The 144,179-nt window shown below is 42.1% G+C and overlaps 1 protein-coding gene and 1 long non-coding RNA gene across 6 annotated transcripts; one reads left to right on the top strand and one right to left on the bottom strand.

Moving 5' to 3' along the window:
• Positions 1 to 65,406: 65,406 nt before the first annotated feature.
• Positions 65,407 to 65,689, bottom strand: LOC117555418. Its single transcript, XR_004570400.1, has 3 exons — positions 65,582 to 65,689; positions 65,487 to 65,532; positions 65,407 to 65,437 (listed from the first exon to the last, which is right to left on the bottom strand). It is a non-coding gene; the product is annotated as an uncharacterized LOC117555418 (long non-coding RNA).
• A 14,294-nt stretch (positions 65,690 to 79,983) lies between these two features.
• LOC117553822 (nuclear factor of activated T-cells, cytoplasmic 1-like) lies at positions 79,984 to 142,514 on the top strand. 5 transcript variants are annotated; one of them, XM_034227901.1, is made up of 10 exons: positions 79,984 to 80,344; positions 83,489 to 84,587; positions 86,275 to 86,434; positions 95,038 to 95,240; positions 99,475 to 99,647; positions 100,871 to 101,011; positions 109,905 to 109,960; positions 111,876 to 111,990; positions 119,845 to 120,498; positions 140,709 to 142,514. In XM_034227901.1, the coding sequence occupies exons 1-10, from the start codon at positions 80,227 to 80,229 to the stop codon at positions 140,762 to 140,764; spliced, it is 2,775 nt and encodes a 924-aa protein (XP_034083792.1). In that variant the 5' UTR covers positions 79,984 to 80,226; the 3' UTR covers positions 140,765 to 142,514. The 5 variants fall into 5 exon arrangements, with proteins under 5 accessions (XP_034083792.1, XP_034083785.1, XP_034083814.1 ...); XM_034227894.1 differs by having other exon boundaries at positions 111,858 to 111,990; XM_034227910.1 differs by lacking the exon at positions 79,984 to 80,344 and adding an exon at positions 82,209 to 82,326 and having other exon boundaries at positions 111,858 to 111,990.
• Positions 142,515 to 144,179: the final 1,665 nt, after the last annotated feature.

Here is a 144,179-nt window from a genome sequence, read left to right as displayed (position 1 = left end):
TTGCACCTAAACAAAACACAAGTTGCTACGTTCACACCGGACGTGATGCGACGTTTGGGGGCGGCGCGATTACATGTAAAGTCAATGCAGAGACACGATCAGACGCGAATTCGCTCCAACGGCGCGCATGAAGCGGTGGACGCGGCGCGAATCACGCGATTGAGGCGATTGAAGGGGGCCACGTCAAACGCGAGAGTTCAATTTGTTCAACTCGAGCGTCAAATTCACGTGACGCGTTCTCGCGGTAGCCAATCAGCGGTGAGGATCTCAGCCTGCCGTTACTGACGTTAAACCAGAAAACATCAGCCATTAGCTGTTAGCAGTTAGCACACAGAGATCACAGCTCCTCATATCTGTTCAGAAACTGGACACAAGTTAAACAAGAACAAACCACAGACTGTCTGTGTCATGGCGAATACAGTCGCTGGCTTATTTATGTCTGTAGGCCGTTGTTATGAGTGTGGAGTGAGCATATACAACGTTAGCTTAGCCTGGTCGACCCAATCTCCATTCAGAAAACAAGCATTTTAAAAGGTTTTTCGCCTGCCGTCTTGTCTGCAGACTTGTCAAGCATTAATTCATGGTTTTTACTAACCGGCATCAGTATGTTGTTACGTCGGCATCATTTAGAAACGTGTATTACAATTTAATCACGGTAAAATATGTTCATTTTGTTGTAGTTGTAGCTCCCGAGCCAGCGCGTCTTGTTTGAATGATGCGAGTAAACACAGCTGGCAGCCGCGGTGAAACTCGAGCGACTAGAGCGATGCGAATATTCGCATCGCGTCCGTTGTGGACGTAGCATAATGCTGCGTTCACACCGGACGCGATGCGATGTTTGGGGGCGGCGCGATTACATGTAAAGTCAATGCAGAGACGCGGACAGACGCGGACAGACGCGAATTCGCTCCGACGGCAAGCATGAAGCGGTGGACGCGAATTCCACGGCACGATTGAGGCGATTGAAGGAGGCCGTTACTTTGGCATCATTTAGAAACGTGTATTACAATGTAATCACGGTAAAATATGTTCATTTTGTTGTAGTCGTAGCTCCTGAACCAGCGCGTCTTGTTTGAATGACGCAAGTAAACACAGCTGGCAGCCGCGGTGAAACTCGAGCGTTTAGACCGAGCGATGCGATAGGAGCGATTAGAGCGAAGCGAATATTCGCATCGCGTCCGGTATGAACGCAGCATAACACCAAGCATTTAAATCAGCACTGGTAGCGATATTTTGTACTTCATGCTATCTGCACAAACAATATCATATGAGAAGCTGAGAGTACACAGATTATATTGGTATAAGTTTCATCCCTGTGTGATCAAAACTCACTGTTCTACATGATAGATAAAATAAAATTGTGCCTTGAAAATCAATAGCGGGTCAATTTGACCCATTGGCGGTTTTAGGTATACAGCGACCTCTGGCGGTTCTAGAGTTAAAGAGACACATTTTAAGGGAAAACAAAAAACATCCCAATTACAATTGAGCAAAATATGTCCAGTTAGATCATGATATATAGGTTGCAATCGTACAAAAAGGCGTCCTGAGCGCCGGAGCATACTGGCACAAATTCAGAGTGCTACATTTGGAGCGCTGTTAGAATGTACAGTCCCTTGGATATTCAGAGCAGCTCAGTCTCCTAACGACAGAGTATAATCTTGTTACTCCATCTGAGAATGCGGAGCACCAGAGCGCCATTTCAACGAAATGTTATTATTTTGTTGCCATGCTAATAAATAAAATGTTTAGCTAGCTAACTAGCTCCGCTAACGTTAGCTTTAGCCTACCCTTTCTTATTTATCTTTATAGACATATTGTTACAGTCTACAGCAGTGGTCACCAACCTTTTTAAGCCCAAGATCACCGACCTCGGCCTAGGTGAAAGGCGAGATCTACCTATTGCAGAATTGAGTGAAAAAGACGGCCCAGACAGTGCTTCCAATGTGAGGCCTTTTATATAGGCTAATTGCATCTGAATTACTGTTACAATGAAGGCTCCATAATCAGCTCACAGCATATAGGCAGGGGTAAAGTGCTATTTTTTATGAGTGGGGGGCGGACCTCACCTCCTCTAGGGGGGTCTGCTCCCCCGGGAAGATTTTTTTTTTAATATTGAAGTTGAAAGCATCAATCTGGTGCACTTTGAGAGCAACATGAAGATATCTATGGATACCTCTCTCAGCACCCATATGAAACAGAACTGTAAGCAGATTTACTTTTTCTTTATGGATATTTTACAAATCACTCCTCTTTTAAACTGTATTCTTGTTTTACTGCCATAGTATTTCATACCTGTTTTTCATTTATTCTCTTATTGTTTGTATAACTATAATGATCATATGAAGGTGTGCCTCGGAAATAATCTTTTGAATAATTTGTGACAAAACCGTTCTAAACACTCAAGAGTCCTTTAGCTCACATGAGCCCCTCAGTCTGACAGGGGAGGACTCTCCTCCTGTTGTGGAAATAGCTCCTTATGTCCTTTAGTGCAGCTAGCTAACCAGATGATAACATCACGGTCCCCGCTAGCACCGGTCCCTCTCTCTCCCTCTCTCTCTCCCTCTATCACACTAAATGCGCAGAGCCGAGCTTGAATGACACAGGCACACGTGTATTTCCATGCAACTCTCTGATTGGTCTGGTGACTTGCCTCTGTTGCATTCACTGAACACGGGAAATTGCAGTCCTGCCGTCCTCTCTTGTGTCATGATCATGATGAGGTTCACGTAAAGCACGGTTAATGTATTATATTATTGAGGTGTCTCAATATATACGTCAATCAAGTGGCACCTGCTAACGGGATGGTGGATGATAGGTTTACATCTAAAAACGTATTTTTCAAACATTATTATTTTTCTTTTATTTTTCTTTCTTTCGTTACTTTTTTTTTTTTAACGGTCCGCGATCTACCCGCACAACACTCGCGATCGACCTGTCGATCGCGATCGACAGGTTGGCGACCACTGGTCTACAGGCTATCATGTCTGATCATAATCATCTCTGAGATTATCATCCTCACTGATAAGCAAGTGGCAGGTGGAACGTTTTTCTTTCAATCATTCATACGTTAATTTATGGAGAAATAGAATGCTCTGTTTCTTGGAACAACAACGGTCTCATTTAAGTGTAGAGTATTAGATTGGATAAACGAACGCACCCTTAGTTGTAATTGCCTGAAAAATCTAGTAGATTGACCTTTACCTTAATCATGAAAAAAGCACACATTAGAGCATATAAAGCTGAATACTGATAGATCCGGGTGTATTCACTTTTGGAAGATGACTTTTGCGGTGTTCCACGTTTTCAAAACAATATTAAAGGGGTACTTAAGCAATTTCCCGTTCATAAAGCAGGGCAGCACTTGCAAAAGAAAGATTGAAAGAGAGATGTGAGAACATAAGTGGAATAAAGCCTGAGATATCCAGAAGTCCTCCAACTCATACGACCAAATGGGCCGATTTTTCAGGCCCTTATTACGACCAAATATGTAAGTTTGTTCAAGCGCTTAATACATCCTATAATTACGTTTTAAAGTTTTCGCCCTCTAGTGCTCCCGTTGAATGCTAACGTTACAGATTGTCGTTTATTCACAAATAGCCCTCTCTGTAAAATCCTAAATTGTAGGATAATTTGGCCATTAAAACGCTTTTTGATTAGATTTCTAGCGAGAAGTGTATATTGTACTTTTAGAATCCACGACCAGTCGTTATGTAGGATCTATAGTTTGATAGATATTACAAAGATGATTTGAGGTATGCCTCCATGTAAAGTTACGGGTTGAAAACAGTCATTTCTGGTCTCGACGTTTTCATAATAAAACCAATGATCAAATGATTTAACAGTGATATCTGCAGTACTCATCAACTAAAAGACATCAGTTTATCCTTGTTAATCATAAGATATTTATTGGTTTAAATTGTGTACAATGCTTTTGTGTTTTTCCCATAGGTTTTTCTCTTTCGATTCAGAGAGACACATTTCTTTTTTCAGAGGTTTTGACAGGGTAAAACATCGATTGTTTTAGCCGCAATGAATTTCGGGATATGGTGTTTATATGATATGAAATCGGAAAAACATTTATTTTAAATAAAATAATACTTTATTCCGAGTGTTCTTTCTCTTTGGAAGTCATCACATAACGGCATTGTAATACACGGTTCGGCTGCATTAAATATTACATATCTGCCGTAGATATTTATTTATAGAGCCCTGATGAGAAGACCTTTTGACAAACTGTAAGAAATGCCGCCAAAACTGAATACGTGACATGGATCATAAATATATTAGCAATTAAACAACATCTTCCATTTATTTTCACACAATACGTCTCCTTGCAGTATCAACACTAATTCGGCTGACTTTTATATTTGATCCAATTGGTATATATAGTTATATTTACACCATAACGGTGCACAGCTGATAGAAAGGGATTTTTTTTATTTACTACCTTTCCAACTCCTCATGCAGTTGACTGTTACAGGTCTATACAGGTTCATGGTACAATGCATAAGCTTCAAATCGAGAGACTGAAACTGTATTTTCCTTTACCGTTCTGTTTTAATTTCACAATAAAGTTAATAGTCATATTATGTTTGATATTATTATGTTTTATTAACTACACCACTGTTTTTTTTACCCGCACCGCCTAGTGGTTAAAGCACGTTATTGAATGTTGTTGTTGAATACGTTTTATTTGATGAAAATATTTAAATATTAAGAGTAGCCTACATACAACATTGGGGGAACGTAGAAGGCATGATAGAAATATAGAATATAAAATATCAAGAAGATGCTGTAGTGATCTCAATAAAACAGTTTAGTGCAGGACGTCCAAAGATATTAACAGGAGGATGTGCAAAACAGACAAACTAATAAGGCTTTATTTAAACATTAAAGAATACTTGAAGTTAAGGTCTTCTTTTGAATAAGAAAAAAACGTTGGGGTTATCCACAGATAAATATGAAGTCTGACAAAGTACTTAACGTCCAATATATTGCATAGTTTATTTTGGCACTTGACAATCACCTTCCCTGAATTTGACTCAGGTGTAACTAAAGTCTGATTTAAGGGTTGTTTATATTTCACATCATTAATCAAAATCTGCAAAGTAACTCAAATACATGTAGTGGAGTAAAAATACCAGGTTGACCTCTGAATTGTAGTGGAGTAGAACAAAGTAGTATGCTGCTGTAACAAAAACATTTCCCAACTTGGGATCAATAAAGTATATCTTATCTTATCTTAAGATGATCGATGGCTACTGCCATATTTGCAAAATGTGCCTCTGAACCTTGACAAGTGCATGTTTCAGGCTTATCAATGAACAACAGGAGGGGTCACAGACATAAGACCAGCTGTTAACCAAAGCTCTTCTGACCTTAGGTGTCATGTGGGTATATTAATTCACCCATGTATTAATGATATGTTTTAAATTTGATAACACCACTGTATTTCGTATCTCCTAAACCTCCAGGATGTACACAGTTTAATACTGGCAACCTCTAATTGTGGGAAATACGAAAACGTCTTATAAAGAGACGTGCCATAGAACATGTTGTGAAACACACAATAGCCAGCATGTGTAGTTCTGGGGGGGGGCTGGTCCCATCCAATTCCAGTTTTGGAAAGTCTGCCGTGGTTCCTTTCCATTTCATAGAGCTGTTTGACGCTCAGCGTAACCTTGTCGCACTGCCACTCCAATCACAGGGCTTGATGACTAATCACAGGGTTTGTAAAGCAAGGCGGATGTTGTAGTCCCAAACGATAGCTGGGGATTCTGGATAGTGTAGTGTCTTCGGAAACTGTAGTATCTAAACTCCGAAAAAACCATTTGTTTTTCTGAATCGAAGGTTAAAAACACAAAAGCATTGTACACCATTTAAACCAATCAATATTGTGTAATTAACAAGGATAAACTGATGTTTTTTAGTGGATGAGTAATGCAGATATCACTGTGTAATCATTTGACAGTGAGGGGAATACTTCCGATTTTATTATGAAAACTTCGAGACCGGAAAAACTGTTTTGAAAAAAGCTAAATGAAGTGCAAAAAACGACTGGCAAATTACCCGCAAGGTCACCATTGCTGATACACTTGCTTGCATAGTACATTTTTTTAAATAATCTAGTGTAACCACTAAAACAAAGTATTCAGGTAATTTAAAAAAGCTATAGCCTACATTGGTTTAAATCTTGTTAAATCTTTAAATTAACCCTTCCAAATTAACCCTTCCGTACACAGCAAAAGTTGCTATTTCTAAAACGTGACTACAAGGCTTCGGTTACCACTATGGATTACAGTTGGACACTTCATGTCATCAGGGTCATTTTCTCCAACTACAGAAGATAATATACTGTACAGCTGTTTTCCCCAAGCTGAATATTATCTTTTGTGACAAGAAAACCGAGATAGAATGTTAGGTATTGTCCGTGCATTGCCAGAATAACTGCAAAGTCTTAGGTTTACAAAACAATCTGAACAGCCTCACCAGACAGAAAGCTCTCAAGTTCTCTGATTCAGCATAGAAGTGGATTTGTAATCTAATGATCTACTGGTGTTCATTAGGTCTGATAAGTGCTCTTCTGCATCATAATGGCTGTATAATGGCAGAGGAGTATAAATCCATTCTGCAGGACCAAGAGCACCCTTGGGTGCAACCAACGTTTCACCATGATGTGCCCATTTTGCTAGATGATAATACCCTTATTATATACTCTGGCTTAGACAGCAAAAAGTATTCAGAAGTGCTATTTTTACAGATTTTAGCAAATGTGCTGCATTAGTTTTGGGGTATAACTTTGCTTCTGGAGAGTTTTATATTACCTAGAAGGTTTTCAATGTATGTTTTTTAGAATCAGGATCCGTGTGATTCTGATGTTGATTTAGTTTAATCAGCAATTCAATGTTTTTTATATGCATAATATTAACGTATAAATACAGTATATAATATGAAAGTTATTCAAAATGAAGTACATACAAAATAATCTAATTTGTAATCTCGTTAAAACTCATAGTATTCATAATTAATATTACATGTATTTAAATAAATCTTAAATTGTAAAACTGAGGGTCAAAAGGTAATAGCACTGCGTATCCAGCTTTACTAAGACTTTACTAAATGATAGTAAAAATTAAGATAAAAAATCACAATGTATAAGAAGTGTTTAAAATATTTTGTCCACATCGTTTAACACACATTCTTCCAAGACTATGCTTTTAACAGGTTATTGTCCATCCTTCCTGTTTATTTTTTTTCATATTCTGACTGGAGTCCGAGCAGTTAGCCAGAGTCTCTCTCCTTCAGAGCAGTGGTCGGTGATCAATCTGCCGTGAAGTGAGTTTCGTAACCTTGACTTTCAAGATAAAGTTGCCCCTATCTGTTGTAAAGGTCAGGGGCAGATGTTAATTAACCAAGAGGGAAATGAACTAATGGGGCTTTTTTCGAGTGGCATTTAATGAGACACCTAATCCCGTGGAAAGAATAGTCACAGTATCACATTTTTTATTAGGTGTAAAGTTCCGTTTGTGGCAATGGAGACATGCAGTTTTGGTGTTTACTTGGGTTCTGTTTTACTGAAGAAATAAATGGTTGACAATTGTTTATATCTTGATCTTAAGTGCCTCCTACTGTGAGGGCAAAAAGGCAAAACTAGAAAATATCACTTTGTAATGTTCTACAACTCACCCTCAGTATTGAACTCATTTAATATATCAAATCAACGCACATTTTTTGTGCAAAAAAGTGAAACTTTCTAAAAATAATTCCTTTATTTTTATAAGTGGGGTTTGAAAGCAACAATTAAACTCTCAAAAGTTTAAACATTTTGATTGCATTTTCAGAAATTCCGATGTGATAGGAAGAGGAAGCTTCCGGGGAGCTCAAGGCACCCACACACACTCCACAGAGAAAGCAAATCCACGTCCTGTTATCTTCGACTTCAGTATAATATCAGCAACAGTTAATGTCCCTTACACTGACTTCCACCCCATTGACTTCAAACAGCCATTGCCACTTTGTGTGCTTTTGATCACGTATCTGCCCGAGTGGCCGTGACTGTCTCTGCTGTGCTTTGCATATGCGATTGTGTATGCAAGCGTTTATCCTCATCATAGAGTTTACACACTGTGTGCACAGGTTTTGAGAGCTAACGTGGCATTCGGGGTCCTCAACAGAGCGTGTTAGATGCAAAGGGTAGTGACAATTTTACAACAACCGGTGCGATCTGCATCACGCTGCTGCAAACAAATCACCTGTAGCTTCTTTTGAAAATGAGGCTTTCTTTTTCTTGTGATTTTTACCCGGCGACAAGAGGAGCAGCTGTACACGCATGACGTCTCTTGTTGCCATCTGGTCCACATTGGGGACTGCCACTGTCATCTGCTGATAATTACTGTCACCTGCACATTGCACAGTGCGATAAACACTTGGCGTTACCAGTGGCGAGCCGCGGCACCACAGCGCTTGTTTAGGCCGCTTTAGAGCTGGTGGGAGAAAGCTGCCGGCAAACAGAGAGGAGAAAGAGTCTCACTTCAATACACAAGAAAGGAGTAAAATGTGGCTTTTCAAAAATCTCCACCAGCACCAGGTGAAAAGATTGTACTTAGATTTGACCAGACCAACCATATCAAACAGTTTTCATTGCCACATCCCCTGTTTGTCATTACGGACATGATTTTCAGGTCAAGGCAGAGAAGGTTTCCCAATTGCATGTTTATACATCTAAATCACTGACCTTTGCATGCACAGGAAATCCATCTGTGCTGATACATGTATACAGTATCTCAATGATAAATACTTCCCTTCAAATATTTGTAATAGGATCAGGAAACCACAAGAACATAATAGTTTAAATTAGGCCCATCAAAACCAAGTGGCTTGTTAGACAACGTCCAATTTTTTGAAGTTCAGGGTACTCTTTTCACATGCTGTGGTGGGTAGGAAAAGAAAAAATAAGGAAAGAAAAAACCTCAGGAGTCAAGGGTTGCAATCATAATGATTTAATGATGGGCTTATCTTAGTTGCAGTACAGTGTAAATCGTACCAGCCAGAGAATATAGCTTTGTCCCCTCGGGTGGTTTATCCTCCGGTGCTTCAGTCTCTAAATCTGCCGGTGACACTGACAATTATTTGACCCTTGTGAGGAAGTTGAACACTCAACCGCTAAAAATACAAAGGTTCAGAAGTTTGGAGGCAAAGCAATTATGTTTTATGTTTTAAATACATGTGCAGACTTCCTTTAGGTCACAAAAAAAGACACAGTGTTTAAAGGCGTCCTTTTTTTGTCAAACGCGGACCTAGGTTGTCTGTTGTGCTTTACGAAACATGTATTATTATATTTTTGTTCCAACATTGTGGTTTGGCAAAGTAATTTGGCTGTGATGTACATGGTCCTATTTGGTTTGATCAACAAGTTTGCATGTTAGGCAATGGTTAATGTATTTGTATTTTGAATGAATGCATTATCCATAGATTTACGTCTATTTGTCAATTTTTGGAAGAATACCAAACAAAAATGTTTATTAAAGTCAAAAGGGTTTTAGAATCTTCTCACTTTTTTGTAGCAGATGTAGCTGTTCATATTTTTGAATTTCACAAAAAAGGATAAAACACCTTTTTGACCTATGTGTTTCCACTTTATCAACAAAACTACTTGATCTTGGTTGTATGGTACCGCAAATGAGCCGTCACACATTTTTTTAGGTTGTTCAGAAAATAATTTTTTATTCAGTTAACCAGCTTGCCAATTTTGGCATAGAATTAAATGTAACTTTTTGTTTATTTTATTTCACATCTGCTGCATTTCCGGGTACATTTTTATTTTGTTCATACAAAGGATGGGAGCAAGCTAACGCTATCCATTTCTATTTCATTGTACCAGTTGTGAAGACAGCACATAACAAGACTTAGTTAAAAATGTGTTTCAATCAAGACTGTTTAAATCATAGTGTGATTAACTCTTATATTAATATCTTAATATTGATCAATCACATTTGAGCGTGCTTCGGTTGCATAAAGGTCCCTGTGAAAAGCAGTAGAGGCTTAACACATTGGCCCAATTAAACCTATAACCATATATTTATTTATCTGTGTTCATATGCAGGTATCGGTTTAGAAATGAAACGTTGTCCCTCAACTCCAACTCCATTCTCTCGCCACAAGTTACTCATTCAACTCTAAACAATGTCATAAAACGGGAGAGGAAATCTAGGCCCAGGTTGCCATTATCCGGATATTTGCTGGCTTCACAGGAACCACAAAAAATATTGGCCGTTGACCCTAGAATCTAAATCCTCAAACCAAACATCTAGGTGGTTAGGGTTAGGGTAAGGAATATGGACATGGTCACTCAGAAACCAAACGTTCACACCCATGTAGAAATTCACACTCCATTGTAAAACTATTATGACGGTTAAAATATTTTTACAAAAAATCCTCTTTGAAGTTATCGAAATGTAAACCCAATGAGTGCACACATCATTATCCACAGAAGGGATAATGATTTTGCAGCAAGAATATATATTTGTTTTGCTTGTTCCTAATGTTGCAACATTTTATCATATTAAATACATCCCTGCTTCAAAGGGTGATAAACTCTTGGACATAACAAGTTAAAAAAATCCCAAATCAGCAATCGTTGCATGTCAATCTGCCCTCTCTTACAAAATGATAATGCCTTTTTCCTTGACAATTGAAGAGTTGGGAGAAAATGTCCCTGATCGGAGTTGCTAAACTGTCCCCAGTGGCTTGAGAGCAGCTGATAATTGTGAGCGGGATAGATCTGTATATCAAATAGTTTACAAAATGAAGCCAGCTGTGTTTCCCTTGAATACTGTGGCTTCCTGACACGCACCATTAAACCTTATTAGCTACTTCCTTTAACTGAGATCCTCCTCACCCCATCTTCCACCCCTCATATTAACGTTTTTCTGTTCCTCCAAGTGGAAATTATTTGCTTTATTGTAGAGTGTCAACCCCTCACTGTAGTTTTCTGACGCAATGTAATTGGCACTTTGGAATATAATCATGGATGAGGGCTGTGTGATTGTGGTCTTTTATGCACACATTTCAGCAGATTGTTGATCACATTGTTCTGTCTTCGCCCCCTTTGGTCTATCTGTGTACACGACTCATCTCTGATCCCTCTGTCTGTCTGGGTACCTTCTCCCAAAGGTCCTCTCTACGCCGCGCCGCTCACAAGCCATTAGCTTTGAAATGACTCATAAAGAATCAATTGAAAATGATCACAATAGGACGTGAATATCAGAGGGGACGCTGCGTGGCTCATGAACAGATGTCGGCAAACACGCTGCATGTCAGACACATTATTGCTTGAAAAGACATTACCAGCGCAGCCAAATGGGAGAGATAACTGCAGCGATGTTTAGATATGACAATAATTTCTTGGAATGTGAATGAAGAAAAAAAGCAAGCTGGAGTCAATCCATGTAAATGGTGTGTTTGGTAAAGCATGTAGAGGGACACGATAACAGACAAGTCAGAAAATCATAAATGAGTACCATAGAAGTAAACACGGCAAATCACCCGATGTTTTCTGGACTACAGTTTTGAAGTAATGCATTTGCCGTTTGGGTTGTAATTTTCTTGGTTTTGGCCGCACCATCTTGTTTTTTTTGGAAGAAGCTACAAAAGAGGGTGGAGCTAAGAAAAACGGAACCCTGAACAAGGCAAGGAAAAGTTTAATAATAATTGTCATGAACTGAAAACACAATAGGCGCGTACTTTTCCCACTTTAGTTCTGATATAGTTCCGAAATGTCGCGTTCACACCAAAAAAATCCGGAACTAAAATTGGTTCATGAGAACCTTTTTACCCCCTTTTAGAGAGGCTTCTAGAGAGCAGGGACTTTCGTGGGAGAAAAAGGTTACTATTTCTGATTGCAAACCACGCCCCGTAAAACTCCCAAAAAGTTTTGTGAAGCCGCCATTTTATTATCCTCGCATTAGCATTATTAGCATTAGCATTAGCCCAGCGCAGAAACGCAGAGAGACTAACTTATGGCAACATAAAAGAAAACATGGGAGCGGTGGAGATGAGGAGGTGTCGTCATTCTGGCGATTTACTCGGAAAGCTTCAGCTTCTACTGAAGCCAGTCCCCAATTCCGGGGACTTCCGGCCGGGAACTTCGGGTCATGAGTTTGTTTGCGGCCTGCTAGTGAAGAAGAAGAAGAAGAAGAAGAAGAAGAAGAAGAAGAAGAAGAAGAGTGAACGCGATCTGTACTTAGTTCATGAGAACTAAAGAGTTCTCATGAACTAAGTTCTGATTAACCTTTGTGGGAAAAGTACTGCGGTGTGAAAGCGCCTTATGTGAGAGGATAATAGTTATACGATGAAAAACACTAACAACACCCAGACTTGAAAATACGTGTTATATCGCCCTAAAGCCTTTGCTATTCTCCTGCCGATTCTACTTTAAAAAGTTGGACATTTTGGAAAATAATCATCATACTTTATTTAATCAGGTTAGTGTTTTTGGCAGAAACTTGTCTAGAAAATGTTTACTGGATAACTAATGAAGTGCGAGGTGTCATTTTTTCATAGACTTCCATACAATCTGACTTCATTTTGCCCCCTGTTGGCCTGTTGGATTGCATGTTTAAGTCACTTCTACATTCACTTTGTTCCCTTTTCAGACCCGAGGTTGCCCCATGTTCAGGACATGAAGAAAAGTAGAGGACTTCATTTTTGCAGAAGGTTACCTGATGCTCAGTTTTTCACAAACCATGCTATAAGGATGTATTGCGAGGGGATGAGGGTGTTGCTTTTACCCGGATATGTTGAAGTAATTACCTCCCGTACCTGGGTGGTCTCACTGAAAATAGAGTGCTTGATAAATGCATGTGTGTGCGTGTGAGTGTAGATTTGGTGCTGGTCTTTTTTTACAATTGATAGCTTCCTATGTGGACAGATATAGTAACAGCAAAACAGTTGTCTTATAATATAAAATTAGAGCATTTAACCCCTGCAGCGCTTACTGGATTGATGGAAGTCTCTTACAATGGGGCCCCCTATTCAGGGCAGGAAGTTATGCTGATGATTGTGAGAACCATGGATGAAAAGTGACAACACCACAAGTGATTACTTATTGTGACAGTGTTGGGTTTAACTTCCCTGTAACATGGTTTAAGCATAATGAAGTGATTTGATTTATGTTATTATTGTTGAAATAATGAGCATGATATTAGTTGCCTTGTTGGATTAATCTGTGGGCAACATTATATTCAGCATTAGCCCAGGTCAGAGGGAATACACATATCGTTATTTGTTTGAACAAATTAAGAGTGTGTTGCATGGACATGTTTTATGCATGTAGCAGCTTCAAATATAATTTCGAATGCCACTTTTTGTCGGACATATCGGCTATATTGTCATATCTCAGAGTATGTGTATGTATGTGATTAAATAAGGAATCGATAGCTACAAACTCTGCATGACATAAAAAAAGCTTTGTCTCTACTATAGATGAATCAGAAGCAGGTATCACAACATCAATACTTTTTGGGAAAAAAATGCTTTAAGTCAAATGCAAAACAGTTTCTTTGATGTCTCCAACTTCGCAAAGGTTTTGCAATTTGACATGTTAAAATACGCATTAAAGCAGGTAGATTTGAATACACTTATCTTTTCTAGCTGTTTTCAGGAAGCTACTTCTATGAGTTGCAAAAGCCAGAAACACTCAGTTTAAGTCAAATAGACACTTTAAACACTTTTGAAAAACACTATTAAACATATCACATTTGTTCCCTTCATTATTTTGCATAATCCTACTTTTCACTTTTCTATTTTTATTTTGTTTAATGTGTTTCATTGAATGAGATCCTTGTGAATCACAGGGAAGAAAACTTGAGGAATCTGACCGAAGCACATGACAATGTATTCATTTAAATATCACTGTATGAAAAAATGCACAAGAAGAGGCTTCTGTTTATGTTAATGTAATTACTTCACAAAGAAAGTAAAGGTAAATTGAACTTTGTTCATATATAGGAGACAAATTTAATATAAACATGTAATAAACAAACTCATCATTTGAGTTGTCATCACAATCTTATGAAACAAACAAATATGCATTACATGTATTCTATGCCTTATTAACCTTTATCTACATGCTGTGGGATGCATCTCTCTGCTTAACATTTGGCAGCCAGATTAATGTGTAACTTGACGATATTGAGGGCTAGAAACAGATATTCCTTTTTATTTTTCTCTTACAGTAGAAGACCCCCACGTGTCCTTGAAGCTTTGTGAAGTGTGATTTGTAAATGAGATAGGCGAATATTACAGACCCTTGGTATTTCTCTTGGCGCCCTGCGATCAATTAAAGCGCGACAATAATAAATGTATACATTTAGAGGGATTTTTCGCTGCGGTGACAAATGATTTTACCCTTGAGCTATTGACATTGTCTGGGAATAAGCCGTGTCCATCCCTGTTGTGTATTCTGTCAGAGGGTCCCTTCCTCTGCTCGGGGAGTCTGAGGACATGGCAGACACATATTCATCATTAACATGAGAGCGTGGATGCACATAGGAAGCACAAGTTCCCATGCATGCAAGTATCTTCCGCCTAATGGGTGGAAAGTCTCTGCCTTGTTGTACATCTCTGGGCTCGCAGGTCAAACGAAAAGTTAGATTTAATCATTGCTCTTACTTATAATGGCATTTGCAAATAAATATTTGTGTGGCTGTGTTGCTCGCTGATACCATCTTCAGATGGAGGTAATTGGATCCCCTGTAGTCAACTGAATGATGATTGTGCGCTCTCTTATTAAGTGGGACGACAAAACTGAAGTCTCTTTGTTGTACCGGTGACATTTTCCTTTGCTCGTTAATTTCGCAACTCTCTATTCAAAATATTTGTTCCATTTTTCTCTCTCCATGGCGAGCGGATTTACTCCGTCTCACCCACTTTTCATACTTCTTTTTTTTTTTTTTTCCCGACATGAAAATTGGAAAATATATCTTCTAATCCCCTTTTGATTTTATTCATGGCTTTGATATGTTACCTAGTTCATATGATTGATTGGTTGAGGGGGTGATGGAATCGTAGTAATAGAAGTCATTAAGCTGGTGGGGATCTAATATTACCAATCTGCTAGCTCCTGAAAGATCCATCAATAGGTGAGATATTTTCTCATGGAGAGGGGGGCGACGCATTTAACATATTTCAATAACGTAATTTTCATGTGGGGCAGGTCAGGCTCTGAGTACAAAGGGCAATAGCGCTGGAGTGTGTGAGTTGAATCAGGGCGTATGCTAAGCAAATCAATAAAACATTAAAGGCAGCATGCAGAGAGCAGCCCATTTGGTACCTGTCTGCCAAGGGCAATGGTCTAGCCACTCAGAAAAGAGAGAAGGATTGGAGTTGCTGGGCTTGAGGAATGCTCTGGCACTAACATAATTGGAAGGTAGTTGCCTTATGACTGCAAATTGGGTTTTTGCGCTTCATCAATAGGCGTTTTGACAAGCAGCGTCCATCACGGCGCATCTCACTCTTGCCACGCCGCGCGGAGAAAGAAGTGTCTCAATAATTACATTAAATCTCTCCGTCTCACCCACCCCCAGCAACCCCTTCCTTATTGTTGGACAAGAAAAGCAATATGGTATAATTAGGTTTGATTGGGATGGTGGTGGGAAAGGAAGGGGGGTTGGGAGATACGTTTCCGGTGAGATTTGCAGATGAACGAAGTTTCCATAGCGACGTGCATCTGTGTCCAGTAGTGCGTAAAGCATAAAGCAAGGCACGTGGGTGCGTAGGACAACACACGACATCTGTTGACTGAGAGCATGCCAGGCGTATTGACACCAACCCGCTGGGAGAGATGAACTGATGGTGTCTAAATGCAGATGTGCACCAGTTAGAGATGACCTGCTGCTGGACAGGTTATGTACATGTTCACCGTTCACCTGTGACATGTTGGGTAGAAATATGGAAGTGTTTGTTGGGTATAACCTTTTCCTTGGCAGGCTAATGAGCTGAGGACTGGTTGTAATGATAAAGGTTTATAAAATGCCTATTTGTTGGTTTTATTAAGCAACATTTTTGACAAGCTTGGTTCCAGACACTATAAGTGTTTATGTTTAAATGTAAAGGGTAGTTTAAGCAGACTTTTCAAATGACCCAACAAAAATGCAAATGAGGCACATTCCCTTCAAATAGATTGGAGCGTATACATTTGGCTATATCTTAGTTTGGTCAGAAGTTGGTGCTAATTACAACGCATCAGTAAAAAGAGGAGTTGTAAAGGCTGTGATCCTCAAAAAACAACAAGTCGCCTTCAACATGTAATCTACGAGAGAAAAATGGAGAGAGGCCTTCAGGAATTTGTTTCAACTGGGAAGTTAAATGTATTCTTGAATGTCAGCTGGCCGTGTTTATTGCTGTCCAGAGACAAAGTACTTTTCATTTTTTTTGCTATATGAGAAATAATAGGGCCACTGAAAATATGAAAAACGTCAGACCTGGTGAAAAATGTGACATTTTAGGGGTCTCTTTTAGTCTTTTAGTTAGGATTATAGTCAGTAAATCTAGGTGAAACCTTAGTCATTATTTCTACCTTACATTATCATGAAAGACACGTTAACAAACAAACAACAAATAAGTCATTAGTAATATTTCATTCTGTGTCTTTGTAGCTTGTACGGTATTTTTTTAAGGTGTATTCCCAGTATTTCCATGAAGAGGGTAGAGAATAAGATTTTAAAGCTTAACCACATGTATAACATGCCACAGGCCATAAGACTGATAAACACTTGAACTTTGAAACAACATCCATAACATTAATCTGGCTGCTACTTAGAAATGATCTAATATATCATATTCCAATAACTTGTATACAAACTCTTATTGCACTTTTTCACTTTTTTTCTTTTTGTATTTACTATTTACTTGCACAATCTTTTTCTGTTGTTCTGTTTTATTGTGTTGCACTGTTGGAGGAGTCTGTGACCTAAGATTGTCACCGTCATAACTACACTGTAGCTATGTTCGTATGACTAATACAATCCTTGAACCTTAAAATAACAGTAAGAACATCTAAAACATATCTCAGAAATACTAAAAATACTTTTTTACAGACCAATCAAAGTGTGAATTATATTTTTTTATACAATTTTAAAGATGCCACCAGTTCCTTCAGCCTCAGTAGACCAGAATGCAATGCAGCCATTACTGTACATTATATCCGGACTCGGCTGTTGACAGGAAAAACTGTCGCTCCACTATCATCATCATTATTGCTCTCATGCGACCCACAGCTGAGCGCAACATGTTAACACAGCAGGCTGAGAAAGTGGGTCCATCATAGTAAATGATAATACACTGAGATTTGACCCCTGCACTGGGCAGAGAGACTGACAGCTGTGACAGAAAAGCAGAGGAATCACAGACCAGTCTAATTAATATAATCCTCCAAACAACACCTGATTTCATGGACTGGTCAATTTTAAGAACAGTTTTGCTTAATTAACAGACTGTTGTTATTCTTGTTTTTCAGACTATTGAAAAGAAAACATCAAAATCAAAATCAAGGTTTTAGTATTATACACTGCATAGCATCAGTTGATTTCTCTAAATTGACCAAACAATTATAATATGATTGCTTCATTTGCATAATTAAATAAACCATTTTAGAACATTTCAATTTGGAATGTTTTAAAATTATACATATTAGTATAATGTTTTTGACCTGTTCACCAACTGTCTTACAATTATTTACTTCTATAGATTACTACTTATTTAAATTATGTTTTTTTTATTTCCTCAAACTCTCTGCACTTCAGTAATACCTTAATACACATACATTTCCAATTTCATTCCTATCCATATTCCAAAGGTTTTCATTGAGTGTTTTCATATTTATCATAGCCTTTACATTTTGATAAAGAGATAATTATGTTTCATGGCATTTGACAGTTTTCTCAGATTTATCAAGCAATACAAATACAAAATTCCCTCTGTAAGTCTCTGTACAAACCTGTGACTCAAATGTTTGCACAACATGAAACAAGAATGTCAAAGCTAGCTGTATCCAATGTTGGGAAATGTATCCAAATTAGCAAATCTTTAACAAGATCATTCCTTATTTGCATACAAAAGCATACATTTCAGACATGTTAGGGTTAGGGTTAAGTCAAACGATAAAGATCTTAATGAGAGGTTGATAAATATTTAAATGGTGGCATAATTTAACTGTAGTGTCTGTGAACATAATGTTCACGTAGAAACATAACAGGCGAGAGATCAGTTCTTAAGTCGTGTGGGAATTGGAGGACAGGGAATTGTATTAGCAAGTGGGAGTGTTCCAACTAACAGTCCAGAGGGGGGCTGAAAGTTTCAAGGTAGTTTCTACAGTAGAAAGACATGAGGATCGATTGACCTCCGAAAACACGGATTTCTTCTGGCTGCATTTGTCACTTAAAGTTTCAAAGTTCTGGAATAAACATTACATTTAATTTGGCTGGTGCTTTTATCCAAAGCAACTTACAATAAGTGCAAAAACCATAGAGATTCAAACTCCGGACAACAAACCAGTCAGTCCTTACTTTAATTCCATTTTCCACATATTGTCTGGAGTGCTATGAACCCCTCGTCTTTGTGTCTGCTTCTTATAAACACAGAGCAGGACAAATAAAACAACAGGAAGCGTATGACAGAACAGATCTGTTTGTAGTACGGTTTGATGTGTCATCACATTCGCGTTATGGATGTTTCTGCTCTTGTTTTTGTTTTGAAATTGTGTAAACCCTTTTTGCGAGAGATGTACACAGATGAGTGGATGTTTGGATTGCTGCTTGTTTAGTCATCGTGTGTCTGTTATTGCAGTTACAGTGTATAATGACGGGCAATAATTGCAAATATCATTTTCATGATGGGGAAACACAAATAGATGCTAGTGTGGGACAATTGAGTGTGATATTGTGCTTTTGAATCATTAAACCCATTACAGATTAGACCTGATTTGTTTAAAAGAAACGTGAAAAACGACCTCTTTCTTTTCCTCGTGAAGCATTGCCACTGCTCAGGTTTCATAAAATCTACTTTGGTTGCCATGTGCGATTTTTCTTCGCAGGAGTCCCCTGAAAAAGTAAAAACAATTATCCTGCTATTTTAGAGGCATGTTTCTTTAAAATTGGACAGTCTGGGGATCTGTAATAAACCTAAGTGCAGGAATGAAGAAAAAGCTCCTTTTAAAAGGCATCCACCTTGGGGAGCATGCCACTGGAAATCCTCAGGCTCTTTTTAATACATCAAAGCAGCAAATTAATCCTGAATACAACACATGTACAGGCAGGTAAATGAAGACAAAGCCACGGTGGACCGAGGCTACATGCTTCTTATTACAGGCCGTTGATAAACTCCACCTCGAGCCTTACAAATGGCTTATTGGGAGGTGTGGGAGAAACGTATTCTTAATAAGCCTGTCACTTTACAAGGGAAGTGTAAGCAAGAGAAAAATGAGGTTAAGAACACAGAGACAGTCTTTGCACATAGGCCTACCAATCTTCTAGAAGTCATCCAGTTAGTCATTGTGTATCATACAAAAACATGGACAGGGTAGTTTAAACAAGACGAGATGAAGAAGGCATCACATGTGTAATTGGCTCCAATTATTTGACGCTTAGCTTTCTAAATAATACAGATATAAATCCTCATTATTTGTCTCCCTTCTCACTGTGACTAAGCTCTTGCTCGTTGTCATGACAGAGATAGGCGGACCATGTAGTGGAAGATTATGGTTATGGAGCGATGACTCAGCTGTCGTGAAGCTGTAGAACGTCAGAATTGTCATCCGGCGCTTAATTGCAGTTATTATTCATTTTTAATTGTCGCATGACGGGGATCAATGGTTGGTACTCTAATAAGAGGTGTACAACCCGCATTTATTGCTACACAAACAAAGGAAATATGTTGGAATCAACATGTGTGCGTGAACCTTTTTTGCGATGAATATTCAAAGGCTACAGCGGCTGCACCTGGAAGAATAATTTTAAAGCTATTAGGCATGAAACTTTAAAAAATAGTATGACAAATATGTTTATACTATATTTGGGACCGGTAACATATTTCTCTAATGTTTGTGACAGTTGACAAGCATGAACCAACTCTTTTAACTATCTTCTAAACCATTTTTTGTATTGGTGCCAAAAAATATTTCAACCACACCATACAGCAAATGTTCAACCCTAACCCTATACTGTATGAAGGTTTTATGAAACCTTAAGTAGAAAAAGTCTTACAATAATGGGGCGCACTAATATATACTAGAAAACAAGGTGATTTTACAGTAAAATACCGAATTGTCTCTGAATCTGTCAGACCTGACCCAACCGAACACAACAAAGAAAAAAACATGTTGTTGTCTAGAATAGCATAACAATGTCTTCATTGTTTGTAGCCCGCAAGGTTTGTATGTATTTTCACAACATGTCCTCTATGTTCGCACAATGAACTGGACTTCCCAAAATCATTCCAGAATGTTGCTGTATTTAATCAATTACTGATTGCAAAATAATGAAACACATTCGCTATTTATTCTTTTTTCCCTCCAGTTTGGATATTTACCGAATTGGCTACCCATTATGTTGAAGACTGACCCCAAATAGTCCTGTCTCTTTTGTTTTTGCTCCCATTTTTCATGAGATGAACTCAAAGATCTAAAACATTTTCTATATACACAAAATAACCATTTCTCTCAAATATTGTTCACAAATCTGAAAAAATCTGTGATAGTGAGCACTTCTCTTTTGCCGAGATAATCCATCCCACCTCACAGTGTGGCATATCAAGATGCTGATTAGACAGCATGATTATTGCACAGGTGTGCCTTAGGCTGGCCACAATAAAAGGCCACTCTGAAACGTGCAGTTTTGCTTTATTGGGGGGGTCCGAAAACCAGTCAGTATCTGGTGTGAGGGGTAGGGTTAGGGTTAGGGGTAGGGTTAGGGTTAGGGTAATGTTGTGAATTGAGTGGCCCATGGTGGTGGTGGGGTTATGGTATGGTCAGGCGTATGTTATGGACGACGAACACAGGCCACTCGATTCACAACATTACCCTAACCCTAACCCTACCCCTAACCCTAATCCTACCCCTCACACCAGATACTGACTGGTTTTCGGACCCCCCCAGACCCCCCCAATAAAGCAAAAATTCACGTTTCAGAGTGGCCTTTTATTGTGGCCAGCCTAAGGCACACATGTACAATAATCATGCTGTCTAATCAGCATCTTGATATGCCACACCTGTGAGGTGGGATGGATTATCTCGGCAAAGTGCTCACTATCACAGATTTTTTCAGATTTGTGAACAATATTTGAGAGAAATGGTTATTTTGTGTATATAGAAAATGTTTTAGATCTTTGAGTTCATCTCATGAAAAATGGGAGCAAAAACAAAAGTGTTGCGTTTATATTTTTGTTCAGTGTATGTTTGAAAAGTGTATAGAAGACAAATATTTTCATCCACATTCTGCCAGATTATTATTACAACTCAAATGTAATTACATCAAGACTAAATGATCAATGGGCAAAGTGGAATTTTGTACTGATAAAAGGCTTACAGTTAATATTTGCACTTAGTTTAATAGGAGTTAGGGTTAGGGTTACCTAGGTAGTATTCCAGGCTGTAGTCTTGTATCATTATTGGCACAGCTGTGCAACTGAGGCAACACATGTATTCACCGCTGGGCTCCAGGACAGTATAATCCCCAAGAGATGACTTCCTTCTGATAGGGAGTTCGGAAAGCTTCCTGTCACTTAGTGCGGTTTGACGGCATCATCACAGCTGCCATTGATCCGTTCGTTTGACTCTGTATTATTAAGATGACAACCGTGTGCGTCCCAACTGTAATGCATGTCTCGGATCCATTATAACCCGATTAGATTCCCCCTCTCCTGGAAGTGCTGCCAGAGAGCATAATCTTTAATGGAATTTGCGTGAAATTAAATTATACGAGCATCAATAAACATAACATAATTCAGAAGAGTAAATGGGCTTAATTTATTGGATGGGCAGGCGTAATGGCACCGGTGTGTATGGAATGAAGACGTCAGGGAGACAGGTTTGGAACAGCGGGGTAAGAAGGGGTTGACAAATACATCATCGTTGTGTGTGTGTGCGCATTTTTGTGTGTTTGTGTGTGAGGGAGCGTTCGTGTGGTAGCGTTTGTGACACTTTAAGTGAGAAAGTTAAATGTTAACGATGAGGCATAGCAGGGTCGTCACTGCTCTTATTATTCTGTATTCACTATTGTGTGTGTGTGTGTGTGTGTGTGTGTGTGTGTGTGTGTGTGTGTGTGTGTGTGTGTGTGTGTGTGTGTGTGTGCGTGTGTGTGTGTGTGCGCGCGTGTGTGTGTGTGTCCAATATTCCGAGGCAGGGATTTAGAACAGCAGGAAACTGGCAGACTCTTCATCCACATGAGTGGGTAAAGAAAGTTCAACCTTTTATTAGAGAGGACTGTAATTTAATGGGCAGGGTGCACACATGGGCCGAGGAAGAGATGAAGACAGAAGGGGGAGGGAGGGAGGGATAGAGATGAAGATTAGATTGAGAGACGAAAGAAAGAAATAGCAGGAAAGCAACAGAGAGTGAGACAGAAAATGGGTGGGAAAAAAAGTTGAAAAGGCTGGGGTGAAAACATATTGAGAGATAGGGTGAGAAAAAGTGTGAGTGTGTGTGGGGGGGAGGGGGCTTTCAGAGGATGATTTGATGGAGTGGCTCCGCAGCTGTAACAGTCAAGTGTTTGATTGCCCGGGCGGGAATCCCGTAAGGTTGTCATTTTGCGCCCTTAACCTTTTTTTCGCGGGTGCTTTTCTTTTTTGGGGTGGGAGGTTAATAATCAAAAATGATCTGCTTCACTAGAGCAGATAAATAGTGTCAAACACAGCTGGGACAGAGAGGGGTTGACTGGCCACCACAGAGCTAAATTGATGGTTGTAACAGCGGAGGAGAAGAGGGGAAAAAAAGGCCCCCTCACTCTACTGTATGACATGAATAGACTTCTAGGTGTCGCCTTTTTTTTCTTCTTCTTCTTCGTCTTTTCTGCTCTGGCGCTTTGTGACGGGTTGCAGTCAGAAGCCAGGAGGCGCGGATGTAAAGTCTAAACTTCTGAACCCGACACGGCGCCTTTACAACGGCCTTTCAATTCCCAATCTGAGAGGTTGACATTTTTATTCATTCTTTTTTTTGTTCCCTTTCAGTCAGGTTGTGTGTTAAAGAAATGTTGACTGCGTGAGGGATTATGTCACAGCCACACATAGACACACACCTACACACAATAAGGCGGAAGCTGTTGAAGACATATGTCATTGTCATGCTTTTTTTCTCTCCTCCTCCCACAAGGCCTGACTGTTTTTGAAAGATATACTGTCCACAAAAGCCTCTTCTTCTTTATCCCATAAATCTGTTTGTGTGGCGGATAAAAGGAGATGGACTGAGCGGGAAAGAAAAAAGGAACTCAGTTTACTTTATCATCTTTCACCCTACACCTCCACTCCCCCCCATACCCCTCGCTCCGGCACCAGATTTGTGGCCATAATCGTGGATAATTTACAGTATAATCTTGTTTGTTCCTTTCTTAAATGGAGCGATAACATCTCTCCGGATCATGAGTGAAAGGACAGCAAGAGGAAAAAGGGGGGAGGAGGGAGGAGGGGTTGGGAGTGGAGCAACGGGGGAGGTGGGAAAGGATAGAGGGGCTGTTGCACTTCTTTTCTTTATGTGGAAATCCTATAGTGCTGGCGTTTATGACCAGCTGCCCGACTGCTTCCACTCCACAATTTACAAACCCCCTCCACAATTTACAAACCCCCTCTCTCTCACACACACACACACACACACACACACACACACACACACACACACACACACACACACACACACACACACACACACACACACACACACACACACACACACACACTGAACACGCAACGTAGGCACAGTGTTATCTGGAGAACGGACACTAATAAATATCTGCAATATAAGAGGTCAGCAAAGGTCGATCGGTGAGGATGATCCCCTGTCATCATTTGTTTAAGGACCTGCATCCAATAGCTGTTTTGGGGATAGTCAATGTTGTGTGGGTGTGTTTGGTTTGAGGAGGAAGTGGGGGGGGGGGGGGGAAATGTGAACAGTTCATTATTAGGTGAAGTGAAATGGGCTTTTGTTTAGATCAGTCACAGCCGTAAGAGCTCCCAGTGACACGGGCAGATAAACTGGGTTAAAAAATCCTTACTGGGAGCATCGCATTTGTGATGATTGGTGATGTTTATCTTATTAAATACAGTGGAAATCAATCGTTGAGGGTGAACCCCGTAAACTCACTTTAGTCTGACTTTTGGCTTGTGTGCTTTAGGGGAAAAGGTTGCATGCGTGCAAGAGAGGTGCTCAAAACCGTTATGGTTTTGGTTAATAGATACCTTACGATGATCACTGACTAGAGTTCAGGGATTATCCAAAGGCTGTATATATAAAGGGATTATCCTGAGAGTTATTTCAATGTTGATCCTTATTCTGGTCTTTCAGTTCACTCAAGTAATTAAAGTATGAAAGCTAAAAACAGTAGTGCGCTCACAGAGCTACATGATAAATCATTGTTAAAAAAGATTACAAATTGTGTTAATTTAAGCCATATTTCTATTATTTCAGACAGCTTCTCAAGCCAAAAATACATTTGATCACCTGAAAAATGCTTTGTCATTATGCTGATATCACAAAAAAGTATATCAAAATATATAAAGCTGTTAACATTATTGATAGTCAATAATGTATCAAATGGAGTAAAATAAGAATTTCTTTACCCGTTAACTCAGCCAACATTTTAGAATATACTTTATTAAATTATGTACGTGTTTATAAGAGATGTTTACATTATTTAACATTCTTATTTATTAAAAAAATATTCAGTAACTGCTCATAAATGGATTGTGTGTTATAAACCATAATGAATGTTAATGTTCTTCTTATAAAGGCATGATAATGACATTTAAGTAAAATGTCACCATAGTGGTTCACAATCACTGACCGATAAAGACACATTCAAATCATCTTGAGAATGACAAGATTTTTTTTTTTTTGTCATTTAAATTATGACAACCTTCTCCCTGGCTGTGTTTCACCGATATCAAATGCTTTACACTTTATCGTTAATTATTTTAAATATGGAAAGAAACAGCATTATATAATGCATTTATTTTGACTCCTCTGCAAAAGTAATGTAAGGCCTGACTAAAGTGTAAAGTGCCTGTGTTGTTGGGAGGCGAGGCACAGGGGCATAAACAACAGCTCAGAGCCTAGAGGACAGCTCTGAGATGCAGATCCCTCATCAGGAGGGATATAGAAATGTACGCCATGTTAATTATTTAAAAGGCCGCGTAAGCACAGGAGCTTTACCGATAACGCCGATCAGAGATGAGGGCTTGGTTGAGGAAAACCTTGATAAAAAAGACCCAAGTCTCAGCTTTGTAACCGCTTGACTTTTAGACCTTCCCTGTGTCCAGGGTGTGTCTGATGGATGGGCCTGCATTTCTCCAGCTTTAGAATCACCCTCCATGAACACACCCATGTCTTCAATGCACCCCCCTCTCCAAGCCTAGACAGGTGATACAAGTGTATATTTATTTATTTCCTTTAATACTCTTCTTTATCTCCTCCGTTGTAAGTAGGCCTGTGAGATTGATCAATATTTAATTTTCTGGGAGAAGGCGTGGGGAAGAATCACAGTGACACTCAGGAAATCTTCCCCATCCTCTCCCTTCCTCATCTCTTGTCTCATTCAATTCCTCTATCAATCCCCCCGACATCTTCTCATTCACACCTTCTTCCTGTTACTCTGTTAACCATTGTTTCCCCATGCTGTACAAAGAAGGGTCCGCTAGCTTGGATCGTCACCGTGACAGAAAAACAGGGCTTAGGTTAACCTCTAATGTAATGAAGGATCATAAAGGGAGTTGCTGTGCCCTCTCGCAGGAAGACCTTGCTCTGAACAGGGCCCTTTGGTGACCTTTGATCCCATATGGTCATTGCCCTGTGCTTGGATGTGCCCTTTAATGACTGAGCAGTCTAATCAATGGATCATTTTTCACTTTGAAGACTGGGAGGTCTAGCTTTTTATCATAAGCAGAGGAGAAGAGATCAACGATAAAAGAAAATAGGTTGTTGAATGTAGTCTTTTTTTCTGTTTCCATCTGTAACTGGTGGCAATCTTAGAGGACGCTAACCCGTTGATGATCTTTGCAAAACCTTGAATTTGCATCGGGGAACATAAAGGATGAGCAGTGACAGAGCAAAATCACTGCATTGCTTCGGTTTTAAAATGAGAAATTGGAGTCCATCGGGTCTTACCAATAAAGCCTTGAGACAACTGCTTAGTCAGGTTCAACTAATCATGGGTTTTTGTCGATGTATTTGAAACGAATTGTCGTCGGTGACATGATCCATTATTATCTTGAGCCTTGTTTAATGAACCCATACATTTGATTTAAGTCTGACAAAACTAAACATTGTTCTTCCTTTTTTTTGGAAGGACAGATTTTGGAAAGTATCTTTTGTTTATGTTAAATGGCTTTGAATCGAAGCAGCAAACACGTGTTGCGAAAAATAAGGGTATTTTTTTTCCCTTCTTGATGCCATTTTACAGAAGAATGTTAAATGGATCTCTGTGATTAAACACATTCTCACATTTGGTCCAAATACCAAGCATCCCTGTTTTGCTCCTTATATATTATCTTTACAGTAGATGATCATGAAAGGAAGCTGATAGTTTTGACTGCAGGCCATCGCTGCTCTCGTCAGATAGAGGGCAGTGCCATCTTGGCTCTCATTATACCCTCCCCCATTCCCTTTGCCTCTCTTGTAATCGCCACCATAAGGATGAAGGAATTTCTCAGCACATGCTGGTGGTTTCTGTCTCGTTTCAACCTCTGCTTCCCATTGCGCGGTGAGGAATTTAAATGTTCATACACGGCAAGGAGAAATTACTGCAAAGTTGTTCCTGTCTCAGAATTCCTGGCTCGCTTTGAAATATCCCCTCTAAGGACTTTGAAATCGGGTGATAAAATGTTATCAGGAGGGCAAAAATAGGGTTTGGGATGATGGCATTCTTTTATAGGTCTCTCACTCTCTGTGAAGTGGCAGCAGCCAGTTTTAGCTCTGTCTATCTGTGATCCACATAGCTGACTAATAGTGTTTTGCAGCATGTGATCTCGGGGGGCTTCGGGCCAGGTGTTGGTGTTAATGCTTGAGCCCTCAGAACACCTGTTAGGGCAGCTTCAGTATTCGTGCAGACTCTGGTTAACCAACCGGAATTACTCGGAAGCAATATTGCCAATTGAAAAACAAATATTTTGTAAAAAAACCTAGGGTTAGTACTACTAGGGTTGGGGTTAGGGTTAGTACTTAGTAGAATGAAAACATACTGGAAAGTAATCTGTAGTGTCTGTAGGCAGCCAGACAAGATTGTAGTATGGTTCTGGTCTCTGTCAGAATTAAATGTAGAATTGACCAATAATGTTTGAGAGGGCTTTGGTTGCAGGCAGGTGAACTGTCCCTGTGGAGGACAGGTGGCAGAAGAACCAAAATGCAATCTGAAAACCCATTGGCTCTCCTCTCACAAGGAATTAGCCTTTGTTAGCAAAACATGAAAAACACACTGAAAAATGCGAACCCAATATATTGGCTTTGCCCACAGAGGCTAAATTGTAGTTAGACCGATTTTTCCAAAATGAAGGTTTTCTGCTACAGAGAGGCCACACTTTGATCCTTTATAAACACCTTATACGAAAGCTAACAGCCTTCATTCTTGAATAGAGATAGCTCGAATGACATTGCATGACCTAAATATGTATCATGAAGACAATTAAGCTATCTTAATAGAAAAAGATCCAGTTTAGAAAAGCATGGTCGGATTGTCAACAATGAAAAACAAGGCATTGGTTAATACTTTAATACTAATGGGTTAATTATTTGCACGACGAAGAGAGATTTGTTCTTTTACAAATGTGTTCTTTCAAGCATTTAATATAGCAACCAGTCCTGTTTTAGATGGTCACAGGTTATCATTTATCTTATTGATTGGTTTCGAGAATTGTTAAGAAGGCGGTCTTATCTATTATGAACGTGTCAGAGGGCAAACATCAGGGATGCATGGGAAATTTGGCATTTTAGCATTATAGTTGCAAGATAAAGACCACGATGGACATAAGTCACAAATGTTTGTTTAGTGCAGTACCGTACAGTCCTTTCTAAATAAACGTCCAACGTCTGTTAACTTAGCATTAAGGTAACCTTACACAACAAAACTACTTGGTTGGGTTAAGGTATCAGAAGTACAGCTGCCCGAAAAAGTGACCATTGTTACATAAAATAAGAATGTTTGTTAAGTCTCGTACTAAATATCTAGCTAAAGTAAGTCCGCGTTGCCTTTACAAAGAGTGATCTCCTCTATTAAATGCCATTGTTTGTATGACCCATCCACCCCCTCTACTTAAATTTCTTAAATGTCCTTAGCTCGTTTTGTTTTCTGTATTTGAGTGGTTGCGACCAGGTTGAAACTTTGTCAACTTGTTTTTGAAATTGCCCTTAATTCTGGGGAAACATCTGGAGAAAGAGGAAGGGTCAGGAGTGACGGCAAATGAAATAAATTGGACACAGGATGGAACATAAGGGACTTACAACAAAACACATGAGGAAAGGTGAATTCCCCTGTTGGAAAAAGGTTTATTAAATCATATTCAACGCTCCACTACTTGCCCTTTACCTCTCCTCTCAAACATCATTATGTGACCCTGCAGAGACCACACACTGCTTTTACAAGATGTTATGACCTCTTAAACAGTGGCACTTTAAAGAATTTCTCTCCTGCTCACTGGTCCACAGAGGCCAAGTTCTTGCCAGGGATTATCAAAGTTAACAGGATTTTAATGGGCCCGGGGAGACTGGTAAAGACCCAACCAGGGCCAGGTAGTGCCGTTCTCCTGCTACCCCTCATGCTCCCTAATGCAGTCAGGCTGCACATCCAAGCACCGGCTAAATAATAAACAGATGGCCACTACCAAATATAGCCCGCCCCAGTTCAAACTACAAAGGGACCCCAAAATGAAATGATGGGGTATTAAAGGGGAGATACAATTTGCAGGTCAAAATGTAATGGTAACCCTTCACCGTGCAAATTGAAAATTAACCTTTGGTGGCAGAGAATTATTCACAGCTGATGTTGTACATGCACGGCGGGCCTTTTGCCCGTGGCAGAAAGAAAGCTGTAGGGGGAAAAGTGGGGAAATTGGTGATGATGAAAGCGGATCATATTTATGACTCTGGTTTTTCTCTCATGTGTCTCCCCTATTCACAACCAATTGCAGCAAAGAAAATCAGGAGGAACGATGAGAAGAGCTACGTATGTAGTTCCCAGAGTTCTCGCATAATATTTCCACTGCATATCACTTTTTAAAAGTCTGTTAATTGAACCTGTCGATCATAAATCAGACCTTTCCGTGTGGCTAGAAGCTACATTTCCAAATGTTTGCAAAACAGAATGCCACTCGAATTATGGAATCCAAAACCAAATGAGTCAAGGTCCAATGTATTTTTCCCCTGGATTATTGCAATAATACAAATACGCTGGCCTCTTTTTCTCGAAGCATTAATCCATGCTCTAAACCCCCTCTGCAAGAAGCGGCTTATGATGCTAACCTTGTCATATTCAGCTGCTGTCAGCGAAAAGGCCGCTGTGCCGGGCCAAGCTGGTAAAGTGGCCTATTCATTATCCTAATCTCATTAGTTAAGATCTGTTAAGTAGAGACCGGTTTTAATGCATGCTTTTCCCTTTTAATTATTGACCATAAATACATTGGAGTGCATTAGGGTCCTTGGGCGAAGAGAAGAGCGGCTCCTAATAGATTAGGGGACAAGAACATTATCTAAATGTATATATCTAACTAATCATGCATCAGCCGCAGCCATGTGACCATTGCGACATCAATCGCAGTTTGACATTTGACCCCAGCTGTGGCCCATGAGTCACATAAAGGTCTGGAGGGACACTGACGTCATGATTGCAGTAAGGCTCAAGAACGCAGCCCCTTACTTTCTCTCACTTAATGATTAAGACCGTATTGTTATTTCTAAACGCGCGCAGATTATTTCTAAATTGCTCCACGGTTAATCATGTTACAGATGAAATCACTTGGGGATTAGAATACATGAATAAGCACTGTACTGTGCTGTATGTCTGAACACCGGTGATCTCATGTTGAGTGGATTCAGGAGAGAAAACGAAGGAGGGGTTTGGGGGGTGGAGGTCTATCTTTCTTGTCTCTCCTTTCCCCTGCTTCTCTTCTTTTTGTCACTTTTGCTTTGCATCTGTTTTAGCATCTACCCCCCTCTCTCACACACACAAACACACACACACACACACACACACACACACACACACACACACACATACACACACACGCCACAGGGGCTCTTTTACAGTTGTGAGAGGCTATTGTGTAAAACAAGAGCGAGAGCATGCTCCTTCGAAGTATCATCCCAGCTGAGGATCATCCTCTGTGTGTGAAGAATGTGTGTGTCTGTGTGTTTCAGGTTTCAATGCTTATATCGAATGGCTTTTTGTTCTCCTTTTCTTTGATTATTATGTTTTTATTTTATTTGTGTGTCCAGTGCAATATAAATCCGCCGTACGTTATTATGCTATATCGTTTCTTAAAATACAAAAAAGATAGGCCTGATGCACATTCATAAACAACCTTTTGTTGTTATTGATTCTTCTTGTTATTGATTGAATAATAAGAAAAGTCATTTATAGAGAGAAAAAGGGTCCCTTTAAACTCAAGCCTTCTCCTTTATGCTCTACATTCCCCACCATGTTGGAGGTTAGCTGTAATTCTTTATCACACAATCAAAATATGAGTGCTGTCCTCGGCTAAAGACACCTCACTCGACTTACAGTCACTCATTTATGGGATTAGTTTTGTATCATAAAGATAAAGCAACACTTTCTCAGAATAAAGCAAAACTATGAGTTTAAAAGAAAAACATCTGAGTCAAGCAAAATCAAATGTATTTAAAAAATAAAACTATAAGTTGCAAACAAATCATTTGTGTAATCATGTAAACTATAAGTCTTTTTTCTTTGTTTTAACATAGGTTTTTGTTTGCAGTTATCTTTGCTTCTTTCTCAATGATCAGACTTTTGCTCTCGCTGCAGCTCTCTCGTTTGCGCTCCTTCACTTTTTGTTTGAGATTCTGACACAAACGTCAAAGGTGGGCGGGACTTTCAGGGGTGCGTCCCCATTGGCTACTCAATTTTTGAGTGACAGCCCAGTCCTCCAGCGATTGTACAGTGCAGCTGCGGTGCGGTAGCTGAGTGTGGATAGAAGACCCCCAGAAGAACCAGCATTTCAATTATTATAATACTACAAGTGAAAATATATGTAAGTATTGATCATGTGTGTTGTTTGTACTATACGGTCTGTTTCTTTATTGTGTTAAGTGAGAAGTAAAGAAAAGCTGTGCTATGAAAGTTAGCTTGTGCTACCTTTAGATCCATAACAATGCAAGCTAAGTAGCCTAACAGTTAGCTACATAGCTAGCAGTGAGTGAGCGTTCAGACACCGGCGCACACACTCAAACAGACTAGTGTGCCTGACTCTACCAACAGGCTTTCATGATTCTGTTTAGATATGCAAGTATAAGCCATGATAGCTTATTTTATTAACACGCTAATTTGATATCAAAATCAATGGAGGCTGAGTTAACTTTGTAGGAAAACCTACCGTCCATGAATGCCCCTGACCTGTGTTTTATTTGTTAACTTCATATTTTTCATTTCCTAAAACATTTATTTTCCTCTCATATTAACAGTGTGGATCATTGAGACAGCGTGGCGTCCAGAGTATTATCCCGTTTTCCCACTTCCTCTGAGGGGACAGCACGGAGGGGGGGCATGAAGAAAGACCTGCACCAGCTTCATCCACGCTGGCGTTGCTGTTATCACTGGCTCAGTGTCATTTCATTTGACCAAATGTCTTTACATATACATTTAATAGATGTTATTGTTATCCACCTTTTTGTTGTATGTCCTTTTATTTAAAACATTCTTTGAGACTTCATCTTCTGGTTCAAATTTCAATAAATGTAATTTGTATAATCACTCTTTTGTCTTTATTCTACATGAAAATGTTAGAGATTCCATTCAAATCTGTTGATTATTCAGATCTTCCTCAGGCTAGGAATGGTATGTCGAATTTGTAATGCTAAATGTATATCGTTTTCTCACAGGATATAGAATGAAACAACACAGGTTGTATCCATTGTGTATGAATGCTTCAGCTCTTCAGACCAACATAGTAAGATGTCAGCATGTTCCTAATTGTGTTGACATGCAGCCTAGGTCTGGTCTGTTTAATAAAGCAAATCTGCCACTTTTATATTGCAGAATTTGTTCAATTATAGCAGTCTTTAATTGCTTGTCCTAAACATAGCAATATATGCTTTTGAAATGTAACATGTCTTTGAAAAAATAACAGTATACAGTTTATATTGTGTATCACCTTTAGCTTGAAAATACATAGATGTGTTTTTGTAATCTATAAAATAAATAAATAGACAGACAGACACTTTATCAATCCCAAATTGGGAAATTATTTAACAGCAGCAGTGTGTTCAGGTATTAAAATATTTAAAGTTGGAATAAAGAATAAACTACACAACACAAGTATAATGCACTGCAATCCATAAGAGAAGTCCGATATGTTCATGAAACTCCCCAGGAGACACCGACACTAACGTGGCCGAGTGGACTCCGGAGTTTGCTGCATGAGTTGCACTGTATGATCTGTGGTGTAGTGGGCTGTCACTCAAAAACTGAGTAACCAATGGGGACGCACCCCTGAAAGTCCCGCCCACCTAGGACGTTTGTGTCAAAATCGAAAACAAAAAATGAGTTAGCGCAAACGAGAGAGCTGCAGCGAGAACAAAAGTCTGATCATTGAGAAAGAAGCAAAGATAACTGCAAACAAAAATATATGTTAAAACAAAGAAAAAATACTTATAGTTTACATGATTACACAAATGATTTTGCAATGTATAGTTTTATTTTTGAAATATATTTTATTTTGCTTGACTTTTTTTCTTTTAAACTCATAGTTTTACTTTATTCTGAGAAAGTGATGCTTTATCTTTATGATACAAAACTAATCCCATACTCATTGAGTTGATTTGGAATTGCCCAAAGCTCTACTTTAAATCTATTGTTTACCAAAAATGTGTTTCTTGGAGTAAGTCATTCAGCACGTAAATAACATAAAACAATTACTTATCAACCCGAGATATCTTTAAATCCAAAACAACCAATAAGTTGACGTATTGCCTAAGAAATAATGGCCTAAAGATATATGTAATGACTCATACATGATGTTATACATTGAATAACAAAGGAGAGTATTTCAGATTGTACTTGAATGCAGCATCAGGCATAGAGCAGCTGTTGAGTCCACAGCACCATCCACCCCTCACTCCATATCCAGTAAAACGCATAGAATAAGGACTATTGTCTCGTCCAGCAGATATCCGTAACAGCATACAGTGTGTTTGTGTGTGGAATAAGAGCCTCAGTGTGACTCAGCCTTAATGTCTCTATGGCTATAGCAAAGTCACCAGTTGCAGTATGGTTAAGCACTTGTATAATTAAATGTAAGCAATGTGGCTTCTATTCATCCTTGTTTTACAATAAGTGTCCCCTATCTGTTTTGTATTATGAACACTTTGCCATATATTGTGAATTCATGTACAAATGATTGCCGTGCTTCGAAGCACTTCGGGTACGGTGGCCGACAGGTACAAACACGCTACAACCGCCCAAAACATTTCCATTCGGAGAAACGCATTGCAGCTCCAGCAGCAGTCATTTTAAATGACTAGGTTAGCTATGTTAGCAGGCTAGTTTATTGCAGATCTACAATAATACCAGAAGGAATCATGCAATCACATTGTTAAAATTAGCCGTACATCTTAAGGTAACTTTCCAACAACATTGACAGGTAGTCACATTTTAAATCCCCGAGCGGCAACAAGCGCTCCGGTCCCAGCTGTGTGCTTCACTTTAAAGTGTCCCCTCCGTTACCGTTGTGTTGAGAACATCTTGCTAAAATATTTATTTGCAGCGTTTTGAGTTTACAACGTTCCGTTAATGCCGTGCATTTAGTGAAACGTGCGCATATTTCGTCAAGTTGGTGAATTTTTTTCTTCTAAATGCTAATCATGTGTTGTCAAGTTGGTGAAGATGTTACTTCATTTTCATGTGTTTTGCCACATTTATGTTATGATATTTGAATAGTTTTTGAAACTGCAGTGCATCTCCCCTGATGGAAAGGTTATTGGATGCGGGATGTTACCGACTGGTAAAAATCTGAAATACCACGTGAGGCAAACAGCAATGTAATGCTTCTGCATTCTCCCTAAATAACACACTTGTGTACGTTTAATAAGCTGCTAAAAGGCTTATGAGTTTTCATCATCATTGTGCATTAAGATCCATGGTTGAAATTACACCCCTTCCATGCAAAAATGCCGTAATTACTGTCTTCTTTTTCTGATTATAAATACAGGTGATCCATTCGCAGGGTTTCCCCCTTTAATACATTTAATTACTCGACATGACAACATGCGTGTGTGTACAGTATAGAACTTCCTTCCCCTGTCACATCATTATCAGGCTGCTCCATACATTACTGGTCTAATTCAACTGAGGCAATTATTGCTTTTATGGATGGATGTGTGAGCAGGTCATAACTTTCATATTGTATCGGCCATATTAGCGTGTCAATAACAGCCGTGGGCAGGTTGATTTAATTACACAAGTAGCGTGATTAGACTGCTTTCCCTGGAGTAAGTACAGACTATATGTCATAATCATAACAATGGGGCAAAGTATGAAAATGTCAAAGTAATTTCCCTTTGTGGTTTGTCACTGCTAATCATTCTAGTGAGTTATTGTGCGCTGCTGTGTATTCATGCTGCGCCTAAGGGGTTGGTTTTATTGGGTTTTGTAAAGAGAATGAAAAATGCAGGTTTTATCTGAATGCTGAAATAAAAAAACACTTTTTTTCTATTAAAAATGAACCTGTGTTATGTGACATGCTTAAACGACCCCCTTGGGCTCAGATATTCATATCATCTGAAAGCATGCTTCGAAAAAGAACAAATTAAATGATTTTCTTTGTAATGTTCCAAGACTTAATGAAGTATCTCAATCAAAGCAACCTTGACATTTATTCACCTTCTTAAAAATAAATGAATGAATATGAGGTTAATATTTGTGTTTTAAATGAAGGGGAATACACCCTGAACCTAGCTCTGTTCAAAACAATTAATTTGGGAATGTTATTGTAGACATCATTTACATATAAATGTGTTTTGCGTTAAAATAAAGAAACAATACAAACAGTGATAAATGACACCCTCAAGACTAACATTTACAATTAAAATGTTAAACCTGCTGATTATATTCAAGAACAATTTATTCTTGACCTTTCCGTCATTCAGTTGGGCATTAATAGATATTTGAGAAAATGTTTTCTCTCATGGTTCACTTATCATCATATGTTACACGCCTTTTGGTACTATAGGGACATTAATTGTATGCTAGTTTATTCTTCTACTTTGCTACATTTTATAGAAAAAATAGTGTTCTATTCACTTCATTACATGTATTTAATTGCTGTAGATAGAACTTACTTTTAATTTGTATAATCAGTATATGGTCAGCTAGTGAAGTTATGATGTAATATTATAAATGAAAGGCTCTGCAGGTGTTCTCAGTCACTTACACTTGCTCACTTTGGAGCCATGCAACGCTCTGCTGGGAATCAGGTGAGGTCATCAGGCACTAATACGAATAATAAATCGACCTGCAACTTACAGGAGTGCACCTGAAGTCGCAGGTTTGTATCTTGCCCAAAGCAATCACTTGTATGCATAAGATTTAGGATTCAGGGGCTCCACAAAGTTACAATGCCATTTTGCATGATGAGTAGTTTTACCTAAGATAGTTATGTTGCTTACTGCTATACTTTGATACAAGTAGGACTTTGAATGCAGGGTTTTAACTTGTAAGAATGTGTTTTGCAAGTGTGTGCATGCTTGTGTGAGTGAAGAAGCAACTGTTTTTAGTTTCTATCCTTGTACTTGCACTCATTACACAGAACAGATATGAAATATGGAAGACAATTTGGGAAGAAAAATTAAAGGATAACTGAGACAAAAATATATTTTTAATATGTCTAGAAATGTAATATTTTTTTAATTAAGTGACTAAGGCCGGTTAACAATTATTATTCTTAGCCATTTCTCTTTATTCCACATACATGTGTGTCTTATGTAAGAATTAAAACAAGTAAAGCCGTAATTACAATATTTGTAGTACTAACCTTTCTATAAATAAAGGGTTTATTTAAAAGAAAAAAATATGTATTCCTTTTCTAAATGAATACTTGATGAATGAACACCTGTTAATAATTTATAAAACAAATAATTTTGTTTTGATTCATTATTGAATCAACCTCGTGCTAGCTTGATTGACATTTCCTGGATTGAACACCATTTATTTTTTTATATAAAAAGAGTTGGTGAAAATGTACCATCAAGATCCCATTCTTGCTTTCAGAGGCACATATGTCATGCCTAATCCACATGGTGGCAGCAAAGTAATGGACATCTGAATTAGCATGTGTTCCCTCTGTGTCCCTGTGTGTGTGTGTATGCACATGTGTAAACCATCACATGTTTGACAGCGCTGATCTGACCCATGCTAATGACTGCTGCCGAGGTGGCTGACACAGAGTGACACGGAGACAAGAAAAAGACCCTCTTCTCTCCAACGCCTCCATTTCTGAGCCTTTAAATAGCCCCGGGTAGCGTGATGCATGTTTATTAGTCATGTATCAGACAAGCAGCTGATGGACACGGATGCTCATTACCACTTAGTGTTTGCTTCAGAAGAGACCAATCTGTGCACAAACACGTCTGGCACTCGAATAGAAATTATATATATATATATAACTGAATGCAAAAGGCCGGAAAAATGCTCATGATCATGCAGTGTATAATAGCTAAACTGTTCACAATGTTCTCATGAGAGCTTTGACGTATAATAATGTCCCTGTCCTTTCTTTTACCTGCCTTTCCAGGTATTTTCTCAGTAGGTTAGGTTACCTTACATCTGCATACATGTCTATATTGAGATATCTGATATTTCTGTCTTAGTGCAGTGTGACACACACACAGGCCTCGGAGGCAGACCTGCTCCCTCTCTCGCCTTCCATGCATGACATCACCATGTCTGCTTTTAATTAAAAGACATTCGGGAAATATGAGAAAAACATTTGAATTTCAATCACTATTACATTTCCCTTATTTCACACAGGCTGCATCGGAGGAATGTGCCACACTGCTGCATATCCAATGATGGGATCGGTCAGTGAGCATTAGGCCTGGAAGGAGGGCAAAGAGGAGAGGGCTGTACAATGGGCAGGGATGGAAACAAAAGGATTTGTATTTTACTCAAGTACATGTTTTACTAGACAAGTAAAAATCATGCATCCTTCCAAAGTATAAAAACAAGGGTTGTCAACATACCAACGTTGACGCTCTTAACAAACCTTAACATGTAAAAAAAAAAAAAAAAACATCAATTATTCACATTACTAAGTTTGCCCCCAACTTCCTCCGTAATTCCAGTGCAGATTGTTACCATGATTTGCAGATAAACTGGCAAAGCTACTTGTGTTGCACTGACTGGAGACCAGTTTGTTGGACTTCATTCCAATAATTCATAAATCATCCAAACTGTTATAAATGTTATAATAAAGTGAAAACCTCAAATTTCTCTTACCAGTTTGCCGTGCATTTCTTTATTACAACCACACACAGAGCTCATTTTAATTATGTTTTATACATTACATTACATGTTACATGTTAGACGCTTTTATCCAAAGCGACTTACATACTCAATACTGTGGACAATCACCACAGGAGCAATTTGGGGTGAAGTGTCTTGCCCAGGGACACCACGACATGCTGGCTGCAGTGGGGTTTGAACCTGTGCTCCCCTGATCCGAACACCAATGCACAACCCACACGCCTCCCTGGTATCTTAACCCATTATAGTTCACCATAATCTATTAGTTAACTTAATATTTTTTTGTTTATCATAAGAACAAAGTAACCTATGTAAAAGAGTAAAACTGACAATATTTGCTTGCAAAATGTAGTGAAGTAAACATATAAAGTATTGAGTAAATGTTCTTAGTTACTTTCCAATACTCATGCAGGGAAATGAAGAAGTGCAGTGCTGTTGTCTTGTATCAGATACTTTCTAGATAAGAGGGTTTAGTGTGCAATGATGGTGACCTTTTCAATACATGCCACTTGGATCCACTACGATGATCCAGCAGAGGTCAATGTAAAACAGAAGCAGGAAGAAGTTGTAGAAAATAAAACAACACAATATAAGGTTTCCTTTGGCAACAAATCTAGGTGATGCAAACTACATCCACATTTTAGTATAACTGAGTGACAGTTAACAATAACTGTGTTGTCCACCAGAGGGTGCAAGGATCTCAAGACTGGTAGTACATTTTCTTAACCAAACCACATGAAAGTCATCTTTGATGTCCTTAAACCTTATTAAAAGAAAATCACAAAGAGAAAAAGGTGGTAAAGCCTTCCAGAGCTACTCCATTCAGGGCTACACCAAACATTTATTATTACTATTAAATTGTAATTATGTATTTAGTTATTCCAATGTCCTCCCCCTTGCATATACCAGTATATATAGACACCCTTACACAACACACTGTTGTACCTGTCCTGCACACAAAAACAATACAAATATGTGCCATATATAAATCATGTTCTGTATTATTGTCTGTCATTTCTGTGACACCGTTGTCTTTTTTATTTGTCCCCTGTCTGTATCATCACATTAAGACAAATACAATATACACACTGACGTTATCGTTGTAGTATTTATTCACGTACACATGCTCTTAAAACAATGTCCTATATTTCTATGATGTCTTGTACTTTTTGGTATTTTGCAAACACAAAGATTCTTATATAGTGTAAATGCATTGGAAAGTGTTTTTTACGTTTTTGTTTTGGCTTTTTTCCCCACCTATTTATTTAATGTACAAATCAGTATAAAGCAAGATCAGGTTATACATAAGCAACCCAGGAGGTGGCAGCAACAACACATGGAGGAGCTTTACCTTACTTAGAGAAAATAAAGGCTCTGCAGATACAAACAACCTGTCACTGATGATACACCGTAGATAATGAAAATAAACATTAAGTCAATCAAACTACCTGAGGACTGACAGTTTTAATACATCTCGCTTATCAAGCTCTGGTATTGCCGTTCAGGGCCACACAATCTGTGACAGCACCTCTAAATTATTAATTTTTCATAATACTCGATGATGGTAGGACTGTGAGGGCTGATGTATGAAACTCAACCTTTTAACTTTTAATCTGATTATAGACTCTCAAACGCTCAATATCCTGAAACAGTCTGATCCCCGATAGTGATGAAGTGTATAACCTTTTAAGTGATATACAGCATTCTGGCATTTTGTCAGATTCATATAGCCAGAACAGTTCTCTATTAAAGATTCTGTTTTTTCAAAGATTACGATTTATTTTTATTTCTGTTTTTCAGAAGTCATTTTGTTTTCTGAAATGTGATTGAGCAACGGAATGATTACTTACTCCTGATGTTGTGTATAGGCCTACATGTCTAAATGTTATGTAGCAGTGTATTTCTCAGATCCATACGTTGCTCCATAATTTGTGTGAATCAGAGCCCCAACTGCAATCTGAAAACCTGATGGTATGCTTCTTGAGGACTGACGTTTGCTTGCATACAAATAAATAAATAGTGTAACTATGCAATAACTACTACTACCTGAAAGTTCCATGTATTACAAGATTAATATCGATTTAGAGAGGTTTTAAGAGGCAAACCATTGTATGGACTGATAAAGAACTGCATATGACAGAGATGCTGTCATCAACATCGGAAAAAGAAGCGTGAGTTTGAATAAAGTAGTACAGAGTTTGACATGATCACCGTGCACCGCATCTTCCGACCACCGATACAGGGATTCTAGAAAAAATGCCACTGAGGGTTGTGCTAAGGGTGGAAGCTAAGATAACCCAGCTTGGCCTTAGGCTGTTACACTATGGCGCGTTTCCACTGCAGGCCTCGCTCGGTTTGGTTAGGCCTTATTAGGCCCGGCTCACTTTAATGCTGCGCTTCCATTACAGTTTAGGAACTGGGGCAGTTACTATAGTAACGCAGTGTAGGCGGAGCCGTGACGTCATCTTCAATGAGCGCCCCAAAAAACAACACAGCCGTTAGCTCTTAGCACTCAGAGCTCACAGCTCTTCATATCTGTTCAGAAACTTGACAAAAGTTAAACAAGTACAAACCACAGACTGCCTGTGTCATGGAGAATACAGTCGCTGGTTTATTTATGTATGTATAGGCCAGGGGTACTCAAATACAAATCTTAAAGGTCCAAAATAAATGTTTCAATAAGACAAAGGTCCGTTTATTACGGTCATTCAAACTTTTAAACAATTGCAACAAGATTCTTAACACGAGGTTGCAAAAACAAAAATAATCTGTATGCAGCAGTTTTCATTGTTATTGTGTCTGTGCTTGACCCCTCAGAGTCGCAGTGTAAGAGCTGCACAGTTATGAATAAAGGCAGCTGCACCCTCTTTCATTCAGCATTCCCATTATTGCTTTATAAATGTCTTGCCCCCTTGTGTGTCCACTTGAGGTTCGTCAGGCCCAACACATCTTCAACAAACTCCCCCTTTGCCTCATCATAAAAACTCACAAACACCAGCAACTGAGCATTGTCAGTGGTGTCAGTGGACTCACCCACAGCTAAGGAAATGCAGTGTGCATTTTTTATTCCATCACAAAGCTGATGAATCAAATCACCAGCCAGTATTTATGTTCTTCTGGTTGCTGTGCAATCTGAGAGGGGATTTGCTTGATTTGACCTGTTATTTCCTCTTTTTGTTTGCCTTCAACATGGTCTCCATCACTTCAGTCATGCATTCTTTTATACTGCAGTTATTATCCAGTGGAAAGTCCTTACCTACTGGCCTAGTTCAATCAAAGTGGTTACTTTTTTTTGGCTGGGCAGTGTAGTTTTAAACAACCGGTCTTATTTTGACTTCTCAGGACTTAAAACAGTTTTTTGGGGGCAGACCCCCTCAAAGAAAACAATATATTTACACACGTAAGGTCATCATCTTAATAGTTGTGTATGCTCATCCGTGAGCAGAGCATCAAGTTGACATGTCTATTACAGCTGAATGCGGCGATTACCATTTTGGTTCAGCGAAACGCCTCACAAACGTATTAAGATCAACAGCTTTAGTGCGTTTTGATTCAATGCTGAGTACAGTCAAACTGACAGTCTCTTCTCTGTCATTGTAGGCCGCAAATACCTCATTCCTTCAGTGCTTGGGTCCGAATGCTTCTCGTTTTGCGCCGTCCAGTTTAAAAAATGAAATCGCCGCCAAATCGTATGTCCACGCTCGCGCCAGGACCGGGGGGAGGGGTTACATGACGTGCATCTTGTGCTGCATTCACTTGCACTCGGACATTAGAGACTTTCTCTCATAAATGTCCGATGAGCCACAACTTTCTTTCAAAACAAAGCTGCCAACTGGGGTGGCAGCTGGGGTGGCAAGGCCTATTTTTAGGGTGTCAGTTGCCACCCCGGTAGGTGAAACTAGGCTACTAGCTACAGTACAGATGGAACTAGAAGAGCTGTTAACTCTCGCTCTGAATTTTTTTTGTTTTTGTTTTTAATTCTCGCTCTGACTTAGACAGGTTGAAAGAGACACACACATTTTTCCCACCCGCATTCCGCGAAGACCCGCCCTACTGTGCCTCTGATTCGCAGATTGTTTGGGGGGAAAAAACGCTGACTGGATGCTGAATGTGATTGGACCAAAGCGTTGACACACACAGGTGGAACACAGTGGAACAGTCAGACATGCAGAGCGCTGTTTGCAGTGGACATAGCGGAGAATTTTGACTCGTTGCGAATGCGTTGTGGCGATGTCTCACATATAATACAGAGAGATCATACATATGAAAAGTATAATTTTGCTCAGAGTCCGGAGACAGTGCTGGTTCGGGTCCGGATCCGGACCGGAGTCCTAGTTTGAGGATGCCTGGTATAGGCCGTTGCTGTGAGTGTGGACGGTCGGAGCATATATAACGTTAGCTTAGCCAAGCTCCATTTAGAAAACACGCATTTTAAAAGGGTTTTTTCGCCTGCCGTCTGTCTGCAGACTTGTCAAAGCATTAATTCATGGTTTTTACTAACCGGTATCAGTATGTTGTTACTTCGGCATCATTTTGAAACGTGTATTACAATTAAATCACGGTCAAATATGTTGTAGTTGTTGCCCCCTTGCCAGCGATTCTCTCTCTAGTTTAGCATACTTAGCCCGACTCAGCCTGGTTGTTCCTGGCCCTAGAACCACGATTTAGTCAGGCCAGAAAAAAGGTGAAAAAGTAGCCACGGGCCAAAACTAGGCCAAGTGGAAGCACAACCAAAAACGGGCCCCGCACGGCTCGGCACGCTTAAAGCGAGCTACCCGCTGCAGTGGAAACGCGCCATTAGGTGACCAGATTTTCAGAATTAAAACCGGGGACATTTTGAGTTTTGCGGTCAATATATCATTAACATATCCAATTTTCTTCGCTGTTAAAGAAAAAAGGGGGACAATTCTGGTTCAATGTAATTCGAACATTTGAACTGTTGGATACAAACAGAAGGACGATAGCTCATATATGAGTCTTTGATACTGGATAGTTTTTGTTTTATTCTTATCTAAAAACAGAGGGATGATAGCTCATATATGACACTTCAGAAGTCTTTTATTTTGAAACTCTACATCAGATAGTCCTGATTCTCTCTGAGTGACTAGATGGGGTGTCATGCTATCACCCTGGAGTGAAATAAGTATTTGATTGACTTAGAATGACTCTTTGATTATGGACAGTTTCCATTAAATAATAATCAAAATATAGATGGACAATAGATATCATTTGAGATTTTAAACAGCATTTTAGATAGTCACCCAGTGGAAATGTCAGATATGTCTTCATAACTGTATCCTTACATTTTACATTCACTCAGTTATAATGTGGTAGTTATACGTAGTTTGTTTTAAATTATTATTGATCACATTATATAGTACATATTTCTTAATTTAAGCTCCAGTATATATGAATATGTTTGGTGTGTTTTTTAGGTATATTTGTTATTGACCGAGTAAACGCTTTCATTTTGAAGGCAGTTTTTACAGGCCTCTACCGTAATCCATAGGATATTCGCGCACCGCAATACAACGTGTGGGCTGGCTTGACTGTGTTTTCCGAAGTGGGGTCTGGCTTGACCACAGTCTGTTTACCCAGTATTTCCTGACATGAAACGTTTTATTTCACCTTGCTATCTGTTTTTAACGTATATTAAAAAACGGGGACATTTCCGGGGACAGGCCAATACAAACGGGGATTGTCCCCGGAAAACGGGGACGTCTGGTCACCCTATGTTACACGACCCAGCCTACTGTCCGAGGTCAGGACAAGAAGATGGACAAAATTACTCAGGCTAACCCAGACACCACATTTCCGCTACACTACGACAGATGAACTTCCTTGATGGCAATTGGTAAAGTTGTATGAATCTGTTGGCTAGAGCTTGATTTTATCGGACAATCATTTATTTCTAAAAGTCTGACTAAAAGTTTGACTGAAATGGTGAAATGGTAAAATGGTTTGCCTACACTACAGTGTTGTGCCCAAGAGGAACTCCCTGTTCAGCATGGGAATTCAGCAGACGTATCCCTCTAAAACCACATCATGGAACCATATTGAGATATAATAACCTATTTGCTCTGAAGGTTTCGTAACCGTCTGGCTGCCTTAAAAAAAAGAGCCAGTCTGCAGTCTGTACCTAATGTGAAGCCAGGACACATATCTGGTTCATATGATGATATGTAAATACTTTCAGGGCTTATTTTCCACTTTACGGATTTTGGAACTCCATAGAGCCCGCAAGATGGGACACACACACACACAGCGAGGACTAATGTGTTCCGATAGAAGAGTGGTCTGGAGCCCAACTGATGCAAAAGTGGGAAATCTCAATCATCTGGAGGTCTCCTCACTCATGGCCTGGCGTGGCTTTCTGGGAAATGCGGGAAGCCGAGCCATTGAGTCACTCTAGATGATGGGTCAAGGTGGTTTCAGACTGTTGGAGGAGATTTATGTCGGAGGGGCCAGTATGGAGTGTGTATTCTCAGCTGGGGTAGCAGGGATTCCCTCTGACAAGACCTGAGCTTTATTTTCTATCCGATGGAAGTGGGGGATGGAAGGGTGGGCGTGTGAAGGTGACGATGTGTGAAATTATATTGTCCAGATGTATTTACACATAGGCCTACGGCCACATTTGAAAGAGTAGAGAGAGCCATTACATTTGGCAACAAACCTTACTTGACATGTGTGTGTGTAGCATACATACTTACGTATTCTCTTGTGAATTTCTCTGCATGCTTGTGTATTTTTCTTTGGCAGTGTGGCAGCTCCTGATCTCCTTTTACTGGACGATGATAATGGACCCAGAAGGTTTCCCAGAAGCAATAGCAGCTACGTGGATTGTGGCAAGGTTGTGACACATGGGAGCTTCTGAGTAACACTGCCTCCTGCTGCAAGAGCGGCCAAACTAACAAACCGTTAAGGCATGCAGGATTTCGCAACGTCATATATCTTTCACTAGGGGGAATGCGTCATAATCCCCAAATTCTTCATGCATGTAGGTCCGCTATACAGTACACTATGTGCTTTGGTAAATATGATACCGTATGCAGGACTGATTACTCCACCATGTGCAGGAAACAAAAACAAATGTGATTCCGCAGAACAAAATATCCGGACCTCTGTTGGACATGTTGTTTTATTGTTAATTCATAACGAGGTGAATGCCATCATACATTAACTTGTTGTGTTACATTGTTACCTACTGAGTACTTTTGTGTAACCAAGAATGAAACCGTTTTCTGAATTTTAAAGAACGTTGGTTATATTGTCCATAATGCACCTAGCCTAATGTAAACCAAGTGTTGGGGATTAAGTAGTTTTGCAAATCATTTACAAATAAACGTAAATGTTATTACAGTTCCTGAGGAAAATGTATGTCAACTTACAGTTATTAATAAAATGTTGTTCAGGGGGTTACAGCCAGATATGTTATTTCCAGTTTAAAGTTTGCAAAACATAAAACATCTATTATGTTGCTCTGTTCGAATCTTACATCAAGTCATATAAAAACACTGCCAAGAGAAGTTTGATTGTTATCAGTATTGACAACACACTCTCACTCCCTAAGCATCCAGGAGCGACGCTTGGTCAGGGTCCCGTGGCGTCCAGTTGTGACGCGCCGAGGCTCCTTCAGCTTCATAAACGGACACAAAGAGCTTTCAACTGATTGCAATGTATTCCCATCGGCGGCGGTATTTGACGCTCAGGGAAGCACCGCATCCATTTATGTCGGCAGCTCTTAAAGGCAATGTGAGCGTCCATTCCCATTGGATAACGGAGAATTGTACACCCGGAAGTAAGTACAATTCCCCCCCCCCCCATCCAGGATTTGGGCCCGCCCATCCAGGATTTGGGCCGGCTGTTTAAATCAGGGCTGAATACAACATTTTAATTGTTTTATTATTATGTTCAGTGGCGGCGCCAGGGTATACTGGGGTAGGCTACAGCCATACCAAGAAATGGCTTAGCCCCACCATGAAAAATGATGTTAAAGTAAGCAAAATAAAGCCCGCTAACTCTCGCAGAGTTAATTGCACAGACAGCAGTTAGTAAGATTGATTTCAGCAGTCACTTGTCTGGAAATACCGAAGACTAGAAACGGTTTTGAAAACTTTTGTCACGTAGTGATCGTCTTCTCAATAGAACATCTTTGATAATGTCTTCTGGCCAATCAGAATCAAGATAACGGCGTGGTGTTGTTGCAGGAAGTCCCGACGGAGAATACTTTTGCTGTAGTACATCTCTATATACATCGATACAACATTACGTGTTGATAGAAATCAACACGTAATGAAATAACATTACGTGTTATTTCATTACACGTAATGTAATGCCTTGCTAACAAACTAACTCATCTGTTAACTGATGTGGATATTGAATAATGACCCATTGAGAATACTTTTACCCGTTGACAAATCTCGAGCGTCTAACAGCCCCCCCCTCCCCCCCGTTGACAAATCTCGAGCGTCTAACAGCCCCCCCCCCCCTTGACAATTCAGATTTCCGGGAAATGTAAGTTTCGGGGTGGGCCCGCCCTGGTAAATCAAATGCCCGCCCAGAGACGTATGTCTGCCGCCGGGTCTGCCCCCCCCTCGGGGTGGACGCCCTCTCAGCCCTGGCAGAAACACTGCTACAGCGTCTCCAGCGCTTTCGAGCGCTCTCTCATTCCCCTGATAGGTGGAGAGTTGCCCATATAGGCGGAGCACCCCTTTTCTGACGTCAGAACAATTCAAATAATAATCAGCTCCGTTGCAGCCCCGTTTTTAGAGATTTGGGTATGGAGGAAAAGAGAGAGGGTTTTGTTTTCTGACACTTGGTGGGTTCCCTGACACACCGGGGACACATATTCATGTATGTTACGTTCCCTATTGGGCTAGGGCAGTGGTTCTCAAACTTTTTCTGTCAGGCCCCCCCTTTGGAGAAAAAAAAAAGTCGGGCCCCCCCAACACAAATAGTCAGGCTCAGTGGCGGCGCCAGAGATTTATTTTGGGGGTGCTTGTGGGTAGCTTGACGTTTCATAGAGGGTGCTCAAACATTTAGGGTTTCCCATTGATGTACCGGGCGCTACAGTGGAATGTTCTACTGCAACAATCCCCACGCATATACACAATGTACCCGCAACTGTTACAATGAAGGCTCGATAATCAGCTCACGGCATATTGAAGTTAAATGCATCAATCTGGTGCACTTTGAGAGCAACATGAAGAGATCTATGGATACCTCTCTCAACACCAATTTGAAACAGAATTGTAAACAGATGTACTATTTCTTTATGGATATTTTACAAATCACTCCCCTTTTAAACTTTATTCTTTTTTTAATGTCATATAGTATTTCATACCTGTTTTTAATTGATTCTCTTATTTTTTTATAACTATAATGATCATATAAACGTGTGCCTCGGAAATAATTGTTTACATTAATGGTGACTAAAACGTTTGAGACCCACTGAGATAACACTGAGAGAGTCCTTTAGCTGACTGAGTCTCTCAGTCTGACAGGAGAGGACTCTCCTCCACTTTGTTGTTGAAAAAACTCCTTATATCCGTTAGCGTAGCTCGCTAGCACCAGAAGCTAACAACAACAATCTCCGGTACCGGTGCGCTCTCTCTCTCTCGCTCGCGCACACACAAAATGGATCGTTTCACACACACACACAGAGCCGAGCTTTAATGAAACGCAAAGACCCAGACGTAATAGTACTGTATCATATTATTTTCAATCAATAATTTTTCAAAATATGATTTTTTTATTTATTTTTTTTAATAACCATTTTCCCCCCTGGTCTTCGCCCCCCCTGCCATGCCTCTGTGCCCCCCTGGGGGGGCGCGCCCCCCACTTTGAGAACCACTGGGCTAGGGGGACCAAAGGGACACGACACGACCAGTTTGGAATTGGTAATTGTTACCGGTGGTTTATTTGTAACCAAAACTTTGCACACAATAATGTACACGAACAGCCTGGCCCAACAACGGACCAAACTGTTACGATTTAACAAAATAGGACTCCAAAAGAGATGGCACAGTATGCTACAAAATAAAGAAAGTACCTCACTTCAAAAGTGGAACAAAACAATAAACAAAACGGGGCTGTGGGAAAACACAGCTGGTGCGGGTCCACAGGTGCTAATCACCTGGATCTACGCAATATACACACGGGGCTGCTGGTCTACAGGTGCTAATCAACCTGGATCTAAGCAACACACACACACAAACCCTACACTAAACACAGAATACTATGACACACTGCTAATCAGTGTGCTCGCACAGAACTCTACTGAACACACTGCTAGGCAGTCTAACGAATCACAGAATACACACTGCTAGGCAGTCTAACGAATCACAGAATACACACTGCTAGGCAGTCTAACGAATCACAGAATACACACTGCTAGGCAGTCTAAGGAATCACAGAATATGGCAATGTCACAATGAGAGGGTTGAGGCGTCTGTCACACAATACAGAGCCTCCCGAATGGTGTCCGTGTCCGGCCTTTATGCTCCTCCCCCGGATGACGTGGCAGAAGCGGGCGGGGATTGCGTGACGTCCGTCCAATCACCGCGGATGTTACGAGGTCGGTACGGCCACTGACAGCATAGGAACCGCACAGCTCATTTACATACACACACACAACCAGAGTTAAGGGCACAAGGTAACAGCGGCTGTAACAATGTATAAAAGACGTACAAAAGTGCATTTTGCATGATAGGTCCCCTTTAACTTTGAAATGTATTGGCTCCGCCATAATTGCATTGCCTCGTCTACGCCATTTGTAATTTAGAAAGCTAAAAGCAGGAATGACATATGCAGTATCCCTTTTACAACACATTTAGATTTAGTTAACATATGTTCTGTACCTGCATGTAATGAATTACGGGGATTGTGAGGATCTCACAAAAAAGATGGACACTAGGTTGATTTCCCGGCTTTTTAGCAACTTGCACAATTTCTATTTCACTCCGATATTCATGAAACAGATTGCTTAAAAATGTAACTAAATGGTATCTTAAATGTTTAATTAACACTTTTTGCTTCTTGTTGCTAACAAAAAGGTAATACTATTCCCAGCAGTGATCCAAAAGCTTGAATAAATAAAACAAGCATCGCATTGTATAATAAGGGATCTTTATGTACACACTAATGACTTCATATGCAGCCATGCCCTGAAGGAAAACACCACGGTATAACCTGCAGTAGAATACACATCTTTGGTCTGTCATGTCAATAAATACCGCCCTGCACATTGAAAGTCAATGCAGTGGAGGCTAATCCTGGATACACTCGTTTGCTTACACAGGACAGGAGCAGAGTATCCTGTTTATTGTCTGAATTCAAAGAAGTGTGCACTGCCGTTCAACTCAGCTCTTCCCTGGATGTTTTATCAATTAACATCCACACAACCGCAGTAGGTTCTTGACAGTGTTAACTTGAGAAAATATTCATGATTCGTTCGATTTTGTGTCACTCCGCAAGAAAATATGACAATGTTTTAACCGAATATCCTGATCTGTTCTGCGGGCAGCAAATATGACTGTTACATTGACAGCGATGAAATGAGGAACAACATAAAAATGATCCCAACAGTCATTGAATACAAAATGGTAAATTGACACTCACTGAAATTATGCTTTTATAATAAACCATGCGAGTTATCAGCAGGAGCAGCAGCCAGTTTTCCTACTTGAGTTGCAACACTTGCTCGAGTGTGTTTCCTGGAGAGGGATCCCTCATTACACGATTATAATATTTGGTTTCAGCGCAAAGGCTCCAAACTGCAGCATCAGGGTATTCCTCCTGATTGGGATCACAGTCTGAGGTCAGGAACACCACTGTAGGATTCAAGTGAAAAACACACGTCCGGATCAGGTTTCCAGAGACTGGGGAGACGCTTAAGGATGTGGGGTTGAGGGGAATGACTTCAGATGGATCCACAGCAGGGCAGCATGTTCTCTCCCTGCGGAGCAGCACTTTATTACATCTGGTTTCATCTCAAGAGCGTTTTAATGGCCTAAAATTTACTGACAGAGAAGGAAAACAGTTTTTCTTCTTCTGTCTGTATGACTATGTGTATGAATGTGTTAGTTTGTGGAATTCATACGTTGTGATTCATATTTTTCATCCGGACACACAGGTCCTAATTCAGACTGTGTGTTTTGAGGACACGTGCACTAAAAAGCATTAGTAGTTGCTGTTAAACCTTGAAAAAGGCCTTAAAAAGCAGAACACAACCTGTGTAAACCTGACACCATGAGCACTATACTGTAAGTACGCAGGTGACGTTCCAACACCTTATATGTGGCATATTCCTCATGTGATACATTCTCGCCACAGACTTAGCCATATGGGGGTGAATCAAACGAGCTAGCTGACTAATAGAAGAGTGTGAATCACACCATTTTTAACAAAGGATTGTGTACTGTCGCCGTGCATACTGTATGTGGATTTTCTTTTGACTCAGACTACACATAAAAAGTTAGAAATTGATATTTGGAGAGAGAGAGAGCTTTGGCACATACACTGAAAAAATAAACCTGCCAAATATAAGTCCAATATTCTCTCTCATTTAGCTCTCCATCAACTCCTGCAGGAACAATCTTCTTTTAGCTGCACTGATTTTACTCGATAATTGCTAACTTTGTCTGATATTTGGTTGTAGCATATAGTGGGTTTATCAGAACATTTTCTCTGCAGTTTTTGGAGGATGTACATTAGTGCAGTGAGGGCTAACCTACAGTAAACAGTCAAACTGTAGGTCAAAAGACCAAAACATCAAATAAAAATGCTAAAATGTGCCATAGAGTTGAAATGACTGACACTACGAAAACAATATTAAAACAGACTGTTATATGGACATAGACATGTTGGCAGGACTGTAGAGGTAAAATAAAGCTCATTAAAGTTGATAATAATACAAGTCACCAATATGAACAGAAAATAAATGGTCTTTTAAAAATGACCATTCTAGCATTTATTAATTTGATTGTTATGACCTTGGTTTTATTTTTATGAAGTTTTCTCTATATGTATCATGTCTGTTTATACTTCCTGTGTTTTCCCGCCTGTTTGATGTCCTGGCCTTATTGGTTTCACCTGTTCTCCATCAGCAATGCAATCACCTGATCAGTTTCAGGTTGCATTTAAATCCTGGTTTCCGGTTAGTCCCAGGGGTGTAATGCTGCCGGAGCGCACCGGAACTCGACTTAAAAAATTGCAGTACCCATAAGGAGCTGTACACATGCCACAGTTTTTGCGTGGCTGTGTCTTTAATTGAAAGAGGGGCACAGGTGCCAGGGATTGTTGTTGTTAGCATCTGGTTAGCTAGTTATGCTAACGGATATAAAGAGCTGTTTCTACAACAAGTGTGGAGGAGAGTCCTCTCCTGTCAGACTGAGAGGCTCTGATAACTACAACTCAGTGAGGTAAGGACTCTGTCAGTGTTTAGATAGATAGACAAAGTTATCTCAGTGGGTCTCAAACGGTTTGGTCACGATTTATGTAAACAAGTATTTCCGAGGCACACCTTTATATGATCATCATAGTTATAACAAAATAAGAGAATAAATGAAAAACAGGTATGAAATACTATATGAAAGTAAAACAAGAATACAGTGAGTGATTAGTAAAATATGTGATTAGTAAAATATCCATAAAGAAAAAGTAAATCTGTTTACAGTTCTGTTTCATATGGGTGTTGAGAGAGGTATCCATAGATCTCTTCATTTTGCTCTCTTAGTGCACCAGATTGATGCATTTAACTTCAATATTTAAAAAAAAATCTTCCCGGAGGCAGCATGCCCTTGGGCCCCCCTAGAGGATGTTAGGTCCACCCCAATTTAAAACATGTTCACATGGATAGGACAGTAAATACATTTTCACACTTTGTATACAGTGGCCATTCCCATATGTTTCTGTTTTGGTGGTCATGCCACAACCGTGCGCGTGCATGCATGCGCGAGTCGTAAGTGTGCTCCAGTACTTATACAAATAACACTACACCCCTGGTTAGTCCTGGTCAGAGCCTTGTATATTTTTGTGTGTCGTGATCGGGAAGTTCTGTTCTGATTTGTCATTGCCTTACCTTTCACAGATCAAGCCTTGAATAAATGTTTTTTTTATTTAAGTGCTCCTGTGTCCTGCATTTGGGTCCACCCTGCTCCACCGTGACATTTATAGTGTGTATTACATTTTATTTTGCTATTTACCGCAACATTTTAAAGTTAACAGGTAGGACAAACCAATCTTGTGGAACAGGGCATTATTTTTGCCCATATCTAAAATGCCAATATAAAAACTGTAAAGTATCCCACCCATATGCTGACCTCGTAACCTCCAACCCCCCCCCAGTCACACCAGTAAAAAGAAAAAAGTCAACCAACTGGACAGCTGCCATGGTTTCCAAGCAACCAACACAAACAGCAGGAAACAGAAGAGGGGATCCCATCAGAGGGGCCATGAAAAAGGAAGGCATGGACTAGAGACAGGAAAAGGAGAGAGAAAAAGAGGAAGGAGACGGGTGTTGATCCTTCAGTTGACCCCCCTTCACATAAAAGTCCAGCAACGGTTATTTGTTCTCGACTCCTCAGTCAGAGTGACTGTCAGCCGATCCTAGACTAGAGTGTGACTTGCTGCCACACCGTAAGCCAGGATCAAGCTATTTTTGATCTTTTTAAGAGATGTCAATACCAATACCAAGGACAGGTCATAGAATCGAAGCAACAGCAGTGCAAGAAACTTCAAGCTCTCTCTGGGTCTGCGCATGTAAATCATACCTCTGCAGCAGCCTAGAAGGACACTAACTTCATTTGGCATCTTCCTCCAGTCAATCGGCTGTCACACTGTTAGATTCCATGAATGATATACTCATATTGCTCACATTAAACTTGAACTTGAAAATATGGCTCGATAACCTGATGGATGGGATCTTGTTTCAACTCGTCCCTGAAAATCTGGTGCCGGATGAGTGTCCTACTTGTCTGACAAAGTTTAAGAGTTCAAGAGTTGCCCCTCTGAAATGTGCATGGGCAGTATGTAGGAATCCTAACTGACTGGATGGGATGATCAGTACGAAAGCAAGACTAAATACAATTATCTAAATCAATAATCAGATGGAAATGCAGAATATCCCGTATTAAAAGAAAAACAAGGCAATGCTCAGATGCTTATTAGAGCAGAGGCCTCCAACAAGACCTTATGATAGACCCAGCTATCAGCTTTTACTGTTCTTTCACAGTCAGTATGAAGACAATTGAATAACTACTTTCGAGTAGAAAGAAGTTTGGCCTATTGGCCTTTATAGGAAATATTTCAGCAAAAACAATATAGAGTTTTTAATTATCAAATAGTCAAAAACTGGCTTTTTTCCCGCTATTAGGATATCAAGCATACACAGACATGACAAGACAATCAGGTATATAATCATTGCAAGTACAGTGTTTCTTAATTTCCTTCTAATTTTACAATATTGCCTGCTTGGTACATTGCCAAAAATATATAGTGGATATATCAGAGCGTTACCATGTAGCTTTGTAAATGTTGTTGTCACGGCATAAAACCAATAATCTGATAATCTTAATGAATCAAGACTCCATAAAAAATGTGGATTTGGAAAATCATGTCGCCCCCAATGTGTCTCCTGGCTCCAGCATTATAATTTATATGGGATTAGTTTTGTATCATAAAGATAAAGCAACACTTTCTCAGAATAAAGCAAAACTATGAGTTTAAAAGAAAAAAAAACTGAGTCAAGCAAAATAAAATAAATTTCAAAAATAAAACTAAGTTGCAAACAAATCATTTGTGTAATCATGTAAACTATAAGTCTTTTTTCTTTGTTTTAACATAGGTTTTTGTTTGCAGTTCTTGTTGCTTCTTTCTCAATGATCAGACTTTTGCTCTCGCTGCAGCTCTTCTCGTTTACGCTCCCTCATTTTTTGATTGAGATTCTGACACAAACCTCCCAGGTGGGCGGGACTTTCAGGGGTGTGGCCCGTCCACACAGCGGCGTGCGTTGACGCTTGGCGGTGGGCGTATCTGAAGCTTGGGGATTTTTTGCGAGCAACGCGACCAACAACCAATCACATGAATCTCCCGCCCCCGACATACAAAGCAATATCAATGTTAAAACGAAGTAAACTGGATATAAAATCCCCAAACAGGCGAAAACCTACCAGTTTCATCCACTGTCTCTGCCACCTCCCTCCATGCCTCGCTCCTCCGGTTTGTATCCCGGTAGATGAACAGAGACTGATCATACAGCACCGGGTGATTCACTACCGCTATAATGAATTTTCCCTCCATTTTTTGAATATGAAGAAATGACCTGCGTAGTGCTTGTACTGGCAGATTTGCATAAATGGGATTTCATTGGCTGACGCTTCTGCTGAGGCGCCAAAAGTTGAACATTGCTCAACTTTTGAAGTGAGCAACGCCAGCAACGCTCCACGTCGCTTCCCAAAATGCAGTTCGGCTAAAAGTGACGTCACCCCATTCAAAATGAATGGGCAGAAGCGTTGGAAGCTTCAACGCACGCCGCTGTGTGGACGGGCCTTCAGAATCTCAAACAAAAAGTGAAGGAGCGCAAATGAGAAAGCTGCAGCAAGAGCAAAAGTCTGATCATTGAGAAAGAAGAACAAATAACTGCAAACAAAAACCTATGTTAAAACAAAGAAAAAAGACTTATAGTTTACATGATTACACAAATGATTTGTTTGCAACTTATAGTTTATTTTTGAAATGTATTTTATTTTGCTTGACTCAGTTTTTTTTTCTTTTAAACTCATAGTTTTGCTTTATTCTGAGAAAGTGTTGCTTTATCTTTATGATACAAAACTAATCCCATAAATTGACTGAGTGCAATTGAACTCTCAACAAAAGAAAAATACATTTCTATATGATTAACAACCCAGTGATGTCATTAAGATTTAGGAAGCAGCAAAGATATGTTTGATCCCCAATTATAATTGTAAAGCCATGCAGCCTTAAATTCAGTGGATGCTTGAATGATGCACCAAAAACTGGCAGTTGGCATGCAGTTAAAAACGAAATGTAATGCAGGTTCAACACAGCACAGTTATACAACACAATTCCATTAGCTATTTGAACAAATGTATTCATTTGGAATTCCCTGAGTGCCCTGAGTTTTTCTTTAAATAAAATATACATCACCGCACCGCCTTGCCTGTCATTTTCTAGTTAGATAAAACAGCAATGGAAATAATGACTGCCTGTGACAAATCACCTCTCAGTATTTATTCGACAAAATGATTCAAGACGCTGGGAGATTGAGCTCAGATTTGTGAGTGACCCTTTCGCATAACCAGGACCCTGGCTGTGTTGGACTATATAAATGTGTTTTAATGTAGAGCAGCCAAGCTGGAGAGCCCAGCAGTAAAAATGGCCTTGGCATATATGCCTGCGTTTAAATCACCGTAATGGACGTGGATGTGACAGTCATAGGCTAGAAAAATGAAACCATCCGCCCTCATAATCCCATAACCATTACTGGGATTGCAACAAAACTGAATGGATAGACATTTTGGTGGAGGAAAAAAAAAAAAAAGCTTATATCATACTGTTTTGTTTGAAACTGACAATATGGCCCTCCTCAGATGTCTTGCCTGAGTAATTATCTGTGTTAGAAGTGATGTCGGAAAATTGTCTCATAGGTCGTATGTCTTTGACCTATAGAAGCTGTTATTGGCCACAGGTTTTGAATTAGCTACACATGTGGGTAAGATACAGTACTCATGGAGGGGCTGTTATCACATCTTGCGCTGTCAGCAAAACCAGTCGTAGAGTAAACAGCCCTGACACGGTGCAGTAATAGGTCATTAGGTAAAAAAAACAACGTGCAGATATTTCACCCTGTGGAGCTGTATTTAATCTAGACAATAACAAACAGTAGACAGCATTATCATACTTTTATGATTTAGTTTTTCTCTTTTGGTCTCCTCTGACTTGTTTTCAGGGTATGTATTTTGGATGTTTTTAAAATGATCTTCCATTATTAGAACTGCCAAGGAGGGTATGTTTTTGATTAATTTTGGATCACAACTACTGGCTACGTTTCCATGAAACTTCGAAGAAAGGTGTAGCATGGGCAAAGGAAGAACTCATTGCATTTTGGACCGGATCCAAATCACGTTGCATATACAACCGTTATTTTTCACTTATGGAAGTGACCTTGGTGGAGGTCTGCCTTCTCCAAGTTTTCATAATGTTTTTGTCTTCCTTTTCCATTTTCTATAAAGTGATATCACCTCTTGAATTGACTTTACCTAAGGAACGGGTACAGGATATCAACTCTAAGTGGGTAGCATTAGTTTTGAGTGTTATAATAATCTCACTTCTCATACCAAACCTGCAGCAATAGGACCAAAGTTCGAAGCACCTCATGTAAACAACCATGACACATGCCAGCCTCACAATGTTCCTTCCCCATTTTTCTACCAGCTAAGAATCTTAGTCAATGGCCCTGTGACAATGACAGCCCTCCTTCTTTGATTCACAAGCCAGACATGTACACTACTTCCTGTTCATAAGAGGAATCTCTGAAAAAAAAAAACCTGGTAGCTAAACATACAGCAGTGTCCAGACATGCCTAAGATAGCTCTGAGCAGTTCTCCATTGTGAGCACTCAAGTATGCGCATCCATGCTTTTAAATACTTACAAAGGAGAAGTGGGGAAGTGTGTACAACTGCGTGCTTGTGTGCTACGCTAATGCCAAAGAATGGACCTGACCACAGCCATTAACCGCAGACACCGCTCCTATTAGACTTCAATCAAAGTATGATTAGTAATCAAGTCTGTAGCTGAAGTTGCTGCCACTGATGCTGGAGGATTGGACGTGGCTGAGTAACAAACTTGTATCAACAGAGTGCACGCAAATGAGTGTTTACAGCTATTAAAAGCTGCCTGATTCAAGTTATGGCTCATAGAAAAGCTTTGAGAATGGATAATAATAGTGTAGGGAACTCAAGATGCCAGTGTGCACATTTCCCCGGATATGTCAAACATTAATTATATGTTGTAAAAAGGAGAGGATTAACGTTGCAGCTTTGAGGGAAAGGCTTGGGTTTTTGCAGCCTTGAATTGTACGTATCACAGGGATTCACCCAGTTAGCTACACTTCTCTTTGGTTGACATGTCTTGTTAGTGTCCGTATATCTGACTGGAGATCTTTTTTCCAAATGGCAGCATTTCTGGTTTCCGGACAAACAAATACGACAAGCCTAACCCCATGATTTGGAGAGCTTTAAATGTATTTATTTATACATGTCATCTTTAAGTCTGTCTTTACGTGTTTTTTTATTTATGGAGAGTTCTAAGAAAGGCGTTGTGGCCAAGCCAAGATGTAGCCTTACTACTAGGCCAAACCGCTGGTAGTAAACATAATAGAACCTGGCATTAAATACAGCACTCATTCGAAAAAACCCACTCTTGTCATATTTGATATCATCAGCACTGTTGGCAATGCATCACACTGAAGCAATACACCAATAGCAGGACCGCATCCCTAAGGAAACAGGAGCGAGGTGAACTGTGTTGGACACTCTTGATCTGGATTTTGGCACACTTGGATGTGTGTGTCGATCAGAAATAGCCTGGCTTTATGGAATGGAACATAAGGAAAAAGAGCAAAACAAAACACAACAACATCTCAGTCTGTGCAAATGTAAAAGCAGCATGTGTCTGTTTACAAGACACAAGCAATGATCATTTCTGTGCAACACGCGAGCGAGGAGCGAGCCACTCGTAAATCTGTGCGCAAGACATAGAATGTCTCTAATGCTCTCCCCAGACATGTTGTGGCTGCTCAGTACATGCAGTGTCACAGGGCCAGATGTAGTGGCAAAATAAATCATGATCTTACATTTCCAGAAAAGAAGGCAACCGGGGCTAGATGCAACCCGTATAGAGCTATAGAGCTTAAAGAGATTTTTGAAGTGGGGTTGTATGAGGTACTTATTCATAGGCAGAGGGAAGTCGGCATGCACTAAGTTTGGAGAAACAGACAAGAGTTACAGAACAGAAGCAAAGCTATGGAATGCTGTGGACGGTAGCAACAGTGTATCTAGCCCCACAAAAACAGAATCTCCAATCAATATAACTTTAAATATACCCAATATTTAGAATAACTTCGCTGTTATATCTCTCACAGGCTCCGCCCTCTACTGGACTCTATGGGTACTACCTTATCATGCAAGCATTCACCTACTGAGATTTCTATAGACGTAGCCGGCCCCGGGGTGGGCCTACCTGAATGGGCGCGCATCTCACCGTATCAAAGGAGGCCTCGCCTCCTGGCTGTCATCCCTTTCTCTTCAGCGAGCGGAAGTGAAACACTGAGCAAAATACGTGAAAAGAGAAAGAGAAAAGTGCACCGGACCTGCCCGACATACCCTGGCCTGATCGAGGGGGCTGATCCGCACCGCCTGTGCTTCCAGGGCCTAGGGCCGGACCACGCCGAAGACGGCCTAAACCCGTCGGCAGCCTGCAACCAGTGATGCAAACACAGGTATGGTGAAAAAAGAGAGAACCATTCGAAGCAGAAAAAAAACAGCGTAATATACCAACTGAAAAAGGCCTGTGCTATAATGCTTCAATTAACTGGCTATTCTTTATAATATACTCAGATCAATAGGAGACAGAGATGTTAAGTTATAAATCAAGAGTTTTTATTATTATTTACGGCAGGGGTGGGGGACATCCTCCGAGGGCCGTACAAATTATTGAACTCAACCTCTGCTTAAAAAAACTAAAATCCCAGCCCATTCATTTGGCCTTTCTTTCATGTTGTGCAAATAAAAAGCAACCTCTTAATCAAGATATCGTACCATGACTCGCGCATGCATGCATGTGCACGGTTGTGGCATGACCACCAAAACAGAAAGATATGGACACAAGATGTGTGCAAATGTATTTAGTATCCTATCCATGTGAACATGATTTAAGTGGGGGGGACCTAACCCACTCTAGGTGGGTCCGGGGGCAGTTAAAATGTTGAAGTTAAAAGCATCAATCTGGTGCACTTTGAGAGCAACATGAGGAGATCTATGGATACATCTCTCAACACCCATATGAAACAGAACTGTAAGCAGACGAAAACTCTTCGGTTCTCCACGAATTACACAAGTCACCCAAATCAGCGTTACAAAAGCGGGAGGCGCCGGAAAGCGACTAATTTGCATCACTGTGCAACGCCTGCTGAAGGATCCCTCGGCTAAGCCGGCGACACCGCGGGGATCATTTTCGGGTGAGGTTCGGCCCGCAGGAGGAGCCGGAGGATCAGGACCTCGAGGTGGTGGAGACGGGGGAAGAGGATGAGGAGGTGCCATTCATGTTCACCCTCCCGAGGGGCCAGGGAGCCGCGTTCCCGGAGGAGGAAGACGACGAGGACGCTTCGTTGTCCGGTACTTTGGGTCCGGCGGCCAGGAATGTCCAGCACACAGGTCTGCGCGTCTGGACTTCCCGGCGGTGATGAACCTGGCGGCGGAGCGCGTGGGCCTACCGCTCCCCCCACCGAGACCAGTAAGCCGCCTTCGACAGGGGTTTACGGCCCGGTGCATCCGGCGCTGTTGACCACAGCAGAAACTGTGGTTATGGGCTTCAGAGGTGGTGTTATCTCTCAGAGCCCTCCACATCCCGGGACTGGAGAACAGGGAGGCCGACTTCATGGCCCCGATAGCAGCCATGGCAGGTATCATCAGGGTGCAGGGCTGCTCGGACACGGCATGTCCCGGTGTGCCCCCCTTGACGAGAGCCTAGCGGCCCATCTGCTTCCGCAGGCTGCTGGTTGGGCGGAGGGAAAGAAACCTCTGACCCCGCTGCCGCGGGACTGAGACACCTTAGAATATTTGGATACAATATTCAGGTTCGGGGCACAGGTGGCGACTGCCACCCTCCCGCCTCAGGACGGGAGCGATAATCCGGACCGCTGCATTGGTCAGATGAATAATCTGATCCATGAAGTGGCCGCCGCAGCGGGGCGGGTGATGTCCTTGGCCACAGTGGCGTCGCGTCACGTGTGGCTAGGGCTCACCGTCCTATCCAAGAAGGACCGAGAGGATCTCCTTGGAGCCCCCGTGTCCGCGGAGGGGCTCTTCGGCTCGATATCCTTTGTCAACCAACGCTCGCGCTCCTCCACGGGCTTCCCATGGAGCTCCCGGGCCCGCGCCACCCTCCACCTCTTCGGGGGTAAAAACGCAAATCCCAGCAATTTCTACCGGAGCCTCCGCAGGTTATTTTCATGCTGTTGTTAATCTGGAGAGCATATCAACAGCAACAGCGCATATGATTTATATTATCAGACAACGTGCGGTACAAAACATTATCCATCCATCCATCTTCTCCCGCTTATCCGTGGTCGGGTCGCGGGGGTAGCAGTTCCAGCAGAGAGCCCCAAACTTTAATTTCCCTGGCGACATCAACCAGCTCTGACTGGGGGATCCCAAGGCGCTCCCAGGCCAGCGAAGAGATATAATCCCTCCACCTGGTCCTAGGTCTACCCCTTGGTCTCTTCCCAGCTGGACGTGCCTGGAACACCTCCCTAGGGAGGCGCCCAGGTGGCATCCTAACTAGGTGCCCGAACCACCTCAACTGGCTCCTTTCGACGCGAAGGAGGAGCGGCTCAACTCAGAGTCCCTCCCGGATGACCGAACTTCTCACCTTATCCCTAAGGGAGACACCAGCCACCCTGCGGAGAAAACCCATCTCGGCCGCTTGTATCCGCGATCTCGTTCTTTCGGTCATGACCCATCCTTCATGACCATAGGTGAGGGTAGGAACGAAAATGGCCCGGTAGACAGAGAGCTTTGCCTTCTGGCTCAGCTCCTTTTTCGTCACAACGGTGCGGTAAAGCGACTGTCGTACCGCTCCCGCTGCTCCGATTCTCCGGCCCATCTCACACTCCATTGTTCCCTCACTCGAGAACAAGACCCCGAGATACTTGAACTCCTTCACTTGGGGTAAGGACTCATTCCCTAATTGGAGTGGACAGTCCATCGGTTTCCTGTTGAGAACCATGGCCTCAGATTTGGAGGTGCTGATCCTCATCCCAGCCGCTTCACACTCGGTTGCGAACCGATCCAGTGAGTGCTGAAGGTCGCAGACCGATGAAGCCATTAGAACCACATCATCTGCAAAAAGCAGTGGTGCAATCCTTAGTCCACCGAACTGCAGACCCCCTCCCCCATGACTACGCCTCGAAATCCGATCCATGTATATTACAAACAGGATTGGTGACAAAGCGCAGCCCTGGAGGACAACCCTCACCGGAAATGGGTCCGACTTACTGCCGAGGACCCGGACACAGCTCTCGCTTTGGGAGTACAGAGATTGGATGGCCCTGAGTAGAGACCCCCTCACCCCATACTCCCGCAGCACCTCCCACAGTAACTCCCTGGGAACTCGGTCATACGCCTTCTCCAAGTCTACAAAACACATGTAGACCGGATAAGTGTACTCCCAGGCCCCCTCCAGGATCCTTGCGAGAGTAAAAAGCTGATCCGTCGTTCCACGACCAGGACGGAATCCGCATTGTTCCTCCTCAATCTGAGGTTCGACAATCGGCCTGACAAAAACATTATAACACATATAATGAGAGACGTTCTGCAGTAAGGAGGGGGTTTCACCTACGGCAGGTGGCTCTGACTTTTATGTATAGTTTTTAGTTTGATAGTTGTTATTACTTTACAAGACACTGTTCAACCTGTGTTCAACACATCATTCTGCTTCCCTCTTTCACTAAAGAAATGAAGACACCCGCGTTCTTGTGACACGTAAATACTACGCTTCCTATGTTTTGGTGCGGACTGCGTTCACAACAGTGATGAACAGGCGAGTGGGTGCTTCACCCGGAGGTGGTGAAGCAGGTCTGGGCCCAGTTCGGGAGAGCAGAGGGGGACCTGTTTGCCAGCTGGCGCAACAGCCACTGTGCCCTGTGGTTCTCCATGGCTCTGAGCGACGACCCGCCCTTTGGGGTGGATGCGTTTGCACACGAGCCATGGCCAAGAAAGCTGCTCACCGTTGCGTCTCATTCTCCCTCTCCTGGGGATCCTAGTGGTACTCAGAGATGACACAGATGAAGGTGGGCCAGCCCTGGGCGCTTCCCCAGTTCTGGGGGGCAATGTCTCAAGAGGCTGGTGCAATCGGGGCGTTACCCACTCTGGGCCAACCTCTCCAGGCTTGGCTCCTGAGAGGGACAGGCTGAGACAGGGTGGATTGTCTGACAGTGTTATTCAGTCTATCCAGGCAGCTAGAGCGGGATCCACCACAGCCTGTTACAGGCCAAAGTGGCTGGGATTCCAGCGATGGTGTGAGGAGCGGAGAATAGAGCCCCTATCTTGTGAGTTGGGCTCTATTTTATCCTACTTACAGTTACTGGTGGACAGAGGGCTTGCTCCTTCCACAGTGAAAGTGTATGCAGCAGCCATCTCATCCTGTCATGAGGGATTTGACGGCAGGTCAGCCTTTTCTCAGCCACTGATGTCGCGGTTTTTACAGGGGGTCAGGAGGCTGTGCCCAATAGTGCACGCCACCGCCCCACAGTGGTACCTGCCGTTGGTGCATGGGGCAATGGTCACAGAACGATTTGAGCCTCTGGAGCTCTCCTCCCTGAAAGCACTGTCGTGGAAGACAGCATTGCTACTTGCCTTAATGTCAGCCAAGAGAGTGTCCGAGTAAACCGCTCTATCGGTGCACCCGAGTTGCTTGTTGATCCGGGGTGACCAGAGCGGGGCGACACTCTGGCCGAACCCCTCCTTTGTGCCCAAGAGCCTAAGGAGTGCGTTCAGTTCGAGGGCTATTCAGTTAGGGGGCTTTAGTCTTCAAGGTTCAAGGTTCTTTATTGTCAAATAACATAGCTACAGAGTAATTATGTCGTTGAAAATCTTAGGTCACAGGCTTCTCCAACAATGCAACACAATAATACAGATAAGCAGACAATATTAAAACTATTAAAATATACTATATTAAAAGTAATAAAAAAAGTGGAATAGTGCAATACGAGTCTCTATACAAGTTATTGGAATGATAAATTAGATAATAGATACATAATTAGTAATAAGTAGCAGATGAATGTTATGAAATTGTTTCAGCAGTTCAGTTGTTTAACAGTCTTATTGCCTGCGGGATGAAGCTGTCTCTGAATCTGGTTGTTTTTGTCCGGATGCTGCGGTAACGCCTGCCAGACGGCAGCAGACTGAACAGTTTGTGGCTGGGGTGATGGGGGTCTTTTATAATCCTGAGGGATTTCTTCCTGAGCCGCTGGGAGTAAAGGTCCTCCATGGATGGCAGCTCTGTCCTGGTGATGTTCTCTGCAGTTTTCACCACCCTCTGTAAAGCCTTACGATTAAGGGCGGTGCAGCTGCCGTACCAGGCCGTGATGCTGCCAGTCAGGATACTTTCTATGGTGCACCTGTAGAAGTTGCAGAGTATCCTGGAATCCATTTTGAACCTCCTCAGCCTGCGGAGGAAGAAGAGCCGCTGTCGAGCTTTCTTGGTGATGGTGGTGGTGTGAAAAGTCCATGTCAGGTCCTCAGTGATGTGGACCCCGAGGAACCTGAAGCTGCTGACTCTCTCCACCGTAGTCCCATTGATGGCGATGGGGGCGTGTCCCTCTCTCTGCTGCTTCCTGTAATCCACAATCAGCTCCTTTGTTTTTCTGTTTCGCAAGTTCCCTTTCGAGTCCCCTCTCAAGTCACCCCTCCAGTTCCCTCTCGAGTCCCCTCTCGAGTCCCCTCTCGAGTCATCTCTCAAGTCTCCTCTCCAGTTCCCTCTCGAGTCCCCTCTCGAGTCATCTCTCAAGTCTCCTCTCCAGTTCCCTCTCGAGTCCCCTCTCAAGTCACCCCTCCAGCTCCCTCTCGAGTCCCCTCTCAAGTCCCCTCTCGAGTCCCCTCTCGAGTCCCCTCTCAAGTCACCTCTCAAGTCCCCTCTCGAGTCACCTCTCGAGTTCCATCTCTAGTCCCCTCTCGAGTCCCCTCTCGAGTTCCATCTCTAGTCCCTTCTCAAGTCCCTCTTCTAGTCACTTCTCTAGTCCCCTCTCTGGTCCCTTCCCGAGTCCCTCCTCTAGTCCCTTCCCAAGTCCCTTCTCTAGTCCCTTCTCTAGTCCCTACTCAAGTCCCTCCTCTAGTCAATTCCCTAGTCCCTCCTCTAGTCACTTCTCTAGTCACTTCTCTAGTCCCATCTCCAGTTCCCTCTCGAGTCCCCTCTCCAGTTCCCTCTCCAGTTCCCTCTCCAGTTCCCTCTCGAGTCCCCTCCTCTAGTCCCTCCTTTAGTCCCTCCTCTAGTCCCCTCTCTAGTTCCCCTCTCGAGTCCCCTCTCGAGTCCCCTTCTTTAGTTCCTCCTCTAGTCCCTCCTCGAGTCCCCTCTCTAGTTCCCCTCTCGAGTCTCCTCTCGAGTCCCCTCTCGAGTTCCCTCTCGAGTTCCCCCTTGGTTCCCCTCTCGAGTCTCCTCTCGAGTCCCCTCTCGAGTCACGTCTCAAGTCCCTACCCAATGTCCTGGTCCGTTGGAGGTTCCGCTGGGGGTCCTGCCAACTCCATGTCCTGCCCCGTTGGAGGCCCCGTCGACTACTCCTCTGCCGGGGGTCCTACCAATCGTATGTCCGTGCCGGTGGAGATTACGCTGGAGGTGCTGCCAACCCTATGTCCTGTGCCGTTGGAGGTTCCGCTGGGGGTCCTGCCAACTCTATGTCCTGTCCCGTTGGGGGTCCCGCCGACTACTCTTCTGCCGGGGGTCCTGCCAACACTATGTCCTGTGCTGATGGAGGTCCCGCCGACTACTCTCCTGCCGGGGGTCCTGCCAACCCTGTGTCCTGTCCCGTTGGGGGTCCCGCCGACAACTCTTCTGCCGGGGGTCCGGCCAACCCTATGTCCTGTGCCGTTGGAGGTTCCGCTGGGGTTCCTGCCAGCTCCATGTCCTGTCCCGTTGGGGGTCCCGTCGACTACTCTCCTGCCGGGGGTCCTGCCAACCCTGTGTCCTGTCCCGTTGGGGGTCTCGCCGACGGCTCTTCTGCCGGGGGTCCTGCCAGTCCTGTGTCCTGTGCCGTTGGAGGTCCCGCCACTGCTCTCCTGCCGGGGGTCCTGCCAACCCTGTGTCCAGTACCGTTGGGGGTCCCGCCGTCAACTCTTCTGCAGGGGGTCCTGCCAAACCCTTGTCCTGTTCCGTTGGAGGCCCCGCCATTGTCACAAAGTGAATAAAGTCAGTATGTTAGACAGTGGGACGGATGGTTAAACCTTTTATATAATTGTTGCATGTTACATATAGTGTTGTGATTTTAATGTTGTGCGCTGTTTAGCGATGAACTCTTTTTATTTACATGCTTGTTTAACCTCCTCAACGAACTGTCACAACAAAGACACAGACACTGCTGATTGACACACCGGCACTCAGTGAAAATCAGCGATCTCATTCGCCAGTTGCCAAATCCACTCCCCCATAAATACGCTGACCACCTGCTAGACGGCAGCTATTCTTCTCTTGACAGTTGCTGCCTCACCTCGCCGCAGATCGGACCGGATCGGAACCCTCCTCCTGCTCCTCCTCACCTCGCCGCAGATCGGACCGGATCGGATCCCTCCTGCTCCTCCTCACCTCGCCGCAGATCGGACCGGACCGGATCCCTCCTCCTGCTCCTCCTCACCTCGCAGCAAATCGGACCGGATCGGATCCCTCCTGCTCCTCCTCACCTCGCAGCAAATCGGACCGGATCGGATCCCTCCTGCTCCTCCTTACCTCGCCGCAGATCAGACCGGACCCTCCTCTAACCATCGGATTCAACGCTGAAACAAACTCCAGATAAAGGGAAGTGGCTATTTCTCCTGCTTTTCGGCGTCTAGTTTTACGTCACGAAAGTTACATTGTTGTCTCCTCCCCTGAGTCTCCTTTTGTTGTTTACCGAGGGCTCCGCGACCAGAGGCTGACGGACAGAGTGCGGCGGGCCGGCAACGTGGAAATCCTGGCACTGTATTTCCTGGAAGGGACTTGAACCTTGCACTTCTGCCTGGCAAAAACCCGGAGTTGAGTTCGCTTCCAAGCGGACAGGACTTTCAGAATGTTATCAGCCCCTGCTAGAACTGTAATTCTTAAGTAACTGGTTTATATTTATTGAACATTATTTTAACCTTACGTTATTTTAAGTATTTATCAAAGGAGTGTTTTTAAAGTAACTTTGTACAAATAAACCATTTTACACCTATTGTGCTGTCCTTCTCGCTGTATTGGTGTGGCCGGGAATCCGAATATTTTAATATAAATGTGATGTTAACAGGCCTCACTAGGCTGTTACATTAGTGGCGTTGTCGGCAGGATTCCTTTTCCACACCATAGTGCAGAATGGCAGATGAAGAATATGAAGCTGCAAGGCCCAGTGGGTCATCAGAAAATGGGGGCAGGCTAGAAAATAGTCAGCCTGTGGTAAATGCAATGATGATGCCTTCGTTTATGGGTGTCCCATGGATCCCAAAGTTCAATGGTGACCGAAGCAAGATGTGTCTGAATGGCATGGGCAGGTTCAGGCAATGCTGAGGGCACAAGGGTTAAATGAGGAACAGAAAATTGATTTTATTTTTGGGGCACTTGAGGGTGACGCAAAAAGGGAGATGCGGCTGCTTGACCCCAACAAACTCTCAAGTAGCGTAGCCATACTGCAGGAGTTAAAGAGACTGTATGGACGTGTAACCCCAGTAGCCCAGCTTCGGACGCAGTTTTTCAAATGTTATCAACAGGAAGAGGAAACTGCTGCTTCTTTCCTCCTACGGCTCCGTGAACTATTCCACCAATGGGAAGAAGTGGAACCAGCTGGCTCAGCCCAGGATGAGAGGACTATCCGAGACCAGCTTGTCCTTGGTTTGAAGCCCGGTATGGTACAACAGGAACTTCAACGGCAGGTGCGTAGAAATCCTACAATGTCCTTCCGTGAGGTGTCAGGTGAAGTTAAAGCATTAGAAACTGAACTAAGGATGGAGTCTGCCTGTGCATCACGTGTTTCAGTGCCACAGCCACGACCGGCCATGGCACCACCTAGCCTGGAAGAATGGAGAGAAACAGTAAGAACTGAACTCAGGAAAGAAATGAAAGACCAACTGTCCATTATTACAGAGACTCTTACAGAAGAGATCAGACGCCAACTCTCACCACAAAATGCCCCAGTTGGGCACAGAGACTCTACCCCACCCCCTAACAGACTAGCTCAGAGGCCATAACGCATCCTCCCCCAGGCAACAAAGGTTCGAGTGGGACCAACGTGGCCAACCTATTTGCAGAGGCTGTGGGCAGGCTGGCCATATTCAGAGAAACTGCCAGCATGTAAGAGGGCCGTTAAACTAACAGCCTCAGCCACTGAGAGCCATGTGGTTGGGGAGGAGAATCAGGGAAACCAAGCAGACAGGCCCTCTATTGTTGGGGAGTGCCCAGGGGTTGACATACTAGTAGCAGGAGTAAAATTGCCCTGCTTGCTTGATACAGGCTCACAAGTTACGCTGTTTAGTGAAACTTTCTTTCAGAAATGGTTGAGTGGAGAACAGAAAAGAAACCCACAAGATCTGCACTGGCTAACGCTCAAGGCAGCCAATGGACTAAAGATCCCCTACACCGGGTACGCCATCCTGGATTTCTCAGTGGGAGGAGTCACTGTGCCAGGAAAAGGAGTCATCATTGTCAAAGATGAGTGTCTGAAGGCGGAAAGAGGTATAGTAGGGATGAATGTAATTTCACACTGCTGGAAATAACTGTTTCAGGGTGTCCACCCCGGGCTGACTGCATTCGGAGCCACCATGTCCCAACAAGCCAAAGGAGAGTGGGAACGTGCCTTTGCTGTCTGCCAAAAGGTGTCACAAATCGATTCCTCGGATGGACCGGTGGGAGTGGCCAGGTTGACCCGCCAGGAATCAGTGGTTGTGCCTCCAAACAGCGAGATGGTGCTCTGGACACAGCTGTATGGGGTGGAGATCAAGTCAGATTTGTGTGCCCTGGTGGAAGGACCAGAAAGAGATGACGAGTGCCAGGTAGCCCACACCGTCGCCTGGGTGGTGAAAGGACGGCTCCCCATAAGGGTATGTAACCCAAATCCTTACCCAGTCACAATACCCCAACGGCGCCCGCTTGCTAATGTCTTCCAGGTTGAACCAAACCAGATTCGGGGAGAAAAGGACCTTGTACTGAAAGCCTCAGACCCAGGTGTAGTGGAGGTGGATGTCCAGGTGAACCGGGTCACCGTTGAAGGCCAGCATCCAGTCAACCTGCTAAAAGGGGAGGGATTGTTGACCGAACAACAGCAGAAAATGGACTCCCTGTTGCAGCGATGGCGGGATGTCTTTGCAGCAGTGGATGAGGATTTTGGTCAAACTGATGCAGTCCTCCACTCCATCCCCACAGGCTCTGCACCACCTAGCCGGGAGCGCTACAGGCCAATCCCACCAACCCTCTACCCTGAGTTGAGGAGCCTCATCCAAAACATGTTGGACACAGATGTTATCAAGGAAAGCTCCAGCCCTTGGGCGGCACCCATCGTATTGGTAAGGAAGAAAGATGGATCCTGGCGCTTCTGTGTCGATTACAGAAGGCTCAATTATCTGACTCACAAAGATGCCTACCCCCCTGCCAAGAATTGAAGAATCCCTCACAAGTCTCAAACAAGCTGGTTGGTACTCCACTCTGGACCTCGCCAGTGGATTTTGGCAGGTGGAAATGGACCCAAAAGATCGGGAGAAGACGGCATTCACCACCCCCATGGGCCTCTACGAGTTCCAGAGGATGCCCTTTGGCCTTTGTAATGCCCCAGCGACTTTCCAAAGACTAATGCAGCGCTGCCTGGGAGGACAGGTCCAGGAGTCTCTACTGATCTATTTGGATGACGTGGTAGTATACTCCCCTGATTTTGACACCCACATTGAACACCTGGAGCAGGTTTTCGAAAAGCTGGCCGCCCACGGCCTGAAGTTGCAGCCCCATAAATGCCACTTGTTTCGGAAAAAGGTCACCTACCTCGGACACGTCATCTCGAAGGATGGAGTATCCACAGACCCTGAAAAGACCGCCGCTGTAAGGAACTGGGCAACCCCTTCAACCATCAAGCAGGTACGGTCATTCCTTGGATTTGTAGGATATTAACGTAGATTTGTGAAGGGCTTCTCCAAAATTGGGGATTGGGGGCAGTGCTATCACAAATACAGGGTGGCAAGGAGAGGGTTATTGCTTATGCCAGCAGAAGCTTACACCCCACTGAAAGGAACGACAAAAATTACAGTTCATTCAAACTGGAGTTTTTGGCCCTCAAGTGGGCTGTCACTGAGAAATTCAAAGACCATTTGTGGGGCAACACATTCCTGGCTTTTACAGACAATAACCCACTTGTCCACCTGAACACAGCACACTTAGGTGCCACTGTACAGCGGTGGGCAGTCCAGCTGGCAAACTTTGACTTTGACTTGAAATATCGCCCTGGCTCTGCAAACCAGAATGCTGATCTTTTGTCCAGGTTGCCACAAGACGCAGAACCCACCCAGCAGACCCAAGCAGAGACAGCAGTGGTGGAATTGGAGGACACCCCTGAAACTGAAGACCATTGGAAGCATTGTCAGGAAGGAGACCAAGCACTGGTCCAAGTGAAGGGGTGGACACTTAGTGAAGAGGACACTTCCCACTACCTGAGGAAAGGAAAGCCAGTCAGCCTGCAGTAAGACGTCTCTTGCGAGAATGGAGTCGGTTATACATCCAGGAAGGTGTGTTGAAGCGGAGAACTCAAGAGCGTCATACTGGGCTGAACCTCTCCCAAATTGTGGTGCCCACTGGCAAGACACAGGAGCTGTGGGAAAAGTATCACCAAGCCTCAGGACACATGGGCATAGCCAAGATTGATGCCCTGCTGAGGAATACTTTCTACTGGGTAGGGATGGGAACTGACCTACAGACATGGGCGTCCAATTGTGCGAGCTGCACCCAACAGAAAAAGGGCCCAGAGGTAAGAGCACCTTTGGTTCCTATCCTAACATCATACCCTTTGGAAATGGTCTCAATCGACTACCTGTCTCTTGGCCGGCATGGCGACACTTAACCTTATCTATTGGTTATGACTGACCTTTTCACAAAGTATGGATGGGCTATCCCTACAAAAGACCAGACGGCAGCCACCACAGCTCGTGTTCTCTGGCGACACCTCATCCAGCCATGGGGTTGCCCAGAACGTATCCTGTCTGACCAAGGGGGAGCCTTTGAGTCAAACCTGGTAGCACAGCTGTGCAGCCTTTATGGGTGTGTGTAGGTCCGAACCACACCCTACAGCCCCCAAGGAAACGGGGCCTGTGAAAGATTTAACAAGACTCTGTTGTCTCTTCTAGGATCATTGAGCTTGGCGGACCAAGTACACTGGCCTTCTCTGCTCCAGATGTATAACAATACCACTCATGAGACGACTGGAATGACCCCACATTTTGTAATGTTTGGCCGGCATGCCCGCCTGCCTGTTGAAACTGCGGTGAGAGCACCACCACTGACTCAGAGACATGACCTGGTAGGCTGGGTACATCAGCATAACCTGACCTTGCAGAGAGTCTACAAACAAGTGGCAGCAAGGACCAAAGCAAACAGACTGCGAGACAAGGACAGGTACGATCGGAAAGCAAAGCACCTCCCCTTGTTACCCGGAGAGCGGGTGCTGTTGCGAAATTTCCGCCGCAGAGGGGAGGGAAAGTTGGCACCCCACTGGCAGCCCCAACTCTATGTTGTTCATGATCAACTATGCCCCGGCCTGCCAGTTTTCCAGATCAGGCCAGAAGGAAAAGAAGGCCCTATTAAGACAATCCATCGTAACCATCTTAGGCCTTGCCCTTTCGATCCACCTGAAGTACCACATTATGCCCCAGAGATTGAAACAAACTTAATCTTTCCCAATTCGCTACTTCCCAGGCCCCTGTTGTTGCCTTTGACCCTTGTGCCCATAGTAATTGCTCCTCCCACAGGTCCCGTAGGAGAGGACCCTGTGGCCCCACAAGAGCAGAGAAATGCATCACCCCTACGAAGGTCCCAGAGGCAAAACAGGGGTAGGCCTCCAGACAGGTATGGACAGTAAGATTGTCGCGACGACAACTGTTAAAGGGGGGAGGAGTGTCACAAAGTGAATAAAGTCAGTATGTTAGACAGTGGGACGGATGGTTAAACCTTTTATATAATTGTTGCATGTTACATATAGTGTTGTGATTTTAATGTTGTGCGCTGTTTAGCGATGAACTCTTTTTATTTACATGCTTGTTTAACCTCCTCAACGAACTGTCACAACAAAGACACAGACACTGCTGATTGACACACCGGCACTCAGTGAAAATCAGCGATCTCATTCGCCAGTTGCCAAATCCACTCCCCCATAAATACGCCGACCACCTGCTAGACGGCAGCTATTCTTCTCTTGACAGTTGCTGCCTCACCTCGCCGCAGATCGGATCGGATCCCTCCTCCTGCTCCTCCTCACCTCGCAGCAAATCGGACCGGATCGGATCCCTCCTGCTCCTCCTCACCTCGCCGCAGATCGGACCGGATCGGATCCCTCCTCCTGCTCCTCCTCACCTCGCAGCAAATCGGACCGGATCGGATCCCTCCTGCTCCTCCTCACCTCGCAGCAAATCGGACCGGATCGGATCCCTCCTGCTCCTCCTTACCTTGCCGCAGATCGGACCGGACCCTCCTCTAACCATCGGATTCAACGCTGAAACAAACTCCAGATAAAGGGAAGTGGCTATTTCTCCTGCTTTTCGGCGTCTAGTTTTACGTCACGAAAGTTACATTGTTGTCTCCTCCCCTGAGTCTCCTTTTGTTGTTTACCGAGGGCTCCGCGACCAGAGGCTGACGGACAGAGTGCGGCGTGCCGGCAACGTGGAAATCCTGGCACTGGATTTCCTGGAAGGGACTTGAACCTTGCACTTCTGCCTGGCAAAAACCCGGAGTTGAGTTCGTTTCCAAGCGGACAGGACTTTCAGGATTTTATCAGCCCCTGCTAGAACTGTAATTCTTAAGTAACTGGTTTATATTTATTGAACATTATTTTAACCTTACGTCATTTTAAGTATTTATCAAAGGAGTGTTTTTAAAGTAACTTTGTACAAATAAACCATTTTACACATATTGTGCTGTCCTTCTCGCTGTATTGGTGTGGCCGGGAATCCGAATCTTTTAATATACATTTGATGTTAACAGGCCTCACTAGGCTGTTACACCATCACCTGTCTCGCCGGAGGTCCTGCCAACTCCTGGTCCTCTTCCGTGGGGGATCCTGCCGAAGCCTGTCCCACCGGCTCCGGTTCCTGTTCGGCCGACACCGGGTCCTGCCCGGCCTCCGGAGCTGTTTGGCCTTTGCCCCACCTTGGACTCTGCCTTGCCCCCGGGCCGTCCGCCCGAGTCCCCCACCTTGGACTATGCCTTGCCCCCGGGCCGTCTGCCCGAGTCCCCCTTCTCGGCTTCTGCCTTGCCCCCGGGCCGTCCGCCCGAGACCCCTTCCTGGTCCTGTGCCGTGCCCCTGGGCTGTCAGCCCAAGACCCGTCCTCCAGACCCCCTCCACCCACCCTGGTGGCCCTAATTTTAGGCCTACTGTATTGATCCTAAGTTGGAAACATTTGCGTTACATCAGCATGTGTAACAGTTGTAAATATGCAGTGGTGTTTATTTGTAAATCATTTAGTATAATCACACAAATGCTGTGTTTTATATTTAATAATTCTGTGTTCTTTATTTATTGAATATTCAATACCTGACAAGGTCGGAGATGAAAAACTTGGGTCGCAGGTTCCTCAACAGTGCATTACAAGACATCTATCAATATGTGTGTATACCTCCACCATTAAACTGTCGTATACTGCACATTTCTTATACTATCTACATACATCTTATAAGAGTATAATACGTATAATATCAGTTAAAATAAGTGCTTAAACATACAGTAGTTAACATTGCAGGAAAGCAATATATTAGTACTTTGTCAGGCTTAATATTTATACCCCCAAAGCTTTTTTCTTATTCAAAATAAGACCTTAACCTAAAGTATTCTTTAATGTGTAATCAGCTGTGCACCGTTATGGTGTAAATATACCAATATACCGATTGGATCAAATATAAAAGTCAGCCGAATTAGTATTGATACTACAAGGATACTTATATTGTGAAGAGAAATGAAAGATTTTGTTTAATTGCTGATATATTTATGATCCACGTCACATATTCAGTTTTGGCGGCAGTTCTTCCTGTTTGTCTAGAAGTCTTCTGATCAGGGCTCTATAAATAGCAAACTACGGCAGATATGTAATATTTAATGCAGCCGAACCGTGTATTACAATGCCGTTATGTGATGACCTGCAAAGAGAAAAGCAAGCAAACTCGGAATAAAGTATTATTATTTTATTTTTTTAAATGTTTTCGGATTTCACATCAACAGGAAGTCCGGTTAACTAAAATGCCCGTGCGGAACCATAGATACCCATAGATCCGTGGGTGAATAATGTCAATCACCACATTACACACATCCCTTCACATTTAAATTTTAATTTACATTAAAGTATTTCGTGAGGCCTTCTAAAATATTTTAAAATATAATTAGGTTTGTAGTTGAAGAGTTTGTAACGGACAACGGCACGTCCATTAATTCCACAACCACACACATGGATTAACATCGATTTAATACATTAATGTAGCCTTTGTTTCTGCTAAAAGAGGTGTCGACCAGCTGGGGCAACAAGAAAATCGGCGAAATCAAGTGTGACTATTAAAAAATATATATATATTATATTAATATTGACAATAACAACCGACCGTCTGGGAGCGTTCTCATGGCGTCTATTATCAACTTCAGGGAGATCTATGAAGGTCTATGGGACGCCCTGCCCGTTGAAAACTGACTCTCAAGGGGTACCCTGTTCGTAATAGAGTGACGGGGAGGGGCCCTGACCGTCCGTCAACGTATGACGGGTTGGGAGTGAGAATGTGTTGCTTGTAATGCACTGTTGAGGAACCTGCGACCCACGCTTTTCATTCATTGCATAACTACACCGTAGTTGTGTATAATATGATATGTCAATAAACCTTAGCTTAGAAAATCTTGAAATCTTGAAAGGGATGTGCAAACTAGTCATTATATACAGTCTTTAATGAACCATTAGTAGAGAATAACAAGTAATGAATATACTTTATAGGGATCCTATTAATATCTAATAATAAAATTATAAAATTCAATAACGTGCTTCAACCACCAGGTGTCCCTTTCTATCAGCTCTGCACCGTTATGGTGTAAATACAGCCTATCTACCAATTGGATCATATGTAATATTTAATGCAGCCGAACCGTGTATTACAATGCCGTTATGTGATGACTTTCAAAGAGAAAAGCAAGCACACTCGGAATAAAGTATTATTTTATTTTTAAAAAACGTTTTCAGATTTCACATCACATAAACACCAAATCCCAGCATGCATTGCGGCTAAACCATCGAGCTGAGGATCTTGCCGTATTTAGTTATACACACATTCCTTCCCATTTACATTTTAATTTGCATTAAAGTATTTTGTGAGGCCTTCTAACATGTTTTTAAATATAACTACGGTTGTAGTTGAAGAGTTTGTAAATTAACATGAACCGAAGCTGTTGCCTTGCAACGCAATCGCACAACGTCACGTCCATTAATTCCACATCCACACGCATGGATTAACATCGATTTAATACATTAATGTAGCCTTTGTTTCTGCTAGAAGAGGTGTCGACCAGCTGGGGCAACAAGAAAATCGGCGAAATCGAGTTTGACTATTAAAAAATAAATCATTACGTCGGGGTACATTTGCTTGGCATTTCCGGTTATTTCTCCACTGGTTAACAATACCGTGTAACTGTCACGTTTGAAGGGACGAAATCGTGACATCTTCACGTCTCCCAGCATGGTAAATCGTCACATGTTCACGTCTTGCCGTGATACCGCGTTGGGTGCGCACTGGGCCCTTATGGGGCTGGAGGGCTCTCCTCGCCTGCCTGGGGGCAGGAGGGGAGAGCCCTCCACACTATAGTCCACGCACACTCTGCACGGGGTCAGTGTCTGAGTGTGGGGGACATGGGGCACTTGCGCTCTCCCCGTGCTCCTTAGGGACTCGGGAGAGGTGGTGCACAGTGAGCCCATACGGGGCTGGGGGCTCTCTCCGTCTGCCTATGGGCGGAGGGGGGAGCACTCGGCACTGTTTTCCGAGTACACTTTTCGCGAGGTAAGCGCCTCAGAGTGTGCTCTGTCAGCGCCTCAGAGTGTGCTCTGTCAGCCGCAGCCCAGACTTCTCCACGGTTACAACCGAGGTAGAGATGAATGAGGTACAAGCGGCTGCTAACCAGAAAGCCGGTCAGGGGCAGTGAGGTGGAACGGTGTTGTTGGACGACAGCGACTGTATACATCGGGGCTCCGCCCACTGTACCCATAGAGTCCAGTAGAGGGCAGAGCCTGTGAGAGATATAACAAGGGGTTACGTATGGTAACCCCTTGTTATATAAGCACAGGTGGAGCCCTCTACTCGGGGCACTGTCTGTCCTATACCGCTCGCTGAAGAGAGGTGTAGGATGACAGTCAGGAGGCGAGGCCTTCTTTTATACGGTGAGATGCGCGCGCATTCAGGTAGGCCCGCCCCGGGGCCGGCTACGTGTATATAAATCGCAGTAGGTGAATGCTTGCATGATATGGTAGTACCCATAGAGTCCAGTAAACAGTTTTAGTTTCCATTAAGGTAAGCGTTGTCTGACGGCAAGTTAAAAGAGTTGAAAATGTTATCTAAATGCTGCTCAAACTGATATTGACTATTTTAGGTGGCTACAAAACATTTTTCTACTGCCCCGTCCAGAGCAATACAATGCTTTATTTGTGTGCTGTTACTCGACACCAACCATGGATAGTTAACAAAACCAATTTAAACAATCCAAAATATCCCTTTAAGCTTTGCAGATAATTGTAAGTTATCCATATATTAGACCAAGTCAAAGAGCTCCAAAGACAACAATACTGAAAAGTGACTTAAAGAGATAAGAGACTGTTAGTAGTAGCACAAGGGGTCCAAAAATGTTCACACTGATATTTTTACAGTTTATTTTGAGAAATAAGATAACAAAGCTTCAACAAATAGCTTTAACTCACCGCTGTGTAAGACAAACTTTGGAAGTTATGATTTGGCCCTTCCTGCATGTGCAGAACTGTCCAACACTGTAGGGTGTATTTTGGCAAGTCAAAACTGTCTCAGTTGGATTTTTGCAGAAAATCAGTTCATCTCTAGCAGGGATTTAACCTGAGCCTGAATCACACTTTGTACCAAATACACAGCCAGGCTAATGAACTGATCCTGAAGAAAAAGTTATCTTTACATTATTATAAACAATACACCATAAGGTTTTTAGATTATACACATATTTTTAATGAAGTATAGCCCACTTAATGACCTGATGTCTATAATGTCTGTCGCTGTAGAGATGGTCTGAAAGTACTCTGACTGTCGTTGACAGACACAGCTAATGGCACTTTACTCAGTAGCACAGAATCCATCAAGATAAGCCTTCAGACTGCCATTGAACCTTGCCACACACCACAAGGTTTTAAAGTTGTTCAACAACTTGGGTAAGCCCACCCCACCGACAGTGCCAATCAGTTGAGCAGCTCCTTTTTTTTTCCTACCGCTGGTTTGTATCATAATTCATCTCCCAAAGTATGTGATGCTGCTTTTTCATCTGTGAGCACACACGTGCACGACCACCAAGCCACAGCCGACGCCAGAGAGCTACTGTAGGCAAAGAAAACACAGCGTGCTATTACTTTCCCCCCGCGCAGTCTGCACACGCTTGCCGCACAGCCTGCCTTGCCCCCCGAAAAAAAGGAGTCTGCTTCTGATTATGTGTGATCATCCCCGGGCTCGCCAGCTACGTTTCAGACTCATGGGAGTCATTTTTTCTCTTTAAATCTGGACCCCAGTCAAAAGGAATTACATTGTAGCTTGTCTAAGCCATTGTTAATTGCACTCATGGCAGCTACCACCACTTACTGATGCTCCTCTTGTTATATAAAGTTGTTTTACTCATCATTAGCAATGCCATGCTATTTGTAGCCCACATAATGGAGACTCTATTTTCAGAGCTTTGCACTTGTCAATGCATTCAACGGTACCACTCATCTGTTAATTTTAAAAGCCCCATCAAGTATCGTAATGACACATTATCATTACAAATTAAAACATAATTTATCAATGGAAGCTCACAGTGTCCATTATTCTGCTTCAATGTAGGAAATCTCCGCACTTGGCAGCCAAAGATAAGAAGCATTTGAATATATTCAAACAAATATGCAATGTGGGCAAGCTATTTAAATAATATAACATGTGTAAGCCATATAACAACATCTTCATGTGTTTTCACCCTTCTGTATCTGTTTCTTTTATCAGTTTTTGACCACAAAATATATCAGCAAAGTCCTATTATGTGAACTATTACTTTGATAGATGATGTAGTGAGTGCTAGGAGTGCAATTAGGGAAAATAGCTGCAAAGTGAACCCCAGTATTTTCCCTAAACATAGGCAAAGCTAAGTTTTCGTACCAGCAGATTCACGGGGGAATGCCATGATATAAAGTCGTGGAAAGCAGAGATTAAGTACACGGTGTGTGTTTGTGCTCTCAGTGGTTCAGGTTAGTTATTTTGGGCAAATCTGTGAAACCGTATTTCCCTCAAACACGAGGAAAAAGCATTTGGAGATGAAATTCGATAGCATTCGTGTTTTGATTTAAATCGTGGGGATACGCTGACGGTTTGAAAAATGTGAATGATGATATAATGATATGATTGCCAACATTAACAAGTAAGGACATTATAGTCGTATCAGTGGAAGTGCTGCAATGTGATACTTTGTTGTTCGTGTGGGAGACCCCCTCCTCCCCTTCCTCTGTAGGGAAGCCACTGGTCAGGGTCAGCCACAGAAAAACAGTGGAAAATGATTTCTGATGCATGAGTCCTAATACTATACGGTAGCTGCCAAAAGGCTATTTTAGGTTATTTAGACCAGGGGTTCCCAAAGTGGGGGTCGCGATTACAAAATTAAAATTGAAAATAAAAGATAAAAAATTCTTTTTTTTAATAATTTTTTTTAAAATTATTATTAATAATGACGTGTGCATATACATTTTTCAGGGGCCATCTGTATAATTTCCCCACAGCGAGGCTCCCCCTGTTGACAATCCACTATAACGCAGTGTTTCCCCTGTTACCCCTGATTTAGACCATACATTTACAATAATGCTGGATTTAATATCAAATGTATTGGTAGTTCCATGACACTTTTGGCTTATTGGAACCTCTAAAACAGCAACTAAATGTACCTTTTTTCTGGGATTGTTAGTTACAATTAGAACCAGAATACAGATTGAGTAGGGTTTTTCAATCAATAAATCTGCTTTTGGTGCTGGATTATTTGTGCATATGTACACAAATCAAGAAACAAATAAAGAACGAAAATACAAATAAAAAACTGAAATAATATAAAATATGTACAATTTATCTGATCCAAGTAGAAGAAGTGGTTTGCAGAAATACTTTAAAATGTCCAGGGACTGGGCCCCCATAAAGTTGACTATATGGTAGAGCTGTTGGCCCAAATATTGTGGCTTGGCCCCGTGCGGATGACCTGGGTTCAAATCCGGCCGAAGACCATATGACGTGTGTCATCCCCTCTGTATCCCCCTTTCAACAATGTCACTTTAACAAAGGCACTGGTAGTCTGTAAAACTTTTTTTTTTTTTTAAATAAACATTTCCTGGAGTTTGTACATATCACTATTAAAAATGACTGGATTATGATCATTGGTGTGTTAATTGGTTCATCACAGATGGAACATTTTGAGAAAATGTGATTACCTTTATCCACTGCTGCTGGATATATTAACCTATAATTATATTTCAATGTTTTAAAAAAAATAAAATGTATTGAGTTGAATCTATCTAAATGTATAAACTAACTAAAGCTGTAAAAGAGTAACAAGGGAAAAAAGTACAATATTGGCTTCCATAATGTAGCTGTATAAAGTATAGGATAAAAGAAAAATTATCAGGTACACGTAACTCTAAATTGTATTCAGTTACAATGTACAAGTATTGTTATTGTTGGTTTATAGACTACTGCATGACAATGGCAATTAAAAGACAATTAAAAGTATTTTCTTTGACAACATATACAAAATATCTATTATTTTTCAAAAAAAGGAAGGGGTAAAAAGTAAAATATTTGACACAGTATGATACTAACATATGTTGTCTTGCATATCATATATTAGCGTAGTCCGAAAGTAACAGAATAATACAGTCAACAGTATACCCTGTATATTATGATACTTAGTGAATATTAATTGTTACGGAATACATCTTTAAAGTAACCCTTTCAACTCACTCACACACACATACACACATACACACATACACACACACACACCATGTATACATCACTTCAGGGGACATTACATTGACTTACATGCATTTCCTGGAGACTTATCTTAACCTTAACCATAACCAACACATGCCTAACCCTAACCCTAACCCTAACCCTTACCCTAACCCTAAACCTAACCAAGTCTTCACCCTAAAATTAATGATTCCCCTCATGGGGACCTCCAATGTGTCCCCATAAGGGAAACCAGTCCCCATACGTGACTATGTAAACAGATGTAGGTCCCCACAAGTATAGTAATGCTAGACCACACACACACACACACACACACACACACACACACACGCACACACACACACACACACACACACACACACACACACACCACACACACACACACACACACACACACACACACACACACACACACACACACCTCCCACCTCCACCGATGGGATTCCGGGGCAGAAGACATCACCAGGCAGTGCGGGAGGTTGCAGGAGCCGGGTCGCGTCATCCCTGGATGGGCGGTCCACTGACGGGAGGTGTTTTCCTCATGTAAAAGCATCGGATCCGGCCCCTCTGACAAACCGCTCTGCGTCATCGACCTGGGGAGACTCTTGAAAAACCTCCTTCGGGCTGAAGCGAGTCAAACTCACCTCACTCTAGCAGCCCCTATAACTGCACCGGTCCTACTTTTCTCCCCTCTCATCTGGTGCGCAGTGCACCGCGTTGTGGTTCCAAGTTGTAACCCACACTCCCTTTGCTTCAAACTCGCTGCGAATTATGCTTTTTTCTTTACGGTTTGTGAATTTATCTAGCGCCTAAAACAGTATCATTCCAGTCTCGAGAAAGTTGCGCATCGCTTGTTGAATGCAGGATACCTTTTGCCCGAGCGTCAGTCCCAAGTTCAGCTTCGGAGCAGCCGGTAAGGAGCGGGGACTGCACTTTCTCACCTCTCTAGCCGCCGATATGAAGTCTGCAGAAGAAGGTAAAGTATTTTTGTTTGATTTGATTGAAGTGATGTGATGTTTTTAACCGCTGACATTTTTAACTTGCTGTCGTGAAAGAATCTTTGATTTTAAGATGTGTTTACACCAGGTGCTGCAGGTATGATGTGAGTTCAAAGGGACCTTATGCACTACTGTGTGTAGATGTAGAATTTTGTTAATTAAGCTAATACTACAATGAAAACGAGCTGTGAACTGCTAATTCATTTTTCTTTTAAAGATTTATTCAAATAAACCCACCAGCAAATCTCTTGTTTTAAACTTGAGCAACTCGCTGAAATATTATTTGTCAATTTGTCACTTTATTAATTTGTATTCAAAGTCAAAACTATTAAGGAAACATATTCAATGATGCTCTTGTGAGTTGTTTGTCTAACACTGTCACCAGATACATAGTGCTTGATCTTTGCTTTGCATGCATCAGGAACCAGTTAGCACTCACTAACAGTACATTGAGTGGCATGCACCCATCCACACCATTAGGTGTCTCCAGCTGTCAGTGCAGGTGCTTGTCATCATGTGCAAACAACAATGAAGTGAGTAACACTGCTAGTGTCACCGTCACTCCTCTTGATCTAAGATTAAATGATTAAAATGAAAAATAAGGGTTTATGCAGATTAAAAAGGGTCAAAAGTCAGACAGCCACCTCTTTCTTTAAATTCTGTGTCTTGTTTGGCTTTAGTTTGCATGTTGATTCAGCGGTTTTTTATCATGAAAACAAAAGTCATGTTTTTTTATTTAGCCCTTAATTAGATGAGGCCCATCAGAAGTCATTGATGGTTCGACTTTTCATAATACACAGTCTTCCAATGCTGATGTAACTGACCTTTTGTGGATTTTGGTAATTTAATTTCGTGTGTGTGTGTGTGTGTGTGTGTGTGTGTGTGTGTGTGTGTGTGTGTGTGTGTGTGTGTGTGTGTGTGTGTGTGTGTGTGTAAGTAAGTAAGAGAGAGCTATATATGATCTGTACATTCAGAGATCCCAGGATGTTTTCTTTACAATGAGACATGTTCAAACACACAAACCTTTAGCAATATGCTGATGACTGGTATCACATATACATTAACGAATAGACATATAAATGCAATAGACACACTTTACCATCGTTTCGCCCCAGCCCACAGTCAGCCATGTGTGTGATAAGTGGCCCCAGGGTTCTTGGTTCCAGAGGCTGCAGATGACTTCTGTGGGCGACGACCTATCTCTCTCTGAGGTCCCGTCAGTCTTTTGACCACAATTCCTTTGAATAAGCCTATACATTCTTTAGTCACGCTGGTCTGATTTATGGGGAGAGAGTGTTTTGATCGTGATAGCATAATTGAGAAACGATTTGGAGGACAGAAAGTGCACGCTATAATCTGTGTGATAGTCAGTGTTTTCAAATTAACGCGCACAACACCTTTGGAATGAGCTGCAAACAATTGTATAGTGGCTTTAACTCAAATGCAAGAGTGAGTATTTTTCTTTATTCTCCTTTCATTCGTTTCAACCCACAAATTGTGATCTGCTACAATTTTGTTAGTTCAGCAGCAGATGTGTGATCTGAAAGAAAAAAAAAGGTTTTGAGATCATGCAGTAGCACACAAAAGTGAAAGTCCCCGTGTTTTTGAGTGGGTGGTAAAAGAAGTCAAGTTTGTTGTTGAACGCACTGATCAAGTGCACATTTGAAGAGGAAAAAAAAATAACAGCTGCAACTCTGAGCAGAGTCAGTCAGGCCTGAAGTAAGGACGTGTGTCACACGGGGTGGAGTGGGCAGGAGATTATCATCTGTTCAGCACTAGAAGAGGGTGAACCAGAGGCAAAAAGCATCAGAGGAAACTGAGCTGAAGACATACGCTTGTTTTTATGAAATTTAGCGTATAATCACTGGGGTGGAGATGAGTTTCCAGCATGAAGAGCAAGAGTTTGATTTCAGGTCTGTGTTTGAGTACAGCCTAGATGTCCAGAACGAACATGAGAGAGGTGGGTACATTCACTGGAGGGTGTTTTTTTCATTATTGCATATCCTGTAAAATGTACAGTGCGAGAGTACTCCTGCGTACTGGAGTCAAAACGATTTCAGAAGGCAGTGTCTTTCTGTGTTAAAAGGCTGTGAAAGTGTCTGCATTTAGCATTCTGCCACACAAACAAAACATGACTTTTTGCAACGCCTTATAAGAAAGTATTTTGTTTTTTCTAATAATATGTAAAAATGTATGACACGTGTCCTTAGCTTTACTGAACTTAGTGGGCACATTGAATTTGGTGCACATCGTATTCTCACATCTGAAAATAGACTCTCATAACTAATTTTAGACTGCCACATATTATGGTGTGTGTGACAGATTTGTCATTTCATGTGATGCACAGCATTGTGGTCAACACAATATAGCACTCTGCATCAAGGGGAATGCCCTTCACCGGGTTTCAGACTGAAAGAATTTCATTCTTACACCACTTTTACCCTCATTGACATTATCGCTAAAAAAGCAGAGATGAGTTTTACAACCGTTGACGCATTAGCCAGGCTAACGGAAAAAGCATACCTGCTAGGCTTCATTGACTGAATTTGTATGTCATTGCATTTGCCAGTGATTTCCTTGTGCACTTGCTTGTTGTATGTGCCCTTTGCTTGTTTGTGTACCACGGCGCATCTGTGTGTAACGTTGCAGCAAACTCTCCTTGACTTAATCACAAGCTCAGAGCGATGCGAGAGTGCTGTCAGTTTTCCACAGGGGAGGGCCTAATTCACTCAGTGAGTGATGCAATCAATCAAATAAAGCATCCATCAGCGCTGCTAGAGGAATTTGTGTAGAGTACATATGATGGCAGGGAGTGCCAAATAGAGCCTTGGATGAACTGATCAAACAAACAGAGTGGCTGTGCAACTTGCGACTACACAGCAACCACATACAGTAACTGGTCTGAGATGATTGCTAAGCTTCTCCAGATGTTTATAGAGAAGGGAGGCAGTAATTTGCTGTGGGACGTATTGGTTACATTTGTGTAGGTCGGTGTATTGTTCTAAAATGCAATCAGAGTTAATTTCAACCTTAATATAATGGTTGTGAGCATTTTCGGAAGTATGTTGTACAATATTATACTTCTAAAAACTTACCATATTCCTTTTTTTTTTTTTTTACAGATGCATACAGCTACACACCAAATGTCAGCTTGTCCCTTCCATTGGGCATGGGAAACCCCTGTCTGGCTACCCAGTACCACACCTTACAGACCAGTCCAGTCATCTCAGTTTCCTCTTGCCATCAGACAGGCTACAGCCTTCAAAATGATAACCATGCAGCATCAGGCTACTACCTGCCCCACGGCCTGAGACCCAATGGTGCCCCGGCTTTGGAAAGCCCCCGTATTGAGATCACTGCCTACAGCCAGTATCCTGAGGATGAGGTAGAAGAGAGCAACAGTGAGGACCACATCATCAAACGAGGCGTCAACTCCATCGTGACGCTGACACTGCCGAATGCCGATGGCTACCGCGATCCCAGCTGCCTCAGCCCAGCTAGTAGCGTTTCTTCACGTAGCTGCAACTCAGATGCTTCCTCTTACGAGTCCGGCTTCTACAACTACGACAACTCCCCACAGAACTCGCCTTGGCAGTCTCCCTGCGTGTCTCCCAAAGGCACGCCTACGCTCATGTCTTGCCCACATGCCAACGGTCCTGTAGCTTCCCCTCACCATTCTCCCTCGAACTCCCCTCAGATAGGAGCCGTGGCCGAGGAAGGCTGGCCGGCGCAACCTCGCTGCTCCAGGCCAAACTCCCCTTCCTGCAGTGGAGGCAGTGGAGGCAATGGAGTCAACGGTGGTGGCATGGGGAAGAGAAAGTACAGCTTCAATGGCACCACCTACCGTCAGACGTCCTGCTCACCCATCCAGTCGCCCATCCCCTCCCCACATATCTCCCCAAGGGTCAGCGTCACAGATGAGAACTGGCTCGCCAACACCAACCAGTACACCAACTCCGCCATTGTTGCTGCCATCAATGCTCTAACCACAGATGGAGTGGTAGACCTGGGGGAGGGAATCCCAATCAAGACACGGAAGACCATGCTGGACCACTCCATGGGTTTGAAGTTGGAGCCTGGTGATTTGCTGAGTCTTGATCGGGAGCTCTGTCATGAGGACTACCCCTCTCGGATGGCCCTCAAGAAGGAGAACTACGGTGGGGGGTTCCTGGATGTGCCCCAGCATCCATATTCCTGGTCTAAACCCAAGCCATACCTCAGGTAGGTGGATTTTCTACAGCATTAGTTCTCTAAAAAGTTGAACAATGTAAAACCTCCCAAGTAGTCTTTGCATTTCCTTGACAACACAATAGAGCAAACACAGGTGTTAACAGTACTTATTCAAACACATACATGGTTTCTAATATCCACCTTGGAATGCTTTGATATTTTTCGGACAGTGCAAAGAAAAAACCTTTTTTCCAAAATTACCGTTTGTGCTATTGTGGTCTTTTTCGTTTTTATTTAGTATTGATTCCTTTTTGCAAGCACAAGATTTCAGTTTCAGTTTTTAATCTTCAAAGGCCATATCTAAAGGCAGAAATCCAAAAATGGCATGCTTTTGACTTCCACAAGAGGTTCTCTTTGAAGTGTAAAACTATTTAAGAAATCATATTTCACAGGGTGGAGTTGCCCTGCAAGTGTGTGCTACCATTGCTATAGCAACCCTCACAAAAACAAGAACGCATGGACACATATCCCACAAATAAACCCATACACTCAACTTTATCATCGATTTCGACTTTTGAGAAAAGCAAGCTTCTTCATTTTCAATTGTGGCATTTTTCCCAAGCCAATAGCACACTCTCCTTTCGGAAATCAAGTGTTTGATTAAGATAGTGAGCAACAGGAAGTAATGGTGACAGGCTTTACTGAAGGGGAAGCAGTCTGCGGGTTAATCAGGCGGCTTGCTGCTGTGGTCCGTCTCGCCATCAGCCCATCTCTTTCTGTGTAGCCAACCTGATGTCATGCACTGACTGGGCAGATAAAGCCCACGGGGGGAAATCAGTTCGTTTTGGGTCAACAAACAGCCCGCAAGTTCCACAAAGATGCCAGAGATTGTTTTCAGTTGAGCCACCCATCAGGTCAAGGGTTTGCGTTTACCAGGCATCCGGCATAGCGAAATATTGTCTTGCACATGTTTGTTTTGTTTTAGATATCACCACGGTTTTCACATGGGAAGCTCTGAATCTCAATCTCGAGAACAATGATGGTAAGCGAGGCCAGCTGTAGTTCTGAGAAAGAGATATGCTCCAAGGCAGGGTGTGCTGCTGACCTTATTCCATGGTATAACTGCATTGTCTTTACTACTAGTTATGCTGTTCTTTAGAATTATACAGTTGAATAATAATTGTATCAAAGGACAGGCTGATTGCCAGATTGGGTGGGATTGTTTTTGGCTCCTAGAAGTTCTCATTCGCCCACTGTCACATTCTTAAATCCCTGTGTATGTTTCCACCTGTCACACCATTATACAAAACACACACGCTCTCTTACCCGGGCCAATTATCCCTAATTACATTTTCATTATAAAAAACGACGACCAATTACTACCGAGGCCTATAGAATTATGCATGTCAATGAATGACTTCAAATTATTAGATTAGAGACCATGATGAAAAGGAGAAAGATCAAGTTAGTTGGATTACACTAAAGTGTCTCTATTTGGAGCTGATTTAAAGCAAGTGTAGAACTTGTTGATGCCAATGTTTGACCATTGGAAAAAAAGCAACCTCATTGTTCCTATCTAGGCAATCAAACAAAGATAAAACAAAACAAACATTCTCCATGTTTTACTCTAACCAACCTGGAAATCACATGACTTTTGTTACAGACACAAAGTTTTAAGCACAAAAAAGGCAAATGTTTTATATAGAAGTGAATGTACTAATGTGTAGTGTTATTGCAGCCCATCTCTGCCATCTCTTGACTGGCAGCTTCCGTCCTGCTCCGGCCCGTACAACCTTCAGATCGAGGTGCAGCCAAAGTCCCACCACAGGGCCCACTACGAGACTGAAGGGAGCCGAGGGGCGGTGAAGGCGCTGTGTGGTAGCCACCCTGTAGTACAGGTATGTCAGAGACAGCCAGCAATTATTTTCTCATGATTCACTGTGCATATTTGTGTTTATCAGAAACAAAGTTAGCTTTGTGTTGATGTCATTACAGCACAAGTGGTAACAGTGCATGCTGACTGATAAATGGTAATGGTTTAACAACAATCGGAAGTTAGTTTTTTGCTGACTTGATGATCTTTCTTTCTCTCTCTCTCTTCAATCTCTTGCTGTTTTTTTTTTGTATACACATTAATGTCCATGTGTGTGTGTGTGTGCTTGTATGCTGTGTTATTACTGTTCCTCTGAAACCAGGAGTCAATCTACTGTTGCAAAATGTCTCCCTGACTAGGAGCAGAGCGTGCTGACTCAATTAGTATAGAGCCGGACCATCGCCTCTCACTGTTGAGCACCTAAAGAGCACACATAGTTCCTTTCTCTGCTACACTGTCATCATAATGCGTTGACATCTTGGTTAAGTTTACTCAAGGTGGGGATCTAGTGGTGTGTGTCCTAAAGGTTGGCATCAATTGGCCTTTTTACTGTCGTCAATTCAAAATGATCAGCATTAGGTGAACATTGCACCATAAGATTTTTTTTCTGGACCAGTAGTGACTGATTCAGGTTGGTGGTCCATTCATGTCAAAGAATTCTTAGCATGTAATGTTGTTTATAAATAGATGTTGTCAGCCGATCCTGCTGTTTTCAATGTCAAGCACACTTGACAGCAGTTAGCCAACTTGGTGTTATGAAAAAAGGCCGGTCAAACTTCAGGTTTTCTCTGTAAATACAGGTATTTTTTCCCCCTCATTATAAACCACTTCATTTCCACATTTGAATGAATCAACATTTTGACCTCTCTCCTCCCCATGAGGCTGACCAGACTGGACTGCATACACAGCTGTTGCAGGTGAAGCTGGTTCACTTTCTGACTCACTCTAAAAAGGAATGAGTAATCATCTTGTTCCCTTTGCATACACAGTGTTGAACTGATTTAGATTGATGACTTGGGTTGTTTATTTCAAACTACAGAGGCAATTTTTTTTGCGAAGGATGTTTTCAAGTCTTAATGTGTATGTCGAGCCATTACTATTAAGTAGTAGTCATCGAGAAAATATGACGACAGCTGCTTTATCTTAACACCTCCCCCTGCTTGCATAGCTCATGCTTTACTCTTACTTTTCGGTGAAGAGTGATGTATGCGTCTGCATATGCAGTCAATAGGAGTCTTGAGGGTTTCCTAACAGAGGAAACCCCTGGAAGCATTGCAGTTGTCGAGAGATAAAAGGATACAAGGATTAGGCAATCATCTGTAAATGCTAGAGGGTTACATATAGATGGAGACATGTATCTTTAGGAAGTTTGTTTGCAAAGTTTTGGAAAACAAATAATCTGACTCTGTAGATTTCTCTTTTGCTTTCTTAACTGGCTTTTGCCCAAAAACAAAAAATGAACTCTATAATCCAGAGATGTAGATCTGCAAATGGTCTGGAGTTTACCTTTCACACTTGTAGCACACAACAAAAGATTGTCTGTGTCAGATGTGTTTTCATTTACCGGAAATACTCATTTTGGTTTTGCCAAGGGATGGCTCATGGGTATAATGTGCAGGAAGCAAGATACAATGCCTATTACACTGCTGTCATGGGATGGGTTTGTAATGTGACCAGTCTCTCCTTCCTTTTGTGAATGATATTGGTGAAAGACGTCCCTGAATCTCTTTTTCTCTTTAGTTTACTTTTTGTTGGTGTCTTGGTGTAAATGACCGTTTTTCTTCACCTCTGTATGTTTGTTTTCTTCCAGTTTCACATCAGCCATTATAGAAACATCATCAACAAGTCCACTCAGGCAATCAGCGTCTCTATTCACACATGAGCTCAATCAGACATTACGCAGACCTTTTGTACCAGGAAGCTGGTAGGATAAAGTCAGTTTGATGTCTGGTCCAAATGGTTTAGACATTTGCGTTCTATACAGCTCCTCCGGGTAATGCCTAGATAATTTCATGGTTGCACTGCAGTAAAATGCTGTTGTCTTGGAGGATAGAGCATGCTATAGTCCCCAGTGCCCTGTGGTAATGAGTGGCAGGCGCTGGATGGGTTAGGTGCAGTCAAGGAGAATAAGTCAATAATGACACAGGGACAGGAGTGTAAGGAAGCAGCTAAGGAAGTGTGTGTGTTTGTGCTCAAGACTAGAGAGAAAGAGAGGGAAGGGGCAGAGGGAGTCACCAGGCAGCTGGGGCTTGGCTTTGCTGCCCCTGGAGATGTTCTGTATCCTGCTGATTAGGGCCTGGGTGGCACTGAGGTTGGCTGGGGTGGTGATGGATAGGAGTCAGAATCACAGCACCCATCGGACACCACCTCCCCTTTCCATTAACTGATGCCTTCTTCTCTCCCTGGGGGGCCCGAGGATGTCATTTCTTGTGAACCGTTCATCCTTCAACCATTTCCCAAACCCCACACAAGCAGGCCTCCCTCGGTTGAAGCCCAGTCATCCACGGCTCTGTTGGGGTTTTTTTAAGCTCATGGATGATCAGACATGTGCGCCATGAGTGATGGTGACATGTGTGTTGGAAAGCAACAAGCGATGAAAAACAGAAGGTTGAAAAACTCAAAGGGATACACTGTTTCTACTGTTCCCCAGAGAGACAAATAATCAAACCAAGACGCTGCTCAATTACTGTTGTTGTCTTGTTTTTAAATAACGAGCGGAGGTGTTTTCTTGACAAACGCACAGGAAAGTTTAGCATCAGTGAGGTCTGACATCACCCTAAACTGAAGCAGATCAACCACACCATATGCAATGCTATACCCACACACCCATTGTGGGGTGGGTGGGTGGGTGTTAGAATGGAGAGTCTGCTCTCCAGCCACACACCGATGAAAACCTAGATTATAGGTTACCTCGCGCTGCTTGCACCGACTCCCTGCGCTTTCTGTACCAAATCTCAGTCATTTATCCAGGTCTCGCACTTTGTCCTTCGCCTCCCTTCCTCCGCATCCGCAGCCTTTTAACCCCCTCTTTCCCTACTTTGTAACCCCGCGGCTGCTTTTCCACTTTATTTACTGCAGCAGACCACAGCGCCATTAAGGGGATCTAGGGTACTCCATTGGCTCCCCTCACACTGTTCCAGACTCTCCCCTCTTTAACCACAGCTATGCCGAACGTCAACAGGATGATTTTCGAGGCCATGCTCAGGAAAAACAACAACAACCTGGTGTACCTACTCGGAATATCACCACAACTTTGATTGATGGGTTTTCCAGAGAAGAATGGTGGGGGAAATGGTGGATTTGTGTTGTATTACGTTCACTGAGAATATAGTGACCCAGAACATGACCTCGCTCTGATCTAAAATATGGATTCAGTTTAATATGTTGCAAAGCTGTCCAGATTCAACTTCAGTCAGGAAACATATAGACATCCACCAGACTTTTAGTGGCAGCAGACAGCAACACCTGTGGAGTATTAAACGTATCGCGAGGCAGGCAGCACACTCCTGCATATGGCTAGTTCCTATAGGATAATGACTGGCCTATAGGGCTTTCCCCCTCACGCATACACACACTCAGTCTCTCATTAAGTCTAAAGCAGCAACAGACATGGTGTAATTTCAGCAGGATGTGGCCATCATCCCTATTAACGTGTGCGTGACTTAATACCCATCTCCCTTCCTCTGCAACTGTATGTAATGCACATCAACTTTGCAGTATGTTTCCGCCACGACGACATGAAAGACCTTGGCAGGCATGTGCTCGGTTCTTTCGCATGTGCGGTTTCACCTTGGGATCCGGTGGCTGCGTAATGTCTCAAACTAAAGGCCCTGATCTACAGCGTTCTATACTGTAGCTGCTAATTGCTCATTAAATCCACCGCCGCCTCTTGTTTGATATTCAGAAGGCTTGGTGTACCCTGTAGTGCTGTAAGAGCTTAGCCGGGGCTGTTATTTGTTGCCCAAAGGGGTATTTATGCCACTCTTAAATTGTGGTCACTCCATATGCAGGGCTTCCCTAGCTCTGGTATTGGGCTACCACTAATTACCAGTTAATGGCAAGTGGAAAAATTGGAGCGAAATGTGCATCATTTTCATTTTGTCTGAGGTGATAACCAGACAGCCCACAGATTTATGAGGTAAGACACTGGTGGGTAGTCGTGTCATTGGGGGGCACACAATCCTTAAAGCGTCATTTTACTGAAATACTTGGTAGGTTTGGATGATATTTCCTATGGTAGCAACATAGCCATCCTTTTTATATGGAATTTGGAGCATCACTGGTCTAGACATGGGAGAGTACTTGAAACTATGCCCTCAATGACATAATACTAAAGTGCTCAGTTCAACAAAAACTTGTTGGTGGCTTTTAAAAAGGAGCAACCTTCAGAGCTATTGAAATGTGGGGCATTAAAGGACTGCATATGTTGCCTTATGCATTCAATATGAGGCACTGGAGACATTAGCAGGGCGGGAGGGTGATGGAGTAAAGTCTGGAAAGAGAGACAACTTGGATGAGTGTACATTGAATTTGATACAGCAAAGACTGGCTGTGTGACTGTCAGCACTTGACAGAGAGAGGGAGCGTGATAATGGGAAAAAGCCAGAATCTGCAGTTGTATTTCTCCTCGCCTGCTTCAGCTCACCCCCAACCCACCTCCCCTCTGCTGCTTCCAGTCGTCTTCTGCTTCTCTTCTCCCCAAAGCTCGGCGCCACGTGGACCTCTACGAGTCATGACATTTCTCCAGGCAGTGATGAAATCACTGCGGAGGAATAGGAGGCCTGCAGGCCTGTAGAGTGTATTCACACTCAATTTTTAGCAAGGCCAGACACATCTAATTTACCAGAAAGTCACATGTTTAAATCCTTTGTCTGAACTATTGAGACCATGTGCAGGCAGCATTAAGACTGTCACTTTCACTAAAGAAATGTAGGGATTAAATGTGTTATGAATGTTATGTTTATCCGATGAAAAACAACCTGTGACATTTATCACAACTGACTGAAGCAAAACAAATTAACGGGCTTTATCCCAAGGGCTGAAATCATCAATGAAGATGATGGATCTGTAACGGTCCAAAGGCAGTGGGAGATGAATGGTGGAAAGTGTCTGGGATGCACCCTGCTCTCCCTTTTTAGCCCGACACCCCTCCACATCATCACAACTGACCCAGACAATACAGCTGCAAACAATTACACAATTAATGCATCATCTGCCATACCCACAATGTTTTACTTGAGCCTCGGCTATCAGAAATGGCCCGTGCAGCAGAGGCTTGTGGGAGGTGTAAATGTATCTAGCTGACACAGTGGCAGAAGTTGGCACCCTGAAAACAGCTGTGAATCAAGCCTTGATTCAACTTCGGTTTAGATTATCTCAGAATAAATATACAGTACGTGTGCCAGACAGGCTGCAGTTGCCGCTAGAAAAGCTCATCTGGTCAAAATTAGCTGTGCTCTGGGCCAACCTCACAGGCTGACACAAATACAGAGCTGAAATCACAGGTGTGTGTGTGTGTGTGTGTGTGTGTGTGTGTGTGTGTGTGTGTGTGTGTGTGTGTGTGTGTGTGTGTGTGTGTGTGTGTGTGTGTGTGTGTGTGTGTGTGTGTGTGTGTGTGTGTGTGTGTGTGTGTGTGTGTGTGTGTGTGTGTGTGTGTGTGTGTGTGAGTGAGTGTGAAGCCTCTGTCCTCAACCCATGCTTTAAGTTTATGACACTATCTTTTTTCCCATATTATTCCCCCTTTGAGAATAAAATGAAGAAGTACGTTTTGTGCTCTGCTTGTGGTGTGCACTTGAGTAAGCATCACAGGAGTTGAGCAGAAGCAAAAGGGGGTCTTAGGGGAAGGGTCAGGAGAGCACATATGTTAAAGGAATCGGGGGAGGTCGCCCAGGGGGGACTAGACCGACTTTCTTTGCAGCTGGGAAGACCAGCGTCACCAAGACGACTATCTGACCTCATTAATCACTTCCTCTCCTGTATGAGGTCACTACTGCTTTGAGTGCGGACGCCACCATCATAGTGCGCTACCGCAAGACGGGTGAAGGGATAAACCCTTCCTAAAAAAAACCTAAAACCCCTCCTCCCTCCTGCCTGACTTGTGGGCCTCCTTACAGCCACGTGGCGGCTGAGGTAATGTTTGGAGGTCACCAAGATATCCAAAGGAGTCTACTGAGGCATAAGTGACAGGCGACATGGCTTTGTACCGCTGCTGCCTGCGTTTTATTAAATCATATGGGAACGTCATGCAATTTAACGCTCTGGCATCTTAGATTTGTAACTCGTGGTCCACCATAGTGCTCTCACGAGTCAATACACAAGTAACTGGTAGCATGTGTGGCTATGGATAATTACCTCTGGTGACACCATAAGTAAAATATAACAAGCAGAGCGGGGTCTGCCGGTGAGATCACCGCATAGATGAAGTGGTCCCTTGGGATGCCAAGACTTCAAGAAGCTCCTGACCTCGGCCTAACTCACTGATGACTAGCATGTGTGACGAGCTCACAGGTCAAGACAGCTGCTAGAGACACTATGCGGAGCTGAAGAGGAAAATAGGACAGTTGGAACTGGAAATGAACGGCAGCCATAGTTTTACCTCTCCATTTGCACTTCCTTGATATCTGAATCAAAGCAAAGCCAAATAACTACTGGTGATGAGATTATTGAGACATATGGATATGCTCGACTCCTGTGGCTAGTCATACCCTATTTTTCTTCAACATGATTAAGACTGAAAATGGTTCTACTTGGAAGTAGAAACACATCCACTGCCTTATCCCAAATCCAGATGATCTGTCATCAAGTAAGGCATTTAAAATAACTATAAGGCCAACTGTAATACAGTATGCAGACACATTTGTTCTCTAACCAAAGACATCAGGTGTCCATGACTCTGTAGCACTAATTTCCACAGAAGACTAGTGTCGAGTCCTACACCGACCTACCTCTTCCGCTTGCCCCCATATCTGACCGCATTCACGAAGGTGATTATAAACCCACTAATCAGATTATGTCATAGGGTCCATGTGGTCTGCATTTTGTTATATGACTCAGTCTGTTAGATAAACAACAGGGGTCCTTTATTCCATCCGACGGTACCACTGTTTTCACTCGGATGGAGCTCGAAGAAAATTGGTCTTAGCGATGCGCTTGGGTAATTGAGCCAATTTGTGGGAATTTTCAGATGGCCCTGGCTTTGCGAGCCTGGTCTACAGTAAGTGATCCCTCACAGTAAACTTCACATGTGGTCAAGTAGCCACCTTGGTGGATCTACAGAGGTCCACCACTCGGTTTTAAACAGATGGATTCTGTAGTTTTCTGAAATGTTTTATATTTGGAGAGATTTTCATGTCCAAACCATATGACCACTTTGCACTGCAAAGAGCAAGCCTATCCTGGGAGGTCTGCAATTCCAACAGAAATCCACACATTTTCATTGGCAATTTCTTCTGGTCAGAAATCACTCACCAAGTATCAGTTGTACTTCAACCACAATTTGGATTTTGCAACCCCGTCTGTGCGTTCATACTTTTGAACCATTACACACTTGGTTAAATCATAAAATATTGTTACTTTAGCAGTCGGAGAATGATCTGAGTGATGCTGAATTTAAATTGGCAGTTACCTCAGTATATACTTGAAGTGCTGTTGACCCCAAAAGTCAACAGTACTTTTCTAGCCATGCATGGCTATGGAGTTTTTCTTCTCCTTTTTTAAAGATTTGATCTTTTTATTACTTGAGCAGTAGCGGCTAATGGAGGGCTTCAAGAGGAAGTGGTAGTTGTTTGAAGTGGTGGTTCTGATACAGGAGTCTCTTTCATCACAGTGGGACACCGTCTCCGAGCTTTAATGGAAATCATAATGCATGGTCATAATGGTCCAAAGGTAAATGGGCTGGGTCTCGTCTGCATACAAAACTCCACAAAGTGTTTTGGTGTTATTATATTCAAATGTTAAGTATGTTGAATTTGCAAATACTTTACCTGTATAGAAACATGTTTGTACTTTGTTTAAAGCCATGATTCTGGTTCTATCTTATTTCCACTTATTACTTTAAAGTTGGTTAATGTCTGAATTTGGAATTTCCACCTGTAGCCCATATTATTATCATCCCAATCTTTAGTTTCCTTGAGTTTTTAACTTTATTTCCTGCTAGCTTCTCACGACATAATATATACATATTTTTCAAAAGCCACTTCACACTCTGAGAGCCTCTTTTGAATGCTTTACCCTCTGTAGGCATTACAATAACATCAGCAATGAGATTTTAATTAACAGTACAGTGATGTGATGCCCTCCATCAGTCTCCATGTCTCTGTACCAAAGAGATCCTTACCCCAAACATACTAAGAGACATCCAAATACTTGTTTTTAACTTTCCCCGCCTAAAGGAATGCAGAAAGCATAACAAAGACCACTGAAAAAGGGTCTCTAAACCAACCAAAAACAAACAAAGACAGGGGGCTTGTTCTCAAAGACCCTCTACCTTGTCAGAGCTATTATTAAAGGCCCCTTTAACTAACAGTAGTCGATTCAATCTGAATTTCCTAACTGAGAGGTTGACTGAGATGGTGGTGGTCTTAAAATCTAATGTTGCTTCTCACCTGGTTCTCTTTGTTCTCCCGCCAGCTATATGGCTACATGGAAAGCGAGCCGCTCACCCTGCAGCTGTTCATTGGGACCGCAGACGACCGCCTCCTGCGACCACATGCCTTCTACCAGGTTCACCGCATCACTGGTAAAACCGTCTCCACCGCCAGCCATGAAGTCATGCAATCCAACACCAAAGTTCTGGAGATCCCTCTGCTGCCCGAAAACAACATGAGAGCCATGTGAGTGCTCTTAGACCTCCACAAGTCGCCTATCAATCTTTTTTCTTTTCCACTGGTAAAGCTTTCTTTAAAATAAACCAACAAAAACACACACTCTTCTTTCTCTCTCAGCACCTTCCTCATTGCTTTAGCTCTACAAACAGAATACCTGATGATAGGTACATTGCAGCACACACTTCAGAATAGGCCTTTAAAAATGAGGAAGAGATGAATGATTCTATGGGAGGAAATGGGTAAGTTCATGGGTGTGCAGCTTGGTGAAATGTCCCTCTAGGGCCCCATATGGTCAAAATGTAGACATTTTTCTCGTAAGAAATAGAAAGCAAGTAGCTTTCATTACAAGCAAAATGTGCTGCACAGCACAGTCAACCATAGTAGGCACAAACAAACCATTTCAAAAATATTTGTAATGTTCGACGAAGAAATCATATTTTATCCAATCAAATATTTATTTGATATGTCATGTATACTGTATAGCTTTTTTTTCTTCTTCTCGCCTTTCTTGAATGTATTGATTCCTTAATTTGTTTGTTTTATTTTTTAAATCCAACATGAAATATTTCCAACAGTGGACCAATAAACATGTATAAAAAGGGTATCTTCAAAAGTAGGCCTAACAAGACTAGACAGACTAGAGCTACAGTACGACACAAATCCCATGGTTTTTCAGTAAGATGTAGTCTAATAACATAGGCTTAGCAAATGTTAGCAAGTTGATTGTATTAGAAACACCACAACTAAACTAACATATCAAAATGTTTAACTTATTTTTGAATATTGTAAATTATAATCACACGTACAGGTAATTGGTTCTCATTTTGTCTTGTCATAGTAGGAACAATACAGGTGTTGCTAATATCGCTAACGATGGTGTCTTCACTAGAGGCTTCTCAATTCTTAAATTTCCCCTCCTCGACTCTTATCCTCGAGACTTAGTCCCGCCCACAGGAGATGCGAGCGGAGGACTGAGGAAAGTAACCGAGGAGAGAGGAGGGGAAGCAGCAGGTGGTTAGAGAAATGAGAACTCCTCTCCTCTGAGCGGTCATTTTAAAGAGACGTCCATTAATGATGACAGGAGGCACAGCTGCCCCTCTGTCTGATGGACAGATGTGTCCATGACGACTTATATATTTACTTTTAATTCATTGACAGTGCGGTATAATGAGACAATAACAGGCTACAGATGCGGACACACACACACATATGTATATAAATATATACAATTTAAAGTATGAGAGCACTCTCATAATAACATAACACAATCAGAGACTGGATATATCCCCCCCTCTCTCTGGTCGCTGAAATGTGGAATTGAAATTACGGGCCAAAAGTAGCCTACGGGTTGTATTTACAAGTATTAAAAGTAAGCATAGGACACCAAACCAACTGAGACCCGTCTGTCCGCCGCATCTACACACTGTACCACACACACCTACATAATCAGGCTACAGCCGTTGTGTATTTTATTATTTGAAGCACTAAATAGTCTTAGAAAAAGATTGACTCTTTGTTTGTAGTTATCTACTAAACTACAGCATACAAATACAGAGCGTAATGTAGGCCTGTTATACTGAGTGATATATATTTTACACACTGATCAGCTTTCTGCACAGACCTCACAGCTGTTCTCACTGTTAACATCTTGTCACGATGAAAGCAGTTACTAAAATAATATCCAGGGGATGCATGCAGAGTTGTCATTGGCTGAGATAAGTCTGAAAATTCATTTCCGGGTCACTACCGGGGGATCGAGGAGTCGAGGAGGGGACATTTAATAATTGAGAAGCCTCTACTTTATTAGACCTTTTTCACGGTAGCCATTTTGACGTGACAACACAGGTGTTGCTAATTACAGTAACGATGGTGCCTCAAACTAATTGTGCTAGAAAGTAGTGGCAGTGTGACAGCGAGCAGCTCAACACAAAATGAACAACTGGTAGACAACAATGGCAGTCTGTAACACCATGACAACAAAAGAGGACAGAGTAGGCCTATGTGAGTGTTAAGTTATCAATTTATTTTTATTTTAAGCAGTTGTAGAAAAAATAAGCTCTTGTCTTTCATCTATTGCAACTTCAGCTAACTAACAGCAACATTGTTAGCTAACTCTTAAGCACTGAACTGTTAGGCTAACAAACAATTAGCCTACCATTACCGGCTTATGCTACTAGCTTATCTTTGTTTACCACACAATACTAATATTCAGTGCAGATGTTTGCTAATTTTCTGCTGTGTGCTCAACCAAAACATTAACAAACATTTATTTTACTCTTTTAAAGTGCGTTTAGCAACTCATGTGGCTTACCTTGGCCCCCCTTTTAAAAACATTAGCATAGTTTTGCTAGGCGGAGGTACATTAGCTTTGGCCTCTCATTCTTTCAGACTAGCAGTAATCCAAGGGACCACGCGACCAGTGTTTCAAGGCAGTAGCTCCCATCCTGGGGCTCCATTTAGACTAGGCTGCAGTGAATTAGTTTGGACTGGGGCCCAGAACTCTGGCTCATGGATAAAACGGCTGTATCCAAACATAGGTTACATAAGACTGTTACCTCTCTCTGCACATAAAGTTCATAATTCTTCTAAAATCTTAAAATACATTTGTAAAAACAGTGATTTACAACATCTCCATCTTATTGTCATGTTTGTTTAAATTCAGGAGATTGTGAAGATATTTAAGGGACATAAACGTTACCTGAATAGGCAGTGACCTTCTTGGGTTTAGCATGGATGATTTTAATATTTGTACTGCATTACAATATCATAACCAACAATACCACAATATCCCATATATTGTATCATATTTCGGGGCCCTTCTCACACATATAACTTAATGTATCCCTTAGGATAAATATGATACTGAAAAAATATTCAAGAGGAAGTTTGTCGTCAGCACACGCTAAAGGAAAAGGAGTTCTCTCTTTCTCCCCCGACTATCTGAAAGGTCAAAGAAAAGCCTTTAACTGTCTCTTTCCACTGAGCTGTTTAATAGTTGTCTTGATAACACAGCATCCGTCTCTCTGCTCTTGTGCCAGCAGTCATTTGCTTTCTGTGTGGGATAGAGAACTACATTCAAACTTGGAGACAGTTTCAATCTGTCTTTCTTTCTTATTCTAGGAAATGTACACGTATCAGTTAATTTAGAACACTGTAGTTGATATCTTCAATATGACTACACATACCTATAACCTAATCAGCAAGATGCACATGATGCTTAGAATCTGTTTTGACTGTTCGCCCACCCTACAGTTACAGTATGAAAGGGTTTTGTAGCTCACATAATGTGAATGTCTTATTACTGGCAGAGAAGACTAGTGTATACATTTACTTGCTGGAGATCCATCCTGTGTTTTATTTAAAAACTACATGCACCACCTAACACTTACAACATGCAAGGATGATAAGGAGTGTGGAGCCAGCATTGCATATTATTCTTTCTCACTTCTTTTATTGTCCAAACCAAAGTCAATTGGAGAAATTAAATTGTGTAAAACCTGACATTTACCCTTTTCCAGGAATCGTGACAAAAAGGCTACCATGTTAAATATCTGAAATGCCAAACCATATCCCATTCCCTCACTTTTTTACCATGTCTGAAAATGAGTGCCTTTTTTCCACAAAGAAAATGGAAAGAAAATTCACCCCTTTACCTCCCAAATGTGAAATGAAATAAATAATGACAGATGGCTGAGAAAGAGTCTAATGCTCCACGTGGCAATGATAAAAATAGGGTTTTTACACTAAAGTGTGAGGCTACGATGGTGTGAAGGGAGCAGAGGAGCTGAAATAAAATAGAGCCATAAAGAGACTCTGTGTATACTGACGGCAGCTGATGGGACATTGTTTGATAGTGGTAAGCTGAGGTATGCTCAATTCAAAGGATTCCTACTGAGAACTGCTAATTATTGGACCACAATGATCTTATAAAACTGTAGTCATTGATGTTTGGTCTTTGATGAAATGCTGGATTAATAATGACACAGTTCAATAGACTTCCAGTGCATGAACTGTAACACCTCTAGAGATACTGCTCGTGTTGCTGCTCAATGTCTCAGTTTAAATAGCCATAGTCAAGGAATCGAATCTTCTCCCATTTCAACCTTTGTCCATACAGTACCTTTAAAAAAAGAATCTCAACTGACCCAAAAAACATAACTTTTCAATTATCTTGAATCTACAGTATGGTGTCATGTTTGACATATGGTGTTAAATGTTGCCTTTCCCCATCTCTGTCCAGAATTGACTGTGCAGGGATCCTGAAGCTGCGTAATTCGGACATTGAGCTTCGCAAAGGTGAAACAGACATCGGACGTAAAAACACACGGGTGAAACTGGTGTTTCGAGTGCACATCAACCAGCCCAACGGCAGGACATTGTCCCTACAGGCTTCCTCAAACGCCATTGAATGCTGTAAGTCGTACATAAATAAACTTGCATTTTACTGGCATGCCTTTTCCCTTGGCTTCCCGCTTTTGGAAAAAAATTGGCATCTATTGTGGTAATCCAATAAAATGAGCTTCTATTTTATTACCTGCTGGAGCAAACTAGGAGTTTGCAGTCAATAAGCTTTATATGATCAAAGCAATTTGCCAAGGCAATAGATGCATTGTACTTGATGCCAGACACACGTGCTATCTCACTTCGTATTTTATGACTGAATGCACAAGTTATTGTGGTAAGACTTCTCCATTAGCACAGGTTCCATAGAGGTCATTTGCCAGCCCTAGTTTTGGCACGGTTGAATGAGCGCTTTGAAAGAAATCTTTGTTTCTTTGTCATTCATTTGTGTATGTAGGTGTGATGTTATTTCCACCCAAGGAAGCCAATTAAAGTTAGATGGTGAGAAGGAGCTGGCATTATAGTTTATGGGTTAGGGTAAGGTTCTAAAGGGGATGTTAATCTGTGTTTGTTAATCATAACAGAGTTTTATTCACTGTTACTAGATTTATTTAGTTCTTTAGTGAAATCCTTTTTTTAACAATAATGCAATGGGATGAAAAATTAAATAAGAGTAGTTCCATTGTGTCCTTTCCGTTATCGAATCAAGTAATTGAACTTGCATCTTGGCAGATATCGAGTATTGACCGGAAACCAGTGCGTTAAAAACAGGTGTCCGTTCTATGTTGGGATTTTGCTGTGTTAAATATCGGATCTGTGCAGAGACTCTTTCCTTAGCATTAATACAATCCAGAATTTAAGGCTGTATCAACTGCTTTTTCTTGGTAACCAGACGACTCACTAAAATATACAGTTACAGAATGTGACAATAAATATATGTGATTCTGTCTGTGAATCTGATCACCAAATCCCAAAGGCCGAAGGTGCCTAGGTCGCCCGATTTATAGAAAGCAGAGACAGGTGGTTGGCGGCAGGCTTCTTGATGGAAAATAATGACTAAGAAACAGATCATGAAGATATTTTTTTTATCAGACGTGCGTTTTCAAAACCATTTAAAGAGCAGCTGTTGGCTGAAAACTTCTTAGCTAGGGGTCATGAAATCATCATAATAAAGTTGATAAGACTGTTTCCATAACAAAGAACTGCTGTTTCACTGGCTTTGTGCCGGGCTTGTGCTTCTTGGGGTGAATGGAGATCAGGCAGTGACTTTATGTGTGTGTGTTCCCCTCCAACAGCCCAGCGCTCGGCTCAGGAGCTTCCCTTGGTTGAGAAGCAGAGCGTGGAGAGTTACCCAGCCACCGGCGGCAAAATGATGCTCCTGAGTGGCCTCAACTTCCTCCCTGACTCCAAGGTGGTGTTCGTAGAGAAGGCCCAGGGTAAGCTGCCAACACCAAGTCGTGTTTACTGCCTCTCAATTTCCCCTCTTAATATCTCTTTGAAATGTCTCTTTCCCTCTCTGCCTCTGTCACGTTTCCTCAGTCTCTCCTCCCGTCAAAATAGAGCAGGCCCTGCCAGAGAGCCACATGTGGTGCGCATTAAGCCACTATATTTTTAACCAAAGCGTATTTACATTTGCTGAAGTTTCCATTGCCTGTTCAGTGGTGCTCGCCACAAGTAAAGGAATGAATCACAACCAGGGCATGTGCAACGTCTTTTTCTCTCACTTTCCCTCTCTCCCTCCCTGACTCCCATGCTTTGACATTTAACCCTCTCATTTACTTTCATTTCTGTAGCTCCCTCTTTCAACGCTTCTTCTGGATACTCACCCCGGCTGCATGTCACTGACTCTCGGTTAAGAGGCTATGTCGTTCATTTTTGTCCATCCGTCTCCTTCCCGTGTGGGAGGGAGCAATGCTCAAAACACTACTGATCAAGTTTGCAAGTGAATGATCATTTCCTTGATTGCTCCCACTGAATCTAAGCAAAGGTCAAGCACAGTGATACCCTTGTGTCTGTTGAAAAATAAGATGATGAGCAAAAACTAAAGAAGGATTAGGGCGGTATCTCCGCTAGTGTCCACCAATTGAGTAATTATAGATTCCATAATTTAGGATGACCCTTTCTCATCATCTGCACTTTTCTCCCCTACTAGACCAAGGCCATTGGATAACGAACTACTAAATCCATTGCCTGAATCAGTACAACATTCCTTCAATCACGTGGATCTGATCGTTGCTTCATTTTACCCATATTTTTTTTTTATTCTGTTGCTTCAAAAAAGAAGACAATCTATGAAATGATTTTACAGCCTTGTCTTCTTACCTTGCCCCACCCTGTGAGAGTACTCCTAAGTACCTCAGGGTTAAGAGATGGGTACTGATGGGGTCAGGGGAGGTGGATGAACTTGGTCAAATGGGGTCTCCCTCCTCCTGGCTTTACTTAGTCATGGAGAGGAAAGCCCATACACACACACACACACACACACACACACACACACACACACACACACACACACACACACACACACACACACACACACACAGACCTTGGCCGCTCCGCTCCCAGCTATTTGAGACTCATGACCCCTTCCAGGTTGTGTTACTCTTTTTACTCCCCCTCTTTCTCTTCCTCTTCCTTTAATTCTCTAATTTCACTCCCTCATCCTTTATTCTTCTTACCTCTATCCTCAATACCCGTTAAAGACATTAGCCGGCTTGGAGCTCTGCGCTAGCGGGATCCCCTCACTCGTGCCTGCTATGGACATTTCAGTGGTTTGTTTTTCGACTCGTTGTCGAAAAGGGGAGAGGGAGAAATCGAAAGAGAGGTTGTCTGTCTGCTACTCAGTAGGCTTTTATGTAAACTTTAATGACCCACCACTTCCAGGGTCTCCTAAGTCGAAAAGCCCATTACAGACGAATGAACACACATGCACACACATGAACACATACATCACTCACTAATGGTAACTATCTTTGAGCAAGCATTAGTGTGGAAAAGTACTCGCGTCCTAAATATACTACTAAATGTTGTTTTTGGGAATCTTATTCAAAGAATCCCGCTGTTTCAGGAAGGCTGTCAGACTTACAATCTGTCTGATTGTTGATTTAAAAAGACCAAACTGCAATGGGGGAAAAAAAGAAACCAATAGAATTATAATTATATTACAGATTTATTCTATAACTTAGTTTTTAATTCACTCTGAAAAAGTTCATGACTGCACCCATGAAATACAATGATTACTACTCGCAGACATGTGCTTATACACACAGTGGCACACACGTGCGCACACACAGTGGCACACACATGTGCACACACAGTGGCACACACGTGCGCACACACACAGACAAGCTCTTTGTACAGCACAACACCAATCACTGCTTTTGCCACAGTGGTGACAGCACATTAATGTTACTGCCATCAAGGTCGGGACGGCTGCTCATTTTCCAAAATTGACTCCAATAAACACCTTCCAGAAAGTTCCACAAATCATGAGGAGCAACAGACAGTTTCTGAGTGTCCAAATCCAACTTGTGTTAATGATTATACGTACGTTACCATCATCCAAGTTGAGTCAGAGGGAGATCACACACAGCACCAAAGCAGATTACACCAAATGAGACAGCCATATATCATAGATTCATGTATTTCTTTAACTATTTCCATTTGTTTCAAACACTCAAGGATGATGCTGCTATTAGCAAAAACATTCCCGGATGTCTATTTTGGAAATGTCTGCTTTGAAAACAACAAAAGCAAATGTAAATTCATTACCGGACTCTTAAATGATGGGTGACATTAACATGAGGGTTTCTCCAAATAACAATTTCTTCTGAAGAAATACCAAAAACATCCATTAGTTCTTGGCAAATCATTGACTCTACTCTGTTGCCACTTCAATTTACACATTTTAATCCGGGCATACACTGTCTGATTTGATTTTGGAGCCACACATTTAGAGTCAGACTGGATACCAGCCTTGATGGGCGTTGTGCCCGGTACAGTGGACAGGGGAGACCGAGGACTTGTATAATGATATGTTCGTTGTGAAGCACTTTGTCAAACCCTCTGTTTTTAAAATGTGCTATAGAAATGAAATGGATTGTTCAGGTCATCTGCTCCTGACCAGTTGAATGAACTTCTCAGGCCCTCTCAAAGTTAAAGCGGAGTCACGATCCGATATTGCAAGTTCTCACCCCATTAGTTAACAAGGAACATGTAGCTAGCTTACCTCCAGTTCTCTAAGCAAAATAGAAAAATCATACAGTCTATGTATTGCAAGCCAAGAATGATTGTAAACCTTATTGGTACCATCAAAGACCATTGCCACTAAACATCTCTACCTTCTTTCAAATACATATTTGTATCCATTATATTACTTTATAGTGTTAGAACTAAAACTGTGGCTGGACAATTGAGAAGTTTAAGCACTTACATATTGTGCTTTGGCTTTACATCACAGATGATAAATTGGTGCAATAGGAGTTTGGGCTTATACTGTATGGTTTCAGAAATATTGTTATTTTTCCTCTATAAAAATGTATGTCTTACTCTAATTGAAAATAGGTTCTATAGATTTTTAAGACATAAAATAATAAATAAATAGACAAGTTATAAACTTTGCTACATTAAAAAGTGAAGTGCATTTAAATTGAATATGTGACAAGAGTTCTAAATGTTGTTATCTCTCAATAGGAAATTACTTAAATGCGAGACCCTTAAAAAACCTCCATATATGTTCCATCATTTCCCTTTGTGTTCTGCTGTCACTTTAAACTTCCTTTATTTCACTCTGTGTTGTTTTGATTGTCTGTCTGCCCCCCATGAGATGTCCTTAGTATCAAATGAGCAGAGCTCATAGCTGTTGCCACAGTGGGAGAACTTAATGCGCCTTGAAAAATAATTACTTCTGCTTTTCAAATGCCAGATCTGTCCCCACTGCTCCACTTCATCACCCACAGGATAACTGATGCAAACTGTGTGCATCCACCGCGCGTGTGTTTGTTGTTGTGTACTGTATGTGTGCGCGCAGCGTCCCTGTTAGCCTGCGGCCCGTTTGCGTTGTTCAGTAGGAAGTGTTTTCAGTGAGTCATCCGCGAGGGATTCCCTGTGGAGGGGTGAGACGGAAAAGACGAGACCCTTAGGGGGTAGGGAGAGGAAGAGGGGAGGAAGAGGAGGCAAAAAAGACAGGGCTTCCTTAGAAATCCTGTGACATCGGAGGATAAAAGTGATCATATGCTGACCTGATATTGACTCTTCAGTGAATATATTCCAAGTTTAGGGTCAACTTCTACATTTCCCAACAAATAGTTTTATGTTTACGTGACTTTTATCGACATGGTTAATCGTTCAATGTGTTAGTTATCATTATTAGAACTGCTTCACCTTGTTTGTAGCTCATCACAGACCACACATGCAGAGAACAAACATAATGATAGACTCGAAAAACCCACAACCAGAAGTCCACTTTTTCTCCTGCTGTAATGTAAACATTATTTTCAATGGTAATTATTGTTGACATGTATTAGTTGAGAATTGTACCTTTCACATTGCCGCAAAGTAGGCATTTATGAAACTTTCCATCTTCTTTTGCTTAGTTTCGCTTGATTTGTATTATATTATGTGTTGAGTTTGTGTCAGTGTTTTGCCTAAACCGCTCTTTTGGCACTTGAGTGAGAAGACATACCTGGCGCACCTTGTGCAGCGTGTGTTCTGGCTTGCCCTAACCCTTTCCATGGATGGAATGAGTGCTACAGGCAGGGAAAACAGACAGACAGACAACCAGAGAGAAGGAGAGAGAGCTGGGGAAAGCCTACACTCTGACTCAGAGGGGAGGTAACGGAATTCCCTGGTGGGCTGGATGGTTTTTACATCTGTCGGATTGGAGCGTTGCCTGGAGCTCGGCAGCACCACACATGCCTGGGATGCAGCAGGGAGAAGCCTGGTCTTCTCCACCTCCGCTTCAGGCTGGTCCAGCTCCACAAGTCCACAACAATACCTCTAGGCTGTCTCTCTTGTCATGTGGAAACTCCTCTGCAACAGGCACACATATTTGGATTTGGATTCTTAAATTCGAGAGACGCAGGCCTTATAGAATGTGATCCGTAGTGTTAGAGTTTATTCTGTTTAGTCTTTGTTGAACACTTCTACCCTGGGCAAGTCTAAACACCAGACAAATCGGTCGATGTATTGTACTTCTAGCGGTATGTCTAGACTGCCCTTTGGCTTAAGGCTAGGATAACCTGCATAATCTTGGCTCATATTAAGGCACATAGCAGTTTAAAGTCAGCCTCCACCCCTGCCCAAGGCATGTGGTGAGAGAAGAGAGAGTTATGCTTTCTAATTAGGATGGCATTCTTCACCACAATAATTGATTATGTTTAATAATTGTAGTTCAAGGAGGAGCCCTATGACAGATCTGCAGGGACTTAACCTCCTATGCTCCTTTGCCATTCCACCTGAAACATACTCGTTAAAAGCTGTCCCTTAGGGAAATAGATTGTTATTTGTATGCACAGAAAGAGCAAACTATCACATAGATTCTTGCTATACTGCCCCCTTTAATGAGATGTATTTGGCTGGCTGAACCAGTATTAGTGTGGCGGAAAAGGTATACCTATTGTCCTGGTATAGTTTCAGAAATGGAACATAACGTTTGTCTCTCAAACCCAATGTTTCTGGCTTATTAAAGCCCATTCCTATCATGTTGTAACGTTTTATCAGCAACAGGCCAGTGCATACTTTTTGAAATACCTCTGCTTTTGGCATGTCTTAACATCAAAAGGTATCATAACTGAATGATGTCTAGATTGTCCTGTGGCCTCCACAATTATTTTAACGTGTCTGAAACATGCCACATATGTGGTTCAAATCCCTCTTACATTCTGTCAGTAGTGGGGTTTGTAAGTTAGGATCCTGCAGTGACCTTCGCTGGGCTCACCATAGAGAGCAACCAACATATCTTCCACCTGAACACAAATATTATACAATTGTAAAAGTCTGGATGACCTTCCAGCCATCCCCTCAGTCTTTAGATCATTTTCAGACTAAATACCACACCGCTGGAGTCTTGACAAAAGGATCATATCTGTCTCTTTTGGCCGCTATCCTCCTCAGCCTGCACCCACAGGTCAAGTCAGCTCACGTTGTTCCTGTTTTACACCAAGAATAACTCACTTCCTGACTATAAAACCATCACAAATCTACTGTCAGGTCATAATTTATACAGAAGCCTCTCAATCTGAAGCAGACTTGCATTTCTCCAATTTCACCACTCCTCAGTTTGGCAGAGGTCAGGTGCTTTAGAGGGAGAGTAGCTGCCCCTCAGGGAGAAGTCATGGGGGAACCCCTTTTGGCCTTTTGGCTTGGCTTCTCATTGGACACCAAGTTATTTGCTGTGAAATTACTGAAGCATTTGAAGTGTGGCTAGTAACAGAAGAACTGCACTAAAATGGAAAATATTCTTCACAAATGTTAAGCAAAATTTGCCAGAAAATCCTCTACTGGAAGAGAGGCATTGCTGCAAAATATGTCTGGGTTGTTTCACAAGACAACACCCACAATTAGGCATGTGAATCATATTTTCCGTTCTTAAAATATTTTCTTTTTGGTCAGTGGAAGTTGCTGTGCACAACACAACCTTTTTAAGGAGGAAAAATCACCTGCAAGCCAAAACCTGCGAGGTCATGATAAGGACAGGGATGCCATTACTCAGCTATCCATTGCTTTGTACACGAGGACCCATCTCTTAATCTCTACTATAACCCAAACCTCATGAAAATATGACGAATGATAGGATTTATTATTGCAACAACACTGTTGCTGTGCTTTGTGTGGTGTAACGAATTGAAGAAGACTCCAAGAAGCCTCACCCTCAATGTGTTCTAATTCTCTGATGAATGATTGCGTTGTCCTGGTTGTCTTTTGACGAGGCGTTAGTCTTTGTGGATATCATTTGTACAAAGGAGTCATACAGAGCAATGGGCAGATGCTTGGTTTACCTTTTAAACACAAAGCCTCAAAATAAGTTGCCCATTTGTGTTTGTGCTTCCATTCATTCGTCTCTTTAAATATGACTGGATTATGGCAAGATTGATCTGAAACAGCTCCAATACCAACTATTATTTTGTGCTTCCCTCTCATGTCATTCAATTTGTAGACCAGAACAAAGCAAGAGGATACTGTGCCTGCGCCTGCATCTGCTTGCGTGCATTTTGCGTGGGTGGAGTGTGCGTGAAGGAGGAGGTGTTGTCGGGAACAGAAGCTTTTTGCAGATGTTGCAGGGAAGACGGGGTGAATGGAAAGTTCTGCGGTTATCAGTCGTACAGCGCTCTCTGACTCGCAAAGGTATGCTACATGTGGGCCCTGCCAATTCAGTCTCACTTGCACATTTGCTATGTCTAGTGGAGTAATCTTTGAAAAGTTTGGAGGAGCAAAGTGACAGAGAGATACAGAAGGTGAGAGAAAAGATCAAGGAAGGAAGAAAAGTTTGAAAAACATGTTTACTCGTGGAGGCTGGGATTGACGTTGTAGTCTAAGGTTTCCCTCTTGGAGTGTCTCCCAGAGCGGAGGCGGGTGAGATTCGCTCTTGGGAACCACTAGACGTAACATGAGGAACGCTCATCTCTGTTTGTCTCTGTCTTTCTCTGACCTTCTCCCGGTCTGTGCTCATTGCCCTTCCTTTTTCTGAGCATATTGTGAGCCTCATTCTTCTGGGCATCTCAATCCACCATGCATGGCAGTCCTATAGGACCCCTTCTTCTATTCCCTCGGTCATCATCTCCATTACAGCGAGGCACATTTCTCCATATGCAACTCTTATTTCCCCCCAAGTTCAAATAGAAAAACCCTTATCTGATCTGTTCACCGTCTGTTTTTCTCTTTCCTCGATTTTTAATATGGCCATTTTGGATAGAGATATCTACTGATGTTCACTCCCTGAATAATAAAGCTGACCACCCGCCCCCACTACCACAGCTCACCAATAATAAACCAACCATAGCTGGGATCCTTTATTCTTTTACTTCACTGCCTGATGTAAAAAACATGCTAGACTTCTGCTATTAGTTATTTGGAAACTGAGTCTGATTATCTTATCTGATGGCTTCCTGTCCCAGACGCAAGTGCAGCGTTTCAGCAGTGGATTCTATCCAAGAAGCCACAGCTGGTGCTTACCCCAGCTAACATAAAGTAGCTGTGCCACAGTGCCCATGCTATTGCATCACATGGTGTGTCACTGACACAAAGAGTGTTCTGTGTCACTTCTATTTCTGACAGCTCTAATGAGTCATTGGTTCTTAAGGGAAAAAAAGAAACAAAATGGCACTGTGGTTGGTGCTGATTGCCCTAGCAGAGCCCAGAGAGTCTGTGTGCTAAGGTGTGGCATGAAATCACAGGAAAAAAACAAAGAATGTGAGTTGAGCTTCTGCAGGCTCCCAACAGCTGCAGTAGCTCACAGACCTTTTTACTGCATGGCAGCAAGGGAAACCTCCGACCTTACCACAACAAGATGGAGATGAGAAGAAAGGGAACCCAAGCAAAAGCTGCAGTTTTTCTAAGGGGTGTTATTTCACAGATCAAAGTTAAGAATAGAAGTAAGAGAGAAGAAAAGGAGTTTTAAAAAAAAGTAGCTCATCAAATATTTAATGAAGTGACACAAAATAATGGCACATTCAATGGTGATAGACACCTAAGATGAGAGTTCCCACTTAAGAAGTTAAAGACAGACAAACTTTTTATTTCTGTTACACACCTCCGGTCCTTCATAATATGTGTGTGTAAAAGGTCATAGAACAGTGACCAATAGCTATCACCATTGTCCAAAACCTAAAATGACCTCAATTGGCTAGCGCTACAATACATTATACGTGATATGAAAAGGGGCGCCACATTTCTAACACGTCTTTTAAGCTGTTGACCAATCACAGCAGAGCTGGCCAACTAACCAGTCGTAGCAGACTTGGCTTTTGTTTTGGACAGAGGTGCTGCAGCAAGGGCCGTTTCAGAAAAAAAAGAAGCCTTTTCTGACCATAAAAGCAAGTCACAGTGGAGGCACAAAATACAAATATGAACCTAAATACGATCATATTATGTCCCCTTTCACTGAAAACCCAAACCATAATCTGTTCTTAAACCTAACAATGTTGTAATCTTCATTCTAAGGGGAATGTCTGAAAACTAAGATATTTTTCCAGACGTTGTGTGCGAATTGTTGCAGCATTAACATAAATGCCAGAGCACACATCTCTTCCACATTACATTAGGTACATCTCCATTTAAAGCCCATGTTGTTTGTATAATACTTAATATTCATTTTCATTCTTTTGCCAATAGATGGGCATCATCTGTGGGAGACAGAAGCCAAAGTTGACAAGGACTCCGTCAAAAATGTAAGTGCACCTCACCAAAGTGCCTCGTTGGAAATGCTTCTTCAATACCACCCTCCCTTGACACTTTCTCCTTTCCTTTCTGTCTCCTCCTCATCTGTCCCCTGCAATGATGTAACCTTGGCTGAGGCATTACAAGTTGCAAAATAGACAATGATGATTAGCTCATGCAATCCTGAATGGAATTTTCACAAAATGTCCGTACCCTAACGGAGTAAACACGGACTGTCATATTGTTTTTGCATTTAACACGCTCGAATACATGCACATCGAGGACAAATAAAAGCATGAACCTACACACACTCATGCCACAGTCTCTCCAGCATAGCCAGACTATTAGTTCACAGCAAAGTGTTGAATGGACTTTAACACCTCGTCTGTGCCCGCGATCATGCAGCCAAGGGCGGATTACACCCTGTGCTTTTACCTGCTGCTTTTCATGAGACGCGTAATGAGAAAATAAACCAACCAGCCACAGATTCAGATTGTGTTAATATAAAACTGAGTGAAAGGGAGTCGCCAAGAGAGGGAATGAAGCGAATGTTGTTCTACGTGTCACAGAAAGCCGCTTGTATTCTGGAGTGAATTAAGACTTGACTGAGGTTCGTTAGGCCTGCTCTCGGGTGGAGAGTTGAGCACAAGGTCTCCGAAAATCTGTTTGCTTGTGCGTGATGACAGTATGTTTTGAATTGCCGATGCCTTTCATCAGCGTCTCGTCCTCCCCCCCACTTCCCCCGTTTTTGTGTAAACTAACCAATGCAATTTACACTTGCACGGAGTCTAAAATGAACAACACGCATGTAAACGGTGCAACTTGAGGCTGTTTTTCTCCTTGTTGTTGCTGTTATTTGACTCAGGTAAATGACTTGGTTGCATCAGGAGGGTAAATATGGAGGCTAATGTCTAATTGGCCTGTAGGGCTGGTTGATGTGCTATGGCTGGAGTCCCAGATGCTGGAAAATTAGCGGGCGTGCAAGGCTTAGCTGGGGGTGGCGTTGTTGGGAGGCGAGGTCGATGATATACAAATACGCATGTTTATTTATAAATCTAACATACAAGTAGGCAATGACAGCAAGACAGCCCTGGCCTTCATCATCATCAGTCGCCACTAGACTACACTAAAGTGCTCCAGACCGCCCGCCCAACAGTGTTTTTATTGCCGTCCAGAGCGTGCTAACTTTCATTGGATAGGATGGAGAGGGAAAAGCCATGTGCACATGCACACACTTAACACACTCAATCAGCCACCTGCATGTGTCGTCATCTGGAGGGCAGACGAGGGCGGAAGACGCAGGTCCCCCACCTCCATCGCTCCCTTACTGCTCCGTTTATCCACAACCTTCTTCTGTCAAAGACCCTCACGTGAATGACAGCCATTCTAGGAATTGGACACAAGAAACTCAGGTTCCCTTGTCAGAAAGCAAGCAGTCGAAAGTTCAGATCCGTCCAGACTTGCCAAGGTCTGGCCTAGAGGGGAGGAGGGGGAAAGGCGAGCCTCTCCACAGGGACGCATGGCTGTGCAAACAAATACGCCGGCTACCTCCCTCCTCTTGTGCTGTAAAGGGACAAAGGTAAAGCCCTGGGGTTTTCCTCATAGACAAACATGGGCACTGGACCAACCTCATGGGCTCTACTACTCCGTCTACACAGTCCAGACAAGCTCATTTAGACTAGTCCCAGCCGAGCCTCTTGGAAACAGTCCCCTAAATGAAGGCTAGCTGTAAAATAAACATAGCTGTTGATTAATAGGATACAGGAAGTGCTAGTACAAACTTACATTTGCTGTAGAGAGTTCCATGCAATCATATGAGTGAATACAACTAATTACTTGATGATGGTATCAGCTGCTGTATTATCTCATAAAGAGGAAATGTCATATTGCATCTTATTTATATTTTAGAATTCTCTTGTTGTGGAGATCCCGCCGTACAGGAACCAGAGAATATCCAGCCCGGTGCAGGTCGACTTCTACGTCTGCAACGGCAAGAGGAAGAGGAGCCAGTGCCAGACCTTCACCTTCCTGCCTCCGAACGGTAATCATCATAAATATTTTCCCCTTCTTTTTTGGTGACACTCAAAGACATTTTCACCAGCTGCACATTCTGCATTCATCTCATAGAGTATTTCTACAGGTCTTGACATCCATCCACTATAGTATACCCCAGCTGTCAACATGCCATGTGAAATTTGCGGCCAGTTTTTTGGTCTGTGTTTCTGACTTGATGCCCTGGCACCTCTTGGCCGTAGACTGTGAGTGAGAGCAGAAGATGTGAGGAGTGTTTATTCTGTAGTGAGAGTGCGTTCCCCAGCGATGAGGTGTACCTGCTGAGTGACAGAGCCTCCGAGCGCTGTTGATGAAGAGAAGTCAATCCCCCGGCGACCTGACTTTCACACTCCACCTCACACAATGCCCTCCTGGTGCACCAACACACAAATACACATCCATGTGCGCACACACACACATGCATCTACCAGGCAGTGCTTTGCCCTGTCATTCATGTAGCAACCTGAAAAACCCAGGAATACCTCTCTCTGTGTTTATCATGTGTCCCTGGCTTCAGTGTTTATAGATGGCTTTCACATTGGAATTTGAAGAATGTATTGCAGAGAGTTAAGAGAAGAGCTCAGCCCCACAATAACAGTGTGAGCTATGGACTTTTCACAATGGGTGCAGGCGTAATATCAGCGTTAGTATCACTTTCACTATCCAGATGGATTACTCTTATATTTATCTATGTGTATTCAGATATAATTAACTTCAGCAAACCAACATTTTCCATTAAAGTGCCAGTCCAGTGCTGTTGGCCGTTGAGCAGGTTCACTGATATATTAGATCAAAACAATGGTATCTTGTATTCATCGATCGGTGTCTGATGGGTCTAATGCTGTTGGGAGAGCATATGATGTTTTAAGTCTTCAGCTGTTATTACGATGTGACATTTGGATTATCAGCAGATGTATTTATTGCCACAGGAGATAAGTGATTGGGATTTTGGATGAAGCCCTGAGACAAAGAAAAGCAAGACCCTATTTGGAGATGCCTGATTATATGATGGGTTCATTCTGGGTTACTGAACCAGTGCACAGCAGACACACTGTCCTTATAAAGCCGATCCATTTCATAAACTGTACTTCCACGGGGAAAGAGAGACAGGGTGATGTGGAGGCTTATCGGTCTCCGCTATGCATCTCTAAGTCATTTCCCTGAGCATAAAGATAGCTCTAATTAAAAGATGACTTGTTTTGTTCTCTCTTTGTTGCCAAGTAAACCACAAGTACAGTGTGGACCACACAAGCAGGGCCGATATCTTCTTAAAGGAGCATAATTAACTCACAAGTGTTACCACCAAAGAGACAAGCTATTGAGTTCTATTTTGAGATTTACCAAGCTTTTGAAGACACACATTAAAAAATACGACAACAATTTCCCTAAAAACAAATATTGTGTATTTAAATCAAATATTTGTATATTACAACAGTGCTGGATAACAGCTGAGGCAGTACTGCCATGAACGCATAAATAAACTGTAAATCTCTGTGGGCAGCATAGCCTTTACAGTCACAAGCAAAGTTTAAATGTGCAATACTATTGACATGTGCTATGTACTTTCAATGTGATTTGAACGTTGTTTGAATAATAATGTATCACTCTACAGTTGTTTTTGTTTATGTCATCAGGATTGCAGAAAATGTACTTTTCATGAAACTTGGTGTAAGGTTGGAGCTAATAAAGATCCATTTTGGAGTGGTTCCGAATCAAAGGATGGATATAGTCATTATTGTTCACTTTTGTTTATATTGTAAGATAGGGCATTGGGTCATCGCTCTCCAAATTCCCTAGTTGTAAATATAATTGTGTAAAGGCACATTTCAGTTTCCAAGGTGTTTAAAAAAGCAATATTCAGAGCTCTCTGATTCAAATTACATTCACAAAGAAGACTGTAGGTTATAATTAGTGTACACAGACCCTGAAGATGATTGTATTACATTCATGGTGTCAATACAGCAACAAAGAATGAGGAAATCCTAGTTAGGCTGTGTGTGTGTGTGTGTGTGTGTGTGTGTGTGTGTGTGTGTGTGTGTGTGTGTGTGGTGTGTGTGTGTGTGTGTGTGTGTGTGTGTGTGTGTGTGTGTGTGTGTTGTGTGTGTGTGGTGTGTGTGTGTGGTGTGTGTGTGTGTGTGTGTGTGTGTGTGTGTGTGTGTGGTGTGTGTGTGTGTGTGTGTGTGTGTGTGTGTGTGTGTGTGTGTGTGTGTGTGTGTGTGTGTGTGTGTGTGTGTGTGTGTGTGTGTGTGTGTGTGTGTGTGTGTGTGTGTGTGTGTTGTTGTGTGTGTGTGTGTGTGTGTGTGTGTGTGTGTGTGTGTGTGTGGTGTGGTGTGTGTGTGTTGTGGTGTGTGTGTGTGTGTGTGTGTGTGTGTGTGTGGTGTGTGTGTGTGGGGGAAGAGAAACAACACTGTGGCCAGGTACTCGGGGCGGGCTGGGGACGAGGACACCCACACACACTGTTGTCAACACTTTTTTTTCGCCTGCTTGTATGAAAATACTCTTCCGGCCCGCTGTCCCACTTCAAGCACAGTTGTGGTCACTGACGTTGTTTAGAGAGAACATTTCTTTCACACTCTGATGTCTGCTCGTCTATAAAAAGACAAACCCAACCCTTTAAATAGCCTGGCTTGTTTGAAACAGCGGAAGGATGAAGCAAACACTCTGGGACACAGATGCTAGTGAAAACCACCTTTATTTTCCATTCAGGTCCTGTGGCCTTCTTGTTATTCTTTAATGCAAATGCTCTTGGCACGTAATGCGGCTGAACAACAATGCAGAGTATTACTATACTGCAGTATCCGCTCAGCTCTAAAGAGAGTATTATTTCAATAATGACTATTGTTTTAGACATGTAAACGGATTCTAATCTCTCAAGGCCTCGCCCTGCCTCCAATGTTAAAATATAAAATGTTATCAGATGCTGTCTCTTACTAGCTGACATAGAAAGATAAGCCTTAGTGATCTTATGTAGGTGTAATATAGACCTAAAAGAAACATTGCCATTTTGATGACCCAACAGAATTGTAGCCAGTCAGAAATAAACTCTGAAATGTGTCACTAGGACTTTGCACTAAATCTGATAGCACAAATATATTTATGAGCAAAGCAGTTGGGCTTTAGTGAGAAAAATATACTGACCTTTATCTTTCCAGAAAGGGTAATCAATATGTTTAATTATATTATTGAAAAATGTTTTAATACATACATAAATATAATATTTGAAAAGTATAGGTAAGGGTTCACAATTTGACATTTCAAACAGGCGGATTGTCTCCACGCGGCTCACAACATTGTGGCGCTCACATGTTTGAGCTGGCGGCTAACAATGCTAACAGAGCTAACAGTCTTTACTTGGGGGGGAAACTGGCAGGTGGAAGTTACGCTTCGGTGACATTGCCATAGGTGGGAGAAGCCGTGATCAGCTCTAAGCGCTGTTTGAGAGCAGTGCAGAGTGGCAGCCATTAGCTAGCCAAACGTGCACTAACATGCACATGTGGCCGACTCTGCTAGCTAAACAAAGCTCAAAGAAGCTTGGACAGCAATAGTGGGAGAGGGACCTACTTTCCTGGAGATCAATACTCCACAATATATTTATATAAAGTCAAATTTGAGAACCTTTAAGCCGATTATGTGAGCTATTTGCTGCCAGCTAAACTATACTGACTGGATTAAAGCTGCCTTGAGCCAATAGAGCAAGAAGAAATACATTTGCTTTTGATATACCTCCAGCAGTGTTTGTGCTTGAGATGCACCCTTAGTAAAAGTGTCCTTATCTTGCTCCTGCAATGAGCTACGCGTTTCCAAACTCCTATCCAATCATTGTTGTGTAAAGACGTGACCCGTGATCTTCAAAAAATAAACAGTTTTCACCAACCACATTTAACAAGAAACGTTAAGAAGAAGTCCTGGCAATGACCGAAAGCTTAAGTGAAGAACTTCTCGGAACCCCTTTTATTTTTACAGAAGATTCCTTTGTAATATCAAGTTCTATTATTAACGCTGACTCCCTCTGCTACATTGGTTTGTGGTAGGAGCGGGAATGGGGATAGTCTGAAACATGTTCTGTGACACATAGAGGAAAAGTTAATGAACTTTGTTCTTTTGTAAATACTTGCACAGTCATGATTTTTTCCGAAAAACTAGACTGTTTCTGTCATGTCTACAGCTTTGGGTTTTGCACTGGTTTTATGCTAACAGTATTATGGGTGCCAAGATTGCCTACACAGTGGGACACGGTGCACCAGGTGCATCACCTGCTCCATGTTAAATGTCAACGCAGATTCCCAGCATAACAACACAATGTCATACCTCAGCCACAAACCGTTGCAAATTAGAATCAAACCGTTTGCATTCATGATCAACCTTGCCCAATGGCTACAAGTAGAGATAGTCTCCTTTGCAAGGTAATTTCCAAATGTAAAATCACCCTGTTTGCCAGCCCTTCCTAATCAAATATACCAATACAGGCACAGACGCACTGTGTCCAGATTCCCATTAGGCAAGGCAAGGCAAGTTTATTTATATAGCACCTTTCAGCACGCAACAATTCAAAGTGCTTTACAAAATAAATTAAAAGACATTTTAAGAATAAATACAGTAAAAACACATTATACAATGGCATTTTACAACAGGCATTAAAAAGCAAAGATAATAAAATAAACACAACATATATACAATACATGTATAAAAGGCATACTGCAGTGCGAGTATGAACAGCTCAATTAAAAGCAGCGGCAAAAAGATATGTTTTCAGTCTTGATTTGAAAATAGTAAGAGTTTCTGCAGACGTCAATTCAATTCAAAACCTGTATTTATCCAGGTGAAATCCCATTGAGATCATTGATCTCTTTTTCAAGGGAGACCTGCAGCAGTAGGTTCCACAAGAAGACATAAAAACATAAACAACAGAACAACAAAAGGACATCATACAGCATTAATTACAGCGATTACATTTTACATATCTATCCACATGTACATCCACCAACAGCATCTGATTGTGTAGCATCCAACCGAGTTTTAAAAACATGTAGTGGTGCCAGATTGGTAATAAGACGTGCACGATTCGGGCAGTTTGTTCCAGATTGTCGGGGCATATGGCTAAACGCTGCTTTTCCATGTTTTGTTCTTATTCTCGGAACCGAGAGCAGACCCGTCCCAGAAGACCTGAGACACCTTGATGGTTCATAACTATGCAGGAGATCGTTAATATACTTTGGTCCTAAGCCATTTAGTGATTTAAAAACTAGCAATAGTACTTTCAAATCTATTATTTGGCCGACTGGAAGCCAGTGTAAAGATTTCAGAACCGGACTGATGTGATCCACTCTTTTAGTGTTAGTGAGGACTCGGGCAGCAGCGTTCTGAATCAGCTGCAGCTTTCTGATGGATTTTCTTGTCAGCCCTGTGAATACACTATTGCAGTAGTCGAGTCTACTGAAAATTAAAGTATGTACAAGCTTTCCTAAATCCTGTTTTGACCATTACCTTGAGGAAACAAATCCTCAATAAAATACCAGATCAGACCTGATCAGTTTAATACGAGCAGAAATGGAGAGAAAACCATGTGCAGAACATCAGCTGTCTGTGGGCCATAACCCACAGGTTGGGAGGAAATAAAAGCCAGCTGAAGTTGGGACTCGCCTGGTTGGTGAATCTGTTTTCTTAGCTCATGTGCAAAGTAGAAAGGAGACACACAGATGGACGGAGCTGAAGGAGACCTCTGTTTATATCTCTAGCAGAGGAGTTGTTTGAAACTTAAAAGAAAGTCCATTAGTCCAATGTGATTTGATTTCCTGTTTTGCCAGTCTTGCTCACAGTCAGAAGGCATACAGAAGAAAAATGTTGACAAATGACCTCATTGGGAATACAAACTTTAAGCTGCAATAAGCCAAACTGCTCTTCAAAAATGCACTCTAAGTGGATTACAAAATGGGACTGCAAAGGGCAACAGTACACCATGCCTTCTGAGATACTGCTGATTCACCCCTCAATTAAATGATCATGTTGGTTTTGCTTGCAGGCAGGACATTTTGTGACGTAATACTTCCAGTGAAATCTTGATTTCAAAATTGTTTAAATTTGCTTTGCTTGGTTCAAACCGCTTGATTTATTCGGAATATAATATAGGTGAAACCTCAGAACCATGACGATGTAAACAAATACAAATCCTTTTTACAATGATATTTCCATTCATAAATGTTCAGGTTCTATCGAGACAGTTTAGGTGAAAATTCAACTGACATGACAATGCAGTTTTTGAATTGAAGCTAACATGTCAAAATCATCAAATTAGCTTTTCCGCATGACCGCACTGGCATCAAGCATCTTGGCACCATAGCACTGTGTCATCCATTCACACAGAAGAGTTGGCAGGGAATACAAAAAAAGAACCATTGAGGGAAGTGTCTGTTGATGTAGCTTCGACCATGTGACTTGCTTGTTCCTCCCCAGGCTGTGTAGAGGAGGCCCGTCCGTGCACCATGGGACTCGCCTTACGACGCTCCCCCAGACACCAGGCCTGCTCCCTGGGCTCTGAAAGCAGACAGGGCTGACGTAAATGTGCTCCCTGCTGCGTTATCACTGCACCGCATCTCAGCACCCCAGAGGCTTACAGGCGCGATTCATGTCTTTTCAAATCTAGCTCCCACACAAATAATAACACGCTGAAAAACAGCCCGTCTTTCATAAGACACACTTCGCGCTTGATACATTTAAATTGCAACCTTTGCTTTTCCGATCATTCAAAGGTTCTATTGTGTACAACCGCAAACACACAGACATCTTATTCATATTGACATCTGTACGCCTTTTGAGTAAATGTCACTCCGAGCACATTTTTGCCAAAAGCTCTTAATGGTGGTGGTTGGCATCAAACGCTCACCACACCCATTAACAGACATTAACAATGTGTAGGAATAGAAACAGTGTGCCTATTGTGACTCAGAAGCCTTTGCTATGCAGCTGGGTATCTTAACGCTGCCCTATTAGTTTTGTGCTGGCACAGTCTACGCATAAATACTTATATAATAACTCCAGTGAGCTTGTTAACGTGATCCCTCTACTTCTTATAGGTCCGTTTTGAAATGTCCAATTAATAGAAAGTTGTTTTCAGTAACTACTCTTGACATTGAACAGGAAGTACCTGTCCGTCAGAACTAATCAGGAAATAGTGCAGACGGTCTGCACTGGATTAGAAATTAGACGAGAGGAGGCAGCATGATCAAGTGGGGTCACAGCACTCTCCTGCATTAGCTGAGGCCTGAAGCTCCTGAAACCACAGGCGCAGCTCTGCAGCCTCTTAAGGAGCTCAGGCGGCCTAATCAAAATCAAATCATCTCCTCTTTTTTTTTTCACTCTCTCCTCTATCTTTTTCAGTCCTTAGAGAAACAATTACTTCTAGAGTGTGGAGAAAAACCTTGGGGTCCTGGGCTCCTTGAGCAGCAGCAGCAGCAGCCCAGAGCTTTAAAGTAACTTTTATTGGATATCAGACCTGGAGGAGAGTCCAAAGAAAATAGGTCTTATTCGTTATTAGAGCCAGCTGTGGCTTTCCACACTGATGACTCATCCATTTTTCTTTCCCCCCTTATTCTTTGCTCTTTTTTTCGGTTCATGATGTGGTAAAAGGGGTGGCAGTTGGAAGGCGTGAGGGTTTCTCTGTTAGAGAGCCCAGCCAAGTTGACACCAAGCCCATATCGAATGGTGGTTGTTTGTTTGGATAATGGAGGGTAGCACGGCCCATGCTTACAGCTTTATTAAGCCTGACTCGTACACTCATTGCGCCACGTGGATGCCCTGCACGCTTTTTTAATATCTCCACCTTTCTTTCTACTTTTTTTCCCCTCAGTGCCGATAATAAAGACAGAACCCAATGATGAATATGATTCTCTGGGGACTGCGAGACTGCCCATGCATTCAAAGCCCTTTTACAGCCGGCCCAGGCCCACTCCCATCATGACTCTTACCAATCCTGACGACTGCCTGGTTGGTGGCTACACCCCGTGCCCACCTCGCCATACCGCCATGCCATCGTCATCCCCCAGCTCCAGCCCCACCCTGCAAGACCTGTCCCCAGTGGCGTACAGCAAGTGCTTTCCTAACAGCCCCGATCATGCGGCACCACCAGGCCCTGTTGTGACCCCCATTCAAGAGACCTCTGGCCGCCCCAACCTCGCCCACCCAGCATCGCCAGACCACAACTCCCCTCTCAGGATGCTTCATTCCCAGGGCAGCCCCAACCACCTCAACAGCCCAGGGCCCCATGGTTACCACACCATCTACGACAGCAGCAGTCCGTCATCATCCCCGGTATCCCAGCCTTCCACTCCTGGTGGGACAGAGGACAGCCCATTCGTTCAGGCCTACAGTCCCGGCCCGGGTCAGACCCATACCGGAGAGAGCTCGCCCAGCCTTTTAACTGATGATGATGCCAGCCCCCCATCGATGGCCATCACCGTCAAACAGGAGCCCCAGGAACTGGACCAGATGTACCTAGATGATGGTAAGTTACAAAAAACAAGGTGTACATACGTTTTTCTGCAACTTTCCATTAGATAAGCATTCAAATTAGCTTTCTCTTTATGAGCTCTCTGTCAATGCCAGAAATGGCTGTTTACGTAGCACATTACATTTATTTAACACCTCTTGCTTATCTGCAAGCCCCCACACATAGCCGCACCCTGCTGCACCCCTCAGTATTTCCTGGGCAGATTTACGTCACATTTGTTCAATTTTAGACCACGGCAGATTTATTTGCTTTGCTGAAACATGCGGTCCAGCTTATGTTGTCCAAGTGGCGGCTTTGCTTTACATCAGTAAATTGCCTTGATGGGATTTTGAAACAATCTGTCAAAACATCAGAGCAGTGAGGTCAGGCCGGTGTGCAGCAGAACAAAAACAGTGGCACACGCGTAGCCAACCAAACTGTTGACACAACGACTAATGAAGGAAGCAAAACAATGGCCAGGGGTTTCCTGAACCAAACCATTCCCCCCCCCCCCACATCTTTCTGGGAGGGATGCTGAGAGGCGGAAGGTAGAGGCTTTGTTTTCCTGTGTTTTCCCCGTGGAGTCGACACCATGCGGCTGTCGTCATCAGGGGAGGCTTTGGGGTCACTGATCTCCCTCTGGCAATGAAACCGGTTACACCCAAGGGACCATATGGTTGAGTTTATTGCCCACATTATGTCTCTTAGGTCGCCAAGCTGTTATCTTTGCTAGCAGAGGCTCCACTTGTTGTTATGATATGAATATATACAGTATGTTCATCGAGCACATTTATGGCATCGTGCCAGTTTAAAACTTTTAAATTGTAATGGAGGTTTGGGGGAAGGCAACTCTGCACTATACTCAGGAGTTGTGTGTGTGTGTGTGTGTGTGTGTGTGTGTGTGTGTGTGTGTGTGTGTGTGGTGTGTGTGTGTGTGTGTGTGTGTGTGTGTGTGTGTGTGTGTGTGTGTGTGTGTGTGTGTGTGTGGTGTGTGTGTGTGTGTGTGTGTGTGTGTGTGTGTGTGTGTGTGTGTGTGTGTGTGTGTGTGTGTGTGTGTGTGTGTGTGTGTGTGGTGTGTGTGTGTGTGTGTGTGTGTGTGTGTGTGTGTGTGTGTGTGTGTGTGTGTGTGTGTGTGTGTGTGTGGTGTGTGTGTGTGTGTGTGTGTGTGTGTGTGTGTGTGTGTGTGTGTGTGTAAACCTCAATCAACAGCTCTGGGAGTAGAGGGGTGATGGGCACGAGGGGATCAGGGGAGTTTTGCTGTGGAACTGTAATTGAGTTGAAATGCAGTTGTCAGCATATATGTCAGTCCGGATGAGTCCCATTAGTCCTCACCTCATAAACATACAATACAGACACAGGGGGGGGTGTCTGTCTGTTATCAGCTCTATAAACTGATTCCCAAAAACGTTTTCTTTCCTGTTTCTTTTCTCTTTCTTTTTTTTCTGAGTCAATAGAAATGTTCTGGAACTCTAAATTGAAACAAAATTTGAAGTTCTGTTTTCAATATTTATGGCAGGAGCTTACCTTTCAGCATTAATTGAATGAAGTGAAACTGTAGCTTTATTTTGCATTTTCTAATAAGGTTGGCAAGGGTTCCTTTTACACCAACAGTATGAAGATATACTAAATGTACACAGCACTTGCTAAGGTGAAATCATGTAATCTTATTCTCTTCCCCGCTACTCCATCCACTGTCACTTTAGCAGGCTCGATCTCTCCAACCCGGTGGCCAAATGTATTCAGCCAGTGATTACAGCTGCATTAGTGACGCGCAGGAATGTGTATTGATTGACCAAGGACAGTAAGGCAGCCCCTTGAAAAACCTCAATATGCCGCCGTTTTGCATCACCTAATGTCTGTGCGAGAATCTGTGGTGAGCTCCTGGAGTCCCTGTAAGTGTGCGGTGGTAACAGCATACTCCAAAGGCATCTACTGTGCCCAGGCCCGGCCCTATCCCAAACCCCTCAAATGAGCCTTAAGCTAAAATAAATAAGATCGGAAGGCAGCTTGCAGGGCATCCCGCTCCCCGTCCGCACGCATTAGGACCGTACGTTAGCGAGCTGAGCGCTCCATTAGAGAGAGAAGACAAGCGGATGACCTCACCTCAGCGGCGGTGATTTAACGCCAGCCATGTAGAGTAGCGTTCCTCCCCAGCAATCCAGGGCCGGTGATTTGGAGTCTGCTGGAGCACACTTGATCTTCCCCAAGAGTGGAGCGCCTCCCACGCTCGAACGCTGAGGCCTCCGGCTCTCATCAGCAAGAAGAAATGTGTCTCTCTGGCCGGGCTCAGGTTTTTTACACAGCCCCTGAGAAATCACTCAACTTATCAACGTTGAGCTACTGTACCACAAGGAGCTCGGTTAGTATGGAGGGATTCAGGGATGTCAACCCCCCTGACTGCCATACACAGTCTCCATTGTAATCTGCAAAACACCTCCTTATAGCTTATAGTGCAAGATGTGAGGCAATGGTATCTACAATGTGTTTATGGGAAGAATCCAGAAGGCAGTAAGATCTACAGGCAGCCATTTTCACACAGTGGCATGTAGGCCGTCCAACTTCTCATAGCTGAAATAATGCGATAGATCAGCATGGTTTAGATAAAAGTAGTAAGAAGAGGATAAAACACCCTTGTTGACTCATCATTGTAAACAAGCGCATATTGGGATATAAAACCGAAGTTTTAAGACATTTCGTACTTACTCACAGCCCGCTATGTGCACTTTACAAGGCACATGACTGTGAGCAAAACGCCAGTCAAATGACATCAGTGTATATAACAATAGAATTCATTGGAAAAATGCGTTGGCTACTTCCAAGTTTGTCTTGTACGGCCTGCTAATTGGGCCAAATAAAGAAATGCCAAAATGACAGCATGCCTTGTCACACATCTGAAGGAACAATTGTGATGACATCATACCCCCTCTTGTCTTAAACAACCACGGACACATACACACACATCACACATGTACTATTTTGAACTTAGACATGGCTTTTTGTTTTATTGCCAACTGTTTACTCTGTCATCTGTTCCTGGTGTTTATTATGCTGCAGATGTTTTTGTACACGTGTGTGCTTGGAGCAGAAGCAGTGTGTTGGTTGTGCTCAGTTTGGTTCTATTGGGCTGCTGCCGTGTGTCCGGTCTTATTAGCTGCTAGTGCGACGGGTGATATCATGAAGTGCAGCTGAATGCAGCACACGGCAAATGAAGTTGTGCTAATCAGAGGGCCAGATTTCTACCAGCTGCCTCTCTTGGAAACAGAGGGCCCTTATTCCCCAAAATAAGAAAAACACAGGGTGCAACGCAGCCTCTGCCGATTTCTGACATTTGACATATGTGCTCTGATTGCCTCGCGTTACAGCGTAGTTTCCCTTGTGATTGTTTCCTCCTCCAATTCAAGGTTGGTGCATTTGAAACTCTACGCAGCTTGTTTTCTCAAAATGAAAACAGGATTGTTGTCGGGCCCTCCTTTCCCTCCCTCCGGCGACAAAAAAAAAGAAGGCATTTTAACCTTCCCGAGGATCTCCGTCCACCACCAATGCTTCTGAAGGCAACTCGAGGCTTTCCTCATGGAAACTTTTACACATCCTGGCAAGTTGCCCAGACCCCAGGACTCCGCAAAACCTCTAATGATGATTGAGAGCGCGTCCGCACCGCGCTGAAAACATGCTGAGTCGCAAACATTGGAGTGTGCCGCAAGGCTGGCTCTGGGATTGGAGGGGGGGCAAAGAGAGAGAGGATTTAGACGTGTGTTCATTAAAGTGGAGGTTGAAGTGTCTAATGGGACTCACTAAAGCAGAGCTGCTCCTGTATGTTGGGGCTGTATGTATTTGTGTGTCTCTTTTAGTTAGTGGAATCAGTGAGATGCGGAAGCTCCAGTGACAGCCCGTGCTTTCACAACCCGCCACCTCTGACCCTCCGGCGTATTGGGAGGCAGGTCAAGCTCCAGCTAATTAGTGCACAGAAAGAAAGGCTGTCTTGTGGTTAAGTGCAATGCCAAGAACATAGTCTCCTTTTAGACATAGTGATATTGACGGGTGCAAGGCAAAGGGTGATGGCTTCTTTATTATTTATGACTACAAAGAGGATGTGGGTTGTCTTTACTCTTGTTGTCATTGCTTGCATTTTCATATTAGGGATCATGTTTTCCTGGCAGCTCTTGACACACTGAAGTACAAGTTTTTGTGAAGTTGTATAGTCATAGGAAAAATGAATAGATGGCTGCTCTCTAGGATTGGCCCTCACGAGTCATTTCAATCCTAAACTGTAGATCAACAACTAGACTTTTGGGATCAGCAAAATATTTTATATTATTTATTTTCATTCGGATAAAAAAACTGCAAAGGATGTTTTCTTCTAAACTGTTTTAGAGGAGGTTGAGTATCGTGTTACCTGATCAATTAGCTTAGGGCTGGGCGATAAACAGTCTCATACATGTTCACAAAGAATACGTTGATATTAATGATACATGTATGAGTTGTGTATTTGATATCATTTGTTTTTCATCAAATGCTACTATGTTTATGCATTTACATTGTATTGCATGTGTAGTTACCCTAGTAGATGATAGACCTCATTATGCAATATGATATTGATATGAACACAAATGCCAAAGTGCCAAAATGCAAACATTTTAATTTACAAACTGAATTTGTAGTAATATCACATTGAAAAAGAGAAGCATAGCTAGAATTAAAAAATGAATAAGTAAATAAAAACGTAATACCTTACCTAATAGAAGCAAATGGTGAGAAACTTGAAGTTACTCTTGTAAAGAAAATACCAGTCTGATTATACACTAGATTAGTTGGATGTGGAAGTAACGATAAATGGAACCCAGAGAATTGAGTTGCACATTTGAAATGGAAGAGGAATACCTTCGCAGTTGAGTTAACATGCTCTGGTCTGTTTCTTCTTACATCTCTTTTATCCCTGTCCCATTGGCTAAAGATAAGAGCCTCCATTTGATTTTTTTGTATGGTTTTATCTTAAACACTAACGTAAAATCCACTCAATTATAGACTCTATTGTCTAAGATTGCTGGCAGTTTAGCAAATAGTTGTATCTAAGTGGTTACACATGACGGTGGCAATGGGCGGTCGGTGGGTGGGTAACAATATTAGCGCTTTGATTTTTAGCTATTTGTAAGAACAATTGGAAATATTATACGTTTTGATAAGCGCTGCAAAATGAATCAGTACGAATTCAGTCCATTCATCAGTGCAGCGCGCTGGCTTCTTAAGCGTGCGTGTGCGAGCCAGAGGATCTGGTCTGGTTTCAGTCGCTCCGTCATAATATCCACAGTCACTGAGAAAGAATGTGTCTGCTAAAGAACTAAATTATCTAAACAAATTGGGTTTCTTTTGTGTCTGGGATTTGATACACGCACACATTTAGATCGGAGACTTTTGATTTGGCCCAAATGTGTATAGCAGATCTGCTACCGTAAAGAGTGATTTCTGTATTTTCTTCCATATTTTCAAGCTGTTTAAAAAGTGGCCACACTATGTTGTCATTGTATGGAATTCAGTGATCTGCCAATAGGAAAATTGACATCAGTGATATACAATCAAATGTAGCAAAGTAAAGCCACAAGGTTTCCCTCTCCAAGTTGAAATCTACTCATTAAAGTGATATTACTTCAGTTCATCGTACGTCATGTATTTCTTATACTTTCTACCAACACAGCAGTTTAGAGACTCGGTTTATGTGGCTCACATTCTGAGGTTGAGGAAGCACGTGTTGAAAAGCCACCGAGCCACACGGATCACAGCGGGTCAGGACTCAGACAGGGCCTGTGGCTTGGCCGGGATCTTCCTGTATACTATCTGTGATCATGGGGCCAGACACTCTCTTTACTGAATCATAACATGGCAAATGTCAGTGTTGTTGACGGCTCTGACAGCATGATCACTAACAGGGCTGTAAGGTTGTTACCTGTAACTTGGTGAAGTTTCTATTTAAGGACTACTTCAATACCAAAATGGACATTCGAATATAAATAACTCACTCCGTGTAACTTGATTTATTTCTCGCATGCCTCGATGTTGAACGAGAAAATCCAAATACGGAAACAATCTTGATGAATTGAAGTTAATGGGGGGCGCGTTTTAAAGGGGCCTTGTGATGCTTTTGGGGGATTCCTTAAAAGGTTTCCTCCGGGGGGAGTTTCCCTCCCACACACTACCACCCCCGTGCCTGAAATGCCTCTTTTGGCCTCCTTTGTTTATTTCTGAAACATGATGACATCACTATGTAACGCTCGCACTTCTATTGGCTAGCGCTCCAACACATTGTACATGATGGACTGGCAGATTTCGAGCGGGATAACGGGCGGGACATCTCAAAGCGGTTGAACAATCACAACAGCGCCAGCCAGCTAACCAATCAGAACAGACCGTGCTCTGGTTTCAGACAGAGGGTAAAAAAGGCAGTTTGAGAAACGGGACCTTTTTGAACATTTAAGCATGTATATGGCCCCATACACTGTTTTCTGGGTCAGCTGCTCTGAAGGAAACATGGCTCTGTGGCATGTGCAGAATTGACATCCCTTTGGCCCTTTAAGGGTTATTATTGGATCATGGTTACTGTGTTGGTTTGTTTGTGATTGAAAGAACATTCTGTAATCTCCGCAAACGTTACACCAGTACTGCGTTTCCATAAAACACTGTCCCTCCGTAGGGATAGCTGATATTATTGCGACCACATTACGAACCTCAAACGCCTTTTTTTTTTTTTGTTGCCTTGAATCTTGGATATGTCCTGCTGGAATTAAAATCTGAGTACATGGACAAATCATACAGTACTGGGAAATGATATACTAAAACAAGCAGAATGTATTTGCAGAAAGACACATTTGATCTGTGTTGACTCTCTACGGGGAGAACAGGATCAGAGGAGATGCTCCATTTGATCATAATAACCACACTGAGATACTCTGGTCTTGATGTTCCAGTGTTTTTGGTTTTGTATTTAGTGAATGTAAATACCTGCAGCGTCAGTAAACAGGAGCAGGTCTCCTTCTCCAGAGCGCTTAATAACAGCTCCCCATCTGAAATCTGTTAGCTCAGTGAAATAGTATCCTGTAGCGATGGATGTCAACAGAGAAGTCTAATCCAGCCGGTAGGGATGGGGAAAGCCTTTGGGTTTTGCAACTCTTGGCAGAGCTTGCCGTCAATTCCATGTGCAGATACATTAGAAAGAAGAGGGTGGGAGAGATAGTCATAAAGAGAGAAAGAGAGAGGAGGAAAGTGAAATACAGATGCAGATATGAACTTCGAAAGAGTGAGATTCCCGGTGGAATCAAAACTATAAACCAAACGGCACGCACATGTCCCCTGTTTAAGAGTTACAGTCCATTGACAAATCATTCCAAACACGCTGGATAATGTGAACCGCAACTGTTCAAATAATGAATTTGACTGAAACAATTATAATTACAGCAGCTGATCAGTGATATATATATATATATATATATATATATATATATATCAGTGATTTGGGCATTTAAAAGAGGAAAAAGAATTAGGAGAAATAAGAGTTTAAAATGCAAAATATCTTTGAAGTAATGTACTCCTATTTATACAGCATAATACTGACTTGGCCTTATATGTTTATTTTGCAACACCTGGGTCTTAAACTCACATGAAGGGCAGGTCGTGATGTTGTTGGAATAAATGGCTTTACAGTATGACGTAGGCATATGACGGCATAATCAAACTAATGTCCAAAATTCATTTATCAGGACAGAATTTTAAACAATGGTGTACTTCATCTTGATAACATCGATATGTTTAAAGATGCTCTTTTACCATTTAGTGCAATAGTTAACGTTTGCATTTATACATATCTTTTTTGTTTAAAATATGATATCAGTTGCCATGGCTTATAGGCCAAAAGTGGAGGGCCGTTAGCCCCGAGATGTATTTCTTTTCTTTTTTCTTTTTGGGGTCAGGAAATTCTGACATGTCCTCACATCCAGTAATATTCAGTGAGCATTAGAAGAATCCACTCAGACATAGGAATAAAGGAGACACAGACAGGCTAAGAGAAAGAGGGGAAAATGTGAAGTGGAAGAAAGGAGCAGTAGTGCGATCATGGGGATTGTTCCCGGCAGCTTCTACCACTACCCCTGTTCCACACACACAACGCTGAAACCATTCGGATCCAAACAGCAAAAGTTAAAGAAAGATAAACATGGCGAAAGTTAAAGATCACATGTTCTTCCTCTCCCACCAGTGGCTGCTCGCAGTGCAGAGACTTACTAAGCAGTGGGTGAAAGGGTTTACTTCAGGGGAGGGAATGATCATAACCACTGAACTGTATGCGTCCTACTGTTGACATCTGACCCATGGCAGTTATAAACCTCAATGGGTCCCCCGACTCTTGTGATCGTACTCAGCTGAGCTCAGTTTCTCTCAAAACAACGTTCTAACAAACAGGGAAATGCTTTCACACTCAGTAATCCTTTTTTATAGCGTCAAGCATTGAGAGATTAAACGATGAAAGGCTGAGCAAAACCTCACCATTATGGTCTTTAGCAGAAGAAGGCCAAGGGGCTTTTAACTAACTGCTGTGCTGTTTAGTACTGAAATATGGTATAGCAGCTAACAACCCCCTAACCACACTCTCGCCTGCTTTATAGCGTTTCTAAGCAGTATATAAAAACAAATGCAAACGCGTTGATATAGTTGTATGAGCAGATGTTGGTTTTTCTAACTGACTCGTTGCATCCATGCATGGGCTCGTTCTCCAAGATACAAACTACTATATAAATAAACTGCGGCAAAGAACAAGCTACTTCACAAAGAATCTTATAGTAAACTAAAGATGTCAAATGAAAATATAATATGGAATTCACTTTACCCACTGTTGTATATGTTCCATTTCACGTGTATATTTAGGAATCAACTCCTGCCACCTGTTCATTTACCACTATTGTTACAAAAGCTAATAGTTGTTGGCTAATACATAAACAAACACTTAAAAACATCCTTAAATTATAGTGTGCTACCAACAATTTACGAAGTATTACTGTACTCATTTTAATACAAAATATAGGGGGTTAAAGTAAAATATTAAAGCCGTTATTGTGTTAAGTAATTATTTTAAATCATTTACTGACACTTTAAAGTTATAACAACAATGGTCAGGGTGTTTTGTATTCATTCCCAGCTACAAACTGTTTGAAAAAATATTTAAAAGTCATTTATAGACAATTAATATGGCAAATAATTACAAACATTTAACATTATATTCTTTAAAGTTGCCGTACAAGTGGTACTATTGTTCTATATGAACAAACAACATCCCCTTCTGTTCCATTGGACTTACCAGAAGACAATTCTTTCTGCTCATGTTGTAAATCAATCACATCAAGTCCCCTGGGAGCTTGAGTTGGAAAGCTCGGCCCTTAAACACTGCGTGAATGAAAATGTCATGTACATTTTAATTAAATCAGTTGGATTTACTGCATCATCGAGTGAAATAACAGACCCCAGTGTCTGTTAAGGTATTTAAATGGCAGGTTCACTCCCTCCGTCCCAGCCAACTGTTAAAACCGTTTGATTGGAAACAGCACGAACAGAAGCAGGTGAAAATGCAATTCTATGATTTACAGGTTACAGTGAACGTGTCTGTCTCACCTACTATCTCTGGAATAGTTGCTCATTCTTCCTCTCTGACTACAACCCAGCTTTAAAAAAAAAAAAACATTACAGTCTCCAGATGTATGAAAGTCTGTCTGTCTATAAAACATATCAAAGCAAAGTTGATAGAAAAGAGATAGGTGTAACATTTGCCAAGATCTCCTCTTCCTCTGGACTGGTTGACTGGAATAGGTCCGCGATGTGCTCCGAGGCGACCTCCTCCTGTGTCTTTGAATCCCCATGGCAGCTAAGGATGTAAAGTTGTAGGGCAACTCCCAGGTCAGCAGACAGTGTTAATCAGATCACACTCTGCTTCAGTACTACAGCTCAGCGAGGAAGGTGAAAACAGAGAGGCCATTTCCTTGTGCGCAGCAGGAGCTTTCTTTAAGATTTAGCATAGTGCCTTTTAGAGACTTGTGGATGCCAAATCCCAATGTCAAGCTCGTCAGGGTTCTTGATCAGAAAAAAAATGTTCTTCCTTAATCAGGGAATGCTTTACAAAGCTGTAAGACAACCCATAGGCAATGACAACCCTGGACCCAGTGTTACATAGAAAACCCCATAAAGAATGATCGATAAACTGCTTTCTAATTGCCAGAAGACACATTGGTCTCTCTGTTACCAGGTCACTGGAAAACAGGGTGGTGGTAGTTCGGGTTAGTTGACTTTGTGTCGACATGCAGATTTTCTAAATGAAGAAAACACACTAAAGAGTGTTGATAGACAAGTTTGCCTTTCTATTTATTGTATTCTTGATGTTCACCGTCAGTGGAAAACAGAGTGAGTAAACAGTAATAGATATTGTCAGTGCCTTATCCGTAATTATTGTTTTCATCAGAAACTTTTGATATCTGTCCCTCTGTTTTTCACTCTGAAATCATAGTTGATGATTTGTTGGAAGACTAACAAAGACGGTTTTGATTCATTTTCATTCTGTTTTGATAACCGGCGAGGTCAAATACGGTGTCTCTCATTGGAGTCTGGTAGCTTTGAGGCTTTGAGGACAGCAGCACATTGCATATCACCAGAAAAAGGTTGGTCCATAACAGTGGGTCAGAAATAGAGCCGATTAGTACCCATTAATTAATCCTGATTGTAACCTTTCCCACTAAAGACAGTAGCCAGATGTTCATTTTTTTTCCCCGTCCATTGGGAAAGGGGCTTTAGAGGAAAACCAAGAAGAAAGGCAGAGTCTTAAACTATGCTCAAAACCAATTTGGTTTGAAACAACTGGCCAACTGAGTGAAAACCAACCATTTTTGGCTTCCTCAAAGAGTAAAACTATTACTAGCAGATGACAGCAAGCACAGCTAATGCTTGGATGGCAAAACAGACAGGTTAAGCAAAGGCCACTGTGTGCAAATACAAGTAGACATGCACATTACAAAACAGGAAGGCGCCTCTCTAAGCCATCTGTCTGTGATGGATGGTGAACAATAAAGTTTGCACTGAGCTAAACCTTTTTGGACAATTCTGCTCTACATATAAATAAAAGACAACAATTCTGAAATCCCACGTAACCTCTGACAGGCAACAGGTGATTTAAGCTATACAAATGCAGTTATAAATCCTATCACATGAAGGTGCGCTGCCAAATTCTCCCTCAGACGGCTGCAACCCACAGAAGTATGATTGTTTCAATATGCTCATATTTTTTCGATCTGTGCCATTTTTAGAAGCAGTGAAATCTTGAGCCTCCGTGGCAGCATACGTTTCTAATTCTAAATCAATCACAGTGGGCTTATCAGATGGCTGAGTTACTTCACCATAAACCTATTGGTAATGAGCCATACAAACAGTTGTAATCTGTCTCCTCTCATATCTCAATCACAAAGTGGTGTGTTTCACTCATAGCCTTTGGTGTTTGCTATATTCAGTTGTGCTTTAGCAGTTCAGTGAAAGTGAGCTTTCGATTTCTCACAGTCTATACACACACTCTATGTCAGAAGTTCTTTATCTTCCTCTTTGTTTGCTTTTGATAAACACTTTGATTGTTGGGTTCTATAGTGCTATTCCTCCACTGCAGCTAAATAAATACTACACCACGCAATCAAACTGAACTGTGTAATTAGGATAACTGGAAGCACCAGTTTGCTGCTTTTGTTTGCTGCACTGCATCATTTTAACAGCAATCTGTCAATCAGACCTTGCGGCATCCTTTTCATATTTTGTTAAAAAAAGTACACACTATGTTAAAAGGGATAGTTTGGAATGGTTCAAGTGGGGTTGTACGAGGTACTTATCCTACTAACTGTTCTACTTACTGTATCGCGGTTGGCACTCCCCGAGCTTGGGCAAAAACAGAAAGCACCATACCATTACTGAAGCAAAGTATTTTAATGTTGTGGATGAGGGCAGCAGCAATACATATGTTGCCCCCCCCCCCAAAAAAACGTATCATTGGTAAATCAGATTTTTTTTTTTTAATGGAGTTTAACGCATAGACAACAGGAGACAAATCTAAATACAGTAAACACTTACGGATTGCTTTTGTTTGTTTTTGTATCGGCCATGCATTTACCCTAGGCGGCTATAATTCACGTGGTTCTTGTCCCTGTATTCAGTAGTATATACAAGTACAACTCAATGTTTCTCAAACATCGTGATTGGCTGACTGCCAACTACTTTACACTGACTATGGATAAGTAACTAACACCAATCTAGAATATTCCTTTAATGTGCGAATGCACTTTTGATAGTCAGGTTAGTGATCCTGTGATTCTGGACACCAAATGGTCCCAATGTATATTTAAGGTTCACAAGATTATTTGAATATATTTATATATACAATGGTTACAATGTGTTACCGACTCTTTACTTACTTTGACACTTTTATATATTCACTTATTTAAAAAAACTACTACTTTATTTTTGAATAACGTGGTGCTAACTTTTGATTTACTGTGTAGGTAACTCTTTTTCCTTTTGCCTTTTATCTGTACCTTGCTGCTTAAGGCTTTTTGATTCTGATTGTGTCGGATAAGAAAAGGTAAACCTGTCACTCTGTCAAAATAAATGAAGTTCATTTATGTTCCAATTGTGTTATTGTTTGCAATGCAGTCAGACTGCACAGTGATTACAGAGCAGTCAGTGCTGAGGGCACTGGAGAGCAGCTCCTACCCTGTAAACACCACCCCCTCATCCTCCCTGGGGACCGACCTCGAGCGAGCACACCCCTCCTGGGCCTGGGAGGAAATGAGAGGAGGAGGAGGAGAGGGAAGTGGCAGGCTCACAAAGAGAGACAGAGTGAGGTGAGATAGGGAGAGGCACAGTACACCATGCGAGATCAAAGACAAAAGCTTATGCACCCGTTGCCAAAACAAGCACATCAGTGGTGGGGCTTTCAGTAAAAGTTGTTGTCTTTAGATTTCTAATTTGGGATACTGGTGATTTATTGGTCGAGCCAGGATCACAGCATGTCTATAGTTTGGCTGTTTTTCGAGTGATTTTAATTTAAAACCAATTCTCAACTCTCAATCTTTGGCAACATGTCAGATTGAGCTGACAACAAAGAGCCATCAACCATGTGCTCTGAGAAGTGAGGCACATTGAGACTCACAGCTCCACTTTGACTCTCCACATGAGGCGCAGAGAGTATGTCATTCTGGTTTCTCCGGGCAGCTCCAGCTCTCTTATCCAACTGAGCCAGGAGCCCCTTGTCTAAAAACAGCAGCAGACATATCGATCGGAAATCTCTTCAGTGACATCAGAGCACTCACTGTTTACACTCCATGCTTTATTTCTTCTTTTTCTCTTCAGTTCTCCTGAAGAGGAATTGTATAACTTATTTGGCATCTCTTATGTGCTGTTGAATCAAGTTTCAAATATGGTCACAAACACGATTCCACACAGTATATTAGTGTCATTGTCCATCTTTGTCACCTTTGTCCAACAACTTATGTCTTCTTTCCTCTCATTTCCCTCTCTTTTCAAATCAACTGCTTCTTGCTTTCTTGTTTTCCATGACTTCCATGAAGGGCATCCCCAGATATTCATTTCAGGCTGAATAGCCATCTTAAAGAACATAACCGGTAAAGATGGGGCAGGCTGTGGGTTGCCTGAGGCCTTAGACATATACAGGTTTTTTTGAAAATACTATTTCTGTCCTTCTACTGGCGTAAACTGCAAAAAAAAACGTTATTACTTTTTTTGGCGAATGTTCATTACACAAAGCAACAATGTGCTGCACTAATTAAGAGATGACATCATCCTTTTTCAAACACGGGTACAAAGTAACCAGTTTGAATACGCAAGGTGTCTTAAGACACCCAAAACCTTATTTCCGTGCGGATAAGAGGACAAAACTAAGAGTAAAATATTTTTTTTTAAAAGTGTATAGGTCCTGAGAGGCAAGACCCAGGGCAACAAATACAAAAGCAAAGGGCCACTATTTGTTAAGCTTGTTGCTTTGTGGTAACGATTAAACTTTCTCGACTTCTTAATGATTTGAAACAGATCCTCAGCTCAACAGTATGTTACAAAAAGAATCAACCTGTAACTATAAAAGCCAGAAAGACAAAGAATCTTCCCAGTGGAAATATATCTATCTATCAACTGTATTTAATGGCGTCATTGTTCACCTCAGCTGTGTGAGGAGATGATTGGCTTGTTTTCAACGTAGCACACAGCTGCTGCAGGGCAGTTGTTCAACCTCAGCTCTCAGGGTAAACTGTGGCTCTGCAGCCCTATCTCTTTCACTCTTCCTTTTTGTCTCCTTCTTCTTCTCCCCATCTCCTCTGTCAGTGGTGGAGACTGAGTGGTTCCACATGGGAAAGCCCAGAGCTTCACACATCAGCCTAGCTGCGGGGATGAAATATGCTGTCTGTACATATCATCACATCATTAGGCCCAAAGGGATGCCTGCGATGGATTAGAAGCTGTCTACCTGCGAGGCTTAGATGAATTTATGAAGCACTTTATCATGATGAAGCATTAGTGGAACACTTTGTCTCTTTCCATTTGTGTTTATATGTGGGAATAATGATTGTGTCTCGCTCAGTCTCTTCATCTTTATTTCCCTCTCCCCGCGTGTCATATGTGTGTGCGTTCTGACCCCTGACCCCTCCCTTTTTTTGACGCTGTTGGTTATCAGTGGAAGATAAGTGACGCTGTCTGAGCATCTCTCCGTCCAGCCGTTTGAGCCGTGCGTGGGAGGCAGCAAATGGTCCATTAAGTGTTTCTGCTGAGGCCGAGAGAAGATTTGATATAGTGGGGAAACAAAAGTCATATGCAGCAGGAAATTCAATTGTATCTCTCCAGCAAGTTTAAGCTTTCTTTTGGCTTCACAACTAAATCACATGGTCACAGTTTAGATGAGGTTTAACTCTGAGTCTGTCTTGCAGCCAGTGCACAGATTTGAGGCTAGTGTTTAAATGAAGGCGGTTTTATGACTCGTACTTACTTCCTCAAAGAGTCTAGGAGCCACAATAGAAGGAAGCTACCTCCTCTTTCTCACAAACCCAATGTGCTACTTTAGAAGGTAAGCGTAGGAAACACCCCCCTTTGCTACAGTGTGAAGGTCCTTGACCCCAGCACAGCCGCCGTTTATTCATGTAGTGAAAGTGAGAGGAAGGTGCCCCTCCACTGCTTTGGTATCAAGAGACTTCAAGTGAGAACAGGAAAGTGGCAGGAAGCCTCCGTTACAACCTGGAGTTCAAAGGTCGTGTTTTGGATGATCAGCTGAGGGAAGCCAGGGGAAGGCGAAGTCACTCCCTGCCAGGTCATTGCCAGTCAGACCTGATTCAGCTGAAGGAGATCGTGTTACGTGAGCAGGAACCTCCAAGTGGCTCTCAGGACTCGCGGCTCCGCATCTCACACACCACAGGGCATCCTCTGTTCTCTGAGGAAGCCTGGCTGTAATACAACCTCAGTGCAAAGCGCTCTCCTCTAACAATGCTAACTAAATCTCCAGTGGAGGTCAGGTTTACACTGAACTCTCAGAGTAGTCAAATTAAATCATAAAGTCAATGCATGGATTACTAAAAAATATGGAGGCCAAAGTTGCACTACCTTAACTTCTTCTCATCATACAATGCAAATCACAACGCGTCTTTGTAAGATCGGTTTTCGAATTTCTTGCAGCTCTTCATATGGGTGTGGTGTTTTTCTCGTTGTTTAGAATGAGTCAAGGAAGGATCCATTAAGATCCAAATGACAGCCAGGGTTGGGAGGGATAGTTTGTAAATGTAATTAGTTACATACTACTGAATACATGGCGACACGTATTTGACTGTTTTAATGGCTTATCAAGAACTCAAACACGACATCTTGGTGTCACTCTGGACAGCTCTCTCTCATCTGCACCCCACATAGAAAACATCACCCGGACTGCATTCTTTGTACTGTCTTAAAACCTTTCATTCGAATATGTTATGAATTGTAAGGTGTCCTTGGGTGCTTTGAAAGGCGCCTCTAAATAGAATGAATTATCTTTATTATTTATTATTATTATCTGAAACGATGTAATAACTTGTTTTAACTTGTTCCAGTCACTTGGCCCATGCATTCAGCAGCAGGCCATTCACTTTGACTTTATCCCGTTACGAAATGTCATCATTTAGACAATAAAAAAATGCTACATAAACGTTATCTTGCACATTCTATCGAACCATCTCCGTTTCTAACTTTAGAGTATTACATTTCCGTTTCGAAGGAATTATTACCTGCTGTGCAATGTTTTTGTGTATGTTAACCCTTGTGATGTAGACTTTCTAGAGTACATTGTATATTCCCACCAGTACCTGTAGCGACATGCCCACAATTACTCAGCCCCTCATGTTATTTCAAAGCTGTGCTATTTTTGGTCTGGACTTTCTGCTAGGGTTGGTTTTAGACAACCTGTCACATAATGAACACATTGTTGCTCCACCTCTGCATATTTGGTGGAATAAGCCGTTTGTATAGGTTGACCTGCACTGCATTGTTAATGTAAGCACTTACACAGGCAGCATGTGTACTGGAGCACCACCCCTCTAGCAGGTAGAAGAAAATCATTTCTTATGCATCACAGGTTCCAGACAGTTTATTTAATTAATGTCGACATTCATTCAGCCAGCAGTCACACAAGATGTAGATGTGGGGGGTGTTTAGCTGCCAAGACACACTGGTTGCCTTTGAAAAGGAGCTGATGTGTCCATTACACTGGTGAATATGTCTGGCATCATACAGTCATATTTTCGTGTCCCTCTCACACCTGTCTAAGATCTCCCAGCAGCCCTGCCCTGACTATAAGTCCTGACAGGTCCTGACTGCGCTTCAATGATTGCACTGGCACTACGGCTAATAAAGGTTGTCATTCTGTTTGACTAAGGCTAGCAGGGTACGGCTATTTTTTCTTTTCTTTTTTATCAGGGGAATATTTTGAGCTAAATTTTCCGCTGTTTTTTGTTTATTCATGATGTGTCCTACAAGTAACAGCTTGCCATTATTAACCTGGGCAACTGACACAAGTTTCCAACGCTCCTCAAAGGGATGCCAGGCCACAGAGAGTTCATTTCTGTACATATCTAACAATAAACATATTATCATATAACATAATACTGCAATTGCGTATAGAGATCAGGAAAGTTGAAAATAATCATCTGGCAGGATTTTTTAAACACTGCAACCCCCTTTCCAGGGCTTAGTTTACAAGAGGAGATATTGTTATATACCCTTGCCTGTTTATATTATGCAACTGGTTGAATTATTGGAGCAAAATTCCACTCTGGACAAAATGTTCCCCAGCATGTCTTCCCATAATTCTGCATTGTTGTGGTTATCTAGTCACTTCACGGAAGGTGAGGCAGATCAAATGGAAAGCTGAAAAATAGGCATTGGCAGAAGTGTGACACAAGATCTTTTCTCAATGTTAATTGTTTTTTCTGAGCTATAGCCAAACATCTAACTGGTAGACATATAGCATATGCACATGATGTATTCATTACCTGTTTATCTGTCAGTCAAGTTTCATCAACTGTTCTTTTCAAATGTCTTAGTTTCCAAGAAGTTAGCAGGTAAATAATGCCACAAGCTACCCCATTAAACAGCTATAAATAGCAGCTTGGTGTTGTCTTGTGGTGTAACAGTTGGCCACATCCTGTTTCTGAGATTCACACATTGCTGACAGAACACATCGAAGAAAAACACCCGGGCCAGAGTTCTTCCTTTCTCTTTATCACTCTTTTCTTCAGAATGGAACATCGTCAGGCCTGCCAATGGAAAATATTAGATGGTTAAAGGCAACAAAATAACACCACAGTTGATATGTGGGCGACGGAGACGTCACTATTTTTTAGAAAGTGACTGAAAAGAAGAAAGGAAGCCATTGCTCTCCTTTAGAGAAAAATAAAAGGTACATTTGTGGCTTTTTGCTGCCAAACAGTTGGGTTTTCCCTTCTTTGAAATTTCCCGCAGCCGTTTTCTCACAAACAGAAAAGAGCAGCGACATTCAAGTTTGATCATCTAATTGTTACATGTGCTTACACTTCCTTTATGATGGCAGAGCTAAAAATAACCTCGGCGTGTAAATGCCTGTTTATCCTAGAGGGGAATCGAGTTGAAAACTGAAAACAGCCCGCAGTGTTGGCACAGGTGGGATCTTTCCAAATGGGAGTTAATACTGATTAGGGAGGGGTGTAAAAAAAGTGTGTGTGTGTGTGTGTGTGTGGTGTGTGTGTGTGTGTGTGTGTGTGTGTGTGTGTGTGTGTGTGTGTGTGTGTGTGGTGTGTGTGTGGTGTGTGTGCTGTGTGTGTGTGTGGTGTGTGTGTGTGTGTGTGTGTGTGTGTGTGTGTGTGTGTGTGTGTGTGTGTGTGTGTGTGTGTGTGTGTGTGTGTGTGTGTGTGTGTGTGTGTGTGTGTGTGTGTGTGTGTGTGTGTGTGTGTGTGTGTGTGTGTGTGTGTGTGTGTGTGTGTGTGTGTGTGTGTGTGTGTGTGTGTGTGTGTGTGTGTGTGTGTGTGTGTGTGTGTGTGTGTGTGTGTGTGTGTGTGTGTGTGTGTGTGTGTGTGTGTGTGTGTGTGTGTGTGTGTGTGTGTGTGTTTATTCCCAATATATAACAACAATTTATTATTTTTCAACCTCTTCTTCGTTAGTACCAGTTGATTTATGATATTCCCCGATTGTTGCTCGGTGGTGGTTAGGTCTCTTACGAAGATAAGAAAAACCATCTTGTTTTCACAGTTCAACGCAAATAAAAACATTTTAAATTTGAAGAAAAAGACATGTTTATACATATTTTAAAGTAATCATCACAATGAAATATCATTGGGCCAATCAAGACTATATAAACCCTTGGCATAGTATAAAGTGTTTAAGAGGCATTACCTATGCTAATAATGACAATAATTGGACGCACACCACCAATATTTGATTGAGTGGGATTCAACAATAAGGTTAAATGTACATTTTGTAATAGTTTTTTCTCCACTCCATTTCCAATGGATCAGTTTGTATATTATAAAAGTGTTTTTTATGTAATTCCTGTTAATAGCGCATTGTTGATTCCCATAATAGAGAGAATAGTGATGTTTTGGTCTCGATCACCAAACAGTATCTGGTGATAACACACTGCAGGCCCACTCTGGGCCTCAGAGTGGGTGGACTTCCTGTGTCGGCTCCTTACATTGGGGATGGTGGTTCAACCAGACTTTCTCTCTCATTCTCTCTGTCTACATCAGCCCACTTTATCGCAGTAAGCTCTGGGACTGAGGAACTTCTTGTTTGCGTTGAGCTTCAGGGCTCGGGGTCCTCGCCATCTTCACAGTCACTTCCCTCTGTTTTGCCAAAGAACACAGAGCAGATAAAGGCAGGGGACTTCTGTGTCTGCCCGACTGTGGGAAAGGCGCGGGCACAGGAACTAGTGCAGGAAGGACAGGACGATGACTTCAAAACAGAGATATGTGCACAGGGCCGATACCAGTTTTAAAGGCTGGTAATGACAACAATATGTTTGGATTGCAGCTACTGACATCCACTATTTTTCTACAACCATAATAGGTACTTTTAGTTTTGGTACTTTTGGTTTAATTTCATACTGATACTGAACATATCTAAGTACTTCTTTCACCTCTGGGGTCATCGCATAACTTTAAGGTTAGGGTTGTGCAACATGTACTGTCTTTCTTCAATACAATGCCACGCTCATCCAGTTTTCCTATGTCTTAACTTGTTAATGATATTTATTTATTAAATAAAGCTGTTGTAAAAGAAAAAAAAACGTTTATTGTCGCACATAGTGTATGTGCAATGGGACTTCTTAGATCCGCGGTTGTCTTTTCCTAAGTTCTTAAGAATTCTCCTTCACATCTTTCCATGACCTCATGACGTTTTCCATCGAAGTCTAGGGGAAAGTGGTCGGTAACAGACATAGGATGTCATTTTTCGATTATTCAACCGCAACCTCTGGAGTTCCGAGGCCCACATTGCCTGGTTGGAAATACGGCCTTGGCAGGGAATATAAACTGACAAGCCTTTATCACAAGTCTCTGTACCTTCCAGGTCACATCTCTTCATTACATTTAATAATAGTATTTGAATATCCTCCATTGACATTTATTGTGACTAGTTATCAATGATTCCAAATGTCTCTTTTCTCTCTACAGTTAACGAGATCATCAGGAACGACCTCTCCAGCATTTCCGTGCACACTCATGCATAGATTCCAAGAACTCATCTGCAGCAGCACAAACACAAAAACAGCAGCATCAACAAAAAGAGGACCAAAAACAACCTAGAGATCCAGATGATGAAGAATAAAGTTATGACGAGGACCTCCCAACTGACCATCATCGCCTTCAGCTCCTCCTAACTCAAAGACTTGCTGCATATTCACATTGACAATCACTGGCAAGCTCCATTTGAATAAACAAATAAATGTTATATTTACAAAAAGGGAAGTGATATCAGGGGCAAAGTATCCGACTACACTTGCCTTAATACACAGCAGATGTTATTTAGTGGACCAAACGGCTCAATGAAACTGAATTACTTCTATCGTTGACAAAATGACAATCCTTAATTTGTGTGTGAACTGTATGCTAATGCATGGACAAAGCTAATGGGACAAATAAGTGTCACGCTACATCACTTTGGCTCATTTGTCTGTGCAGTCAATCTGTTACAACCGAATTGGTGCCTTACTGCAGGAATATTGACAGCAAATATTAGCAACAGTCACACAAATGCAAATGGTTCATTGTGACCCAATTGGACATTTTTATATGACCGTTTTATATCATTTCAATGATTTGTTTACAGGGAAACAGAATAAAAAAGGCTGGAAAATATGTAGGGAGTATGTGAATAGATTAGTATTTTTTCTCGCTTCCTCATTTATTATCTCATTGTTCATTTATACTGAATGTTATTGTATGATATTCTTTTGTATAAACATGTATTTGAAAAAACATATGCCTTATGCTTATATCAACCCTGTTTCTTTTGTTCCATTTGTTTCCATATCATTTGTACCATTTCTACTACCCTGCATTATGCTTTTCACCTTAGTGCCTATTTGTATTTGTTTTTAACATCCTGTCCCAGTCTTCCGCTCCTCCCATTTGACGTGACGATGCACAGACAATCAGAGAAATATATAGTACATATCCTATGACAACAGTTCCTGGTTGCAGGGGCTTATGAAGGCAGGTGTAATCCTCCCCTAGCTATAAGATAGTTGAACAATGGTATGCTTACCTGCTGAATTTCAATGAGAATACTCCTGGACAATATATTTGAACATCTTGCACTGCAGGTTTCGCACCTAAATAGGCAGAATAATGTAAGTCTTCAGCAGGCTCAGTTTAACTCATGGGTGATTCCACTGAGAAGATGGCAGGACTGTTACTTACAGCTGGCAATAATTGATGTGAGTAAACCAAAGGATTTTAACTTTGGTGAAATTATTGTCCAAGTTTTTCTTTTTTTCCGTCAAAGCATTGAGTGGTTCCCATGTACAAAAAGACATTATGCACTTTACCATAGAAACTGGCTTCCAGACCAAACATAGTTTCCACTGTCGCTTCACAAACGTACCTTCGTTGACTCTTTTTCCACACAGCTGCAGTCTTTTTCCATGTTATCGGTCTTTCTGAGCATGCACATCGTACAGTACCTAAAGTCGAGGATCATTTAGCTGACAGTAGCTTACAATATAGCTTCCTAATACATTGTTGGACATATAGTATATAGCATGACTAAACTGTATAAATAAGGTTTCTATTTTGTGCCTTACTCTTTTTCTTGGTTACAAGATTGTTGCAACTCTATAATGCGTTTCTGTGTAGGCACAAGGTGAAACATATTTCTCTTTAATATGAAATATTTATGAAAAATGAAATGTGTTTAAAGTGCATTTAATATGTTCTAAACAATGAATTAATAAATGGCATAATGGTGACCATACATAACCTAAGTTGTCAGTTATTGTTGTTGTATTTTGTTTTATCATTACTGATTTAGTGAGCCTTTTCAAAATGCTTTTGGAAAAATACATTAACCATTAAATGGTTTCTGGATCCTGGGGGGTACATTTATTTGACAGGCTGTGTCCATGTGTAAAATGGGTGTAATAACAATGTTATTACAGTGAAATATGGGATTAGTATTGGTGTTATATGGGTTAAATATGAGTCTAATAACAGTGGAATATAGCTGTAATTAACAGTGTAACATGCGTATAATAAGGGTGTAACAGTCATTTTGTTTTAATACGGGTGTAATATTGGTGATAAGGAGGAATAGGGGTGTATTAAATTGTAATATGTGTAATGTAGAAAATAACAATCAATTAATTTTCCAAAATATTAAATGCCCATTTAAGGGTTAGAAAAAAAAAAATGCAAAATACAATTTCGCTAAAAAAAATAATCTTACATTTGGTATAGATTCTGTCTTTTTTTCTCCTTTTCCCCTCTAAAAGCATTCTTTGACTATTACATGTATGGCCCATATGGCTATGCTTTAGATCTAGGCTTTGTCTTTGACTTGTCTGTGTGATATCTGTGTGTTATACGGCCTGACCTTATTAAACCTTTGACTGTTCCAACCTGCACCTATCCCTCATAAAACCTGAAATGGAGACAGTTGGACATTGACAAGAGGAGGGGAAAATACAGTTTTGTTAACCGCTAGTTCACCACACTCTTATTGCAATGAATATTTACAATTTAAATTGCCACAAAATAGTGCTAGGTGTACATTCTTCCTACGCCATTGCCAGCAAGATGGCACTTAATCTATCAAAAGATGGTATTTGGTCTTCCCCTTATGTTTGAAATAAAAACAACCCTACACTTAGCAGGATAAGAAGCAACAAGCTGCTGATATGCCAAGTACAAGCAGGGGCCTGTGTGTTTTCCAGTGAGTATTGTTAGTGGTGGGTAGTTAAGAGTAAAATAGCACCTCGCCATGGGAGCTTTGCCACGCTCCTGTGTACCACCTGCCAGTCCTCCAGACTTTTTCCACCCAGCAAAGTTATGAAGCGCCCATCCCCATAGTGACAGAAGGCAGGCCTAGGCGGCGCTCCCCTGTACGGCCCTGGTAAGCCCAAAATAGCCCCACTATTTACAGATGCAGTCACGCCCCTTTTTCCTGGCACCCTGTCTTTTTTACCTTACTCTTCATCTGATGCCGGCATACCCTTTGACACAGCTGAGAGATGACTCCAGGCCGTAGTTTCCACGAAGCAGCAGTCAAGCAGGGGGGCTAACTAAATCAGTAGAATATTCATGATCTGAAAACAAATGGAGCTTCAAAACCTATTGACCTAAACTGTTGAAAGGTCTGTATCTGATGACCAGATGATGACATTTTCTTGTGAATATACTTTGTGGAGTTCAAGCTTTTTACATCATTGCATTATATTTTGTACCGGTTCAAACACTGAACTGCAATGAATGCTACCAAGATGTATCTGCTTAACTTTAGAGAATATAAGCTAACATTTTAAAGTTTTTAATTTAAACAGAATGAGCTGCATTTATTTCATTGGTATTTGCAATTGCTCCAAGGCTTAGACCAGAAGATCAATACCACCCTCATAGCTGTATGTTAGATATGATGCTTTGACCAGA

Source organism: Gymnodraco acuticeps, unplaced genomic scaffold, assembly GCF_902827175.1.
Source record: "Gymnodraco acuticeps unplaced genomic scaffold, fGymAcu1.1, whole genome shotgun sequence".
Taxonomy (NCBI): Eukaryota; Metazoa; Chordata; class Actinopteri; order Perciformes; family Bathydraconidae; genus Gymnodraco; species Gymnodraco acuticeps.
This window is presented reverse-complemented; position numbering and strand designations above follow the sequence as displayed.

Bases quoted from the DNA above. Each gene is read 5' to 3' on its own strand.
- LOC117553822 (XM_034227894.1), top strand. From the start codon at position 80,227: ATGCAGGATACCTTTTGCCCGAGCGTCAGTCCCAAGTTCAGCTTCGGA. The intron at 80,345-83,488 runs GTAAAGTATTTT...TTTTTTTTACAG, and splicing joins TATGAAGTCTGCAGAAGAAG to ATGCATACAGCTACACACCA. The intron at 99,648-100,870 runs GTAAGTCGTACA...CCCCTCCAACAG, and splicing joins CTCAAACGCCATTGAATGCT to CCCAGCGCTCGGCTCAGGAG.